Below are 113,002 nucleotides of genomic sequence, written 5' to 3'. Positions count from 1 at the left end.
GAAAGCTCCTTACCATGCATGGAGGGTTTCACCCCAAGTCCAGCACCCTGAGGCTGTACGCTAAGCGGAAGGAAGGGGGCCGGGGACTGGTGAGTGTCAGCACCACAGTCCAGGATGAGACAACGAACATCCAAGAATACATTGGGAAGATGGCCCCAACTGACCGAGTGCTCAGTGAATACCTCAGGCAGCAGAAACCCAAGAAAGAGGAGGGAGACGAGGAACCATCATGGAAGGACAGGCCCCTGCACGGTATGTACCACCGGCAGATAGAGGAGGTGGCTGATATCCAGAAATCCTACCAGTGGCTGGACAAAGCTGGACTGAAAGACAGCACAGAGGCACTAATCATGGCAGCACAAGAACAAGCTCTGAGCACAAGATCCATAGAGGCTGGGGTCTATCACACCAGGCAAGACCCCAGGTGTAGGCTGTGTAAAGATGCCCCAGAGACAATCCAGCACATAACAGCAGGGTGCAAGATGCTAGCAGGCAAGGCATACATGGAATGCCATAACCAAGTGGCCGGCATAGTGTACAGGAACATCTGTGCCGAGTATAACCTGGAAGTCCCGAGGTCAAAATGGGAGATGCCCCCAAGGGTGGTGGAGAATGACCGAGCTAAGATCCTGTGGGACTTCCAGATACAGACAGACAAAATGGTGGTGGCTAACCAACCGGACATAGTGGTGGTAGACAAACAGAAGAAGACGGCCGTAGTGATTGATGTAGCGGTTCCGAATGACAGCAATATCAGGAAGAAGGAACACGAGAAGCTGGAGAAATACCAAGGGCTCAGAGAAGAGCTCGAGAGGATGTGGAGGGTGAAGGTAACGGTGGTCCCCGTGGTAATCGGAGCACTAGGTGCGGTGACTCCCAAGCTAGGCGAGTGGCTCCAGCAGATCCCGGGAACAACATCGGAGATCTCTGCCCAGAAGAGCGCAGTCCTGGGAACAGCTAAGATACTGCGCAGGACCCTCAAGCTCCCAGGCCTCTGGTAGAGGACCCGAGCTTGAAGGATGAACCGCCCGCAGGGGCGTGCTGGGTGTTATATATATACATATATATATATATATATATATATATATAATTATCATCATGTAGCTCTGTAACTGTTAGCTAGGCAATTTCACATTTGTGTCTTTTTGTGGAATCAGTGTGTTTGAACAACACAAATTCTGCCTTTTCTAATTTTGAAAGACTGAACATGATATAAACAAAATAAATCTGATCTGTTCCTCTACAAATCTGGACAAATCTCAGATTCTGAAGTTCTCAGCGCTTACATTTTGTCCTCTCTACACTTCTGCTGACAACTGACATGTGATGTGTTTGTACAGCTTCCTCTGTCGGTTTTTAACAAACTAACAAATTATCCAACAGAAGAGTATACCTTTGAGACAATGGTGTAGGTCTTGTCATGGTCCTGGGCCATGTGGGCCCAGTATTCTTAGTTCCTTGTATTTTTGTATTTTGTTCCTTGCTTAGGCCATGTTTTCTGAGTTGCCCTGTTGTGTTGTTCCCTAAGTGTTTTCCCTTCATGGCTTTTACCCCCTGTGTGCCCCTCTGTGTATCTGTGAGCCCTCGTCTCTCCTTATGTTTTATTCCATGTTTCCCCTGCCCATTATGTCTAAGTTCTCCCCGTGCTCTCTCTTCCCCCTGTGTGCCCTCTATGTATTTATGAGCCCTCGTCTCCCTTTGTGGTTGTTTCATGTTTCCCCAGCCCGTTATGTCTGTGTTTTCCCCGTGCTCTCTCTCCTCCTGTCTGAACCTCTGTGCACTTCCTGTTTACTTTGTGACTCTCACGCCTGTACATGTCATGTTCAGTTCACCCCGCCCTGTCTCGTTATGATTATCAGTGTCACCTGTGTTCCCCGTGTGTTCCCACTTTCCTCGTTTACCCTCTGTGTATTTCTGTCTGAGTCTCCCTCTGTTCGGCGTCGCGTTCTCCCTCATGTTGTGTGTTATTCTCCCCGTGGTTCGGTTCCTTGTACATCTCATGCTTTAGTTTTCCCAGTTTTAGTTTATTTTGTATTGCTTCTCGTGGCCAGCAATAAAGCTGTGTTTTTTGAGTTTATCCCCGTGTCTGTGAATCTGCATCTTGGGTCCTTCTCCTGCCTGCCACACAACGAACCATGACAGGTCTACTTTGTAAACTGAGAGGATGGATGAGATGATGGTGCTGGTTTCCAGTCTTAATTCAGTCTTGTTGCCACATTGTGGTCACCTGTCACCTTACTTTTGCTGTGGGAATTATGAAATGATAGCTAGACTTTAGCTTGCCTGTAGTGGCATGAAATGATCCTTTAGAAAATAGTTATAAATGTATTAGTTCCCAACATTGTACATTGCTGAATCATTATTTTTACCGAAAGTCTGTTCAGTTTCCAAACTAAAAATAAAATTGAGTGTGACTCGCCGGCACATTACAGTGAGACTCTCCAGTTTGATCAGCAGAGAAAAAAGATATCTCAAACAAAATATGATGGAATTTCAAAAACCTTAGTGGATCCCAAAGAGCTTACTAAAATTTAATGTTTGCTTTGATTCCTGCTTTGCTCACTCTTGGCGTTCTCTCCATGAGCTTCATGAGGTCATCACCTGAAATGGTTTCCAACAGTCTTGAAGGAGTTCCCAGAGATGCTGAGCACTTGTTGGTCCTTTGCCTTCACTCTGAGCTCCATCTCATCCCAAACCATCTCCACTGGGTTTTGGTCAGGTGACTGTGGAGGCCAGACCATCTGGTCAGCACTTCATCACGCTCCTTCTTGATCAAACAGCCCTCACACAGCCTGGAGGTGTGTTTGGTGTCATTGTCCTGCAGCAGGAGGAGCAACCACTGCACCAGCGTAGAGTTTGGTAATCAGTCCAGAGGTCCAGAAACTTCATCCTGATGCCTAATTGCAGTCAGGGTGATGCTGCCAGCCCATAGATGTCTGTGCCTCCCTCCACTGATATGCCTCTTGGGTCATTACTGGCCCACTATCAAACTGGCCACGCAGAACGATGTTACAACTTCTCTGGACCCTTTCATATCTGTCATATGTGTTCAGGGTGAAAAACACAGTCTGCCAGTGGTGGCCTGATAATTCTGGTATTCTATGGCAAATGTCAATCATGCATGGTTCCAGTCAGTGAGTACAGGGCCTGCTAGAGGACATCAGGCCCTCAGGCCACCCTTATAAAATCTGTTTCTGATTGTTTTGTCAGATACAAGTACAGGTTACTGGTCTCTTCTCATACCAGTAGTGACACTGGTATGAGGAGGAAAAATATCAGTGTCCTCCACCTGTAAAACCATCCCATAATGACTGTAAAGAGTCTGTAGGATCTGATCATGAAACAATCACAAATTAATATTTTTTAGAATAATTTCCAGAGTCATAACACACAGCCAGCAAAACATGGGAAGTAAATTCCAGGAAAAAAATGAAACCTTGCATAAAATGCCAGATAAAGTCCAAAACTCTGTGACCTGACCCCAGCCACAGTGTGGGCTGTGGACTATGTGGAGGTTGAAGTGTGGACCCAGAAGCAGACGCGTGGAAACAAAAGTTTAACCAAAAGCAAACCGTTTATTCAAGGCTGGTGAGCAAAACAAAACAAAAGGCAGGAGCAAACTAAAGGAAAACTAACCAAGACTAAAGTGGGGAAACTAAACACTGGGAACATGGAAAACTTGGACATAACTGTCATGGTGGGGTACACCGGTGTTATGATGAAGTGGACCCAAGTGTAGACAGGGAAGGAGACAGAACTAAGTTTTGAAAAAAAAAGGCAAGCTGTTTATTTAGGCTATAAACGTGAATACAAAATGAAAGCATCATGAGCAGTGGCAAAAACTAAACTGAAACCAAACTAGGAAAACTAACTGACTGTGACAAAACTGTGATAACTTTGAATCAACTGTGATAAGACCTGAAGGGAGGCAACGCAGACGACCTGACACTGAATAAAGAAAGACAGAGGACTTAAATACAGACAGGAGGTGATCAGGGGAAGTGGAAACACACGGGGGAACAGCTGACTGAAATGAACATAATGATGCCATGGCTAAAGTGAAACTAAACAATGTAGGGACAATGAACAAAAGGAAAGTCACACAATATATACACAGAGGGATGATAAGGGAAGTGGAAACCATGAGGACACAGCAGGGACAAATTAGATGTGATGAGACAGGAGAAAGCAAAACTGAACACACTGAACACAGGACACGAGACTGTCCAAATAAAACAGGATACAAACTAAGAGACACGGCTCGACACACAGGGACCGGGGGCGAAACAGACATGGGAACACTGAATGAATCACAAGGAGGGGAAACATCAACAAAACACAATGATGTGACTATGGTGACTATGGAGGAAGACCAAATACAGACGGGAAATTATTTTTGATAAAAGTAATATTAATTTGACTAATGGACAGGCAGTGATAAACAGCAAACAAACTGCTTAGCTTTACAGTCTTTGTTTTATCATCTGCAACTCCTGCAGTGTGAAACAGTCTTGGTATGTCAAACATAAAAACATTTTAGATACCGCTTCATCAGGTTACATATATATACCGTATTTCTTCATCAGAGAATCTATAATGTATTAAACTAAAAGTGTACACCTGGTTTAAAGAGTATTAACTAAATAAGAACGTGACAACTTTCAGTCATTAATGTAGCAGAGACAGAGTCTGACTAAAGGGACATCACAGTGAGACCTGTTTGATCTGCAGACACAGTCTCTCTCTACTAAGAGTGTGTTTGACTTTAACTTTCACACAAAATGATTCAGCTCCTCTAAACCCTCCAACAAACATTTACAAATGCTTAGAAACATTTTGTGTTTCTAATTACTGATGTTCCCCAGCCCCAGCATTCCCCGAAATCTGTGTGTTTCCTTTTTTTAAGTTTCACTGTCTGTTCTCTAAACTTCGCTGATGCAGCTGGTCGTCTTTGTGTGAATCTGCGTGTGAAGGTAATCGAATCAGTATGTATTTTTTTCTGATAATATCAGCTGTGTGCAGCTTCGCTCCAGCACAAACCATAGCATTGTTCATGATGACAGATATCAACGAGGTTGACTTGTAACACCGCAGTTATGTGAGCCGTCATTTGTAAGCCTCTTAAACTTTCTTGCACTTTTACACAAAGTTTTATGGTAGTGCTTCTTCTTCTTTGGGGATTTTTGTTCAACAGACTGAAAAAAGCTGTAATATATTTTTGAAATATATTTAAATTGGTATTTAAAGGACTATAGCATATTCTAATTAGATTTATGATACTGTGTTAAAACAGTAAAATTGTGGATGTGTGTGTTTGTGTGTCTGTCTGAATTTTGCTGGTACTGCACTGATTGATGATCGTTGATGATCCACCTGACTAGTATAAATTACAGTTTTATATAACAGAACAAATTTGATATCTGTAAAAATATTTTTTAAATACTTGCTTACTAGCTGACACTAAATTTTTACCTGATTTCTCTTCTGGGACACCAACACTGTGTGCAGTTTCATCTCAGCCCACTGTGTGATTGCACATTAAAGGACATTTCTCCCCAAATTCAATAAGCTCAGTGGATTATTATAACAGCGTATCAACAATTCATTTAAGAAATCCTTCTTAGTTGTTGTCATGAAAATCTCAGTGGATTCTTGACTTTGCTCGTCTACTCTACAGCCTGGATAGTTTCATTTCAAACTGCTGCTGTGTTTCTGCCAAATTAAAAAACAGTTCTACTCAAATTCAACAAGGTTCAGTTAATAAACAATGATTAACAAAAGATTTTGTTCATATTTCATTATATAATTCTGATCCATCAAAAATATTCCTTCTTAGAATAATCCTTTCTCTTATTGAAGATCGATTTATTTTTCTCATTTTGGTCATTCCTATTAACTCAGCCATTTCCTTAATCAATCCCACACCACCGCCCCCAAAACCATGGGAACACAGAGCAAGGAAAGCACAAAGTACACAAGAAGACGGGGACAATAAATACACACTGGATAATGAGACGAGAGGCAACAGGTGGGAGACATGATGCAGGAGAAAACTACAATAGTCACAGGAAGCAACAGTTAAAACAATAAAACAGGAAAACATGGAGAACAAGTCTTAAATTACATAGAGGAGAACAGACTGAACAGGGGAACATGAGATAGATAAATGCAGACGAGACTGAGACACTGATGGGAACAAATCATTAACCAAATGGGGGAAGTAAAACTCAAAGCTAAGTTCACAAGACACGAGATGATAAAAAAAGAGGAAATGATACACAGAGACATACGCAGACATGTAGAAAACAGAAAGGGAAATATAAGTGAATGGGAAACATGACAGATGGGGAAATCAGACAATGACAGACAAACAGAGAGACAAGACAGACAAAGGGACATAACTGAAGTACAGAAAGGGATCACAAAAGCAGATATTTAGTGTTACAAAACCAAGAAGACAAACTACAATATGAAAACAGGGTACATGGGATATAGTAAATCCTAAAGCAAACTATTAACCATCCTTATATACAAAGAGCCAAACTAAAACACAAAAGACTCTCAAAAACAAAAAGGCATCACAAAACCCTGAGGAAAGAAACAGCGATCCTCCATCAGCTTCAGCTTATCCTTTTAAGGGTCGCGGGGGCGCTGGAGCCTATCCCAGCTGTCATAGGGCGAGAGGCGGGGTACACCCTGGACAGGTTGCCAGTCTGTCGCAGGGCTAACACACAGGGATAGACAATGATTCGCACTCACATTCACTCACACATTCACACCTAGTGGCAATTTGGATTATCCAACTAAATATCCCCACAAGCTGCATGTCTTTGGACGGTGGGAGGAAGCCGGAGTACCCGGAGAGAACAGCGATCCTAACAAATAATATTGCAGTGGTTGGAGATGAAACGTTGCGGACATGTAGTAAATGGACTGATTCTTATATAGTGCTTTTCTACTCTCCTGGAGTTTTCAAAGTGCTCTATACAACAGGCCTCATTCACACAAGCACTTCTAAACACAAGTGCAAACTAATCATCAGAGGGCAACTTGGGGTTAGTATCTTGCCCAAGGATATTTGGCATGCAGGCTGGGGAAGCCAAGGTTCGAGCCACCAACCTTCCAATCAGCAGCTGATCTGCTCTACCACCTGAGCCACAGCCACCCACCCATCACAAGTGGGTGAGGCTGGTTCTGATATGGTGCTTTTCTACTCTGAGCATTCAAAGTGCTTCATACAAATGACTCATTCAAGGACTTTTCCTGTGCTGAAGAGTTTTCTATCTTGGGGTTAGTATCTCGTATCAAACAACCAACCTTCCAGTTACTTCGTGACCTGCTCTAACTCCTGAGCTACAGACAGAAGAGGAGTTTGTTAAGAATTTTATGACAACTGTCAAAGATTTTTTTCTATTGTTTATTAAATTAATCTTATTAAATTTGAGTAGAACATTCCTTTTATTTCTCTGAAACCTTGCAGCTTTTGGTGGTTAAACTGCAAATATATAGAGAAGGTAACCCAGAGGAAGAATGCACAGAGACTTTAAGGTCAGCTATCAAGAATCATTTTTACGCATTTTGATGCAATGTTATGATATTTGATGTTGAAATTGATTAGAAATGACTAATTTCATTTCTACAGAATTATGCAGTGTGGGTGTCCAAGAAGATGAATTCAGAATTTCATGTCAACTATCATATATGATTGAATACAGAACCTTCATACACCTACCTGAAACCATTTAAATGACATTATTGAGTTCCTTCAAAGTTTCTCCGTTTGAACAGAGTTGTTCTTTAATTTCTCGTGTCTCAAGCAGCAGTTTGAGGTGAAACTATGGATGCATGAAAGAGCAGCTGAGCCAAATGAGAACTGAATTTCAACTATAAAAGATGATTTGCAGAAATATTTTACATTTGTTGAAGTTATTTTAGATTTGAATGAATCATGAATGAAGAAGCATTACCAGAAAAATTAAGAAGAAAAGACAACTTGAGTGAAAAACAAATGACACTGTGGCTTTATTTCTGTTAACTTCCTGAAAATCATGTGTGTTGTTATGTGTGTGATCAGCAAAAGGGGATAAGAAGCAGCACTACCGTAAAACTTAGCGTTGAAGCGCAAGCCTGGCAGATAACGGGTGGCAGGCGTGGCTCACACTTGACCACGGTGTTGGAGAAACTCTGAGCTCCGGGTCTTTATAATCACTCTGCGGAGCTCACAGAGACTGCAGGGAGGACAGGAGGGCAGAGAAGACTTTGTGAATTATTTTTTTATCTTAGATGTAATATAAATTCAACACAGGCCTCTGAGGAAAAGGATCGTGCTACAAACTTTCGTTTCTCTTCCAACAGAAAGCAGAGGAGTGGAGTTACTCAGAGACTGACTGGATTAAACACACCAAAGGTTTATATTCCAGTTGGAGCGTATCTCTTACCAAGGTCTGCACTACGTATCAGGATTTGATCTTATTCAGGTAATATCAGGGTTCTTATAGGGGTTTGTTCACAATAGTAACTCATGCAGCCATTTTTCAGTCTCACTGACCAAACTTTTTACAACATGCTGCATTTTTAATAGTAAACTTCTGTTCAGTGCTTTTCCTGTCACACACTCATACATGTGTTTTGTCTGCAGCAGCAGCTGTGTTGTTGTTGTTAGATTGTATTATCTGTTTAATCTCTTCAACGTGGTTTTAGTTTTCTTTGTAAAGTCAGCAGCTCTGTCACTTATCTCTGACTCCTCTTCTGCTCGACACTCAGCTGACACTCAGTTTCATTTCCACATTCATGAAGTTGTTGTCAAAGCGAATCATAGGCTCCATGATTGGTCAGCAAACTGTGTCCAGGCAGACAGGTTGGATAAGAATAACAGATTTATGTTTGATTACGCCCGTTTCCAATTCAGTTCCAGTCATTCCTGGCCCCAGGAGGTTGATGGGGGGCAGTGGGTTGTAAGCACAATGTAGATGAGTGGAGGCTTAATGTACTTAAACTTCCAGTCACAGTGAATCAGTGTGTGTCAGTGAATGCATCATGTGTGCTTCATGGCTCCATCTAGTGGACTGATAGTAGAAGTAGAGCAGCTGATGGCAGCTTCCTGTGCCTCACACTGCTGTCTGACTGCATTCAGCTGATATTTGGACAGCACACATGATGGAAAGGAGGATTTCAGTTGATGTGCACATGAATGATTTGTGTTTCCTCTGCAGGTGAAGGTAGAAAGTGTGTGTGAGCTGATGTGAATTGAGCAGCATGGATCAGTGTGAGGACAGAGAGGAGGGAGTCCCTCCCTCTAAAAGCACTCTGTGTGGGGAACATGAGAGCCAGACCAAAGCTCAGAGGTGAGATGACCATCTCTAACTGTCCATGACTCTTCTCCATGTCACAGCTCAGCACTCACATCACTGCTCCATCATTATTCACACTCATACCTCTGTGTGTGTTGTTTTAAAGCCCAGAGCTGTGGGGCGTACCAGGCTCAGCTGGACATAACCCTGAAACTAATCCAGAGCCTGGACCTGAACCCAGCTGTGTTTCCTTAAAGAGCAACAAGTCGAAGGATTTTGGTCTTCACTTTAAAGGATGTTCTTCTGCTGCTGAGAGGTAATGTGTGTCTAGATGTTGTTCCTGTATTTTTGAATAAATCCTCATGTTTAATATCAGCTCAGCTCTTTTTCACACACATTTCTATGTTGGTATGTGAAGCGGTGTGTGTTGGAGTGTTTCCACAAACACAGCAGTCAGAGTGGAAAGAGTGGATGTTGTAGGAGGTGTTTGTGTAGTGAAGAGGCTGAGTGTCTGTAGGACTCCAGCTGCTCCAGCAGGTGTCTCCTTTGTGCTTTGCTTCAAACACAGTGTAGGGAGGAGCTTCAACTCAGGTGTTTCAGGTGTTGCTGGATGGAGGAGGACAAATAGTTTTTCCCTTCAGTGACACTTCAGCAGCTCAATGTTCTGGGAGATGTTTGTCTTTATGAAGGTTTATGGATTATTGTTCTTACTTTGGTTAAACTGAGCAATACATTTTCCATCTAACATTTAAAGTAAATTTCCAGGTGAATAAAAGATCTGCAGCTGCAGCCTCTGTGATGTTTCACAGTCTGAAAGTAACAAATTCAACCAGAGTTCAAACAAAGGCTTAATATACGTGTGTGTTTGATATAATGCCAACAAGTACAAATAGGTGTTCTTACAGGTCTTAATCACAGAGGTCTGATAAGTCTGGTGACTTTCACACTCAGCAGTTTTGCTGCCTTTTATTTTATATTGGCCTTTTTAAAGCCCTTCAAAGTCTCCCACATTCATACAGAGCTTTTAACACCAAACTCCTCTACAGTCCTTCTCCTCTCACACACGATCACACGACTGATTTGTCTGCAGCAGCTGTGTTACTGCTAGTATTTTATTATGTGTGTAATCTCCTCATATTGTTCCTGTGGTTTAGTTTGACTTCCTTCTGCAAACTCAGCTGCTCTGTTGCTGATACACGTCTCCATGAATATGATTGATCAGATGCTGCCAACACCATGTGTTTCATGTGAGCGCTCAGCTGAAACCCTGGGTTGACTTATCGAGTTAATAACAAGCTTCACGTGACTGTGAATGCTAAAGTGAATCCAGATAAAGGAAAGAGACCCTGCTAATGTTGGACTCACTTCTTAGTGTAGATCCCAGGAGGAAGTTCAACATAGCCATTCTTTGTGCTAGCTGGACCAAACCTGAGACCACAGTGCAGGATAATGATTATCATCTGTCTCTGTCAAGGACATTTAAAATCCACAAATAACAAAAATAATTATATTTGATCATTAAAAATCTCTTTTCAATTAAAAAAGCATGAGCACACTGGTGGATTACAGAAACATGAAAACTCATTAACAATAAAGTTAATTTAGGGGTCAACAAAGTGTCAAACATACTGAAGTAGAAGGACTGATGTTTGTGTTAAAATACCCTCTTAATGCTGAAATACTGATTCAACTTTCTCCAAAAGTTGATTCTGTTCATCTGGACGTAGCGTTTAGTGGGAGAAACGTTTCGTCACTCATCCAAGTGACTCCTTCAGCCTCAGCTGACGGCAGGTTTCAATCTTATAAACAGGACATTTGCATAATGACTGAAACCAGCCCACTGAAGGAACAATGGGCTGAGAGGTCAGTTCCTTAATCTTAATTATGCAAATTCTCATGACCATTGATCAACAACCACTGATCAAAGATCAGTGTCCATGAGTCCCATTCACAGAGAGTTGGGGAATGGCTGCAATCACAGCATTGTAAGATGGTGACAGATGTACCCTTAGGCCCCCTCCTCGATTCAGAGATGGTCTTTCCCTTTTCACGTAAATGGCCTCCTTGACTCCGCCTTCAAACCAGCGTTCCTCCCTGTCCAGGATGTTACATCCTCATCCTTGAAAGAGTGTCCACTGGCCTGTAGGTGTGAATAGACTGCAGAGTCCTGGCCTGACGAGGTGGCTCTGCTGTGTTGTAGCCAGAGGTTGTTTGGTTTCCCCGATGTATAAATCCTGCCAATCCTCCTGCACTTAACAGCGTACACTATGTTACTCTGTTTGTGTCGGGGGACCCGATCCTTGGGGTGGACCAGTTTTTGGGGCAGCGTGTTTTGGGGTTTAAAAGCCACAGAGACCCGGTGTTTAGAAAAAATGCATCTCAACTGCTCTGATACTCCTGACACGTACGGGATAGCTACAGGTCGCTTAGTCAGCGGTTGTCCTTCTCACCTGGATCGGCTGGAGCTTTCTTTAGGTACCTTTCCAGCTTTGACAAAAGTCCAGCTGGGACACATTTACGCTACGTCCAGATGAACAGAATCAACTTTTGGAGATTTACTTTCCTGGATGATTGAGAATGCATCAAGACGTTCCTCCTAAAGTGTTATTCAGTGTTGTGACAGTCAGCTGCTTCAGCTGCTGCTGGGATGGGCTGTGGCAAAGAGAACAGAGAAAATCCAAATCAGAGTTTTTCTCTGAATTAAAAGCAAGGAAACAACAATATATTCTACATGGTGAAACTGATGGTTTATGGTGTTTGGCTCTGTTTTTCTGTATTCATGCAGATAAAGTGTAAACTCAGATGAATTATACCATCAAATGTTAAAGGAAAATATCAGGTTGAGTGTCTGTGAGCTGAGAAGGACGTGAAGCGAGCAGTTTATCCCAGAGCTGAAGCTGCTCTGTGTGCAGAGATGAGCTCAGATTCCTGCTGTGATTGATCAACAGTCACAGAAATGTAGACTTGTAGTTATTACTGCAGTATGGTCACAGCAGATACTGATAAACATGTATTATGAGGATGGATGATCAAGTTTCTCACTCTCTCCTTTAAATCTCAGTTTTTTCTTCTTCACAGTTTATCTGTTAATTTATTAATGAATAACACTGAAAGAGTTTCTGTTATATTTCCCCTTGAACATCAGCTTATTAGGGCGGCATTAGGAAATAGCCCCCCTCCAAAGAATGAATAAATGAATGATGATAATAATAAAATAATTAAAAAGCAGAGCTCAGAGTGGTAGAATGGTCAAACATGGATCCACGGGTGGTTCAACTGCATTTGGTGACGTGACTAAAGCAAATCTTTCAAATAATCCCACCATCAACGGGATGTTGTTTCCTTTACTACGGTTACTTTACTTGGTCACCGTGTGAGTTTCTTTGAAATGAACCAAATTCTTTTATTTGTTGGTTGTTGCATATTTAACCTCTACAGTCAGGAAAGGAGCAGATGAGGCCTCAACAATGTTGGGTTGTAGCTGTGGTTCAGGAGATTCAGTGATGAAGAGCTGTCCAGCAGAATCATCTCCCACATGAAGACATCCAGGAGCCTCCACATCATGTGTAGTATCCCAGTCTTCTGCTGGATCACTGCTACAGTTCTGGAGCACATGTTGACTACAGAGCAGAGAGGAGAGCTGCCCAAGACCCTGACTGACATGTACTCACACTTCCTGCTGGTTCAGACAAAGAGGAAGAAGAACAAGTACCATGAGGGACATGAGACGAGTCCACAGGAGCTGACGGAGGCTGACAGGGAAGTTCTTCTGAAGCTGGGGAGGCTGGCGTTTGAACATCTGGAGAAAGGAAACATCATGTTCTACCAAGAAGACCTGGAGCAGTGTGGTGTGGATGTGACAGAGGCCTCGGTGTACTCAGGAGTTTGTACAGAGATCTTCAAAAGAGAGTGTGTGATCTTCCAGAAACCAGTCTACTGCTTTGTTCATCTGAGCATTCAGGAGTTTCTGGCTGCAGTCTACATGTTCCACTGTCACACCAACAGGAAGACAGAGGTGCTGAAGATGTTTCTAAAATCAGAATCTTTAATCAGGAGGATTTTCAGTGTTTTTGATAACAAAGATCTCCAATCACTTGATGTATTTATGAGCAGAGCCATGGAGAATTCCCTCCAGAGTAAAAATGGCCACCTGGACCTGTTTGTTCGCTTCCTTCATGGCCTCTGTCTGGAGTCCAACCAGAGACTCTTAGTAGGTCTGCTGGGTCAGACAGCGATCAGTCCAGGAACCATCCAGAGAGTCATCAACAACCTGAAGAAGATGAACAGTGATGAAATCTCTCCTGACAGAAGCATCAACATCTTCCACTGTCTGATGGAGATGAACGACCTCTCATTATTTCAGGAGATCCAAGAGTTCCTGAAGTCAGAGAACAGATCAGAGAAGAAACTCTCTGAGATCCAGTGCTCAGCTCTGGCCTTCATGCTGCAGATGTCAGAGGAGGTTCTCGGTGAGTTGGACCTGCAGAAGTACAACACATCAGAGCGGGGACGACAGAGACTGATTCCAGCTGTGAGGAACTGCAGAAAGGCTGGGTGAGTCCAGATGTGATCACTAACATCATTGATCAGCGTAGGTTAGTAGTTTAATGTTGAAAATAAAATCAGATTGTAAGCACAAAGTGTTTGTGTTCGTACGCTGCAACCTTCCACACCATTCCTTTATTGTACAGACTCAGCAGCAGCTCCATGGATCCCAAATCCAAGAGTGGAGAACAGATTTGAAGTGTGTCACATCCATGCAGTCACAGCTGTTTCCACCATGTTTCCACTGAAATTGATCCTGTTCAATGACACGTTTCATATCAGTGAATATGTTCTTTAGGACGTCCACTGACATGTTTAAGTGTCCTGCTGGAAATCACTCAAATCATCCATGAAATCCATGAAAAATCATTTTAGTGTTTCTAACTTCACCCTCTGTCCTCTCTCTCTCTCCATCCTCCTCACTGCTTCTTTCACTGATAATCACACAAACATCGTATTCAGCTACAAAATAACACAATAATATCATCTGATGATCATTATTATAAGAGCAGGATCCATATTTGATATCAGAGTAACACACTGCTTGGTTATGTGCAGTCATCATCAGTGACTGTGGGTCAAACAGAAGCTCTCTGATTGGTTGCTGACCTTGGTCACCTGTCCACTCTCACCTGTTTGTGTTTGCTCTCTCTTTGCTGTCTCCATCCTCTCTCTCCTTTCTCTCCCTCTCTGTGTTTGTACGTCACTCAGGTCCAATGGAAACAGTGACATTTACAAACCAATCAAAGACAAACTGATCCATGTCAGGTTATAACAATATTCAAAGTGAATACAGGCTGCTGCTGGACACAGACAGGTAACATCATTTTGACTTGCTGTCACCTGGATCTGGACTCATAAACACTGAAGCCCTGAACAGGAATACAAATCATTTTCTGCCAACTAGCGACACACCAGCAGATAATGGCTCAGAAAGCTAAAATGAGCCAATCATTTCTGTGTTTAGTTCCCCTGAAATCAGATCTGATATCAGCAGCTCTGAGTTCATTCATCATTATTGTCCAGTGATGAGATTTCTGCTCCGTTTGGTAACAGTCAGCAGGTTTTTCCTGCGTGTGGACGTGAACAGTCGTACCTGACAGCAGGTAGCAAACAGAGATCATCTTTCCAGCTGGAACTCTTCACTGAGCTGAACTCATTCAAAATGTTCTGGAGTCAAAACAGGAAACAGTCCAAATGTGTGTCTTCACTCTGACTCTGGATCAGATCTCAGTGACAGACTGTGGACATTATGGAAGCCTAAATGTGACACCATCTTCCTCCTTCATCTGCAGATTAAAGCCAAACAAAGATTCTCATTAAAAGTCTGCAGGTCTGAGAGAGACTCAATCGTTGTGTCATGTCAAACACAGTAAGAGGAGCTGAAGCACAGATGTGAAGAGCAGATTCATCAGACTATGACCTCACTCTGTTTTGTCTTCATATACATTCAGTCTGTTGTTTACAATGCAGATTTTCTGCATTTCTTCTTGGCTCTCAGCAAAGGCGGTCGTACTTTTCTCCTCTCCTCCTTACCCTTATCTTCTCTGCTTACCCTCTATGTCCTTGTCTTGTCTCGTGTGCATTACTTTCCCTGGAACAGTCTCTCACTGTCGTTCTCTAAAACCTAAAAGAGAATTATGGATTTGATCAACTGGTCTCTGAATGCTATTGACACCCTTTTCTCAACGAGAAGTCTGGGCTCGGGAGAGCCTGAGTGCCCTGGAGGGACTTTCCCTGCCGGATACACGAAGGACGGGTGGAAGAACTGGAGGGTCATGTGCCTGGCGGGAATGTCGATCGAGGACGCTGAAGATATCTATCTATTCGGAACCATGATAACAGGGTTCTTGCTGATCGGAGTTGGCTTAGCCCTGGTTTATCGGAGAAATAAGAGAGCGGAACCGGCTGTTCAATCCCCCCCTAAGGCTGCCCGCTAGAATCGAAGCGATGGGACGAGGCGCGACCTCTCACAACGAACGTAATATGGTTAACACCTTGGAGACGCTTACAGCTGCTGTGAAGGCTCAAAATAACACCATTGAGCGTATGGGGGGATACATCAGAGAGAGGCCTGCTCAAAATGAAACCCTTGAGCGAAAGTTGGAACACATCGCGGAACGGATCACTGCAGTTGTGAGGTCTCAGAATCAAAAGAATGACAACACCACGGAACAGAAGTTTGATACCATCATGGGGAGGCTCGCGTCTCTCCAACGGGAGATTGAGAGGCCAGCGTCAGAGTGTTAAAGAGCAGCCTGAAAATTCTCCTGGGCTGCTCGCATGGAAATTTACAAAATCATCAAAATTGCGAACCCCCATCACGGCGCCAGCTGCAGGCCCAAGGCTGGAGCCAAACAATCACTCCCTGATAGCAACTGTGTTATGGCTGTTCTTCCCATTCCATGCAAGGCCACCTGGGTTGGCTGGTAGACTGTTTACTTAGCCTGGCAGGGCGAAGGACGCTGTCTCAGCTGAACTATGGACACGCATACACATACACTTACACTGATAAGCACTCACTCATCCCCCCTGCCTTTCCAATGCCTTCGATGCTTGTTTCCTGCGAGGGAACACGGCGGGTCTGTGTGCCGCGCTGGAATGGTAGCGCTGTGCAGGGCGGCTGCTGTGTTCGCTTCGGATTACTCCTCACCCCTCACCCAACCCTGTGGCTTGTCATGTCTTCACAATGTTGTGCTGTGGACATTTATGTGCTTTTTGTGCAGAGGAGTTTTTTTGTTTCCTGTTCTAATACTGTCCTACCATGGAAGCATAGCATGAGTAGGGGTCTCTTTTTTTCCTCTTGTACTTTCCCCATTGTAGTGAACATTTCAATGTTTTTTTCTCTAATGCTACCAATCTCCGACCTGTATCCCCATGTAATGTCTGTGCTATATGTGTAAGGTCGGGGGGGGGGGGGGGGGGGGGGGGGGGGGGGGTCCCATTTCACTGCAGGGCAACCTGCATGTGAAGAATAAAGCTTTGATTGATTGATTGATTGATTGATTGATTGATTGATTGATTGATTGATTGATTGATTGATAGATAATAACATTTTATATTTTCTATCATCACAGAGTCATCAGATTATGACCTCACTCTGTTTTGTCTTCATATACATTCAGTCTGTTTTTATAATGCAGATTTTCTGCTTTTATAATAACACATTTTATATTTTCTATCATCACAGACTGACTGAGTGTGGACTCTCAGAGTCTCACTGTGAAGTTGTGGCCTCAGCTCTGAAGTCCAACCCCTCCCATCTGACACAGCTGGACATGAGTAAAAACTACCAGCTGCAGGATTCAGGTGTGAAGCTTCTGTGTGCTGGACTGGAGAGTCCAAACTGTCGACTGGAGACTCTGAGGTGAGTTCACTGACTGCAGCTGTTGTAGTTTTTCTATATTTCAGGTCTTTGATTGATGTTTGAAACTTTCTTTAGTTCCTAAATGCTCAGGATGTGTCTGAAGACAAATGTGAAGAAGTTTGAGTGCTTTCAGAAATGTTGTCTTTCCAAACGACTGAACAACAGTTTTTCCTTTTGGCTCCAAACAGAAGTGACAGACTTGAGCAGGGTTCATTTAAAGGCTGACAGAAGTGGAGTGGTGACGGGGAGATGTTTGACAGGACAGTGTTTCAGCCTCCACAGGTTCATGTTGTGCTCCATCAGTCAGTGAAGATGAAGTCAGTGCTGATGAGGCTGTAGAGTGTGTGAGGGATGTGAATGAGGATGATGAAGATCTGATGATAGCAGATAAAAACAGGCTGCAGAGACTTTGAGCCATACAGGGCACACAGTGTGTGTACAGAACAGCTGAAATCATTATGGAGGCCTCACTGGGATATGGAAGCATCACAGTACAGCTTCAGTGAAGCTTTAAAGTCTCTGATATGAGATGAGAAATGAAGCAGCCAGAGCTTTTTCATTAGTGGAAATCCACTGTGACTGTGAGCTGCTGCTACAGCCTCCAGATTAGCCAGCAGCTCATCCTGCTCAACATTTTCTCACCAACTTTAATGGAAGTGTGTAAGAGGATTTTTATGAAATACAATATAATCAAGTATGCCTTACATTGATAATCAAGTGTGCCTTATATTCAAGTGTTCATATATTTTCACATAACCAAGCCTATTGTTGAAGAATCACCTAACCAAGTCTATTGTTAAAGGAAAACATGATGCATTCCTTACCTCAGTGTCTGAGATGTTTGACAAACATGATATAATGATGCATTCTTTACTTGGGTGTCTGTGATGTCAGATAAAGCATGATATACTTCTGTATTCTTATCCCAGTGTGTGAAAGATCAGATAAGCTGATCTAATACCTAACCCCTCTTCGACTTCTGTTAAAAAAGGAAGTACTATGTAACCTGCTTTGCCCTATAAATAAAGGAAGCAAGCCTGCATTCGGTGTGTGTGTTCCTCAGAGACACTCACCCGTGCGCACGCTCTTATACACTCTGAGTTTGGTCTGCAGTGTCTTATTTCTCTTGCTTGTGTTTGAACGAATGTCTACCCCTGACAAAGTGTGATGTTTTCAGCTGGAGTGATGGTCAGGGTGGCCTCCCTCTCCTCTTCTTCTCCTCTTCCTCTTTCATTTGTAAAGCCACTTCTGCTGCTTTCATTCATTTGGAAGTCCTGTAGCTGAGTTTGGGAGAGACTAACAGCCTCGGCAGCAGAGGGGAGAAAGGCTGTAACACCACCACTTTACTCTGTTCTACCTGTCACATCATTTTATCAGGAAACAAATATGCTCATGTTTTTACTATGTTTGTCTTGAAGATGTAAGAAGATCACATGGTGCTTTTTATTATTGTGTTGGTTTGTTTCCTGTCTCTTGGATGGAGCCCAGCTGTGCGTGGCCCCTGGGCCTGTGGTCAGAGTGTGTGCTGGATAATCCGGCCCAGGATGAGGCCAAACTGACATGGGATGAAATGTCTGTCACATAATTGAGCTTAGTGTAGTTTCATTTCTGCACAATTTAAAGCAACCAAAACTTTGTTCTGTCTTTTCTATGTTATACTGTAGACTTTCTTTGATACTGAGTCCAAAAGGAGCAGCTTTTACGTTGAAGGGGAGGCGTCTCTGTTTCCTCTTCAGGTTGGATGATGGAAGCAAATGAGTGTGTGATGTTCTTTCAGTGTTGCACTTTGTAGACGCTCCCTGAGCACTGGTCTCACAGCCAGCTGCACATAGAGACCAGTGTTGTTAGTCCAGGTCAGAAGATGACGTGTTGGAATGAAAATGAGCTTGTAGTTTGTCTGCTTTAATAATGTGACTGGAAAAAGGTGTTGGACTTCAAATATGTCCATTTCTTTCACACTTCACCTTTAAAAGTGAAGCCTTGTGGTTCCTGGAAGGAAAAACACGACTTTTTCAAGTCTTTGTCCTGTTTTTATGAGAAATGTACGACTTTAATGTGAAACATTCAGAGTTTTTTCTCTTGTTGTGTTTGTTTGAAGCTGCTTCCTGTTGGCTTCAGCTGTTTGGAGTTTCCATTTTCTAAACTTCTACATTCTGAACCTTCTTCAGCTCTGAACAGATGATCAAACACTGAATGATTTCAAGCTCACACTTTGTCTAATAAACTTACATCTTTCATTCTTTATACAGATTGATCGACTGTGGTTTGTCAAAGATCAGCTGTGATTATCTGGCAGCACTGAAGTCCAACCCCTCCCATCTGAAAGAGCTGGACCTGAACTGCAACAACAACCTGCAGGATTCAGGAGTGAAGCATCTGTGTGGTTTCCTGGAGAGTCCAGGATGTGGACTTGAAACTCTGAGGTCAGTCAGCATGTTTTAGTTGTGTTGAGATGAATATGATGTGAAAGTTGTGCTGACACTAAACTGCAGACATCAGGCTGATATTATACTGATCCACACTGAGGATCTTCATGGTAAAGTCTGTTTTCTTCTTCTCTGGTTTAGTCCATTGACTGCAGCAGAACAATGTTCACATTTCAAACCTTCAAAGAAGAAGAAAAATCCTCCACTGGATAATTCACTGTGAAACTCTCCAACTCTTCATTCCACCTTAAAGTCTGTCTGACACTGAAATCCAAAGCAAAATGTGCGTTTGCTTTACAGACAGCAGTCCAACACAAACATACACACATCATCCAAAACACAGTCCAACATCCAAATCTCCTCCACTGCCAGCATGAATGATGGGAAAGAGAAGGAGGAACACTCTGACATTCAGGGTTAGAATGAGTTTCATGAAGCAGACTGTGAAGATCAAAGCTGCATTAGAAAGCTTACATGAATGAATGAGTGGACAGAAGTGGACAGAGATCATCTGAAGCACTTCAAAGGCTTTAAATCAGCACATTTCTCTTTATTCTTTATCAACTCTGTTAGTTTCTCTCAGTTTTCTGTGGAATGAAGCTAACAGCAGGCTAATAAGATGCTGACCAATAGGTTTCTATTAAAGGTTGTAATTTGTATATGAAAAAGTGCTTTGGCTCAGCAGGGATCAGCTTACAGGTAGAATACAGCTGCTGGATGGGATTAGCATGTCATAGCTATCTACCAAACTGCTAACTGGGGGATTTCAGGCCATCTATGGATCATTTTTGCTAACTGTTTATTCAGCTTAGGCTCACAGGGCTGCAGCCTGTGCCCTAGCTGTCATAGGGCAAGAGGCGTGGTCCACCTGCACAGGTGAGCAGTCCATCACAGGGCCAACAGAGAGAGACAGAGAAGCACTCTCTCACATCCACACCTACAGCCAATTTAGAAGCACCATTGAACCTAAGCAGCATTTCATTGGACTGTGGGAGAACATCCAACCTCCACAGAAAGGCCAACAAGCTTCAACCTACAACCTTCTTGCTTTAAGGCACTAGTGCTAACCACTTTTCCCCATTTCAGCCCAAATCCTGCATCTTCCTGTTTCTGACTCCAGGCCAGCTCCACTAACACTTTCTCATCAGACACTGCCACCTAGTGGAGGAAGTCTTAGTTCCATTTGAAGCTTCAGATGACAGTTAGTTCCTTTACAAAGAGGTGGAGGTGGTGGGGCCGCAGCACCATCATCACTGAGTGCCATAGGACACTTAACCTTTGTTTCCATATGCTGAGAACTTCCTGTTGTTCCAAGGAGGACTGGAAAATGTGTGAAAATCTCCCAGTCAGTTCCTCACAGCACACTTCAATCATTTCCCTCCCACAGCATCAGGACCAGGGCTTTTTCTCTCTTTTGTCCCACTAAGAGATTTCCACACAAACACCTCATCAGTGGGACTCTCAGAGCTACCAGCCCTTTGCTACAATCACAAAGCTCTTCATTGAAATCAATGATATTAAAGCTGGAATCAAATGAGTCCAAGTCTTCTGCTGATTCAGCATCACATTCATCTTTGCTCCTTGTTCTGCATCCCCACCATGGACTTCATTCCTTTCCAAGCCAGCCTTGAGTGTCCTTTATTCAGCTCATCCTCTGCTTTACTTTTACACCTGATTTTAGCTGCTTTATCTCTCTTTCAACAAGTTTCTGTGCCTCAATCTTTTTCTTCTCTCCCTCATAACAAGACAGCTTCTTCTGCCTGAGAACATGTTGGAGTGATTTACTAATCCAGGGCTGCTTATTGGGGAAAATACTTCCTGTTTTCAAAGTAATCCCCATTTTTCCCAGAAAGAAATGTAAGTAAAAATTGATGATCTAAGTGAGAACATGAGCCTTTAAAAAGTCCCAGTGGGTGCAGTCAAAGCAGTCCCTCAGTCCCAGTATAGAGTCTTTGGTCCAGACTGGAACAACTGTGTGCCCAGTTTGAGCTCTCTTCAGTCCTGTGACCTGACAGACCCAGAGGGGCCATCACATCACATTTAGAAGCTCCCCTAATGGAGCCACAACACATGTCCAACACTTAGTCTGTCTTGTTGGACCAACTGGAAGAAATGATTCAAGGACTTAGTCACAGAACAGAGATTCAAATCTCCAAAATCCAACTGGCTGCATCAGGACATATAGTCTGAAACTCTGCACAGTTTCCTGTTTGAAGCTGCTTCCTGTTGGCTTCAGCTGTTTGGAGTTTCCATTTTCTAAACTTCTACATGCTGAACCTTCTTCAGCTCTGAACAGATGATGAAACACTGAATGATTTCAAGCTCACACTTTGTCTAATAAACTTACATCTTTCATTCTTTATGCAGATTGATCAACTGTGGTTTGTCAAAGATCAGCTGTGATTATCTGGCAGCAGCACTGAAGTCCAACCCCTCCCATCTTAGAGAGCTGGACCTGAGCTGGAACAACCTGAAGTATCCAGATGTGAAGCAGCTGTCTGATCTTCAGCAGAGTCCAGACTACAGACTGGAGTCTCTGAGGTCAGTAGAGTGATGGAGTGAGTGGGTGGTGCTGTCAGCAGTATTGTACTAAACACAGTCAGTATGAAACAAAGATCCAGTGTTTCCTGTGAAGCTGCAGCTTCTCAGTGAAGCTGTGAGAGGAGAATGGTGACAGGCTTCAGGATTGGACACAAACACTTCCTGTTTCTCACCTTTATGGTCACCATAGTAACAGCTGACACGCTCTGATCAAACGCTGTCAACAGCCAATCAGCTCTCTCAACAAAGCAGCACGCAGACCAATGACTGCATTCATTTCCAAGTTTAAAGCAGTGAAGAACACAGTCTGTAGGTGAGGAAGAATTTAGTGAGAGCAGATGTTTGGATGGAATTCCTCCAGTTAACAGCTGGAACCGTCCATCTGGATTGTTGGGCTTGTTGTTGGGGTTCCTACAGAGCTCAGAGTGGACACACCAAGGTTCTTCTAATGAATGAAAGTCCAAACTCAAACTAGGAGGGAAAAACATCTTCATCAACTTCAATAAAAATCCAAAGATTAGAAAAAGTGCAGCAACAATGAGTCCTAGTACAGTCCCAGCACTGAAGTCCCTGCTGCTCTTTATACTGGATGTGCTGCATCACTGACTGACAGCTGATGAAGAGTCTCTGGAAACACTCGTTTATCTCCTCTGCTCTTCCTTCTTCTCTCTGCAGGTGGAGCTGATGATGGTAAACAGGACGGTGTGTGTGCTGAGAGAGGAGGAGCTGTGTCCTGATGATCCAGAGAGGTTGAAGCAGCAGCAGCTTGTGTGTAGAGACGCTCTGACTGGGCCATGTTACTGGGAGGTGGAGAGGAGAGCTTCATCCAGCAGTGACTGACAGAGGAATGAGAAGAAGTGCAGATGACTGTCAGTGCTGCAGAGTGAACTGCTCTGAGAACAGCTCCACTGTCAGACACAATGTAGAGTCCAGCATCATCCCTGTGTGTCCCTCTGGATCTGACAGAGGATCATCAGTGTATCTGGACTGCTCTGCTGCTGCTCTGTCCTTCTACAGTCTCTGCACAGTCTCTGTCTGACTCTGGCTTTCAGACCCTCCTGGATCAAACTCACCTGGAAAGACTTTCAAACATCACTCAATAGATTTGAATACAGAATATATTTGATATATACTGTAGATGTACTGTAGAGTTGCAGTTTGTCACTTGTAAATACAGTCTGTGAGCAGCTATGAGCTGAAAGATCTTTCTAGAAACACGAAATGTTTTCACTCTTCTGTTGCTTTTTCATATATTTCCACAACATTAATATTGATCCCACCTGTCTCACCTGTTTCATGCTTTTATACATAATAACAGGACACGTGTGATCTGAGCGCTGCTGTGGTTGCTGTGCTGCACGTCTTCATTTAGATAACAGAGACATCTAGTGGTTCAGAGGGAGAACTGCAGGAGGTGGAGCTGTGTTATTAAGTTAGCCAAAGAGTTGGGATGCTGTGTAAGACATAAATAAAGCTAAAATACAAAGGTTTGGACACCGTTTTGGATGTTTCCCTACTGTAGGGGTCTCTGCAAGCATACAGAGGGGGTACTCTGAGAGGGTCCAAGATGACAACTTTGGAATTCTACTAGAAACAGTCGATCATATTTGTTTGTCAAAGCTGAATTCAGGGCAAACTACGCTAAATTTGCGTTTTTAGCTAACTGCTACAATAAGCATAACAGTTACTGTACGGCTATCTTTTGTTAACATGACGCTTGTTCTTATACATGTAATGCATTTATTACCAACCTGAGAGTTCATCCGCTGGTCATTCGACATGACGAATGACTTCTGAAGTCTTAATTCAGCTCAAGACGCTGTAGATTCCCGTCAGTAACACTTTCGGTCCGCTAGTAAAACGTAGTTCTATTAATCTGCGCTTGAACCGGAACCGGATGTAAGTTCCAAAAAACTGAATTTTGGAACTGAAATTGAATGGTGAGAAGTGAAACTGAAATTATTCGAGAGCTGAATTTTTAAAGGATAAAATGCAGTTTCAAAGCAAATCAATTCATTTTCAAAATATAAAATTCAATTTCAATTTAGTGATGATCATTTTCAAACCATAAATTCAATTTCAAATTAGACTAATTCAAATTCAGTTTTCAAAAGCATTTATTCAAGTTACAATTCAGATTCAATCTGAGCAATTCAAATTCAAATTGAACTTATTCAAATTCAGTTTCTGATGGCACAGATTTCTGCCCATACAAACACTTTAAAGGTGATAATTAGGTCTACAACAATAACACAGACTGCAATGTAGTTAAGCGTCTTACAGTTAGTTTTGAATGAATGAACTTAAAAAACAACACAAGCAAAGATCTGTCTCCTCCTGTTTTTTTGTGTCACATAAGAAAGAAGCATCAATATCTGATGAGAAGGGGTGGCTGTAGCTCAGGTGGCAGAGCAGGTCAGCCACTAATCAGAAGGTCGGTGGTTCGATCCCAGGCTGCCTCCTGGCTGCATGCCAAATATCCTTGGGCAAGATACTAACCCCGTGTTTGCCTACTGGTGGTGGTCAGAGGGCCCGGTGGTGCCAGTGTCTGGCAGCCTCGCCTCTGTCAGTGCGCCCCAGGGCGGCTGTGGCTACAACGTAGCTTGCCATTGCCAGTGTGTGAATGGGTGAATGACTGAATGTAGTGTGAAGCGCTTTGGGGTCCTTAGGGACTAGAAAAGCGCTATACAAATGCAGGCCATTTACCATTAATTTGGCCTTTCACGTGGTCTTACTCAGGTGATGTGAAGTGAAATATGCATCCTTTTTATGGTAATGTGCTGGAAAATGTTGAAAATGGACATTAAACGTGCTCACAAAGTGCTTGAATTTGACCCTGAAAGGTGTATGAAGCCAGAAAAAGTCACACTTGGAGTAAAAACCTCTCATAGCAAGTTAATCATATTCAATTGATTTGATGCTTTCAGCACAAAATTTAGCCACACAGTCAGGACAGCGTCTGATTTACCTTCATCGGTAAACGTGTTTATGCAGTACATAGTAACAGTGTGGCTGAGTCCTCTGGTTCAAATCAGTTCCAGTACATTTGGAGATGTAAGTCTTAACCTTTCACATGCATCGGGAAGGAAAAAACATTTAATCTGCACAGTACTGCCGAAGTGCAGCGATATATTGTGAAGTGCACATTTCCATTTCTCATACAGTACCGAGCAAAAGTCTTGAACCACCCCCTTATTTTTTCGTGTTTTGCCAGGTCAGTCTGTGTTAACGGTGTTATTAACTGCATTCTTCAACTAAAGAAGTGAGAACAAATGATGTGGGCTTTTGTTTTTTTGCAATAGGCTGCAAGTAAATGTGTACAGATACAATTTAAAATTGGTTCTTTGTTAAGTTTTCTGGTCCTTTCCGTGCCTTAGGTGTCTGTTTATGTTTGAATGTTTCAGAGATTAGTGTGAAGGGTCTTAACAGACAAAAAGTGGTCAAATACAAGCCCTGGATTAAAAATCAGAAACACTTTAAAAAGCCTGGAGAGCTATTCCTTAATACCACTTTAAAGATTACAGGGAAGTCCGGATCCCTGGAAGCAAATGAGGGATGGCTCAAGACTTTTGCACAGTGCTGTACATGTCATGTTCCCTGTTTTATAGCTCAGCTCAAACTGACACGTTCTCACTAACTGCTTCTCATTTTCTCCACAGTAAACTTTGACCACTTCCAGATACTGCGGGCCATCGGGAAAGGAAGCTTTGGAAAGGTAATGCAGCCTCCATTTTTCACGCCACTTGTATATTGTTTGCCCTTAATTACCCACCACGGTCGTCATCTCTAAAGAATCAGTGCAAGCGAAGCGAAATGTGCTGGGATTACACTTTAGTTCTCGTGTGCTGCTGTTATTTAATAACAGTTATAAATGCAGCTTATGTAATTATTTCTATAAAGTCAGTTAGAGGAGAGCCGATTTCTATTTCATCTCACTCAATCTAGGTGGGAATTTTGACCCCACGTCTCAATTTAATTACACAGCACATTGAATGTCTGGATGAGACTTCAGTAATGAATTCAGGACTGTGTGTGTGTGTGTGAGATACACAATTGGGGCTGCAGAGATTGGAATAGTTTACCTTCATTTTAAATATCACTGCCCTGTGCACATTGTCGGCTTTAACATTCAAACTTAAAGAGTTTGTAAGTAAACTGGCTGAGATGAGACAGACGATGCACCGGGTCCTCGTCTGAGTGCTGGCTTTCAGTTGTGCTGTCTCTCTTGCCCAGCCATGCACACACAGACACTGTGCTACACTTACACAGTGAGACAGATGCTCACAGAGACGTCCAGATACATTTTGTCCTTGCTGGAGGTCATCTTGTGTTTTTTGGCCCACTGTGGCCTCACACCGAGCTCCTGCTGTTTTTTGAACACTTTAACAGCACCAGTCTTTAGCTTCCTGTTGAACACACTTAAGTGGTCACTCACTTCCTGCGCCCTGGGCAATAAGAGACGTTTTGTGTTTTATGATTTATTGATATGTTTGATCCTTTCTGAGCTGCGTTAATGAAGCAGTCATTAGAGCACCATGTCCGCTAGAATAGTTCTGTAGTTTGATGCTTGAGTCGTTGCAGACTTGTTGAAACTCCCTCACCCGTCAAAGCAGCGTATTTGTTATTCGAGTCCAGCAGATGGCAGTGTTTCACTGTCTGACGGCTGTCTGAAGCTTCAGCTGGATTATCCGTTTGCTATGTTTGCCATGTTACAGTGGGGAGGAAAAACTCCTTTTTAACAGGAATATCTAGACATGAGTGATTACTGCAGTGGGGCACTATCTGTGCTATCTATAAGAAATGTTAGCAACAATAAAACTCTGAGGATCAGGGCTCCATTCATACCTATGAAGTTACAGTATATCTGAAGAGCCTTAAAATATTTTTTTTACCATAGTAAACTTCAAAACAGACTTTATTATATGATATAGTTTTAAAAAAGGATAACAATTGACTTCAGCATAATATAAAATAATGTGTTTTCCCGATACCTGATTTTTAGCACTATGTATGCATTGGTCAACTTTCAGATCTATGAAGTTCAGCTCAGTTATCTATGTTTTCATTTTTAGTTTCCATTTGCATTTAGATGCACGGCCGATTCTCTGATGTGTGATCTGTTTCTACCTGTGCTGATGCTAGCAGGACTAAAGCTGATCAAGCAGCAGTAAATATGTGAAGCAAGGCTGAAGGATACACTCATAAAATGAACAGAATCATAAGAATATAACAGCACGAGCACTGCAAATGCAACTAAAACATGTTGACATCAAATGGTATGTTATTTGAAATCTATATGAAATAATGACACATCTATGTTTTCCAATTTTTTTTATTTATTAATTTTATTTTTTCCACAGTTGTGTAAATCAGTCTGTCTGTGGACTGCCAGCCAACACATCCACAACACCAACAACTCAGACAGCACAAAGCCTTTTAAGTTGGCGAGGCGTGATAGCAAATGCAGCGCAGGTACATCCATCTCACCTGCAGCAGCATCGCAGACCACGCCCCCCCTCCACACCACTCTTTCCTCATAGTTGCTCGCCATCGTTGCGCTCAGAGGGCAGAAGGTCCCGATCGAAGTGCTCAGGTAACTTCCCTTCACATTTCACGACAATGATCCTGTTAGTGAGAAGCCTGCCTTCATACTGGCAGCTGGGTTTCCTGGCTCCCTGATGCTTTAGCTTACATTTAATTATGCGAAACGTTGCGTATACGTCATGCCGCTATTTTCATCGTACCTCCCATCACCTCTACAAATGGATTTGACCTTTGCTGGAATGCTGAGGATGAATGTGTTGGTTTCCTTACAACTGTTGTCAATTTTGTAGATATTCCTATTTGATATTTCTGTGTTACACAGCTTTTCAGTCATCTTAGCATCTACATGCTGTCTTCTAAACTTTTCATAAGGTGTTTCTTCAGGTCGGTGCTCGCTTGGTTGAAAATTGTTCACTTTGGAAAATCCGGAAGCAAAGAGCAGCACGAGCATCATGCAGACAAACAGTGTCTTCATCGTCTCCTGGAGACGAAAACACATGGACATTTTTCCACATGAAGAATTTGGCAGATACATCCTTTTGGATCCTGAAGCTCAGTAAGTCGTCTTTGTGAGCTGCAAACACACACGACAAGAGGACTGATAGACCTTTTTCTTTAAATGAAAGAAGTAGTTTTATTTATAGTTTTCTTTTTTATTTATTTATAATCATATATATTACTTTGTTCTCTGTTTATTTTTTTATTTTTCGACTGTTAGGACGATTTCTAAATATCCTGAACAAGCCTGATCTGGACGGCTCCTGGAAGCAGATTCAGGCGTGATGATGTCATTTTCAACTGGAAAAAGAAGCTTTGAAATGCTGAAGTAGTTGTCTTTAAATGTTTAGATATTTAACCTTGTTGTATTACTTTATATTTTATGTTCATCGTATTAAGACATCAAGATATTTGTTTTTGCCTTAAAATTTTGTGTTTTAATTTATACTTTTTGTTATTATTTTTTTTAATTTTGTCATTTTGCCTTTTTTACTTGATGTGATTTGGATAAATATATATTTATATCTACAGATATATTGAGAGAGTTTTTCTCTGGGTTTCACAAGCCCATTTTATAGATAAAAGTCCAGGTCATAATAGATCCGGTTCATTAAGAACAAAGTTTAAATCCGATTTAATATAAAAGCCTTTCTGCACTCAGTTATTCTTTCCTGTCACATGTTTCAGTGTGCTCTGTAGTAACAGTGACACACTGCAAAATAAAAATAATAAGACACTCACCTTTTTTTTCCTTTACTAATGATGATGATTAACCTGCAGTGGTTCAGGTATAAGTTGGTTGTCTGGAACAGCAGGTGATGAAGATGTGGTGAAGGGTCTGTGGTTAATGTATATAGTGGGTTCATTACATAACTGGATAGGCAACATCTGACAGTCAGTTTAAATAAGATCTTGTTGTATTTGAACACAAATCAGCAAAAACAGGTCTCTCACCGTGCAAATATACAGCTTACGTAAGTTTAGTGTGCTCACCGAATGCAGTGTTTAGTGTAGAAGCAGAATTATGACAGTTTATGGAGATGTTCAACGTGAGCCTGCTGCCCAGCTTTAAAAGGAAAATCATTTTAAATGATACATAATAAGTTCTTACCAAAAGAGGAATGCAGACGGAGATGAGCAGAGATCTCTTCTGCAGTTCAGATGCTGCTGTGAGTTCTAGTTCACTTCTGTCACAGAGGAACAAAGTGTGTTTGGATCTGGACACTTTGATTTTTATACTTCTGATCAGCACCACCTCAAGTAATCCTTTGCATCCACACCTACATCACTGGCCCACCACTTCTAGGAAACTTTAACACTTCCCTGCTTGTGACTCAGAAAGATAATGCAAATATGATGACCACTGACCACAAGAACCTGCATGTAGATGCAGCCTGTTTTTCCACATCTGGCTTTAGAAAAAAAATTAATGCACAAACAAATAGATTTAAAATAAAAAGATGTGTTGGTATATTTTGACCTTTCAAATAAACTATTAACACTTCTTTTTTCCCCTTTTTAAGTATAATTTTTGGCAAATAAAGTGAGTGTATTGGCCATTTGCAGTTAAAATGTTGAACAATCTTTTTATTTTTGTTTTACTACCAGTTGGTTGTAATAATTTCATATGAGGATTTAAATGGATGTATAACAAAACAAAGGATAAAAGTATATATAAAAGTATATTTAATGAAGCTGATCGAACAACAGTGCAATATGGCATGATGACAGTGTTTACAATTTTGGCAGGAGAACAAAAGATAAATATTATAAAATACAAGACATGAAAATCTCAGAGGTCAGGGGTCGGGGGCCCAGGAAGTCTGACCCGCAGATTCCAGGTCTGACTTCGAGTACATAAAATATCATCTTTCTTGTGGGGAAGGAGCCTGAGTTAGAGCAGGAAGTTACACCATATTGATATTGTTGGGGTAGCCTCAATGCCAGTGTTGGACTCTCCAGTTTCCTTGAAGGAGGTTTGACTTTGTGCCATCGTTGGCTGGACTCTGTGCTCATTGATATCCCCGTATCAGTGAGTTAAGACACCATGCATTTATTTTCTGTGTGGCACACAACAAGAAAACAAGCCAAGAGAGAACACATCAGCCTCCAATGACAGTTTATTAAAAGGTTTATTGGAGGTTATTTGTTGTGTTATTGAACCTGTGTGCTAATGAAAGAGTGTCCTTAATAAACGTACTCCATAAGGAAGTGTGTTCACAAGTGCACAGAACACATTAGGGCACAGGTCAATGATCGGTTTTACAATTGTATTGTCAGATCGATGGACACTTTCGGATACTTGGATATTCAGGTGATTAGAGGAGCAGAGATGATCAGCTGATCAGGATTTGGTGGTGTGTTGGATCAGGTGGTGGAGAGATACAGGACAGGCCTGACATACACAAACGTATAGTGAAGGTGCAGAGGCTCAGATCTGTGACATGGTTAAGTCCCAGCTCAGTGTCCATATTTAGATGTAACAGTGCTATAGACTTTACCTGACAACTTGTATGAGTAATGTTTTCATCTCAGGCATGTAAATTTCATTTGTGAATATATTTTTAATACTTGTACAACAGATTTTTTTGAGTGTTAAATAGAAATTATATGCTGAAACTGAAGTGATGGGTCGCACTCTTTAGTTCACCCCTGCTCTCGAAACAATGTAGGTGGTCCAATTAACATATTTAAATTTTTTCATTTGCTTTTGCTGTTTCACTTGCAAAATATTTCCAGTGTGACATTTGATCAGGTCTTGTAAACCTTGTCGTTAACCAAGCAGTCACTCCCAGGCTGCTGTGCTGATCACCGGATCTTAACTTAATTGTCACAGTGCACTCAGAACAAAACAGCCATGCAGAGATATGAGTCACAGTGACATTAAAACTGATGAAGACCGTCGTCGTTAGAACCAGCAAACTGAATGAACTAAAAAAGATCATCTAAATTCAACTGGTCTAAAATATCAGGATCTCAGTGTTAAGTCCATATTTTTGAAGTAGAAGCTTTTACTGGTTTTACTTAAGAAAAAGAAATAATAAGGAATTGTTTTGGAATTTGTCCAGGTTAACAGATGAAATCATGTTCAGTGCTTTGTCCTGTCAGTAAACACAGATTCTTTATTTGCACTGAATGGGACAGCATATAATTTCACTGCTTTTGGCGTAATGACAATAAAAGATAGTTTCAAAGTCTGACCTGCAAAGCCCGTCCACCCAGTGTCCTCCTCAGTCATGCTGGTTGCATGATTGCTGTAGGAGTGCTAAACTACTGTGACCTGATTAATTGAACTGAGCTCACACTGCAATAACTAATCAGTGAGGTGGTAGTTTAAGTACTTCATTACCAAAATGTATAAATGAAGTACATCAGAAGATGTTGGGGAAGAAGCACTTCACCGGGTGGGCCTGGACCCCCGAGGCCTGTCCCTGTGCCGACCTCGTCTGAGTCTAATAGTTTAATAGATTCAGTTTAATTTAATGTTAAGTTGAACTGGAGTTAACCAGAATCCTTTACTCTTCCAACTCCTCTACTTTGTCTAACAGTTAGCTTAGCTTAGCCTAGCCAAGTTTTCTTTGCAAAATTGCTAATTGCATGGTTTCAAATTGCAGTTTTGATTTTAAGTCGACTAATTGTTCAGACCTGCTCTGGGGCCTGTCTGAAGTATTAAATTGACATATATTTGTCTCAACACCTACGCAGGAGAACTTTTTTGTAAGTGTGAAATGGAAAATAGAAGAAGAAGTAGAGATGTGGGTGTTCCTATTTACATGTTTTTATTTTCTGTTTCTTTAGCCAAACATGTTATTTGATCAGAGCACCTGCCTGTACACCTGCTGTTAACCAAGCAGTTATTTTCAAGCTGCTACACTGATCACAAAGTCAGGACATATGAATGACAGGAAGTGTCCAGTGTCACGTACCGATATTAATGACAACAATGATGGGTCAAAGCAACATATGATGAACATTTATTACGATATCCTGATAAATGTAATGCAGCGGGATAACTTCTACAGTTATTATGTTAGTGATGATGCCTCTTTGCTTTTCATTTATTCACAGCTTTGTGGCGTACGATGGAGTGTCAGGGCCACATTAAGATGATAACCTGCCACGGCTGCAGTAGCCTCTACAACACGGCTTGTGTCGATGATTTAGTGAAGCAAACTGATCAGCTGTCTCATTGTGTCTTTTGTGTGTTTGGTTTTGTGTTTTCAATGAACTGAAAGCCCTCTTTAATGCACGAGGGTGTGACCATCCACATTCTCTCATCTGTCCAGTGTCAGCCATTCATTTTGTGCAAATGGTCAAGTCTTCCAAGTGTGCGTGCTTTTCCTTCTGACCAGATGCAGCTTTTTGCACCACAACTTGTCCTGATACTGATCCCCACACTGTGTATGTGCACTAAAACAGCAATCATTTCACTGCTCAGGTTACAAAATGTCATAAGATGCTGCATGGCCGTACAAGATAGACTTTGGTTAGCAACAACTCTCTGAGGCCTCAACTGTGAAGCAGAACGCTGTCTTATCCGGCTAACTTCAAGAGCCAAGTTATCCTTTGAACCTAATCTGCTCCAAAGCAATTTATGTTCCAAATGTGAGATCACCAGGTACAAAATCACCACCTACTAACCAGTAAGACCAAAAAAGAACAAAATAAATAAAATCCCAGATCCTGGAAGGTCCCTCAGACCGCTGTGTGCAGAGAGTAGGAGGGTGTAATATTTTTCAGCAGAGTCTGACGTCTTTGTCTTCCCATGATTAGCAACGATAATGAACATAGATTCTCTACAACTTTACTGTTTTGGAAGTATTAATTTATGATCCTAAAGCAGGACACCTGCACTGTAATTAATGACCTCACATCACATGTTTAAATTATGCTTTTACATTTAACCTTTTAATCAGACCAACAAAAAGCTCATACTCAATTTTAGCAGCAGTCATTGTGACACTGATGATAAAACTTGTGTAAAATTGCAAAACTGTAAAAAGAAATTTAAAAAAAAATTTATTTAAAAAAAAAAAAAGCATTTTTGTAGCTCAATGTTGAAATTACAGGTAACTTCACTGGTTGGCTGTTTCACCTGTAACACTTCAAAATAACATGCTAAGGTTTAATAGGTTATAAGGAATATACTCTGAGCCCTGAGCAGTGTTGTGCTAATAAGAGACGTTTTGTGTGTGCAGTGAACCAGTAAGTTTTGTATTTCATAATTTATTGAGGTTCTATTATCCTTTCTGACCTGCGTTAATGAAGCAGTCATTAAAGCACCATGTCCGCTATAATAGTTCTGTAGTTTGATGCTTGAGTCGTTGCAGACTTGTTGAAACTCCCTCACCCGTCAAAGCAGCGTCTTTGTTATTCGAGTCCAGCAGATGGCAGTGTTTCACTGTCTGACGGCTGTCTGAAGCTTCAGCTGGATTATCCGTTTGCTATGTTTGCCATGTTACAGTGGGGAGGGAAAACTCCCTTTTAACAGGAATATCTAGACATGAGTGATTACTGCAGTGGGGCACTATCTGTGCTATCTATAAGAAATGTTAGCAACAATAAAACTCTGAGGATCAGGGCTCCATTTCACTCCAGTGTTCAGTGGCATTTTAAAAGAGTGAATACCGACGCTGAATGTCTTTGTAAAGCAAAAGCACTTTGTTAGCCTTTACAGAGCAAAGCTATGGATCAATGTGCAGTGAAGAAAAATCGAGGTGGCCAGTCTGTCCTTTCCTAACCAATCACAGAGCTCCTTACATTGCACCATGTGGCTAATTTGCGTTTTACTGATATTGCTGGGCTGCTGTCAATCATTTTGTCTTTATATTACAACAGAGCATTGAACTTTAACCTGTTTAATTCATACTGAGTATTTAAAAAAATGTATTGTCATAATAAATTCTGCCTCACTGAAACACCATTTTGCATTAGCCTCGATCACCTGACTTGTCACTGATGATATCACTGCATGAGCAGGCGAGCGGTAGCGGCGGGGGGGTGTAGGTGAAGCTCGTGAAGAACAAAATTCTGTACAAACAGACGCAGTGAGTCCAATAACCAGGGGCAACTGGAAATAAGGTGTTGTAGGTTGGCTTCCACAGTGTAAAGAGACACTTCTCCCTCATGCTCTAACAGCTGGTAAATCAATTTAGAAGCAGAGTCGATAACGGCCTCCTGAAGCTCCCTAGGTGGGGTGACTGCCGCTGGATCCATATCTGGCTGGTCCGTACTGTCACGGCGGGTGAGGAGAGCCGTGTGAAAATAATAAATGAGGATCCAATCGCAGGCAGTAGTGGAGAAGTGAAGGTGGTTTATTGAACACAAAAATAAATATGGACAAACAGCAAATGGAGCACGAACTAAACTAGACTGGAAACAACTAAACTACAGAGCACAAACCTGGACAAGAACGAGCAGAGGAGATGGACAGCAGGGAGAACACACGGGTGAGACATGGTGGATACACAGACGCACCAGCAACTACAATGACAGAGGACACGACTTAAATACACAGAGAAACACAGGGGAATTACACACAGGTGGTGGACACAGCTGGGAATAATCAACAAGACGAGACAGAGGTAAAACTGAACACACTCACATGAGACGCAGACCTTCACAATAAAACAGGAACAAGAAACCATCACACTAAGACGCAGACTCGACATAGAGAGAGAGACAGAAAATGACACATGGAACTAAACTAAAGCTGCAAAAACATGACAACTCAAAATACTGGGTCAAACTGACCCAGAACCGTGACAGATTTTCTATAATGTTTTGCTTGAGCATGTCCTGCTTTTCTGTAATGTTATTTCTACAGTTTTAGCAGTTCTTCTCGAGGGAAAGAGAAAGATGTAAAAATCGTATACGTTATACACTGTAAAAACTGTGACTAGAGGTTACTTAAAAAACCTATGGCAACAAAGTGACACTTAATTTACTTAAGTAGAATTTAATTTCAAGTGATTTATGTAAAATTTAGATAAAATGTTAATTAAATTTCAACAAAAAACAATAATAGATATTATTGACATTGTCTTTTAAATATGTGTTGAATTTAGGGACAAAATCTCAAATTGAAGGTTAAAATTGCCTAATTATAACAAAAAATTAGTTCATTTGAAATGAATCTCTGAGAAAAATTACTTTGAATTTACTAACGATCTGGCAAAGGTTTAGTAAAAATGACTAAAATATCCATTACAAAAAAATTAACAACTTTTTGTTTTTAATTAAAACTCTAATTGGATTCACTAATTTTCCAATTAAACTTTATAATTAATGACTGAATAGTAAGAGAAAATCAAATTAATTTAACTTCTTTTCTGAGTAAAATGAATCAATTTCGCAAAGACAACATTCAAACAGTAATTGTTTTTATTGTGGAATTTAAAACATATACAAAATTTATAATATAATATTTTTCTGATTAATTTAGATTGTATGCACTGAAATTCTTCACTAGTGCTTGCCCCAAAATAATAGGAAGAATAGGCCATAATTGAAAATACAGTTTCAGCCAACTTCTCGAGAATGTCAGTCTTTACTTTGGAGGTGGGCAGAAGATTTCCATTCTTTTTATACTCCTCGGTGGCTCTTTCCAGTTACATTTCAGTTTCATGTGCAGACTGTGGAATGGGGAACAGCTTTGGCCAGGGCTCACAACGTTCTGTGAACTTCTGCCTTTTGAGAATAATGGTGTCCTGAGAAGATGTGGTTGCAGCAGAGTCTGCATTGGATACAACTGGATTGGATGATGAGTCATAGTCAGTTGATCAGAGGGGCTGCCGAAAACTGGCAGGATGACCAGGGTGATGCCAACAACCTTCACAGTGTCTTTGTCTTTTATCTGGTCACTTCTGCGAATAGTGAAGTAGTCCTGAAATTTTGGTTTAAAATACTGAAGACTTAAGTTGTTTGAAATCCCAAAGGTATCCTTCACAACACCTTGCAGCTCCTCCTACTGTTGGTGGGATCCCTGATGAAAGAACCAACTTCTCCGTTTGGTCATCAGTGATTACATGGAGCTCTATCTCGTTCAACCTAGAATAAAATGTAAATGGGCAGAGTTAAGTTAGATTAAGTAGGGTCAACTTTGTCATTTTCTGCTGCTTCAATTTCAAAACTAGTAGTTTAATTCAATACAATCATCCATCAAAACCTATTCAAAATGCATAGTCTACATACTGATCAGCTGAATTTAAGTTGAGGGATCTTCCAACAACTGAAAAGAACACAACATTAATAGCAATCGCACTCTCCAAAGTAAAAATTTTACACACACAAATTGTTAAAGACAAATTTGAATTAATACTAAAATTTTTAAAGGTGAGATTCACATATAAAACAATGAAACTCTTTATTAGATTAAAAAGGGAATAGACTCTATTTTCTGTACCGATTTGGTGACAGATCATGACATGAAATAACACTATTTGTGTATTTATATACTGTATATATCTTCCCATATTTGAAAAGATGTCCTTTTAATCTACACAAGGTCATCTCTGTATCCAAACACCATTGGGTGTTAAACATAGAAATTATGAAAGACTTATGTCAGATTAAACACGTATTACTATATTATTTCCTGAATGTAGCTTTGTCTTGAAGATCGTTACATCGTGACTGAGCATGGGTCTCACTGATACACCGACCAAGTTTAACTGGAAACTTGCATTATCCCTCTATGTGAACTGTGCCTGCACTAAATTCACAGGGCTCCGACAGCATGAAAATGAAAACCAGTTATTTTGCTGGACTGAGCCACTTTAGCTTAATTACCACAACTGAAAAACACTGCGTGGAGACAAAAGCTTTGAAAAACCGTGACTGACAAAATCCCGCACAAATGATTTTAACTACATCACTCACTGCTGAGTGCAAAACTTTTTCATAAAATTTTAAAAGTAAATGAGGGAGGTTACAGCCCATCGAAATACATAATTGATATATTTTTTTAATATGGTAAAACGTGGTTAGTCAAAGCTCTTAAGTAACACAGCTGCGAAGGCTTGGAAAGTGACCTTATGCTAGCAGTCCACTTCGTGCCATTTTGTGTAAAAATACAATACTGTCATTACAGTGGTCATTATTAGTCTAATTTTGACGTATCATACTGTTTAGAACTTTTACTCAAAACTGCTATACGTTATTGTTTAAAACGTGTCGTATATTCGTACAAATTCAGATAATCTTACCTCGGACAAAATGGAGATCATCCACTGCTGAAGCGTGTGTGTCCTGCACGTGGCACAACAGACTACAGGTGGAAGTGTAGAATGATTGAAATGAAAATGCTTTCATTAGTTAAATCTATTAGATTTCTTCATTTTTCACGCTACTCATACATTTTTGTTAAATCTGCTCAAAAAACGATTGCTTAATTTACCCCAAACAAAATTGTGTAAATTTAAATAACTGAACATCTCAAAAATGTTTAATTTTGCTTAGATTTAATTAAAACAACACATACATGTTTTTACTGATTAATAGTTACTATTACTTTCCTATTAGATACTAATTAACCCAAATCACAGCTTTTACAGTGTATATGTTAAATAACATGTGTAGTGCTCACATGTAATGCAGATGTTAGCTTTGATCTAACCAATAAATCCTGATTGGATGTTGTTAGCGTTAGCACTTGTGTTTACTTCCCTGCTGTACAACAGCATTACCAAAATACAACTGAAGAAACAAACTCAGTTATGAAAAGTTTGTGTTCAGTTTGCAGTCGCTGAAAATAATTACACCTTTGGGAATGACATGGAAATGCTCCCACACTAAAGATTGGGTTTTGTTTTGGGGATTTTCCATCTTAATTTATCTGTCTTATTTGGCTACATCTACGACACTGCTATGCTCTCTTTTGCCTATGTTTTCGTGGCTGCTGCTATCTGTATTTTAATATATATATTTATATGCAGTCTGTATACTTTAAGCTCGGGTAGTTTTTACACAGGATACGGGAGGATTATTGAGAAGAACCTAAGCAAACACGTGACAAGTTTTCAACAGGAATGAATGACAGCAAAAATGTTACCTCACAGACCGTTTTCATGCCATCAGTAATGAGCTGGTTTCAGCTGGACTGGACACACTCAAATGGCAAAGAAGGTTGTGTAGCCTTTGCAGAGAAGATGAAATGCATTCATGTAAATCAAAATGCATCTTTTAATTGAGGGAGAGGTTTGTCAGAGATATTATTCTCATAATGTACCTTTGTCCCAGCTGATTACCTTCATTAAACAGCAGGTTGCAAAAACCTCTTGTGTACCTCTTTTCAACCACTGGGAGGCGCTACAGCTTCATTCCTTTCACACTAAGGCAGCGGTAGGGAACTCCAGGCCTCGAGGGCCGGTGTCCCTGCAGGTTTTAGACGTTCCCTACCCCTGCACTAAGGCCTTTGAAATCTTCATTAACACTGAGCTTGAAATTTCTATCAGTCGAATGCAAAGGAGTCCTGTGGTTGTAGGACAGAGGTAGGGAACGTTAATCTGCCATCATTTAGATTATATGACAACAACCTTCAAATCTGAAGTCTCAGAAATCTGCTTCATGTACAAGTTCCTCCAATAATCAGGGCTAATATCACCAAATTGTACATAAACAGACTTTTACATGTTAAATATTTCTCAAATATGGGGAAAAAAACAATATAAAATACTATATTATTAACAAAATATCTTAAGATACAGCTACAAATTGCTTGAAACATTTGCAATGAAATATATAAAACAGCTTTATTGTCAGTGAGGACAAAGTTATAGTGATGCTGTGCTGGAGTGTTCAAAAGAAGACAGAGACATGAAGTATAAATATTGTATAATATTAAATATAAGAAAGAACAAAGTTATAAAAACATTAATAATTGAAATCTGCAACAATATTCACATAAAGTGTAAAATACAGAGTTAACTGTTTAATAGGTAAAGTTTAGGTCTTGCAGTCGAACAATGATCCCAAACACAGCAGCAAATCTACAGCAGAATAGCTGAAAAGCAAAGTCCAGACCTCAACCTGGGACATTCAGAGAGCTGTGCTTAAATAAATGCCCACAAAGCTCAAAGAACTGAAGCAACGTTGTAATGAAGAGTGGGCCAACATTCCTCCACAACAATATGAGAGACTGATAAAGTCAAGCAGAAAACAATTAGCTCACATTTGTGCTGCTAAAAGTGTTTCTAGTTATTCACAGGACTGTAGTTTGAATTTAAAGAAATGTGAAAGTGCACTGAAATTAACATAAAGTTATTGCAATTTTTAAAAAAAATCAAGAAATCTAAGAGGAAGAAACAATGTAAACCACACAATTTCTTTCCTTATATTCTCCACACGGCAATGCACATAACAGACATAAAATATTTGCATTTATCAATAGAAAATATACAATTTTTCCATAGTCATAGCCAGGCCCGATTACTGCCAAACCTGTGCTGAATCAATCACTTAAACAGGACCTGTCTGACAAAGTAGAGTAGACCAAAAGATCCTCAAAAACTACACATCATGGCGCAATCCAAGGAAATTCAGAAGCAAATAAGAAACAAAGTAATTGAGATCTCTCAGTCTGGAGATGCAACGTCAAGATGAACAGAATCCAGTTTCTGGGATCCTGAAGGAGAATGTCTGGCCATCTGTTCACGACCACAAGCTGAAGTGCACTTGATCCAAAGCACACCAACAAGTCCACCTCTAAGCAGCTTAAGTAAAACAAAATAAAGACTTTGGAATGGCTTAGCCAAAGTTCATATGTGAATCTGATTGAGGTGCTGTGACCTTGGAAAGGTGGTTCATACTCAAAACCCCTCCAGTGTGGCTGAATTACAACAATTTTGCAAAGATGAGTGGGCAGAAATTCTTCCACCACCTCGTAAAGGACTCATTGCCAGTTATCCCAAATGCTCTATTGCAGATGTTTCTACTCAGGGTGGCCCAACCAGTTATTAGGTTTAGGGGGCAATCACTTTTTCCACACAGGGCCATAATAATGGCCGCCTTAATAATAAATGCCTTGGTTTAGGAACTACTTTTAATGTTTACTTGTGCTATTTTGCAAAAAATAAAATCTCTGCAAAAACATCAAAACTGCTGACCATCTGACCTCAATATGAAATTATTAATCTTTTGACAAAAAACATTTAGATTTGTAAAAATAAAGAAACCATAGAGGAACAAACAATGTTGTTTGCTACGTTCTAACATGGCAATCTAAATAACAGTAATGCAAACATATATATTTATCAATAAAAACAGATCGCCTTTTCACTGTTACAAAAGTCAAGTATATCAATGTTTGTTCAGCTTTCATAAATGTAAGTTTATAAGTACATAGTACATTTTTTGGTAAAGTCCAACTTCTTTTAATACATGCAACACATTTCAGAACATTTGGGACAGAGACAACAAAAGACTGGAAATACTTCGTAAAAATCTGGTGAAACACTTTAAAGCCAGTGGGATTAAATGGGAGACATAACATTTAATACTAGACAAAGACCGATTGAATCATGAAGCAAAGAATTAATAACTAAATCACAAGTAGAAAATGTTATGCAGATATTATTGGATAGATTTTGGTGTAGAAAAAAATGACAAGAAATGAAAAATGAAAGTTATCTGGTCTTTTTCTTTAAAGAGTAGCCTACTGCAGAGCAGCAACACTGACAAACACCATCATCACCAATACTGCAGCTAATACAATGATCCAGGAGGAAACTTGAAAAAGCAGGAAAAATGTGACACTGATCAAAATGAATACATCAATTATTGATCAAAGAGAAAATGCATACTACCACAATGCATTGTTATTGCATCTCAGTTTCTCACCATCACTGATAATCTGACGTCTGCTGGACCTCAGGAATCGTCTCCATCACCTCTCTGTGAGGAGCAGAGAGCACTCGTGCTGCACATCCCACCTGTGTGCTGTGTTTACGTGAACCTGAGAGCACAGCTGTAGTGGTGACAGTGAATGTAGCGTTGGTGTTGGACACACTGACAGTGTTGTACTGTGAGAAGCTGAGGTGTTGTTGTGAGAGTGTTACAGTGGGAGCAGGTCGACCAGTGGCTGAACAGGAAACAACCCACTCTTCAGCAGAGTTTGACTCTCTGACATCAACAACAGGTTCATGCAGCTCTGTGAAGGATCAGGAGATATTGCAAGGAATATGTTGTTGAAAGGAAATCAGTTTCTAGCACATTTAAACACATTAATGCAAAAGTTCTTACCATAGACTTGGAAGCAGGTTCTACCAGTGAAGGAGCCTTCAGGATAAGTGTTAAACAGACAGTGATAGCATCCTTCATCCTGCTCCGTCACATTCCTGATGACTATGGAGCAGTTCTGTAGTCCAGTGTATTTAAACTTGACTTTATCGTTAAAGCCATCATTCACTCTCTGACCATAGTACTTGCTGTAGGTGGCAACATTTGTCTCCACATCACGTGAGATTTTCTGCCATGTGACCTGAAGGACGTCTTTAGTGTCCAAGAGCTGACAGCTGAATTCAGCATCTTCTCCCACTGCTGCCAGCACAGTCTGTTGTGTTTGGACCACTGCTGTTAGAGCTGCATGGAGAATAACATGAGTTAGAGATGTGGAACTGAGAGGTATTGATGGGAAGGATTAAACAATAATTCGGGTCATGGAGAATCCTGTGTTTTAGGCTCAAACAAATTGACATATGGGTACCACTTAAATGTGATGTAGACTATAAATATAAACCTGACACTCATTGTTTCATACTGTATGTTTCAGGTACATTTTCTTTCATCTATAAAAAAAAAGTAAGACAATTCAGTTAGCTACCAACTAAACAAAGAAAGTCAGATAGATGTACAGATCGTGTCTATATTGGTTCTGTTGGTCCATGACCAATTCTGGAGGTCTGTACTGCATTTGAACTTTTCCAACAATTTGGAGGTCCAACCATGATTTAAGCTGGACATCAATATGGCGTTCAACATTAGAACCTTGGACTTGATGTATATTTTTTGGACATCATGTAGATATCTATGACAAGTGCAGGGAATTTAAAGGTTTAATTGAGGTCATATTTTTTATTTACAAAATATCAATATTGGGGTTACAAAACAATCCCTTCAGTGGACCAAAAATGAATTATAAAACCCATCACTTCAACATAACCAATACCAGGACTGGTATTGACTGGTAACTCGTGCTACTGTAGAAATTCCCATTGATTTTCTACATTTTCCCAGAGGCCTCCCCTTCTGTGGATTACTAGTATGTTATTTATTAATTTGTGCCTCAATTATTTCAGATCAGTTATTTCACTGGGGAAGCCCTATATTGCCCACTTCCTAATTTCAGCACTGTTTGATCTTTCTCTTTAGCATGTATGTAACTTTGGTTTGTTGAGATTTTGGCATTACTTCTGTCATAAACATTCTCTCTCAGACATAACTGACTAAGATTTCTGTGGTTACCCAGAACATTTTAATAGACTTTTTGTAATCAATCAGGTCTTCAACCCCTTCTTTTTAAAATAGTGTATAAACCGTATGTATGTGTGAAAGACTGTTAATGTTTTGATAAATTGTTTATTTTAGAACAATTGGTGAGTGTGTTTAGCCACTTCACACTACTACACTTTGCTCTAAACTACATTCCTTCTCTGAACAGTATATATGTGAATGGACTGACGGATCTTTTAATTTCAAATGTTAAATAATTGTCAGTAAACTACTTATGACCTGAACTCCGTCTCTGTCTAATGGAAACAAGTGCCTTCTTGTTTTTAACTACATTGGGGTTGTGAAACGTCTTTTACATTGTAGGCCACATACAACCCAATTTTTGTTAATTTACCAACCATACATACATAACACACAAACATGTGGTTTATCTATTGCTTTCATCGTAATATGAATAGGCATGGGGCAACCTTTAACAAAACAGTCTAAAGCTGTTTTCACACAGCTCTCAAAACAGTCTCATTAATCTGAATGATGAACAACTCATGACACAGAAAGTTGATTTTGTTCTTTTTTATTAGGCTGATTGTTCAGTGGGAGAAACGTTTTGTCACTCATTCAAACAAAATCTAAACTCTTCAGTAATTGTATCTCTCCCTCTAATTCTGTCTAAAGACAATCTCTTTGTCACTTCAGAGAAAAGTTCTCACATTTTAGGATCAATTTTTAATTATTACGAGTGAAGGTTCTTGTTTTCTTTTTTTTTCTCTTGTCACAATAAATAACTTTAAAAAACAAAAACAACAATACGGAATAAAACTTACCTTTTTAAAAGGCCATAAAAAGAAAAAACAAACACAGAATCCCACAGTCTGACATGGTGCATGTCTCTGTGTCCCCACTGGCTATTGTACCACGTATTGAAACAACGTCGTACAATAGCCAAATTATTGAAAACTCAAATGTCCCCGAAGGAAGGAAGAATCTCCCTTCCTTGTGGGACATTCCAAGGCATGTTAGAATGATCAACTGTACCAAGTAAAGTACAAAAACTTCCCAGTGCAGAGTTTCATCAGTGTTTTAATCAGCAAACTCAATCATTTTTTTCTGCATTTTGAAAATTCAGTAAAGCTGTAGGTGTCAACATTTGTCTCCACATCTTGTAAGATTTTCTGTCATGTGACCTGAAGGATGTATTTAGTAGAGATGGCACGATACCACTTTTTTATGTCCGATACCGATACCGATATCATAAATTTGGATATCTGCCGATACCGATATGAATCCGATATAGTGTTTTTTAATCAACAAAACTGTTTTTTTAAATATCTTGCTGAATTTTGTATAAGTTCATACTCAAGCTTAAAACAACAACTACACTAAAGCTATTCTGTTATACCTGTATGCAAAAAAAAATATTTCATAGTTCAGCAATACTGATCAATCTAATAAACTTAAACCTACACCATCCTCCCTATTCTAGTATTTTAAAGAGTACTTAGTGTAAATATTAAGCAACCTAACTAATAGGGTTCCAATTCCCAGCAACAACAAAAATAAATAAATAAAAAATAGGGAACCACCCCTCACCCTCCACCTCATGATTCTTAATCGACGTATTCAACCTTAATTTGATGCAGTGTGAAAAAAAATGCACAGAAATCAATTATTTTTCAAGAAATATTAAATAGATTCAACATCTTTCTTCAACAAAATTGCAGACTGCACAGATGGTACCTTCCCAAAGGAAAAAGTACTATAGCTTACTAGGGTATATATATTAGACTTAATAGTCACTATATACAGTAATTGACTTCTATTCCTTTTACATCAAATTAAAACTTTGGGTGTCAGATAATTATTTATTAAAAGCTCGACATTTTAAATGAGAATAAGAAAGAAAAGTCTGTCTTTGTGCCCCCTTTTCCCTGTTCATGCCCTATCGGCCCCCCTGGCTAAACTTTGCTAGATCCGCCCCTGCACAGTTACCAGCGTCAGCTACGTAGAAAAAGATCCTGGTGTAGAAAGTAATATTAAATAAATTCTAACAACAGCTTATCAAGCTTAAACGTGCTGCTGTTGTTCAGCCGCTGGTTTCCTCTTTCTGGTGCAAAGTGGGCCAAAAACAAACAAGAGAGACGGACTCGCGACAGAAAAGCAGATCAGCTGATCATTAAGCAGTTTCATGATTGAAGTAGCAGCAAGAAGAGGCAGTCGCTTGTTAAGCTTAACGCAGGAATGCTTTACAAACATTCAGAGATGGACTTACACACTTGCTTTACTTCTCTCGGGATAACTTTGTCGGAAATGAAATGCCGGGTTGGTAGCGAAGCTCCAAATGCTATCCAGACCACCGACAGGTCCCGCATGCCACAGCCGCTCTATCACGTGATGCATACTGCTCCAACGTGCTAACGTTCTGAGGTGAGTTACGGCGTGTTGCAAGTTTTGCGAGGTGCTTTCGTGATATTTAATGGATCGGATTACATTTTTGATTTTTCTCCGATATCCGATCCAGTAATTTAGGTCAGTATCGGACCGATACCGATACGTAATATCGGATCAGTCCATCTCTAGTATTTAGTCTCCGAGAGCTGACAGCTGAATTCAGCATCTTCTCCCACTGCAGCCAGCACAGTCTGCTGTGCTTGTATCACTGTTGTTAGAGCTGCACAAACAAAATAAGAGGCTTTCATAGTCCGTGTTTTATGTTTCATTTAAAAAAAAACAACAACTACATAACAGAATTCACTGAGGTACATACTGAACTTACAGGACAGAAACAAAGTACCAATCCTATTGCAGTAGTATATCTCCAGTAACAATACCAGCATTGGTATCAATACTATTGATAACTGCATCAATCTGCCCACATCTAACTCGTGCTATTGTAGAAATTCCCTGTGAACTTATACATTTTCTCAGAAGCCTTCCCTCCGCGCATTACTGGTATGTTATTTATTATTTTGTGCTCCAAGTTCAGTTATTTCACTGGGGAAGCCCCGTAATGCCCACTTCTTCATTTCAGTACTGTTTGATCTTTCCCTTTAACATGTCTGTAACTTTGGCTTGTTGAGATTTTAGCATTACTTCTGTCACCAACATTTTAATGCTATCTTTACTCTGTTATAATCATCTCTCTATCTCAGGCATAACTGACTGAGATTTCTTTGGAAAAGTTCTCACATTTATGACCTTTTTAGGAGCTTCTTGTTTTGTTTTGTTTTCCTGTCACAATAAATAACTTAAAAAACCAAAAATGACAATATGGAATAAAACTTACCTTTTGAAGAGGCCATTAGAAAAACTAACAAATGTATAATCCCACAGTCTGACATGTTGCACCATTTGCCATGTCTGTCCCCTCACTGGCTATTATACAATGCATAGTGTTAGATTATAATATTATTTTATGCCATGTTAGACCCCTAATTAAAGATTGTGAATTATTAGGTAGTTTTAGTTGGCATTATTCTCCTGAATTAGAAGAAGCTGATAACTATTGCATTAGTTAAACTGATTTGCATTACATTAGACTGCTGATTTATTGTGGATGAATGATATTGTTTTATGATGTTATAAGAAATACTGTTTGCAGAAAGTCATCGCCTTATTTGTCTGATTAGAAGAGAACGGAACATGCTGGAGTTTTCTGCCCCATCACAGCAGGAGCAGATAAACAGGGAGCCAAGGTCGTAGCTTAGGCGCCGTGTGAGAGAAAGCAAGTGAATGTTTAGGCTTTTATGATTAGGTGGGGGCACCAGAGGCTATAAGAGTTTGATCAATGCTCCACCATTTTGAGATCTGAGGCTGTCTGCATACAGTGTCCATCTCCCACGTGTGTGATCATTAAAATCATCGTTTGACTCAACCCGGCCGGACCAGTGTTGTTATTGTGGTTTTTCTCTTGTCTCCATCCCCAATTTTGAACTCGTAACACTCTGTAACTGTTAGCTAGGCAATTTCACATTTGTGTCTTTTTGTGGAATCAGTGTGTTTGAACAACACAAATTCTGCCTTTTCTAATTTTGAAAGACTGAACATGATATAAACAAAATAAATCTGATCTGTTCCTCTATAAATCTGGACAAATCTCAGATTCTGAACTTCTCAGCGCTTACATTTTGTCCTCTCTACACTTCTGCTGACAACTGACATGTGATGTGTTTGTACAGCTTCCTCTGTCAGTTTTTAACAAACTAACAAATTATCCAACAGAAGAGTATACCTTTGAGACAATGGTGTAGGTCTACTTTGCAAACTGAGAGGATGGATGAGATGATGGTGCAGGTTTCCAGTCTTAATTCAGTCTTGTTGCCACATTGTGGTCACCTGTCACCTTACTTTTGCTGTGGGAATTATGAAATGATAGCTAGACTTTAGCTTGCCTGTAGTGGCATTAAATGATCCTTTAGAAAATAGTTATAAATGTATTAGTTCCCAACATTGTACATTGCTGAATCATTATTTTTACTGAAAGTCTGTTCAGTTTCCAAACTAAAAATAAAATTGAGTGTGACTCGCCGGCACATTACAGTGAGACTCTCCAGTTTGATCAGCAGAGAAAAAAGATATCTCAAACAAAATATGACGGAATTTCAAAAACCTTAGTGGATCCCAAAGAGCTTACTAAAATTTAATGTTTGCTTTGATTCCTGCTTTGCTCACTCTTGGCGTTCTCTCCATGAGCTTCATGAGGTCATCTCCTGAAATGGTTTCCAACAGTCTTGAAGGAGTTCCCAGAGATGCTGAGCACTTGTTGGTCCTTTGCCTTCACTCTGAGCTCCATCTCATCCCAAACCATCTCCACTGGGTTTTGGTCAGGTGACTGTGGAGGCCAGACCATCTGGTCAGCACTTCATCACGCTCCTTCTTGGTCAAACAGCCCTCACACAGCCTGGAGGTGTGTTTGGTGTCATTGTCCTGCAGCAGGAGGAGCAACCACTGCACCAGCGTAGAGTTTGGTAATCAGTCCAGAGGTCCAGAAACTTCATCCTGATGCCTAATTGCAGTCAGGGTGATGCTGCCAGCCCATAGATGTCTGTGCCTCCCTCCACTGATATGCCTCTTGGGTCATTACTGGCCCACTATCAAACTGGCCACGCAGAACGATGTTACAACTTCTCTGGACCCTTTCATATCTGTCATATGTGTTCAGGGTGAAAAACACAGTCTGCCAGTGGTGGCCTGATAATTCTGGTATTCTATGGCAAATGTCAATCATGCATGGTTCCAGTCAGTGAGTACAGGGCCTGCTAGAGGACATCAGGCCCTCAGGCCACCCTTATAAAATCTGTTTCTGATTGTTTTGTCAGATACAAGTACAGGTTACTGGTCTCTTCTCATACCAGTAGTGACACTGGTATGAGGAGGAAAAATATCAGTGTCCTCCACCTGTAAAACCATCCCATAATGACTGTAAAGAGTCTGTAGGATCTGGTCATGAAACAATCACAAATTAATATTTTTTAGAATAATTTCCAGAGTCATAACACACAGCCAGCAAAACATGGGAAGTAAATTCCAGGAAAAAAATGAAACCTTGCATAAAATGCCAGTTAAAGTCCAAAACTCTGTGACTTGACCCCAGCCACAGTGTGGGCTGTGGACTATGTGGAGGTTGAAGTGTGGACCCAGAAGCAGACGCGTGCTGCAAACTAAAGGAAAACTAACCAAGACTAAAGTGGGGAAACTAAACACTGGGAACATGGAAACCTTGGACATAACTGTCATGGTGGGGTACACCAGTGTTATGATGAAGTGGACCCAAGTGCAGACAGGGAAGGAGGCAGAACTAAGTTTTGAAAAAAAAGGCAAGCTGTTTATTTAGGCTATAAACGTGAATACAAAATGAAAGCATCATGAGCAGTGGCAAAAACCAAACTGAAACCAAACTAGGAAAACTAACTGACTGTGACAAAACTGTGATAACTTTGAATCAACTGTGATAAGACCTGACGGGAGGCAACGCAGACGACCTGACACTGAATAAAGAAAGACAGAGGACTTAAATACAGACAGGAGGTGATCAGGGGAAGTGGAAACACACAGGGGAACAGCTGACTGAAATGAACATAATGGTGCCATGGCTAAAGTGAAACTAAACAATGTAGGGACAATGAACAAAAGGAAAGTCACACAATATATACACAGAGGGATGATAAGGGAAGTGGAAACACATGAGGACACAGCAGGGACAAATTAGATGTGATGAGACAGGAGAAAGCAAAACTGAACACACTGAACACAGGACACGAGACTTTCCAAAGAAAACAGGATACAAACTAAGAGACACGGCTCGACACACAGGGACCGGGGGCGAAACAGACATGGGAACACTGAATGAATCACAAGGAGGGGAAACATCAACAAAACACAATGATGTGACTATGGCGACTATGGAGGAAGACCAAATACAGACGGGAAATTATTTTTGATAAAAGTAATATTAATTTGACTAATGGACAGGCAGTGATAAACAGCAAACAAACTGCTTAGCTTTACAGTCTTTGTTTTATCATCTGCAACTCCTGCAGTGTGAAACAGTCTTGGTATGTCAAACATAAAAACATTTTAGATACCGCTTCATCAGGTTACATATATATACCGTATTTCTTCATCAGAGAATCTATAATGTATTAAACTAAAAGTGTACACCTGGTTTAAAGAGTATTAACTAAATAAGAACGTGACAACTTTCAGTCATTAATGTAGCAGAGACAGAGTCTGACTAAAGGGACATCACAGTGAGACCTGTTTGATCTGCAGACACAGTCTCTCTCTACTAAGAGTGTGTTTGACTTTAACTTTCACACAAAATGATTCAGCTCCTCTAAACCCTCCAACAAACATTTACAAATGCTTAGAAACATTTTGTGTTTCTAATTAATAATGTTCCCCAGCCCCAGCATTCCCACAAATCTGTCTGTTTCCTTTTTTAAGTTTCACTGTCTGTTCTCTAAACTTCGCTGATGCAGCTGGTCGTCTTTGTGTGAATCTGCGTGTGAAGGTAATCAAATCAGTATGTATTTTTTTCTGATAATATCAGGTGTGTGCAGCTTCGCTCCAGCACAAACCATAGCATTGTTCATGATGACAGATATGAACGAGGTTGATTTGTAACACCGCAGTTATGTGAGCCGTCATTTGTAAGCCTCTTAAACTTTCTTGCACTTTTACACAAAGTTTTATGGTAGTGCTTCTTCTTCTTTGGGGATTTTTGTTCAACAGACTGAAAAAAGCTGTAATATATTTTGGAAATATATTTAAATTGGTATTTAAAGGACTATAGCATATTCTAATTAGATTTATGATACTGTGTTAAGACAGTAAAATTGTGCATGTGTGTGTTTGTGTGTCTGTCTGAATTTTGCTGGTACTGCACTGATTGATGATCGTTGATGATCCACCTGACTAGTATAAATTACAGTTTTATATAAAAGAACAAATTTGATATCTGTAAAAATATTTTTTAAATTCTTGCTTACTAGCTGACACTAAATTTCTAACTGATTCCTCTTCTGGGACACCCACACTGTGTGCAGTTTCATCTCAGCCCACTGTGTGATTGCACATTAAAGGACATTTCTCCCCAAATTCAATAAGCTCAGTGGATTATTATAACAGCGTATCAACAGTTCATTTAAGAAATCCTTCTTAGTTATTGTCATGAAAATCTCAGTGGATTCTTGATTTTGCTCATCTACTCTACAGCCTGGATAGTTTCATTTCAAACTGCTGCCGTGTTTCTGCCAAATTAAAAAACAGTTCTACTCAAATTCAACAAGGTTCAGTTAATAAACAATGATTAACAAAAGATTTTGTTCATATTTCATTGTATAATTCTGATCCATCAAAAATATTCCTTCTTAGAATAATCCTTTCTCTTATTGAAGATCGATTTATTTTTCTCATTTTGGTCATTCCTATTAACTCAGCCATTTCCTTAATCAATCCCACACCACCGCCCCCAAAACCATGGGAACACAGAGCAAGGAAAGCACAAAGTACACAAGAAGACGGGGACAATAAATACACACTGGATAATGAGACGAGAGGCAACGGGTGAGAGACATGATGCAGGAGAAAACTACAATAGTCACAGGAAGCAACAGTTAAAACAATTATAACAGGAAAACATAGAGAACAAGGCTTAAATTACATAGAGGAGAACAGACTGGACAGGGGAACATGAGATAGATAAATGCAGACGAGACTGAGACACTGATGGGAACAAATCATTAACCAAATGGGGGAAGTAAAACTCAAAGCTAAGTTCACAAGACACGAGACGATAAAAAAGAGGAAATGATACACAGAGAAATACGCAGACATGTAGAAAACAGAAACAAACTTCCAGTCACAGTGAATCAGTGTGTGTCAGTGAATGCATCATGTGTGCTTCATGGCTCCATCTAGTGGACTGATAGTAGAAGTAGAGCACCTGATGGCAGCTTCCTGTGCCTCACACTGCTGTCTGACTGCATTCAGCTGATATTTGGACAGCACACATGATGGAAAGGAGGATTTTGGTTTATGTGCACATGAATGGTTTGTGTTTCCTCTGCAGGTGAAGGTAGAAAGTGTGTGTGAGCTGATGTGAACTGAGCAGCATGGATCAGTGTGAGGACAGAGAGGAGGGAGTCCCTCCCTCTAAAAGCACTCTGTGTGGGGAACATGAGAGCCAGACCAAAGCTCAGAGGTGAGATGACCATCTCTAACTGTCCATGACTCTTCTCCATGTCACAGCTCAGCACTCACATCACTGCTCCATCATTATTCACACTCATACCTCTGTGTGTGTTGTTTTAAAGCCCAGAGCTGTGGGGCGTACCAGGCTCAGCTGGACATAACCCTGAAACTAATCCAGAGCCTGGACCTGAACCCACCTGTGTTTCCTTGAAGAGCAACGACTCGAAGGATATTATTGAAAACTTTAACAAAAGACTGTTATGTGACAAAGAGTAAGTACATTATTTTTATGAGTTTCAGATTGTTCATCATTTCTTTAATTTAATATTTCCAGTTTTTCCTTCCTGTCTCATGAAGCTGTTACATTTATTGTTTTTCTTTTAGGATCAATAAGAGGCCAGAATCTCCTGGACCTGAACCCAGCTGTGTTTCCTTAAAGAGCAACATGTCGAAGGGTGCTGTTATAAACTTTAAAGGCTGTTCTTCTGCTGCTGAGAGGTAATGTGTGTCTAGATGTTGTTCCTGACTCTGTATTTTTGAATAAATCCTCTTGTTTAATATCAGCTCAGCTCTTTTTCACACATTTCTATGTTGGTATGTGAAGCGGTGTGTGTTGGAGTGTTTCCACAAACACAGCAGTCAGAGTGGAAAGAGTGGATGTTGTAGGAGGTGTTTGTGTAGTGAAGAGGCTGAGTGTCTGTAGGACTCCAGCTGCTCCAGCAGGTGTCTCCTTTGTGCTTTGCTTCAAACACAGTGTAGGGAGGAGCTTCCACTCAGGTGTTGCTGGATGGAGGAGGACAAATAGTTTTTCCCTTCAGTGACACTTCAGCAGCTCAATGTTCTGGGAGATGTTTGTCTTTATGAAGGTTTATGGATTCTTGTTCTTACTGTGGTTAAACTGAGCAATACATTTTCCATCTAACATTTAAAGTAAATTTCCAGGTGAATAAAAGATCTGCAGCTGCAGCCTCTGTGATGTTTCACAGTCTGAAAGTAACAAATTCAACCAGAGTTCAAACAAAGGCTTAATATACGTGTGTGTTTGATATAATGCCAACAAGTACAAATAGGTGTTCTTACAGGTCTTAATCACAGAGGTCTGATAAGTCTGGTGACTTTCACACTCAGCAATTTTGCTGCCTTTTATTTTATATTGGCCTTTTTAAAGCCCTTCAAAGTCTCCCACATTCATACAGAGCTTTTAACACCAAACTCCTTTACAGTCCTTCTCCTCTCACACACGATCACATGACTGATTTGTCTGCAGCAGCTGTGTTACTGCTAGTATTTTATTATGTGTGTAATCTCCTCATATTGTTCCTGTGGTTTAGTTTGACTTCCTTCTGCAAACTCAGCTGCTCTGTTGCTGATACACGTCTCCATGAATATGATTGATCAGATGCTGCCAACACCATGTGTTTCATGTGAGCGCTCAGCTGAAACCCTGGGTTGACTTATCGAGTTAATAACAAGCTTCACGTGACTGTGAATGCTAAAGTGAATCCAGATAAAGGAAAGAGACCCTGCTAATGTTGGACTCACTTCTTAGTGTAGATCCCAGGAGGAAGTTCAACATAGCCATTCTTTGTGCTAGCTCGACCAAACCTGAGACCACAGTGCAGGATAATGATTATCATCTGTCTCTGTCAAGGACATTTAAAATCCACAAATAACAAACATAATTATATTTGATCATTAAAAATATGTTTTCACTTAAAAAAAGCATGAGCACACTGGTGGATTACAGAAACATGAAAACTCGTTAACAGTAAAGTTAATTTAGACGTAAACAAAGTGTCAAACATACTTAAGTAGAAGGACTGATGTTTGTGTTAACCCTCACATGGGCTGTACAACATTATATAGGGAGACAAAAACAGAGATTATCGTAGCCATCGCTCTCTCGCATGGACGTGGCAGTCTTGCTGTCTGCTGCGAATCCTCCCCGTACCTCCGTGACCTCGTCTGGTATCTGCTCCCTCCTCTGTAAGAGACAGTAAAGGAAAACACGTCTCTGCCTAGTCTTGAAAATCTAATCTTATCATCCATTGTTCTTCTAGGGCCTCTTCTTCTTGTGGCCTCAGCTAACTGCTAATATTTAAATGGCTAAAATTAACATGTGTGCCAGCCAGGTTCACATTTATGATGAACTATGATTAATTAACTGATGTTGAAACTGGAGCTTTACTGACCTCTGAAATTCCTCCTAAAGTGTTATTCAGTGTTGTGACAGTCAGCTGCTTCAGCTGCTGCTGGGATGGGCTGTGGCAAAGAGAACAGAGAAAATCCAAATCAGAGTTTTTCTCTGAATTAAAAGGAAACAACAATATATTCTACATGGTGAAACTGATGGTTTATGGTGTTTGGGTCTGTTTTTCTGTATTTATGCAGATAAAGTGTAAACTCAGATGAATTATACCATCAAATGTTAAAGGAAAATATCAGGATGAGTGTCTGTGAGCTGAGAAGGACGTGAAGCGAGCAGTTTATCCCAGAGCTGAAGCTGCTCTGTGTGCAGAGATGAGCTCAGATTCCTGCTGTGATTGATCAACAGTCACAGAAATGTAGACTTGTAGTTATTACTGCAGTATGGTCACAGCAGATACTGATAAACATGTATTATGAGGATGGATGATCAAGTTTCTCACTCTCTGCTTTAAATCTCAGTTTTTTTTCTTCTTCACAGTTTATCTGTTAATTTATTAATGAATAACACTGAAAGAGTTTCTGTTATATTTCCCCTTGAACATCAGCTTATTAGGGCGGCATTAGGAAATAGCCCCCCTCCAAAGAATGAATAAATGAATGATGATAATAATAAAATGATTAAAAAGCAGAGCTCAGAGTGGTAGAATGGTCAAACATGGATCCACGGGTGGTTCAACTGCATTTGGTGACGTGACTAAAGCAAATCTTTCAAATAATCCCACCATCAACGGGATGTTGTCTCCTTTACTACGGTTACTTTACTTGGTCACCGTGTGAATTTCTTGGAAATGAACCAAATTCTTTTATTTGTTGGTTGTTGCATATTTAACCTCTACAGTCAGGAAAGGAGGAGATGAGGCCTCAACAATGTTGGGTTGTAGCTGTGGTTCAGGTTAGAGTGAGTGTCCATGGAATAAATGTAAGTCAGTGAACTGGAAACATGACTGTGTTCAAACTTTGTTTTCCTTTTTATAATGAGTCTAATCAAAGGTGGACAGAAGTATCTCCACTTTGACTTTTCTGTGTCACCATCAGAGCTTCTGCACAGTGTGGAGAAAGATCCAGAAGCAGAGCTGGACTGCAGACAGCCAGTCAGAGCAGCTGTGTACAAAGTAAGACTGAACATCTGTCTGCTGATGGACTCATTTCTGAAAACTGGACTTCTTGTGTTGTTCAGACATTGAAGAGTTTTCTTTCTCTTTAGTCTCATTGTTTTTCTTTCTTTCAGCAGATGTTGGTCTGCAGGAGGTTTTAGATGAACATAAGATCAGTCTGAGGAGGAGATGTGAACGTGTGACTGAAGGAAGTGATGAAACAGGAAGTAGAACCCTCCTCAACAGGATCTACACTGAGCTCTACATCACAGAGGGACAGAGTGAAGAGGTTCATACCCAACATGAGGTGAGGCAGCTGGAGACAGCTTCCAAGATGGACGCCCTCCATGACGCTCCAATCAGGTGCCAGGACATCTTTAAAGCCTTACCTGACCAACAGAGACCCGTCAGAGTGGTTCTGACCAACGGCGTGGCTGGTGTTGGAAAAACCTTCTCAGTGCAGAAGTTCACTCTGGACTGGGCAGAGGGCTTGGAGAACCAACATGTCAGTGTGGTGGTTCTGCTTTCATTCAGGGAGCTGAACCTGATCAGAGATGAGCAGTACAGTCTTCTGGAGCTGCTCCATGTTTTCCATCCAACATTACAGAAGGTCACAGCAGAGAAGCTGGCTGTCTCTCAGCTTTTGTTCATCTTTGACGGCCTGGATGAAAGCAGACTTTCATTGGATTTCACCAACAGGAAGCTGCTGTCTGATGTCACACAGAAGTCATCAGTCAGCCAGCTGCTGACAAACCTCATCCAGGGGAATCTGCTTCCCTCGGCTCTCGTCTGGATAACTTCCCGACCCGCAGCAGCCAATCAGATCCCTCCTACATGTGTTGACAGGCTAACAGAAGTACGAGGCTTCACTGACGCCCAGAAGGAGGAGTACTTCAGGAGGAGATTCAGTGATGAAGAGCTGTCCAGCAGAATCATCTCCCACATGAAGACATCCAGGAGCCTCCACATCATGTGTAGTATCCCAGTCTTCTGCTGGATCACTGCTACAGTTCTGGAGCACATGTTGACTACAGAGCAGAGAGGAGAGCTGCCCAAGACCCTGACTGACATGTACTCACACTTCCTGCTGGTTCAGACAAAGAGGAAGAAGAACAAGTACCATGAGGGACGTGAGACGAGTCCACAGGAGCTGACGGAGGCTGACAGGGAAGTTCTTCTGAAGCTGGGGAGGCTGGCGTTTGAACATCTGGAGAAAGGAAACATCATGTTCTACCAAGAAGACCTGGAGCAGTGTGGTCTGGATGTGACAGAGGCCTCGGTGTACTCAGGAGTTTGTACAGAGATCTTCAAAAGAGAGTGTGTGATCTTCCAGAAACCAGTCTACTGCTTTGTTCATCTGAGCATTCAGGAGTTTCTGGCTGCTGTCTACATGTTCCACTGTGTCACCAACAGGAAGACAAAGGTGCTGAAGATGTTTCTAAAATCAGAATCTTTCACCAAGATGATTTTAAGTCTTTTTGATAACAAAGATCTCCAATCACTTGATGTATTTTTGAGGAGAGTCATGGAGAAATCCCTCCAGAGTAAAAATGGCCACCTAGACCTGTTTGTTCGCTTCCTTCATGGCCTCTGTCTGGAGTCCAACCAGAGACTCTTAGTAGGTCTGCTGGGTCAGACAGAGATCAGTCCAGAAACCATCCAGAGAGTCATCAACAACCTGAAGAAGATGAACAGATATAAAATCTCTCCTGACAGAAGCATCAACATCTTCCACTGTCTGATGGAGATGAACCACCTCTCATTATTTCAGGAGATCCAAGAGTTCCTGAAGTCAGAGAACAGATCAAAGAAGAAACTCTCTGAGATCCAGTGCTCAGCTCTGGCCTTCATGCTGCAGATGTCAGAGGAGGTTCTGGATGAGTTGGACCTGCAGAAGTACAACACATCAGAGCCGGGACGACAGAGACTGATTCCAGCTGTGAGGAACTGCAGAAAGGCTGGGTGAGTCCAGATGTGATCATTAACATCATTGATCAGTGTAGGTTAGTAGTTTAATGTTGAAAATAAAATCAGATTGTCACCACAAAGTGTTTGTGTCCGTACGCTGCAACCTTCCACACCATTCCTTTATTGTACAGACTCAGCAGCAGCTCCATGGATCCCAAATCCAAGAGTGGAGAACAGATTTGAAGTGTGTCACATCCATGCAGTCACAGCTGTTTCCACCATGTTTCCACTGATATTAATCCTGTTCAATGACACGTTTCATATCAGTGAATATGTTCTTTAGGACGTCCATTGACATGTTTAAGTGTCCTGCTGGAAATCACTCAAATCATCCATGAAATCCATGAAAAATCCTTTTAGTGTTTCTAACTTCACCCTCTGTCCTCTCTCTCTCTCCATCCTCCTCACTGCTTCTTTCACTGATAATCACACAAACATCGTATTCAGCTACAAAATAACACAATAATATCATCTGATGATCATTATTATAAGAGCAGGATCCATATTTGATATCAGAGTAACACACTGCTTGGTTATGTGCAGTCATCATCAGTGACTGTGGGTCAAACAGAAGCTCTCTGATTGGTTGCTGACCTTGGTCACCTGTCCACTCTCACCTGTTTGTGTTTGCTCTCTCTTTGCTGTCTCCATCCTCTCTCTCCTTTCTCTCCCTCTCTGTCTTTGTACGTCACTCAGGTCCAATGGAAACAGTGACATTTACAAACCAATCAAAGACAAACTGATCCATGTCAGGTTATAACAATATTCAAAGTGAATACAGGCTGCTGCTGGACACAGACAGGTAACATCATTTTGACTTGCTGTCACCTGGATCTGGACTCATAAACACTGAAGCCCTGAACAGGAATACAAATCATTTTCTGCCAACTAGCGACACAGCAGCAGATAATGGCTCAGAAAGCTAAAATGAGCCAATCATTTCTGTGTTTAGTTCCCCTGAAATCAGATCTGATATCAGCAGCTCTGAGTTCATTCATCATTATTGTCCAGTGATGAGATTTCTGCTCCGTTTGGTAACAGTCAGCAGGTTTTTCCTGCGTGTGGACGTGAACAGTCGTACCTGACAGCAGGTAGCAAACAGAGATCATCTTTCCAGCTGGAACTCTTCACTGAGCTGAACTCATTCAAAATGTTCTGGAGTCAAAACAGGAAACAGTCCAAATGTGTGTCTTCACTCTGACTCTGGATCAGATCTCAGTGACAGACTGTGGACATTATGGAAGCCTAAATGTGACACCATCTTCCTCCTTCATCTGCAGATTAAAGCCAAACAAAGATTCTCATTAAAAGTCTGCAGGTCTGAGAGAGACTCAATCGTTGTGTCATGTCAAACACAGTAAGAGGAGCTGAAGCACAGATGTGAACAGCAGATTCATCAGATTATGACCTCACTCTGTTTTGTCTTCATATACATTCAGTCTGTGTTTATAATGCAGATTTTCTGCTTTTATAATAACACATTTTATATTTTCTATCATCACAGACTGACTCAGTGTCGACTCTCAGAGTCTCACTGTGAAGTTGTGGCCTCAGCTCTGAAGTCCAACCCCTCCCATCTGACAGAGCTGGACATGAGTGGAAACTACAAGCTTCAGGATTCAGGTGTGAAGCTTCTGTGTGCTGGACTGGAGAGTCCAAACTGTCGACTGGAGACTCTGAGGTGAGTTCACTGACTGCGACTGTTGTTGTTTTTCTATATTTCAGGTCTTTGATTGATGTTTGAAACTTTCTTTAGTTCCTACATGTTCAGGATGTGTCTGAAGACAAATGTGAAGAAGTTTGAGTGCTTTCAGAAATGCTGTCTTTCCAAATGACTGAACAACAGTTTTTCCTTTTGGCTCCAAACAGAAGTGACAGACTTGAGCAGGGTTCATTTAAAGGCTGACAGAAGTGGAGTGGTGATGGGGAGATGTTTGACAGGACAGTGTTTCAGCCTCCACAGGTTCATGTTGTGCTCCATCAGTCAGTGAAGATGAAGTCAGTGCTGATGAGGCTGTAGAGTGTGTGAGGGATGTGAATGAGGATGATGAAGATCTGATGATAGCAGATAAAAACAGGCTGCAGAGACTTTGAGCCATACAGGGCACACAGTGTGTGTACAGAACAGCTGAAATCATTATGGAGGCCTCACTGGGATATGGAAGCATCACAGTACAGCTTCAGTGAAGCTTTAAAGTCTCTGATATGAGATGAGAAATGAAGCAGCCAGAGCTTTTTCATGAGTGGAAATCCACTGTGACTGTGAGCTGCTGCTACAGCCCCCAGATTAGCCAGCAGCTCATCCTGCTCAACATTTTCTCACCAACTTTAATGGAAGTGTGATGTTTTCAGCTGGAGTGATGGTCAGGGTGGCCTCCCTCTCCTCTTCTTCTCCTCTTCCTCTTTCATTTGTAAAGCCACTTCTGCTGCTTTCATTCATTTGGAAGTCCTGTAGCTGAGTTTGGGAGAGACTAACAGCCTCGGCAGCAGAGGGGAGAAAGGCTGTAACACCACCACTTTACTCTGATCTACCTGTCACATCATTTTATCAGGAAACAAATATGCTCATGTTTTTACTATGTTTGTCTTGAAGATGTAAGAAGATCACATGGTGCTTTTTATTATTGTGTTGGTTTGTTTCCTGTCTCTTGGATGGAGCCCAGCTGTGCGTGGCCCCTGGGCCTGTGGTCAGAGTGTGTGCTGGATAATCCGGCCCAGGATGAGGCCAAACTGACATGGGATGAAATGTCTGTCACATAATTGAGCTTAGTGTAGTTTCATTTCTGCACAATTTAAAAACAACCAAAACTTTGTTCTGTCTTTTCTATGTTATACTGTAGACTTTCTTTGATACTGTGTCCAAAAGGAGCAGCTTTTACTTTGAAGGGGAGGCGTCTCTGTTTCCTCTTCAGGTTGGATGATGGAAGCAAATGAGTGTGTGATGTTCTTTCAGTGTTGCACTTTGTAGACGCTCCCTGAGCACTGGTCTCACAGCCAGCTGCACATAGAGACCAGTGTTGTTAGTCCAGGTCAGAAGATGACTTGTTGGAATGAAAATGAGCTTGTAGATTGTCTGCTTTAATAATTTGACTGGAAAAAGGTGTTGGACTTCAAATATGTCCATTTCTTTCACACTTCACCTTTAAAAGTGAAGCCTTGTGGTTCCTGGAAGGAAAAACACGACTTTTTCAAGTCTTTGTCCTGTTTTTATGATAAATGTACGACTTTAATGTGAAACATTCAGAGTTCTTTCTCTTGTTGTGTTTGTTTGAAGCTGCTTCCTGTTGGCTTCAGCTGTTTGGAGTTTCCATTTTCTAAACTTCTACATTCTGAACCTTCTTCAGCTCTGAACAGATGATGAAACACTGAATGATTTCAAGCTCACACTTTGTCTAATAAACTTACATCTTTCATTCTTTATACAGATTGGAGAGCTGTTGTTTATCAAAGATCAGCTGTGATTATCTGGCAGCAGCGCTGAAGTCCAACCCCTCCCATCTGAGACAGCTGGACCTGAGTGACAACTACAAGCTGCAGGATTCAGGAGTGAAGCATCTGTGTGGTTTCCTAGAGAGTCCAGGATGTGGACTTGAAACTCTGAGGTCAGTCAGCATGTTTTAGTTGTGCTGAGATGAATATGATGTGAAAGTTGTGCTGACACTAAACTGCAGACATCAGGCTGATATTATACTGATCCATTAAGAAAGCCCAGCAGAGGATGTACTTCCTGAGGCAGCTGAAGAAATTCAACCTGCCAACACGGACGATGATGCAATTCTACACTGCAATCATCGAGTCCATCCTCTCCTCCTCCATCACCGTGTGGTACGCTGGAGCCACTATCAGGGACAAACAGAGACTGCAACGTGTTGTGCGCTCTGCTGAGAAGGTGACTGGCTGCAGTCTCCCATCTCTGCAGGACCTGTACACCTCCAGGACACTGGGGCGTGCAGCTCGGATCTCAGCTGACCCTTCTCACCCTGGACACGGTCTGTTTGACCTGCTCCCCTCAGGCAGGAGGCTCCGGTCCATTCGCACCAGAACCTCTCGCCATAAGAACAGTTTCTTCCCCTCTGCTGTTGGACACATGAACAATAACCGTATGACTGTTCCCACCACTAACACATTGCATCATTCCATGTTTGGCACTGATCACCACCTGCACTCATGTATATATCTACTTAGCACTTTTAATTCTTATTTTTATTCTTATTTTTATATTTTTATGACAGTATGTTTGCACTGAAGCACCGCAGCAATTTCCTAATGTTGTAAACCTGCTCAACATTTGGCAATAAACCCTTTCTGATTCTGATTCTGATTCTGATCCACACTGAGGATCTTCATGGTAAAGTCTGTTTTCTTCTTCTCTGGTTTAGTCCATTGACTGCAGCAGAACAATGTTCACATTTCAAACCTTCAAAGAAGAAGAAAAATCCTCCACTGGATAATTCACTGTGAAACTCTCCAACTCTTCATTCCACCTTAAAGTCTGTCTGACACTGAAATCCAAAGCAAAATGTGCGTTTGCTTTACAGACAGCAGTCCAACACAAACATACACACATCATCCAAAACACAGTCCAACATCCAAATCTCCTCCACTGCCAGCATGAATGATGGGAAAGAGAAGGAGGAACACTCTGACATTCAGGGTTAGAATGAGTTTCATGAAGCAGACTGTGAAGATCAAAGCTGCACTAGAAAGCTTACATGAATGAATGAGTGGACAGAAGTGGACAGAGATCATCTGAAGCACTTCAAAGGCTTTAAATCAGCACATTTCTCTTTATTCTTTATTGGTCTTGTTGGACCAACTGGAAGAAATTATTCAAGGACTTAGTCACAGAACAGAGATTCAAATCTCCAAAATCCAACTGGCTGCATCAGGACATATAGTCTGAAACTCTGCACAGTTTCCTGTTTGAAGCTGCTTCCTGTTGGCTTCAGCTGTTTGGAGTTTCCATTTTCTAAACTTCTACATTCTGAACCTTCTTCAGCTCTGAACAGATGATGAAACACTGAATGATTTCAAGCTCACACTTTGTCTAATAAACTTACATCTTTCATTCTTTATACAGATTGAGGGACTGTGGTTTGTCAGAGATCAGCTGTGATTATCTGGCAGCAGCACTGAAGTCCAGCCCCTCCCATCTGAGAGAGCTGGACCTGAGAGGAAACAACCTGAAGGATCCAGATGTGAAGCAGCTGTCTGATCTTCAGCAGAGTCCAGACTACAGACTGGAGACTCTGAGGTCAGTAGAGTGATGGAGTGAGTGGGTGGTGCTGTCAGCAGTATTGTACTAAACACAGTCAGTATGAAACAAAGATCCAGTGTTTCCTGTAAAGCTGCAGCTTCTCAGTGAAGCTGTGAGAGGAGAATGGTGACAGGCTTCAGGATTGGACACAAACACTTCCTGTTTCTGACCTTTATGGTAACCATAGTAACAGCTGACACGCTCTGATCAAACACTGTCAACAGCCAATCAGCTCTCTGAACAAAGCAGCACGCAGACCAATGACTGCATTCATTTCCAAGTTTAAAGCAGTGAAGAACACAGTCTGTAGGTGAGGAAGAATTTAGTGAGAGCAGATGTTTGGATGGGATTCCTCCAGTTAACAGCTGGAACCGTCCATCTGGATTGTTGGGCTTGTTGTTGGGGTTCCTACAGAGCTCAGAGTGGACACACCAAGGTTCTTTTAATGAATGAAAGTCCAAACTCAAACTAGGAGGGAAAAACATTTTCAGCAACTTCAATAAAAATCCAAAGATTAGAAAAAGTGAAGCAACAATGAGTCCTAGTACAGTCCCAGCACTGAAGTCCCTGCTGCTCTTTATACTGGATGTGCTGCATCACTGACTGACAGCTGATGAAGAGTCTCTGGAAACACTCGTTTATCTCCTCTGCTCTTCCTTCTTCTCTCTGCAGGCGGAGGTGGTGATGGTAAACAGGACGGTGTGTGTGCTGAGAGAGGAGGAGCTGTGTCCTGATGATCCAGAGAGGTTGAAGCAGCAGCAGCTTGTGTGTAGAGACGCTCTGACTGGGCCATGTTACTGGGAGGTGGAGAGGAGAGCTTCATCCAGCAGTGACTGACAGAGGAATGAGAAGAAGTGCAGATGACTGTCAGTGCTGCAGAGTGAACTGCTCTGAGAACAGCTCCACTGTCAGACACAATGTAGAGTCCAGCATCATCCCTGTGTGTCCCTCTGGATCTGACAGAGGATCATCAGTGTATCTGGACTGCTCTGCTGCTGCTCTGTCCTTCTACAGTCTCTGCACAGTCTCTGTCTGACTCTGGCTTCAGACCCTCCTGGATCAAACTCACCTGGAAAGACTTTCAAACATCACTCAATAGATTTGAATACAGAATATATTTGATATATACTGTAGATGTACTGTAGAGTTGCAGTTTGTCACTTGTAAATACAGTCTGTGAGCAGCTGTGAGCTGAAAGATCTTTCTAGAAACAGGAAATGTTTTCACTCTTCTGTTGCTTTTTCATATATTTCCACAACATTAATATTGATCCCACCTGTCTCACCTGTTTCATGCTTTTATACATAATAACAGGACACGTGTGATCTGAGCACTGCTGTGGTTGCTGTGCTGCACGTCTTCATTTAGATAACAGAGACATCTAGTGGTTCAGAGGGAGAACTGCAGGAGGTGGAGCTGTGTTTTAGCATGGAAAACTTTTTATATTTAGGCACAGATACAAATATGACAAGTATCAGTGTAAGATACAAAAGGTCACATCAGTCAGCAGAGGGAACAGTGATCACACAGCAATGTAAGAATAGAAACATAACAGTGAATCTGGACATGTATACAGATGGAAGCAAACAAACAGGATGTAACACTACATTAAAGCCACAAATGGGAAGAAAACAAAGCCAAAGGAAAATATATTTGATCTCAGGAATCCAAATCAGATGCTTTAGAGCAGGGGTCGGCAACCCTGGAGGAGCAGAGACCCGAGGCGGCCGCCGGTCCGAGTGTCAGGTGAACTGAACTTCAGGTAAGAAGTTATGACCTGCAGTCTATCTGGGTCAGATATGAACCAAGTTTAGGTGGAGTTTATTTTCCTTGTGCTGACTTTTTACAGTCAGTTACAATAACTCGTACTGCTACTAGCTAGCATTACGGAGTTTCTATACAGCTGGGTGGTGCTATGATGTTACTGATAGTGAACTTTATTTTAGTAGAGTTTCCAACCGTCCTGTAAAAAACAGAATCGTCTCGTATTCAGAGAAAATATTACGCGTTTCGTGTTCAGCTGAGAAGGAACACAGTTTGTCCCTGACTTCAGCTAGAATGGAAAAGACACAAAGCTGGAGTTATTCTGTGTCTTTACACTGTCATTCTCTCCCCTCCCTCTCCTGTTGCTACTTCAATCATGAAACTGATCAATGATCAGCTGATTGGCTTTTCTCTCTTGTTTTTTTATCATCCACTTTGCGCCAGAAAGAGGAAACCAGCGGATGTCGCGCTAAACAACAGCAGCACGTTTAAGCTTGATCAGCTGTTGTTAGAATTTATTTAACATTAATTTCTAGTATCAGCTGATGTTTGCTGGAGCCACAGCTGTAAAGCTGCTGGTCATGATGTCGGTTTGGATATGTGGTGAGAGGGAAACATGAAGATGAAACCAGGAGATGTCCTTACTGAATCATCAGAGCTGAGCAGGTGATGGAGAAACAGGTTTACCTTTTAGGTGACATGAATGAGTTGAAGGGAAGTTATGAGCTGTTTCTGAGAGACAAATAACACCAGGATGCTTTTCTAAGTAGCTGACAGCTGGTAACTGTGCAGGGGCGGATCTAGGAAAGTTTTGCCGACCTAAACCAGGGGGTTTAGAGCATCATAGAGTTTTTGTGGTTTGTTTTCTTTAAGTCATTTCACAGATTTTCTCTATAATTTCAATTCCAAACTTAGGGGATGATTTTGTAATCCGACTTCATGTATGAAAGATTTGACTAAATATAAAACAATCTTCCAACTCAGTCGTCATTCTTATCTTGTGAAATCAAACCAAATGTTCTGTTGTCTCTAAATCAGGGATTGATGAAATCTTTGGTTGCATCCATTTATGAACATGTTCTCATTCATATTAAATCGTAGTCTAAGTCCTTCTTTAGAGGGATAAATGTCATTCATTATCTTCAAATGTGTTTCTGTTGTTTTGGGGGGAAGTTTGAAGTCCATTGTTCAAAGTCTGTTAATGAAACTTTATGAAGTTTATGTAGGATGTTTTTCCTATTTTGTATTTGTTTGAATTATGATGTATTTCTGACTCTTGCTGCCATGATGCCAGGTCTCTCTTGAAAACAACATTTTTAATCTCAATTAAATTTTCACCTGGAGAAATAAAGATGATAATAATAATTTTGTCTTCAGGGAATCATTTCTCTGTAAAACAGCTTCTTCTGAAACTCTTGTTACATTTCTTGTTTATTGTTTGCTGGTTTGAGAAAAATGTCATCGTCTCTGTGTGAACTTAAACTCTACATGTGGTGTCAGCTATAAACGAGCTCTAGAGTCTAATAACGATGCTTTTATTATTGTCTGGTATCCAACCTAACCCTGGGCCTCTGGCTGAATGTGAAACACCAGCAGATGTTAAAAACTGTCTGGGTTACACGTGCATCACGTCGTGTGCTTCCTAACATGGATATGATTGGAATCTGGGCCTGTTCAAGCGGTGCTGGTATCATTGTTGTTTCTGAGACTTTCCAAATCTTTACTGGATAAAAACGTAGCAACTGATGGATTTAACATTTAGCACTCAGACTGTCCCAGAAAAGGCGGAGGTCTGGAAGTTTATGTGAAGGTCTGTCTTGCTGCTCAAGTCTTGTTCTCTCCATCTGCACCTCAGCCATTTGAAATCTTGGCCTTAACTATTGATCTGTTTGGAAATCAGACTGTTGTTGGCTGCTATCAGCCTCCACCTGCTTCCCCCAGCACATCACCGTCTCTGGTTCAACTTTTATCTGAGCTGCATTTTAATGACGTCTTTCAGATGGATGATTTTCATTGGGACTGGCTTTCTTCTGTGTCTGATGAGTTTAAGGCACGCTGCTTGTTTTTAAAACTGACTCAAATTATTTAAAGCCTCACACGCCTTGATCCTAAACACCCAGATAAATCTGCTCTTATTGACCTTTTTTAACTAATATGCTGCGTAAGTTTTCCACGTCTGCAGTTTTTGCCAACGACCTGAGTGATCACTGCATAGTTGGTGCTGTGAGAAACACTAAAATCTCACGCTCCGAGCCCGCATCAGTTTGAACTGGGGTCGTATTAAACAGGCTGACAATGTCAGTTTGGGAACATTTACAGGAGAGTTGTGTCTACTTTGTGGACAGACACGCCTCTTTTTGCCAGGTCAGGGTGAAAGGTCGGGACAGGCCTGGTTTGGTTCAGTACCGGCCGATCTCCTACATGAGAGAAACCAGGCCTGGGCAGGAAGTCTGGCTCTGATGCTGATTGGCTAAGTTTTCATTAGCTGTGTAATCGGATTACTGCCTCCATCATCAAGATCCAATGTAACTATGTTTTACTTTAACGACTGACAGTCCAAACGACCGTAGGAGGTTTTGGCAAACTATAAAGTGTCTCTGCCAGCTGTGACTCCTCAGAGCTTCCTCCTCACTTAAATATCGACTCCACTCCTGTGTCAGACAAAACTGAAATGTTGCTTTAACAAACACTTTGTTGCTTCTTGTTCTTTGTTCAGCACAGTATCTGATGGTAAACCTCTTGCACACAACTCTGCTCGTAGTTCCTGGTTACTGATACCTTTTCCTTCACACCTGTCACAGTAGAAGAGGTTTGTAAGGCTTTTAATAGCCCCAACACCAGAAACTCGTCCTCACAATCGTTCTCCTTCCTTCTTGCACTTGGCTGCAAATATCATAGCTGAGCCAGTGTCTTATATTTTTAATCTTTCTCTACAACAGAAGGCTTTACCACAGATGTGGAAGTGTGCCTCTGTACTCCCCCACTGAAAGCTGGTGATTCTTCAACAGTTAGTAATTACAGGCCAATTTCCAAACTCTGTGTCTTATCTAAGGTTCTTCAAAGGCTGGTAAATAATCAACTTCAAAGTTATCTGGATGAAAATATGATTTTTATCTCCCTTCCAGTCTGGTTTTAGGAAACTGCACAGTACTGGAACTGCTTCGATAAAAGTTCTCAAAGACGTCTATGAAGCGCTGGATGCAAAGAACTACTGTGCAGCTCTTTTTATTGATCTATCAAAACCTTTGACACTGTTGACCACAACAAAAAAATCTTCTGGCACAACTTCACCTACTTCCAAGCTGCGTGGAGAGGATGAGGATCTAACACCACAGGAACTCCAGCAACACTCAGCAGCAGCTGCTCCCAGTCCCTTGGTTTATGAGCTGAGCTGCTGACCACAGCATTTTATGTCATAGATTACTGGAAATAGGCCTTTCAGAGCGAGCAGCTGGCTGCTTCTCTAATGTTCTTTTGGACATCAGCAGTGCGTTCAGCTCAATGGTCTCTCTTCCAGCTTTTTAAATGTCACTAAACGAGTGCACAGGGTTCTGTCCTGGGCTACTTATGTCAACGGTGTGGCACAAAATCTAGATGCATCTGTTCATTTTATACCATCAACATAGTTTTCAAACCATTACAGCAGCTGTTGATAGTATTCAGTCTCAGCTGGCTCAGACTGGCTTTAAATGTAGAAAAAACCCAAAGTCATGTTGTTCACAAACAGAAAGAGGGTCCGGCTTTATGTCCTTCTCCTGTATCTGCTCAAAGTATTTCTATTGAAACTGTGGCCTCGTACACAGACCTCGGTATTGTGGTTGATGACAGTCGTTCCTATAAGCCACACATTGAACATCTAATAAAGACACTGAGGCTGAAGTTGGGCTTCTCTTCCAGGAACAGATCATGTTTCACAGGAAAAAGCTTGTTGCTGCCACCTTTTTTTTACCTGCCCTGGATTACAGTGACTTGATTTATATGAATGACTCTGCTCGCTCTCTTCATCTGTTGGATTTTGTCCATCATGGGGCATTAAGATTTATAACTGTCTGTAAACCTTTAACACACCACTGTACTCTGTGTTCTCTGGTTAACTGGTCCTCATTGGTCTTACACAGGATGGTCCATTAGTATCATTTTATCTATCAATCTGTTTCTGGGTTACTGCCTCCTATTTATCAGAGTACATGTTAGGCAAACAGTTTAGTCACAGCCTGCAGTCTCAGGACATCATTACATCCACTGTTCCATCAGTTCATGCAGAGCTTGGGAAGAAGGCGTTCTCCTTTTCTGCTCCGTCTTCATGGAAAACATAACCGAAGGATTTAAGGCTCTCCGTTGATTTCACTTGCAGACTTCAAAAGACGTACACATGTTTTTGTGAAACCATCTCTGGGAACTTGTTCTCGTTTTTAATGTGACTGAGTACATTACACAAAAGAGAGTTAATACCATACAGCTTATGACAAAATTTGATCCGAAGTGATTGATGGCCCTAATCACGACCTTTTGACCTCCCGCCCCTCCCCCCCGGAAGCGTGTAATGAGCGTGACGAATCGCATCCGGAGAAGGGGGGTGGGAAACCCCCCGCGTGTCGAATTGCATCCTGATAAGGGGGGGTGAACCCCGGAAGCGCGCCATCTGTTGCTAACCGTGTCGAATTGCATCCTGAGAAGGGAGGGGGGAAACCTCCGGAAGCGCGTCATCTGTTGTTGGGAAAAAAAAGTTTTTAGAGGGAGGGGGAAACCTCCGGAAGCGCGCCATCTGTTGGAGGGGAATAAAAAAGCAGAGAGGTGGAGTCCGTCACAATTTCTAAGGCACAGACACAAGATGGATTTCCTTCTGCAGCCCAGCAGCGTTCCTGTGTCCGATGAGATCTGCTCTCCCAAAGAAGAAGGCTTTGAATATGACATATTCAAATACAGCATATTTACTATGGAAGGCCTCGATCCGGACCTTATGACCCTACCGGAAATACTCCGGAAGTGTCTAGTCATTTTCAGACCTGATGCGTCATGTTCCCTAAGCACAGCGGTGATGCAGCAGATGATTCTGTGATGTATAGAGAGACAGAGCGGATGTAATTTTACTTTCTTAAGCTGCACCGGCGTTTGTAATGGAAATAAAGAGTGACTTCCTGTAGAGATTTCAATAGTATTTTATTTTCCTATAATACAGACGCTGTAAAAAAACCTTTAAGATACACCATAGCTTGTGATGAAAAGAAGAACTTTCTATCCGCTTGTAACCTACAGGCTGCCTATGTGTAAAAAACGAATAACTATCCCTTAGTGAATACTACTTTTCCTTTTGAGAGACTGAAAAACAAACCATAATTGCAGCGACAGGCGATCTTGTTTCACTCACTCACACACACACACACACACACACACACACACACACACACACACACACACACACACACACCCCGCGGGCCAAGGAGGAGTTTTTTTCTTCAATACTTTAACAATAAGTTTTCTCAATAGATAGAAAATGATGACGCTGAGGAGTCAACATCCGATATTATCATTGCTTGTAACCCGGTAAATAATTTCGTACATCTCCCCATAAAACAAGTCTTAGTGGAAAAAAGCTCATATTCGAATAAGTTTATTAAAGCACCCCCCTCTGTGGGAAAGAGTCAACCATGAGGCGAGTTTTGTCAACAGCAAGAACAAGGTCAGACAGCAATTGTCCATTTGGTAAAACAAACACCCGTCTCAAAGTCATATTTTACCGTTGCAGAATGTGGAAAACAGACGGCGTTCGCAAGAAGGCAATCAAAAAAAAAAAACAACCCTCTCTAACTATCGGTATTGTCAAGAGAAAGATGCGAAAAACAGATGCTTCGCTAGACTAGGATAAAATGAGAGAAGAAACGGGAGGGGAGTCGATATCTGCTCAGCCCCTACTGTGACAGTTCTACCAATCGCGAGGAAGAATCCGTGAATATTATGTCAACATTCCGTTCAAACAACGCCGCCGATCAGAGCGCCAGGGCCATCTCGCCAGAACTGTTCGTACCTCACCCCGGTAAGTTTTTTTTTTCTTTACGACTTTAAATTATATATCAACAGAGATGTCAATAATCTGATTACTTTCTTTTAGATTTCTACATCAATGATTTCACGCAAGTGGACTACGGTACGAATAAATAAGTATATGCCATTTTTTAAATAAGTTTAGATAGACTTGATTTAACCAAGCTCTGATACTTACAGAAGCAATCGATAGTGCAGAGAGTAACAGCAAAAATCCGGCCGTTTTCCGCGGCGAATTAGACGCCATATCCCCCGCAGAACCTCCGCTGCCGCCGCGTCGAAGAGAAGACGGCGCTATTTTCGTCTCCGCATACCGGGAGAACCGCGGAGAAAAAAGTTTTAAAACCAAAGGTAAACAATATGATGCATTATCCGCCATTTTTTTGAATAACAGGATGTGACGGAGTAATCCGAGTGTGCTATACCGCCCCTCCCGACCCGGAGCAGATTTTTAAAAAGTTTTGCTTTATTTCTCGACAGAGGTAATCGAGAATATACAGACCCCGCCGCAGCGAAAAGAAGAAGAAGAAGAAGACGACGACGTTATTTTCGTCAACGCATACCCGGAGAACTGCAGGAAAATACCTTTTAAACCAAAAGGTAAACAATATGATGCAATATCCGTCATTTCGATAAATATCAGGATGTGACGGAGTAATCCGAGTGTGCTATACCGCCCCTCCCGACTTGGAGTGGTATAAAGCGTGCTAGAAAGTTTTTATTTATTAAATCTTTCTCTTTTTGTTTTATTTCTCGGCAGCCGAGATTGCGGATATACCTATACAAACCCCCGCTACAGACAATCGCGCGGAGGAGCGAGGTAAATAAAAAGTTTTTTCATTCTCGAAAAATAGGAAGGAGGAGATTGTTTTCTTAAATCTCTTCTGTTTTATTTCTCGGCAGCCGAGATTGCGGATATACCTAACCAATCCCCCGCTACAGACAATCGGGCGGAAGACAATCAGGAGGAGGAGCGAGGTAAATAAAAAGTTTTTTCATTCTCAAAAAATAGGAAGGAGGAGATTGTTTTCTTAAATCTCTTCTGTTTTATTTCCCCGACAGAGACCGATACAGAAAATCAGGCGGAAGAAAATCAGGCGGAGGAGGAGGAACCGTCCAGAGCTCCTCCTCTCAGGAGACTGAGAGCTCCTCTCAGGAGACTGAGAGGTAATTGACGGGGGGATGAATCGATCCTATTAAACTTCTCTGCTCTATAAAAATAAAAATAAAAAATGTAAGGTTTAAAAATACATTCTGTCCGTCTTTTCTTACAGCTTGACGGCTGCTTCATAAGAAGAGAATCCTTGAAAACCTCGCTTTCATGTACGCCATAACAGTTCGCACATATGCATCGATATACAGACACAAGGACCTGTAAAGTAAAAGCATGTAAAAGTCTGTGAATTAAGAAATAAAGAAAATCATGTCGGAAGAACACAGCATTCCTGAGGCTTTGTTGGAAGCCGTGGCAGAATTAAACAGAAACGATGAACATTTAGCCCCACCGATAGAAAACAATATAGCCCCACCACCAAACGACCCACTACAACCTTTAGAAAACGCATTGCAGGTCCTCCTTCAAAACATTGAAAACGAACGGCTTGCCGGTCTACTGAACTTTGACCCTCTGCAGCCGATAGAAAATGCTCTTCAGCTCTACGACCAGCAGCAGGGGGAGGAGCAGGTGCAGCAGGTGCAGGTGGAGCAGCATCATCATCAGCAGCCCAGGGAGGAGGAGGACCGGCCTGCGGAGCATCAACAAGGAGGAGGATCTCGGGTACAGAACGATGCGGTGACTCGCCGCGAACATTTTAATAATTTCGAAATAAGGCGAGTATTTAACATTCCCTCTCCGGATGAAGCGAGCGACCTCGCTCAATTTTACCTCGACGTCAGGGATAATTTTGTAGATCTAGCGGATAGGGTCAGACCGGAAGTTAGTCGTAACGACCGGGTTCAACTGGAGATCATCAGCGACCACGCGCGAAATCACTCTGTTTTTAACGTCGACGACGAAAGCGTTGAAAACATTGTACCGGTTTTTGAGGACCTGCTAGCCAGGCTGATACAATCAAACGGAGCGATCGTCGCAGGCTCTCCCCTAGAAATTGTCGTGCAAGTAATTAGAAATCCTAGAGGCGGTGGCAGTAATGACCCGCGTAAAAAGATTCACAAAATGTTAGATGATGAAATTCTAGTCAAAAAGCGTCACTGTCTGTACGTGGTAAAAAACAAAAACGATAATCTGTGTTTTGCCATCAACCTGATTCACCTCACTCAACCTCATTTCACAGATAAACAGGCCCTGGAACGCGGCAGAGAGCTGCAGCGTTTAGCGGGGTTGAGCGATCGCACTCAGGTAACTCTCACCGACATAGGTAAATTCGAACAAATACTAAAACGTAAAATCGTCGTGTTTTACCGCCCGCCCGAGGACAGAACTCTTTCATTAATCGAAACAGACTACCCAAACACGCGCTCCTTACGGGGACCTGCACGCCTCTGCCGAGGCGAGGCTCCGGGAGCTGAGAAACGTTTACAGAGTCCGCACGGTCACTCTGTGGGAGCACGAATGGAACAAGATGAAAAAATCGAACGAGGAGGTTATAAATTTTATGCGGAGCTACGAAGTCCCGGAACCTCTGTCTCCTCGCTCGGGACTTTACGGAGGCCGCACTTCGGCCTTGAGGCTGCGTTACAGCACCTCGCCAGGAGAAAATGTGTATTACGTAGACGTCACATCCCTGTACCCTTACGTCAACGCCAAGCGCGCTTACCCTCTGCATCACCCCCAAATCATCAGAGAGAATTTTGCAGACCCTCGCAGTTATTTCGGGCTGATCAGAGCCACCGTTTACCCGCCGCGCGGGCTCTATTTCCCCGTTCTACCGTACAAAACCCCCGGAGGTAAATTAATATTCTCCCTCTGTCGCACCTGCGCCGAGACTAATCAACAAAGCGGTCCGTGCCTTCACGACGACGAGGGCAGAGCTCTCACCGGGGTCTGGGTCACCGTCGAGTTTAACAAAGCCTTAGAATTAGGTTACAGAGTGGCTAAAATCACAGAGGTCTGGCACTTTGATAGCCGCGGTAGCGATATTTTCGCCGGTTATATTAACACTTTTCTCAAAGGCAAACAGGAAGCCTCCGGTTATCCTCCGGAAGCTCGCGACGAGGATGAGAGGAACAAATACGTGGAAGAGTACCACAGGCATCAGGGCATACGTTTAGACCCGTCAAAAATAGAGGTGAATCCGGCCAAAAGACAAGTTTCGAAATTGTGTCTCAACAGTTTCTGGGGAAAGTTTGCTCAGAGAACCAACATGACTCAGACCACTCTGGTCAGAAAGCCGAGTCAGTTTTTTAACTACGTCTTTTCAGGACAGTACGTCTTTAAACACGTCTCTTTTTTAAAGACCAAAAAACAGGAAGTGGCTTTAATTCAGTGGAGCTATAACGAGCGGTGCGTGATACCTCCCGGCGCGACCAATAACGTTTTCATCGCCGCTTTCACCACAGCCTACGCCCGTCTAAAACTCTACGAGTATTTAGAAAAATTGCAGCGCAGCGTTCTGTACACCGACACCGACTCTCTGATCTACGTAGTGAAAGAGGGGGAGGAACCTTTAGAGCTGGGCAACTAACTAGGGGATCTCACGGACGAATTAGACGGGGACACCATCCAGGAATTTGTCTCCGCGGGTCCAAAGAGTTACGCCTACCGGACCAGAAACAAAAAGAAACTGGTGGTAAAAATGAAAGGAATAACGCAGACTAGAGAATGTTGCGAACGTGTCAATTTCGACAGTATGAGCGGGTTGGTGGAAAGTTACCTTTCTGGTATGAAAGAGGCGGAGCTCGGGACCCCTCAGAACGGGATTCAGAGGGATAAGAGAGGCTTTGTGCTCAAAAACAGAACATTTCAGAAAAAGTTTCGCGTGGTTTACGACAAGAGACGTCTCTTTCCAGACGGCACGACTCTGCCTTTCGGGTACTAGTGTTTTTTTGTTTTAGTTTTCTTCTAAAAAAAAAAAAAAAAAAAAAAAAATGGAGGAAACTGATTTTGATCACAGACTGAAAGTGCCTTTTTCCTGTCTAGTTGTGGGTCCTAGCGGGTGTGGGAAAACTCATTTTGTAAAGTGTGTTTTGGAAAACTGTGAACGCGTCATGGATACTGTGCCCGCGAATATTGTGTGGATTTATACTTCTTTTCAACCCATGTACGAGGAGCTTTCAAAGACCAATAAAAACATTAAATTTGTCGAGGGGCTGCCTGATTCTTTTGAAGATTTCCGAGACGTTCTGGTGGTGCTGGATGACGTCATCTTTCAGGCCTCGGATCACCAGGAAGTGGTTAAAATTTTCACTCAATACCGCCACCATAAAAACGTCTCGGTCATGATGCTGACCCAGAATGTTTTCCATCAGGGTAAATACAGCCGCACCATCAGCTTAAACTCCAATTATATGGTGTTGTTTAAAAACCCCAGAGACAAGCTGCAGATTGAGATTTTGGCCCGTCAGATTTTCCCTTCGCAAAAAACATTTTTCTCCGACAGTTTCAAAGACGCCACCGAGGAGCCCCACGGGTATTTAATCCTCGATCTCACTCCCTCGTGCCCAGAACGCTACAGAGTGCGCGCCGGTCTGCTTCCGGGGCAGTACCCCGTCATTTACCTGCCTAAACCCAAGTAGCCATGTCTCAGCGTATAAAAAGAAACGCAGTCTTACTGCAAGCTCTGTACCACGCGTCGCCGCAGAAACGCAAAGACATTCTCGCTCACAGCTCCCCGGATTTCCTCCAGGCGCTGTGCGAGATAGCTTTAAATCTTTTAAAGGGAAACATACCTCTTTCCGCTCCTCAATACCAAAAACTGAAACGCCAGAAAAAGATCATCAGGCTGCTGGCCGACAAGAAAACGAGTTTAAACCGTAAACGTCAAGTTTTAAAGAAACAAACGGGCGGGTTTCTTTTCCCTCTGTTATCCGCAGCCGTACCCATTCTGGGGAACCTGCTGGGAGGAATATTTCAAAAACGCTGAGATGTTTAAAAAAATGATTCTCGTTCCCTCTCACGAGTTGAAAAAACTGACCCGACCCACCGAGCCTACCGTCAGAGAAACTGCCAAAGACGATTTGGACGAAAAGATAAAAGCCATACTGGAGGATCCGCGGCTAAATTCGTATGAAAAAATCAAAAGATACGAGTCTCTGCTGCGGAGATATCTCACACTCTCTAAACAGGGCCGGGACGAGGAGAGTAGGGTGACTTTCCACCTCCCGCCCGAGGAGGCGCAGCAGCAGCAGGTGCAGCAACAAGTGCAGCAGCAGGTGCAGCAACAAGTGCAGCAGCAGCAACAAGTGCAGCGGCCCAGAGAGGAGGATGATGAAATGATGGAAGAAGTATTAAAATCCTTACCCCCTCGAGATCGCAAAAACGCCCGCTACATTATGCAGAAATTAGCTGAGGGTGGAGGAGGATGGACAAAGAGGGGTGAATTTGTTTACAAGGGGGATGCGGTGCGGGGTTCGCACATGATCGATCTATTTAAAAACCTCTCCCTCTCGTTTAAAAGTAAAAACCAAACGCGACCGAAAGGATGGAACGCGTTTTTAACTACTTTGGTCGAAACAAACATTCCCTCATCCTCAATACATAACCGTAGAGCTCGCGACCAGTATGCGCGTCTTAAATCTGTGGAGGAGGAGGAGGAGGGAGGACAGACACCTGCGCGAAGGGGGAGAAAACCTTCTCGGGTCAAAATAACGCTTTCCCCGACCTGGACCTCTATGTAAAATCAAATGTTTTTTTGTTTTGTTTACAAATGAAATAAAAAACGCTGCAACAAACTTTTTTTTTGTTTACGTTTCTTTATTTGATACACACATCTTTAAACTTTTGTAAGGAGCACGCCCCGTGATGACCTCTGCGAGAGCGAGCGGGGCAGCGTCCTTTCAGAAAGTCAGACACCATGTCATCATTTTTAAACACATCGTTATAGTACAGAGAAAGTATTTTACCGACGGATAACCCCTGAGCCTTGTGACATAGATAAAAAATGCAATGTTGCCCGCAAACGACAGACATAGGGTGCTGAAGTTGACGATCGTGATAGAGTATTTTGTCAGAGCGGCCTTCCAGAAACTCTGAGATGACCGAGGGATAGTGAGCAAAGTCGGGAGGGAATCCGTAAGAGTCAAAAAAAGTGGAGGAACCGTCCCTTTCCAGAGTCAGAGCCAGCCAGTGTTCTCCCCTCAAGTGCGAGGGGTGAGTGTTTACTATAAAGTAGGCGGGGGGTTTAAAGTCGCGCCTCAAAAAGGCCAGCTGGTCCGAGGCCCAAACCCCGCAGAAAACGTCTCCCAAGGCGCGATGTAGAATGTGCTCCAGCTGAAGGTTATCCATGTATATTTTTTTTTTTTAGTAATAATCCACCAGCACCTGTCTTTTAGAGTCAATCTCCAAAATGGAGTCGTAGCAGGCGTACACTATGAGAGTGGTGGTCTGAGGCAGAGGAACTCTGAATCTCATCTCCAGCCTCAAATTCCCGTTGGAGACGGGAGACAGGGCGTCAGCATCCTCGCTGGGTTCCAGATTAAAGGCAAACAGGGCGTAACCCTCATTAAATTCCCGGCGGTCGATGCTCAGAGGTAAATCTTTGAGGTGTCTCCCCGTGGCGGAAAACATGTGATAAAACTCCCTGACCGAATTTCCGCGGTCAAACTGTGGCTGGAAAGCTTTGGCGGGCACCTGCCTGCCGTCCTGACACAACGCCAGATACTCCACATCGTTGTGTCTAAAGTTGAAAGGCGACAGATCCCTCCTCCCGGTGAAGGCGTCGTGATGAACCATGCCCAGGACCACGTATTTGGGCATGGCTCCCAGAAAGAGATTCTCTTGGTTGCAGATCCTGGAATTTTCAGGGATGGAGTAGGTTTTCACAGAAACGCGCGAAAGAGGATAGAGGGCGTTTCCTTTCATCAGGGCCGCGGCGTGCCCCAGCCTGACGGCCGGCGAGACCGTGACCTTTTTAACAAACAGAGAGGCCGAAGTTATTTTCAGGGCAAACTGCGAATCCTGAGTTCCCATCAGACTGAAGGCATCGCTGTTGCGTATCAATTTAATTCTCAAATCCACAGAGTTCAGCAGGAGCCTCTCGCAGAAGAAAATATCAGCGTGGAGGGGACCCAGCAGGTCCACTTCTCGCGACTCGGCCGTGAAAACGGCTCTCTGTTTTATCCCTTTGTTCGGCCCGTTGCTTATAACTATAGAATCCATGTCTCCGGCCGTGTCTTTGTAAAACAGACCGGCGCTGAATTGACTCTTTAGAGTGTCTTCTGAAAAGTTGAGCAGCGTCTCGATCATGGCCCTGTAAGGATGGGTGGCGCTGGACTGCGAAATCAATCGATCCCCCAGAATAACGTCGCACTGACTGAAAATTGTGTTGAGAGGATAATTGATGAGGGCTACCCCTGCATCGGGTGGGATGTTGCTCCCGTCCTTTTCTGTAATTTTCACTCTCAGATGGAGCATGGTGTCGTTCAGATCGAGATACTTTTCCCCGTCTCCGGGGATGAAAAATTCAATGGGTGAGTTGTCGTTCAAAGCAGAGAGGGGCTGACATTCTTGATATTTTTTATCCTCTATGGATAGCTGGGTCATGGGAGCCGAAAATAGATCCAGTTCGGCAAGGGTGCATTCGGCAGATTTCTTGTGTAAGAGAGACATTTTTTATTTATTTATTTTCTTCTAAAATATGTCCGAGCTCCTCTGGGGCTTCCTTCTCTTCCCACTGCCGGCCTTGACTGATTTACTTTTTACTCCGACGCTTTTATTTTTAATCCGCTCGCCCGGAGGGCGTTTCCTCTTCCTGCGGGAGAGGACCATCATACCCCCCGCCCCCTCCTGGCGAGGCTCTGTCAGCTTACCCATCACTCTTTTCACAGCGTCTGTAGCGATATTGGTTGCGGCCGTTTTCAGGTGAGGTTTAGCTACGGCGAACCCGGATTTGAAGAGAGGAGACACGAAACGAAACAGTCTGGAGAAGATGGATCCTATCCCTCTGCCGTACATCACGGGCGCTCCGTAAAAACCCGGAAGGGAACCTCCCACCTGCCCCTCATAATACCTCACAAAACGGTGGGGGTCCTGTGGGAGACGCGCCGCCATTCTCAAGCCGGTTTAAAGTGCAGCTTGACTATCGTTTTCCCGTAAACAAAATCCACGAATCTGTCGCGGTCCGTTTTAATTTCTACGCGTATGGTTTTAATGTATTTTTTAGATACGCGCAAGTAATGGACCGTATTATGTCTGATGCTGATCACGTCTCCGTAATCGCCTTTCACGTTAAGGACGCTGAGCAACGGTGAGTAACTGTCACCGACCGGCTGGTACTGAACGATGTCGGTGTAGAGAAACAGGTTATATACGCCCGCGTTCATATCGCACGGATACGGAGTAGAGCGCTTCGACAGAGTCCACCACTCGTTCGTTTTCAATCCCAGCATGTAAGCCAGAGGAGGGAAGACCTTTATTTTATGGCTCCCGACTCCTTTGACATCCAGACGTTTGGTGATGTTGTTGAAAGAAGCCTCGAAGGAGGGGTCGTACTTTTGGATCGCCGGCACCAGGTGATCCAATAGATCTTTAACGCGTCCGTAATGACCTCCCCTGCTGAATTTTAAAATCACCAGGGGCTGATCTTCCTCCGTCGTCCGCATCAGCTCCAAGTAGGAGGCGTCCGGCGGTAGATTGTACCATGTGCGCGGATAAATGAATTCGCATAAGCCCACGCTCCATTCTCCGGTCAGCTCGAGGGGTTTGGCCAGATCCACCGTGTAGCAGCCGCTGGTGTTATCTTTAAATAAGCCCTTGCTGGCGTTGGAAGGCAGGGTCACGTAAAACCCTTCGGACTCCATGATGAATTTAAAAAAATGAGCCGAATGATGCGAGGGGTCTCTTTTTTTATACGCCTACCACTTCCGAGGCTTTCACCCAGCTGTTGAATTTATCCGGCCAGTTTTTCCACTTGACAAAAACCTGTTTTTCCCCTCTGACTGTGCGCCGCTTTAAAATCTTCTCCACATGAAACGCTTTGTCCTCGGTCAGTTTCACTTTCTGCAGCTCGGGCTCATAAAACGACCCTTCGATAGGCTCGCCGTCATAATCTTCTAGCTTATACACGGGTGGCGATCGGTGAAGGACCCGGATCACAGTAAAGATTTCGTCCGTGAAACTCTGTTCGTATTTTTTATCAAATACTCCTCTCAATTTGGATATTCTCACCAGATCCGCCCTCTTAAATTTCAACTTTATTTTAGGACGGGCGGGTGTCTTTCCATACAAGTTGCGAAACACCTGATCCGCGTTCTCGGGGCGCACCTCGGCAGGTGCCATTTTAATGCTGCTGTGATAACTGCGGTTATATCCTTCTAACAGGTCGGGCAACACCTCCAGATAGCGTCTGGTATTGTGCGCGGTGAAATATCTCCACATCCTCGTTTTCAGGGTGCGGTTAAATCTCTCCACCACCGAGGCCTTTAGGTCGCTGGCGGTAGCAAAATGGGAGATGCTGTGATTTTTCATCAGAGCTTGAAAACTCTTGTTGAAAAACTCTTTTCCCGCATCGGTCTGTAAATTTTCCGGTATTTCACTCTCTCTCAACACAGATTCGAAAGCTTCAGTCACTTCCGAACCCGTCTTCTTTTTCAGGGGGCGGGGGTAAGCCTTTTTTGAAAATACGTCTATGACGGTTAATAAATAATTGAATCCGTCGTTGTATTCAGACAGGTGTCTCATGTCGCACAGGTCGGCCTGAAGCTGCTTCAGGGGTTTGGTCACAAACACTCTATTTCTCTTAAATCTTACTCGCGCCGGCTTGTGTAGAGTATAGGCGTCCTGCTCGGATAAAAAATTCTGCACCTTGCGGATATCAACTTTTTTACCAGTTTCATCTTCTAAAGCACGTCGGAGTCTATTTACTCCTCCGAAACTACCTGGGTGATGCGGGTCGTAATACACTTTTTTCATCTCACTTTTCTCGGTCATCTCGTCTTCTGATAAAAAGCCCGTCTGCGTTATAGCGTCGCAGGAGTCGGTTTTTATTATTTTATTCAAAAACCAGAGATGAATGTTTTTTTATTTCGAAACCAGAGGGCTTAATGTGCAGAAAACAGGAATACATTATTCAAAAACCAGAGATGAATGCTTTTTAAATATTTTTTATTCAAAATCAGAGGGTTTAACATGCAAAAAACAGGAATACATTATTCAAAAACCAGAGATGAATGCTTTTTAAATATTTTTTATTCAAAACCAGAGGGTTTAACATGGAAAAAAACAGGAATATATTTTTATTCAAAAACCCTGAGATAAAACACACTTATAGAATCAAACAGGAATACAAGTAAGTTACAAAAAAAACCAAAAAAAACAGGAATACATTTTTATTCAAAACCCTGAGATAAAACACACTTATAGAATACAAAAACTCTTTTTTTTTATTCAAAACCAGAAGGTTTAACATGCAAAAAAACAGGAATACACTTTTATTCAAAACCCTGAGATAAAACACACTTATAGAATACAAAAACTCTTTTTTTATTCAAAACCAGAAGGTTTAACATGCGAAAAAAACAGGAATACACTTTTATTCAAAACCCTGAGATAAAACACACTTATAGAGTCAAACGGTTACAAAAAAACTCTTTCTTTTTTTTTTTTCTTTTTTTAAAAACATGAGGTAAACATGTTAAAAGGTTACAAACAAACAGGATACTTTTTTTTAAAGCATACACGATTAAAAAATGAGGTAGGATTTTAAAAAACAGAATACATGATTAAAAAATGAGGTAGGATTTTAAAAAACAGAATACATGATTAAAATAAAGCAGGATTAAAAAACGAGGTAGTTTTTTTTTTTTAAAAAAAAAAGAAACAGAATACATGATTAAAATAAAGCAGGATTAAAAAACGAGGTAGTTTTTTGTTTTTTTTGTTTTTTTAAAAAGAAACAGAATACATGATTTAAAAAACAAGGTTAAATATAGGAAGCATGCAGGATAAGAATCAGCAACCTTTGTAAAACTCCGTAACCAAACGGAGTTCCCCGATTTTGACCACGTCTTGCCCCACCAAATTGACATAAGCGTCTGTGATGGCGTCAAAGACTTTCCTCACCGATTTCAGCTCATGAAGCAGAGTCTCCGCAACCATCCCAACTTTAACGTCCTCAGTCTTGATGTTGTGGGCAATCAGCAGACGTTGAATGGAAGGGACAAAGCGAGGAGTGAGCAGTTTCTTTCTGATGTTATAATAGTTGTCGGAATAAAAATCATCCTCCAGAATTTGCAGGCACTCGTGTTGTCTCTGGCTGGGATGATCTATCTTACAGCCATTACATTCGTCGGTGCGGTGCTTGTTTATCACCAAGTTGACCAGATGATACACAGCCGTTTTCACAGTGTCGATGAATAAAGAAGACGCCCAGCCGTCCATCTCGTCGGTATGCTGCTGCTGCCGCTGCCGCCTCTGTCGCTTCAGAGGCCTGTAGTAGCCGGGAGTGTCGGGTACCAGTTCGCCCTCGTCAGAAAAACAATCAGTGGAGCTGGTCTCCTCATCGCGAAGCAGGGGTGCAGAGTCCATCTCTCTCTGAGCTAAAAAAAGGCTTTTTGATCGGACTTTTAAAACAGAAGGAAGGGGGGCGTGGTCCGGGAGGGGCGGGGATTTTCAGAAGCTGAGACATTTCCTTACTCCTACAGCATCCCTCCAGCAGCGGCAAGTTTGAAAAAGAATTGTAATATCCTTCCTCACTTGCAGCATTCTTACGACCCACTCTTTGGCTGGTATAACCATCATGCTGCGAAATAATCCGCAGTCGGGGTTGAATTTCTCCATGACAAAAATGTCAGGCGCATCAGACTCATCAGTCGACCGCAGGCTGGCTCTCATTCTCCATCTCCCCGTGGCTGTGGTTCCTGAAGACCAGACGGTTGACAAGATTGTTTTAGTCTTGATCAGTTGCTCATCATTGAAGCGTATGCCTCCGTTCCGTGGCGGAGGAGGGGGAATAGCTTCTATTTCTTCTTCCGTAGCTTTTTCTGGAGCCGGGGGAATGTTTTCTTTATTCTCAGCAGCTGCTTTCTCCTCTTTTATTTCTGGAGCTGGGGGAATGTTTTCTTTATTCTCAGGGGCTGCTTTCTCCTCTTTTATTTCTGGAGCTGGGGGAACATCGGCGTCTTCTGGAAGTTTTTCAGCCAGGGGCTCATCATCTTCTTCTTCTTCTTCTGTAACTGTGTAGAGAGGATGATCATCATCATCATCAGCTGATTCAACAGCTGATTCATCAGGGGAGGAAACATCCTCTACAGAGGGGGTCTTTTCTTTATCCTCATCATTCTCAACAGCAGGGTCAGTATCCTCTTTTTCATCAGAGGAGACAGAAGGAGGGGAAGGAGGATCTTTTTCATCATTCTCATCATCAGCAGCATCATGCTCTTCTTCATCATCGAAGCCGAAAGGAGAAGGAGGAGGAGGGGGAGGAGAATCTACCTCTCTCCGGGGTCTTTTAGCGGCAACATCTTCCTCTTCAGGAATGGGAAAATCCTCGTTTGCCTCTCCGATAGCCATCGCAACCAGCAGCTTCAGCACGGCCCAGTCACTGGGAGTCAGCTTCACAATGCTGCTCGATTCCGTCAAGCTTTCTCCTTCGTTCAACTGATAAAGCCATAGCTCCCCTGACTCATATTTGAATATGTAGCCCCACTTTCCACAACCCTCAGCAGGCAGAGGCCATTCTCCCCGCAAGTTTCTCGGTGCTGGAATTTGGCTGCGGAACATGAAGACGCTCTTACTTCTTCCTTCTTTCCGCGGAGTGGCGGTTGCTTCGGATCTGGTACTGTAGACAGAGACGGGCGTATCGCTGATAATCGACGAGGCCCACTCGCTGCTGCTGCCACCCATGCTCGAGGGTTCTGCGGGAGAGCAGATTTCTTCGCCGTCCAAGTAAACAGGACCGCTGCTGGGCTGCAGAAGGAAATCCATCTTGTGTGTGTGACTTAGAAATTGTGACGGACTCCTCCTCTCTGCTTTTTATTCTCCTCCCTCGCTGCAGTCCCTCCCACTAAAAACTTTTTTTCCCAACAACAGATGGCGCTCTTCCGGAGGTTTCCCCCTCCCTTCTCAGGATGCAATTCGACACGCTTAGCAACAGATGGCGCGCTTCCGGAGGTTTCCCCCTCCCTTCTCAGGATGCAATTCGACACGCTTAGCAACAGATGGCGCGCTTCCGGGGTTCACCCCCCCTTCTCAGGATGCAATTCGACACGCGGGGGGTTTCCCACCCCCCTTCTCCGGATGCGATTCGTCACGCTCATTACACGCTTCCGGGGGGGAGGGGCGGGAGGTCAAAAGGTCGTGATTAGGGCCATCAATCACTTCGGATCAAATTTTGTCATAAGCTGTATGGTATTAACTCTCTCACAAACTTTTCTTTTATTGTTGTAATTTTAATATGTTTGTCTGGAACAGGTCTCTCTTGTAAATGAGACATTGAGTCTCAATGAGCCGACCTGTATAAATAAAGCTTCAATTACAAAGTCCTTTGTTTAAAAGTTCATTCAGCTGCCAGTGGGACGTGCTGTGGCTCTATCGGTTGCTGAGCCTTTATATTGTTTGTTAGAAACTACAAATATAATGGCTCACTGTATTTCAGAATCAGAGAAACTTTATTAATCCAGGAGGGAAACTGAGTTGTCATAGCAGCAAATATACAGGAAACAACAAGCACTCATATAAAGTGAGTGTAGAAACAGAGTTATGATAGATAAATATTCAGATAAATAGAGAAATACAGAAATATAGGTATAAATTGTTACGAAATCAGTTTTACCCCGGTTCTTTTATTCGTCGAGGCATCCAGAGACGGCACCAGAACTCAGTAGTTATTTCACAAAACCTTTATTCATCTTCATTTAAGAATAAGAATCTTTACTCTTTAATGTCACAAATTCCTCTTTGTATGTAACATAACAACATACATGATACAGCTACAGCAACTGAGGCGAGGAGAGAGGCAGCAACAAGAAAACTGGAAGAAGGAGACCAACAACACCACCTGTGGAAATCTTTCCCCAATCAATCATCATATCAGCATTTCATCAAAAGCACACATGCTCCGACCTGACAATGCAGAGGTGTGGCAAAATCATTGAAATCATTTAATAAACAAACGAGTGCATCAAAAATAAGAGTGGAGCTGCAATGAAAGAGAAGTGAACTTTCTTCAGTCAACACAAAGTTTTCCCTCACAGGTGACATTTAATTAAAGTGACTTTATTACCACACACACATTCAGAGGCAGTCTACAGGAGCAGAGCTGCAGCTATTCAGCAAATGTCTCCCTGCAATCCTCACTGCAACACCTACATGTGAAAATGAAACCACCTCTACTGTTCACACATGAAAAGTCGTGTGAAGAACCAGTTTTCCTCAGATCTCTGTTTTAGTAACTCTGAAGTCTTGTCAGAAGAAACTTTTATGCTTTAACTGCAGATGTCTATTATTAAAAGATACCTCCATTATAAAGTTTGCAAATGCATTAAAATGTTCATATATTTTTGTATCACATGCCATTATATCCTGTCATGTACACATGCACAGGAGCCTTACAATAACCTCTCTGCTGAGAAGGCACATAACTTCGAAACGCATATCAAAAGAGGAACAAACATGCAGCTGTTTGTTCCAAGATATAGGCCCCACACCCACACACACACACACACACACATACATATATACTCATGCTGATAACCAAGCTTGATAAACAGGAAATGCTATGCAACTGCCTCTTGGTATGTTATAAATAAAGCTGACTACAGTGCCTCGGTGTGAGTATCACTCGATCACTCACCCGTGCACGTAGCTCTGTGAAATTCCTTTTGACTGTCTTGTATTCCTTCATCGTATTTTAAAATGTCACACACCATTGACAAGTCTGAACTTTTGATTTTTGCATCCTGTTTGTACTGATAACTGTCAGTGGATTATTTTGATCCCAAAGAAATCTTTAACACACATGTAGTGATGGGACGTGTGCACTGAAACAATGGTTAGGAAACAGAAATCGCCTGAGAATCTGCTCATGTTTAAGATTTCTTCTTTACAAACATTTTCTATGGCTGCTCCCAGTATGACCAGTGATACAAAGCATGGGAAATGGGGATTAGTTCATTCAGACAAATACACTTTTTAAAATGTAAAAATAAAGAAATGAATCAATAAAATAAAAAGTCAAAGAAATAAAAATAAGGGTCTGAGGCGTCTGTCTCACTGTATCCATGGCAACAATTGACTTTCTGTTCCTTCATATCAGAACCACATCTTTGAAATCCAAACATTTAAGATTCAAATTCAACCACAGATGTGTTCAATTAAATATTAAATGAAGCAGTGCAATGTTTTTATCACTATCCAAGTTTGAACTCTAAGTAGAAGATTTAAAAAAGCAACACACACACACACACATACACACACACACACACACACACACACACACACACACACACACACAGTATGCAGACATGATTTAGGTGATGATAATATAACGACTGCACATACCCGTGGGATGGTTCATGTCCTTTTTCTTTCTCTATGCAATGATGAACTTCTTGCTTCAGGACCTTCTTGATGAATTTGTTTTCTAATCCACAGTTTTCTACCTGATCTGTGTGTTTGAAGTAAAATGTGTTGCTTCAAATGTAAAAGTTAAACAGACAGAAAGCATCAACGTGGACTTCAATCAGTGTTTTGTGTTCATACAGGTCAGCTGTTGCACACAGAGGTCCTGGATTTACACTGTGCCCTGGTTCCTGTGTTTCTGTATGTAGTTTAGTCTAAAGTGGATCCTCCTCATGCACAGACTGAATTATCTGTTCAACAATCAGCATTTCTGATTCATGGATTTCATTTGTTTTTGCTAGTTTTGACTGAGATTTCAACATATCTGTGGTGGCATCTGTTCAGTGTTATGGAAGTTTTACAGCACTAATCTCACTTCACTCTGTAACATGACAGTGAACAATATTACTATTAGAAAGATTATTAGAGAAGCCACAATCAGATGATCCCCTATGAGGTGTCCTTGGTTATAGTGTGAAGTCATCTGAGGGGAGAGAAGAAAGAAACATTTCAGTGTTAATGAAAAAGTCATCAGTCTTCTTATGGGAAGAGACCTCCACCAGACCAAGACAGGTAACCATCCAACACGTTCTCATCCCAAAACCTAACAGACCGATGCCATGTGACAAATCGATGCTATGTGACTATTAAATTCCCTTCTTTTGAATTCTTTTGGCGACAGAGAAAGACTTCCGACTCAGAGTGGTCAAGTTCAAAAAATGATCTTTATTGTACATTTCCGGAAACAGAGACCTGTAGCCACTAACACACGCTCAGGTCTGAAAGCATTAGAAGCCAGAGTGGGTATACATAGTTCTGCTATAGGTCGCACACAGACACACACAGTTTCCATCAAAACAACTCCTTCTGCTCTGACTAATGTGTGTGTGTGTGTTACTTCTGCTTTTTCTGTCTGGTTTCCTGTATTTTATTAATATGCCTCTGCAGCTCTGCACTAAACTTCCTGTTTCTTAACCTCCCCTTACTAAAGCCTCTGTTGCTAGGCGACCTGTCACAGACTTTATTACAAAGTACAAAAAACAATCCAATCAGAAAATAAGCACTAAGAATATATATTTATTTCGTAACAGTCTCCCCCTTTTGAACTCATTTCATGAGTTAACCTAATGAACTGACTCCCTCAATAACTACTGTGAACTAAAAACAGATATAATTAACTTTGTCCTGGTAAAAAGGTCCAACATTACTTTTGTCAGTCTATGGAAACGATCTCTACTCAGTGAAACGTTTCCTCTTTTAAACATTTCCTCCTGGTTTCTAAGCACACACTTACAGTTCACTTCATTTGTCCCTTCGCCCCCTTTAACGGGTGGAGCATATCCAGTCTGAACACTGTGTTTGGGCGATTGACATAAAAATCATACAAACTATTACTAAAGCTAATCCTCCCATTACCCTTCATTACTTTGTGCTCACATTATAGCCTCTGTCTAACAAGCTTTTAATGTTCTTTCCAATCTGAACAACACATTTTCTGAGAGGTTTCTCTGCTCTGTGCTTCTTTTGGGTGCCCCTCCTCTTGGGTCCTGGATTCTCACCAACCCCTTCGTGGTTTTGCTGTGGTTCTGGAATCTTCTCCTGTAAAGGACAGAAAAGGAAAACACCTCTCTCTGCTACGCCTCAATAATCTAATATGTTCATCAATTCTTCTCTTGATTATTCAAAGTTGGTTCAAAACATCACATTCGGGACTCTCTAATCAAAAGGATTAGCCTAATTATTATTTCTGTGTGTAAGCGTGTTTGCATTCACCCCTAAGCACTCTGAGTCCTTTTCCTACCATATTTCAATCCAGACAGTCATGCTGAACGAAGCTTATGACCTTCACAAGACTGAGTGGCAACTCCTATCAGTGCAATTGCAATGTGTGTATGAAAAATGATTATAAGCGCTTATTCTAGTAAAAGAAATCATAAAGAAAACAAACATTTTCAATCAGTTAAGCTTAAGCATAAAAGCAATTACTTATGCCTAAATTTTACCGTAGCTAAATGATCAAACACACAAAAAGTCACACACTGATCATATAATCCATTGTTTCAAATTAGACCTAAAACTCCCCCTTTTGACACATCTTCATGTGTCAAACAAAAGCACAACTAGAAAATGAAAAGAAAAAGGTTCATCAGATCATTTCTCAGGAAACCTCAGCGATTCTCCTCTCGAGTATATTTGCTCCGGGCCTGCAAACCTGTGTTTAAATAATAAAATCAGTTTAATTATCATGTTCGATCTTTTCAGCTCCTGGCTCCATCCAGAGCCTGCATCCCCAGAACGACCTAGAAACAAAACCTGTATATTAGCATCAACTTCACATTTAAAACTCAGTCCCCCCCTGTCCTTCCCTCACTGTGATCCACTCTGTGCTATAAGAAGCTAAACTTAAAACACAACAGTTATCAGTCATGTGCTTCATATAAAATTTGCGTATGTTTTAGTTTCACGTTGATCCTCTGAGTGTCATGGTACTTCTTTTAATTTGACTTTATCAAATCGAACCAAAATAGGCTTGCTGTCTTTACTTTGCTCGTTTTCCTCCAGCACCACCTCGTATCACATGCCCTTTCCCTTGGACCAGTGTTTGTTATTCCATAACTGGATTTGGAATGTGACAAGTCCACCAATCCCCTATATAACTCCTACATTTGGCTTTGGTTCTATTTTCCTTCTATAAAATGTCATTGACTTCTACAGTGGCCTGCTTTGGTTAATGGTAACATCAGTAACATCAAACATTTTCTCCCCTTTAGCATTTGGCATTTTCCCAACAATATAATGTGACACCATCATCTAAACCCAGTCAATAAAACAACATTTTCTTAAAGCAAACATCAGCAACCCAAAATTAGCCGCCCAAGGGTGGAGTCTGCAGCTCCACACCCTCATGTGAACCTTTCGGTCTCCCTCTCTCTCTTGTGCTCCTGCTCCTGCCAAAAGCAAAGCAAAGCATCCACCCTTTTCTTACCGGCGTCGTGAATTGTTTGTCAGCATCTACTCATCCTAACGTTGGTCCAGTCTTTGTCTCAGTGTCAAGTCAGTCAACACTTTAGTCCACATGGTCAGTCCAGTCACAGTCCAGTCACACACATCATGCACACGCATTCACACTAGATCTTGCTGATAGTGGAGCCTCACGCGCAAAGCATCAGATTCTCCACCCTCATCAATATGAGCTCATTTATTTGTTGTTTCTTTTGTTTTTAGAAAAAGAGTTCTTTATGATCTTGGACTGGATTGACTCGCTGCAATCCTTTTAGACAGGAACTCGCAGGTTCCCACAGGTGACCTTTTCCTCAGCCCATTGTAATCTGGAAAAGCTCACCTTATATTTGCTCTCACAAATTGTTTAACAGCGCTGTTAATTCAACCTTGCAGGCCTGCTTAGAACAAAAAAGGAGAAAAAGAGAGCTGATTATTAGCTCATCAGAGCACAAAACATCATCACCAAAGGGGGCGACACCTGACAGTTTTCTCTAAGTGCACTGTTACAGAAATAATGAGCCGCTCCTCGACATGTCCATGTTTAGTAAAACTCCCTCTATTGAAATAAGAAAACAAGCCAAACCTAACTGACAGAATTAACCCATCACTAAAACAACAACCCCAAAAATCTTCATCACAGAAAAGTTTTGCTTACTAATCCAACAATATGTTGTGGGAATTAGAACTTTCCGGGCCATAAAGCTTTTGCCGACTCTTGGCTTAACTAATACTTACATAGTCTGAAATCAGACTTAAAATCACTCCCTCTGTTCATTTTGCCCACATCATATTTCAGTGGTTGGCCTCAGGTTCTTCAGCTTCCTGACAGTCTGAAGTCAGCTGACAGAGTTTCACCTGCTAAATACACAGAAAATCTTGTTAAAGCCGCACAGTTTGCCCAGCAGTAATATTCCCATTAAGCCCTTTCTAAACACTTTATAACAATGTGTCATCACTAAATTATAAACTTCTTCTCCAAATCTGCACGACAGACTTTATTTAATTGTCCTGCGGCTGCTATCATATATTTTACCAAACAATTCTTCTCACACAGTCACAGATATATTTCTCTCAATGCAAACTTCACTCATGTCTCAGACAGGAAACTTGAGTTTTTCTTTTTTCTTTTTTTTCTGTCCCCACTCATTCAACTGATTTGCATATTGAGTCACATCTCGAGAAGTTGCCCTGACAACAGAAATGCATATTCAAACATTGCTGCATAATTCAATTATTATTATTTTATTTTTATTTCTACAGTCGTCACTTCTTTTGCTCAATCAGCTGGAAACCACTTCTAACTCACTATTTTAAACCTGCTCTAAGCTTCTAATCCCTGGTTGGTCCTCCCAGTCTCTTTTTCCTCTTCACAACAGTCACTCTATTGTCCTGCAGCTTCCTGAGTTATTCCTCAGCTTCAGCCTTTAAGTGTGTTAAATCTACACCATTTAGCATTTATGTCATGTATTCACATTCATGAGTGTAAGCATGTCTTCATTGCGTGTATGTTGTGTGTTCATATTAATATTGAGTGTAAGCTGGTCTTCGTTGCCTCGATGTGTTTTTATAATCAGATTTAATTCCTGCATCTTTGCGCTGAACTGTGGATTCAAACTGTCTCACTTCTGATTCTCTCCAAAAATAATTTCACATGTGACAATTTCTACATGTGTGTTTTCTATTTTTCTATTCATTTATGTATTATTAGTTTATTTATTTCTTTATCTCTCTCTTTTTTTTTTTCTTTACCTTTCTGTTGTGATGCTCTGGATGTTTCTAAACCCACAAATTCAGCCTCAGTGTTCAACCCAATTTTCCTGTGCTGTCACTTTAACACGTCCAGCCTTCACCTCTCACCGGTCCTCGTCCCCTCTTCTCTCAACTTCCTGTGTGGCCTCCCAAATCAAACACAGGCCCAAATCAGCTGTTTCTTCTTCTCTGTTCCTCTTTTCAGTCTTTTCTTGGCGCTTAACTCCCAGCATGGCAAATATGAACTCAGACAGTCCCATCCAGTGGTTTCACACAGTCATGTCACTGGTACACTTTCCAGCTTGTAATTCAGAGCGCATGTTTCCATCAACATGCTGCTGGACCCTTCAGTGTCTTTTTGCCTGCTGTTAATTCTTCAAGTCCACGGTGTTGTTCTCCCTGTCTTCTCTCTTCATCAGGAGATTAACTGCCCTTTAAGCTTCTTCTGAGGATAAGAACAGGATGAGAGGTGAAGCTGTGAAATTTTAAACCAAAGCCTGTTTTCGTCCCAATTCTGTTAATCTATCATTTTTCTGCTGTATTCTTCCAGGAGGTTGAGCAAGTCCGTGGGCACCTGTATTAACACACTAAGACATTTATTTAATATCATTTTCATTACTATTACTTAGCACTTTCATTGTCTAATTCCTCTGTTTTCAATTTGAAACGTCTCTCACAAGCTCACAAGCTATATTCAGACTTCCTGCTTCACTTCCTGCCAGACACACACACACACACACACACACACACACACACACACACACACACACACACACACACACTCTTCACTTTACTGGATTTTCATCCGTTTCTACAGCCTAATCGAGCTCTTATTTTATGTTCACACTCTATATACCCTCTGTAACTCTACTAATTTTAATATAAAAGAATGCACCCTCAGCACACACACACACACACACACACACACACACACACACACACACACACACACACACACACACACACACACGTACTAAGCTCTTTCCATTTGCAAACATTAACCAAACGACATCCATCAAAATCCTCAGCGTGGTTAGCAGAATTCTTGCACACTTGTACAATACACAATAATCAGACAACCCAAGTACACACAGACACAAACACCATGATCCCTACGGGGGTTTTCTGGCGCCCAACGCCCGGGTCCAACCCTTATGCCCCTTCTACTGATACCAGACCTTTCTTACATAATTTCGACAAATTTAAAAGCCTCTAAGCCCAGGTCCAACCTTGCTGGTCAATCAACCCGCTTCGGGAACGCCGTCACCGATAATGGTCAAATTTCTAGGCCCTATATTAATTTAAAAGTGCTCCCCGCAGCTTGACCGGAAACTCCACTTAACCAGCGTCTCAGTATTTAACTGGTGCCTGAAGCTTTACTTAAAGCTTTACCTGTCACCCGCATTGAAATGCTCACGCCTGAGCCAAGCTCTTCACTCAAACAGCGCAGGAAAGAAGTGATCCTCGACCACTTGGTTATTAACGGGAGTTCGAATCCCCGTGGGAACCACCCGGGCTAACTGGACATCGCCAGGCCTGACTGCACGTCCACGATCAGGAGTCGTTGTCACACGCTGAACACTGCGCTCCTAGGAGTCCAACCCCAGTCCTAGATCAATTTAAATACATTTAGAAGCACCACTGTGGACTGTCACCGCCAGTTTATTTATCTGATGCTCGGGTCCAACCCTATAATCAATTTGGGAATTAAATCCCTTAACCGAATGTCCTAATCTAATCTCTTTTCTTGGCTGATGTAACACAATTGACACACATAACACATCAACTTTAAGCACACGTCACATCAACTTTAAAATTCACCCCAGCATTAACAACAATAAGCTTTCATCAAATATTCCCCAGACTTTACTTTTTATTTATCACAAATTACCCAAAATCACCATGGACATGTCACCCGAAATCTACTTAACAGATTTTATAATTTCACCACTACTGAGCCAATTTAATGGTGAACATCATCAGCTCGGCGAACAGATAATTTAGAATTCATCCAATGTGCACAATTGGCTTTTTTCTTTGAACAGGCTGTGCCTACCTTTAAATCTTTTTAGACCAGTCTCCTGTTCACCTCATATCAGATCGCACCATAAGACGAATTTGTCCTCTCAGCCACAAAAGAATCCAGGTCATGGCACCAATTATTAAATTCTGTTCTTTTGAATTCTTTTGGCGACAGAGAAAGACTTCTGACTCAGAGTGGTCAAAGCTCAAAAAATGATTTTATTTTTACATTTCCGGAAACGGAGAACTGCAGCCACGAGCACGTACCCCAGTACTAAAAGCATTGCCAGGCAAAATACGCATACATAGTTCTGCTATAGGTCACACACAGACACACACAGTTTCCATCAAAACAACTCCTGATCATATTTTTTTATGTACTTTAATAATGAAGGTTTGTAAAGCAAGGCCACTTTTGACTCACAAACTAAGTGCTCACCCAGACTGAAAAACAGGAAGTTAGTGTAGAGCTATACAAGCATATTAATAAATACAGGAAGCCAGACAGAAAAGAGGAACTTGTACCGTATAAGGAGTTGTTGAAACTGTGTGATGTGCAAAGTACCAAAATAACACCTATATGAGACACATTTTTAGATTCTAATGTTAGAGATCCTGCAACTGCTGTTGGGCTGTGCAGGGCTCTCTCTTCCAGAGGATGATTGAATAAAAAGAATTATAAATGTTTTGACCACTATGAGTCAGGTTTTCTCTGTTCTATCATGGGGATCAAAGAATCTGGTTTTAATATTTGGTGTTTCCCGCCCGGTTCCCTTTGCAACAGAGAGAACAAATGTGGCCGAAGGTTGGATCTGATATGAGGCGAACAGGAGACCGGTCTAAAAAGATTTAAAAGTAGGCACAAACCTGTTCAAAGAAAAAGCAAATTTGTGCATATTGGATGAATTCTAAATTATCTGTTCGCTGAGTTGACGATCTTAACTATTAAATTGGCTCAGTAGTGGTAGAACTAAATTCTTTAGAATAAAGTAAAGCTTTGAGGTAATGATAATGAAACTTTGAGAATGACAGTACTGAGTTAAAGGTAATATGGTATTTCATGGTAAAAGAGAAAAAGAAACAATGTGTGTTTAAGAGAATATAGGACAATAGGGAATTGGTCATTGGTTTGTCCCTATTGAGTATAAAGCCGGGCTTGGACATCAATAAAATTGCTTGTGTGGTTTTGTGTGGTGTTTTCAAAGAGATTAAATTGTTTAGAACGGGGCGGGGATCCCTAAGAAGTGCATTTGCTCAGAAGGTTACGCTTCAACTCTGTGCCTGGACGCGGGTCAGAGTCCTCCGGGGGAGGGTTAGTTCGGTTAGCCACCGCGAAAACTGGGGGCATTCGTTAATAGCTAGTGGTCACAGGACCATTTCTTGTCATCCGGGATGATTTAATGCACTTGTTTGACTGAGAGAAACCGGGTTTCGGGCGTGGAACCTTGACTTATACCTATGGGTAAAGTTTGGGTTGGTTGACGCTTTTAAATTGACTTAGAGTTTTAGAAATCGGGCCACAGTCCGGGACTGATACTGGCAAATTGGTCATAAAGAAGGTCAGACCCTAGTGGTGGACGCTTCATAAAGTAGGTCAGACTCTGGTGAAAGACGCTGCCGTAGAGCGGGTCAGATTCCAAGTGGACGCTGCTAAAATTTGTCAAAATTGAGTAGGATTTTGTGTTGAGTATGTCAGGGATCCCTGTGTTTGTTGTTATGATTATAAGACGTCTTTGTAATATAAAATAAACATTTTTACATTTAAAGGCTTTGCAATTTAACAGTGATTTAAGGCTGGAAGGATGCTGAGAGTGTGTGTTGAAATGAAAGTGTGCATGTTGTGAAATCCTTTTAATCATTGGTGATTCTATAAATATATTGCTGTGAACATCGCTGAATTTGTGGGTTTTTAGACGCTGGCTTATTTATATTAGAACATAATAAATAAAGTTTGGGTTTCTTTTAGTGAATTTTGATGAATTGATTTATTTTTTGGTCTATAGTGGATGAATAGTGCATACTGCATATATTGTGTCGGGCCTAAACCCTGAGGCATTAAAGACAAATATCTCTATTTAAATAGCAAGTATAGGCAAGAATTTCAGTAATAAATGTTGGTGTGACTTATTTTTTGATTTTGGTGTGTAATGTGAGAATTGATTAGAGGTTTTAATTGTTTTTCTTTCAGTTTGAGGTCGTATACGCACTTAACAGGGTGCGGTCTACTTCTTCTTTCTGATTCTAAACAGCATGTTTGATGAAAATAGTTTATCACAAGTGTGTGATTCTAAGTGTGTGAACGTTGTGGGTACTGCATCTGAGTGATTCTGTGTGATTTCTACAAAATAACAAATAAGTAATAATAACACTACTGGGGTGAAGATCGTGGGTTCATAGCAGAGTGCGTGAAAAAAGGAAGTCTGAGAGAAGAGAGTGTGTCTGTGTCTGGCAGGAAGTGAACAAAGTTCACTGAAGTTCTAATCCCCATAACATATTGATAGATTAATAAACAAAACGTGTCTGGTATTAAGATTTTTGTGGTTGTTGTTTTAGTGATGGGTTGATTCTGTCGGTTAGGTTTGGGTTGTTTTCTTATTTTAATAGAGGGAGTTTTATTAAACATGGACATGGTTAGAACTGGGCCCTTTAACATGGTAACAGTGCACTTAGAGAAACCCTGTCAGGTGATGATGTTGTGTGCTCTGATGAGCTAATAATCAGCTCTCTTTTTCTCGGTTTTGTTCTAAGCAGGCCTGAAAGATTGAATTAACAGCGCTGTAAAAATTTTCGGGAGAACAAATATAAGGTGAGCTTTTCCAGATTACAACTGGCTGAGGAAAAGCCGACCTGTGGGGACCTGATCAGGTTGTAAGTCCCTGTCTAAAATGATTGCAGCGAGTCAATCCAGTCCAAGAGCATAAAGAACTCTTTTCCTAAAAAACAAAACAAAATAAAACAAATGAATGAGCTCACGTTGCTGAGGGTGGAGAATCTGATTATTTGCGCAGGAGTCTCCATTATGTGTGACTGGACTGACGATGTGGACTAAAGGTTGGACTGACTGGGCACTGAGATAAAGACTGGACCAAGGGTAGGATGAATAAATGCTGACAAACAATTCACCACGCTGGCAAGAGAAAGGGGATGCTTTGCTTTGCTTTGCTTTGCTTTTGCCATGAGCAGGAGGAGCGCAAGTCTTAATTCTGGGGCTGCTGATTTTGGGTTGCTGATGTTTGCTTTGAGAAAATTCTGTTTTATTGACTGGGTGTAGATTATGGTAGTACATTATATAGTGGGGAAATACCAAATGCTAAAGGGGAGAAAATGTTGGATGTTACTCATGTTACTATTAACAAAAGCAGGCCACTGTAGAAGTCAATTAAATTTGATAGAGGAAAATAATTACAACCAAAGTAATATTTATGAGTCAAATAGGGGATCGCTAGACTTTTCATATAAAAATGCAGTTATAGAATAACAAAGACTTGTCCAAGTGACCAAGGTTTTTTCCCTTTAAAACAGTAAATTATTAAAATAGCTGGTACTGGAGGGAGACAGGAGCAAAGTAACGACAGCATATATATTTTGGGTAAGTCTGATAAAGTAAAATAAAATGTACCATTACATTAAGAGGAGCAGGAAACAAATGGGAGACCAGTCCTGACGGTGGATTACACTAGGACTGAGGTCCTGATTGAGCGTGTCACCGGCTTCAGTGACAGTAACCTCTGGCTGGACTGGGTGGCTCAAAATGCTAAAGAACAACATGTATCTGATTGTGTTGCCTGTGCTTCAGCTAGACCACATTTGTTCACGGAGCCCACACCACTGTATCCAGAGGACAAGTGGGGCTATGACTGCATGTTGCAGATGACTAGAGAAGCGGTGAGCACTGGCAACTGCACTATCTTGTCCAGCTTATTTCCCCTAATTCACAAGCAAACACAAGTAGGACCATTCATGCCCAAACGAAACAACTACACATGCTTTAAATTCTCAACGGATACGGTAAAGTACAAGTTGGGAGAGATTGACCCAAGTTGGTGCTCTGTCACACTCACAGGGAGAACCACAAACAAAGTAAGCCAAACGAACACTTTAATTGGAACATGGGCAAGAAGTGGGCTCTATTATTATTGTGGACGTAACACCCTTTTGGTTCGTGCACATATGGGAAGTGAAGGGACGTGCGCAATGGTGCAACTCGGAGCTCCACTCATGCTAATTGGGAACAAAGTAAAAGCCATACCACAACGCGACACACGCACATTGGTGGCCAGATGTAAGAGACACATTTTGGCAAAGAGAGGGACACAGGGGATACATGCTTATGACCCTAGAATGAACTCGCCTACCTGGATTGACTCAATAGGAGTGCCCAGGGGAGTTCCAGATGAGTATAAACTAGTGGACCAACTAGCTTCAGGATTTGAACATATGTTCATATGGATAACTCCAAATAAGAATGTTGATCGCATAAACTATGTTCATTATAATGTGCTGAGCCTCTCTAACCTGACCAGAGATGCCATGGAGGGGTTCACAGAACAGTTGGGTTCGACCTCACTGATGGGAGTGCAAAATCGAATGGCCCTAGACATGTTGTTGGCGTGAAAGAAAGGGGGCGTGTGGTGCCATGTTTGGAGCAGTGTGTTGTACCTTTATCCCCAACAACACTGCTCCAGATGGCTCAGTAACCCGAGCTCTGGAGGGGCTGAAAACTCTGTCTAAAACCATGCATGAGCACTCGGGAATTGACAATCCGCTGGACAGCTGGATGACCTCAGTGTTTGGGAAATGGAGGGGTTTTTCATGTCTGCAATGTTTTCTACTGCCACTTTTTAGCGATACTGGTCACCTGCGGTTGTTGTCTCATTCCTTGTGCCACAGGACTGCTGGAAAATGTAATAACGAGGGCAGTGGACCCTGGAACGGTGGTTCTGGTGGCCATGATGCCATTGATGGACTTAGAAGCGGCCGAATGGGCCGAGGAGTGACACAACACGAAGTGTGGTGACCTTTCTTTTTGAAAGGTCAAGAGAGGGAATGTGGGAATAAAGAAAATACTTTACTGCTACAATATAGCCTTCATCATTAACACTGCATTAAAATGTTTATTAAAGCTACTGGCATTAGACTAAAACTTTTATTAAAGGTGCAGCTATAATCATTGCATACACACATTGCATATTGTGCTCATGAAAGAGTTGATGCTCAGTCTATTCAAGGTCTTAAGCTTCGTTGGGCGCAATGTCCCGATGATCTACTGTGTAAGTGACTTGGAGCAGCAGAAGGTTAAACCGCATACATGCTTACAAACACAAAAGATTTAAACATAGGCCAGGCCGAGGGCCTGGAATTCATTTTGCTTCTAACTGCATTTGAGCTGCCTAGTAACAAGTGACAGAAGAAGAGTCAAGAAATTGTAAGTCCCCAGGAATCATCTGGAAGGTGAAACAAATTGCCATGTATGGAAGAATGTGACAGAAAGAGGAACGTCTCTGTCTGTTTTTATGCTGATAGGGTGATGGTGTATATCTGACCCTGGGTGTGTTTAATAAAATTAAAAGTGTTGCTCACACACATAAAGAACATTGAGATCAAGTAAATTAAGATTAATTAAAGATTAAGTAAAGTTAATATAAAGGATAGAAGGATTTTTAGAATAGGATCCTTTACAGGAGAAGATTTCAGGACCACAGCAACTACAGGGGTGGCAAGAATCCTGGAAGCCCCAGACCGAACAGAACCAACCAGAGAAAGGGGAACCAAAAGAAGCACAGAGCACAGAGAACCATAGTTCCAGAAAATGTGTTGTTTAGGAAATTTAAAGCTTGTTAGACACAGGTTAAATGTGAGCATAAAAGTAATGAAGAGTAATGAGAGGGACTTTAGGAATAGTTGTAGGATTTCTATGTTATGTAAATTGCCCAAACACAGTGTTCAGGACGGATATGCTCTACCTGTTAAAGCGGGTGAAGAAACCAGGACTAAGTTTTAAAGATGAAACTCTATAGAGGATGTTTTCCAAAGATTGACAAAATAATCTACGACCTTTTACCAGAAAAGCTAATTGTATCTGTTTGGAGTTTACAGTGAGCACTGAGGGAAGTCAGAAGTGGGTTTAAATTGGGATTCTGGGTAAAAAAGGGGATACAACAACATACAACCCGTTGAGGGGACAGATAGAGTTGGGCAATTGAAAGGTTTCATTTTGTTTAGCATAATCTCTTTTGTTATATTTTAGCCTTTTAACATGCAGGTAAACTTAATGGGATGAATCAGGAATTATGTCGTGTTTCTTAGGAAACACGAAAAGGGGGAGAACTGCCATGTTATTAATATATTCTTAGTGCTTATTTTCTGATTATATTGTTTTATGTACTTTAATAATGAAGGTTTGTAAAGCAAGGCCACTTTTGACTCACAAACTAAGTGCTCAGCCAGACTGAAAAACAGGAAGTTAGTGTAGAAATATACAAGCATATTAATAAATACTGGAAGCCAGACAGAAAAGAGGAACTTGTACCATATAAGGAGTTGTTGAAACTGTACCAAAATAACACCTATATGAGACACATTTTTAGATTCTAATGTTAGAGATCCTGCAACTGCAGAGACCTCTTCCCTCTGACCCCTCCCCAAACCCTCAAACCCTCCTACCCACCTCGACATACAAACTCTGTGTGGCTTCACGTGTTCTGTTGATGTTTACATGATCAAAATAACTTGAACACAAACACAAACAGACAAAGAGGAAGACCGTACCGGAAGGAAAAACACTACAAGTCCCAGCATCCTCTGTGTTTAGGGAGCAGCAGTGAAAGTGAAAGTATTGAGCCTCCGTTGAGAGGAGGAGGAAGGTGGAGCTGAGGCAGGTGAGTGTTAACATGAATATGTTTCTTCTTATGACATAAAATAATTCCACGCTGTTCGTGTCTGTGGGTGAAATGTGAGGCCGGTCGGCTCCTCTGAGCGCTGGTTTCCTGTAAGTAGAGAGGAAGTGAGTTTAGCTGAGCCTCCGTTTAGTGTGAGAGAGCAGGAGGAGAGTGAGAGCTGTGCTGAGGCAGGGTGAGTGTTAACACCGCTCTGACATTACTGTGTCTCTGTGGCGGGAACAACAGGCTCCGTCAGTGGAGGCAAAAATAATCAGACTTTGGTTTTTCAAAGGAAACAACTTTATGTCGGAAGTTCCCGCACGCTCATTGGATAACGATGTGTCAATCCCGAGTTATTAGCCAATGAGCGTGCAGATTCACAGAAAGACCCGCCTTTATCACGGGAAAACTACAATGGCGACAGAAACTCCGTGGGTGGAGTTCAGGGTGACGTAATGAAACTGTGACGTTTGAGCCACTTCCTGTTCTCAGTCCCAGCGTCCTGATCACCGAGGTTTCTGTTGCTCTGATATCTGATATTGATTATATTGGTAAACAGGCTGTAGCATAAACATCAGGTCTGTTCTGAAAACTGGCTTTATTTTTTCAAAGTAAGGGAATATCTGTGGTGTGATACCGCGGGCTCATGGGCTAAGGACTTGGATTGACAAGTCAAGCGCAGATGATTGTGTTGTTTCTTATAAAGGCTTGTGTGTGTGTGCCTTCACAGTGGACATAGATGGCTTCTTTCATTCCTCTTTCAAACCATCTGTCCTCTCTGCTTCTCGGATGAGAGTTGAAACGTCTTCAAGTAACTTAAAGAAGTCCAGACGCTTTTCTTTGCAAGCTCCTTTGACTACGATGACCTGGATGACTGAGAACCTTCACAGACATATTGCCGTACATTTTGGGAGGAACACCCTTCAACTGGTGCGGGAGTATGAAAGGGAATCAAGGAAACTAGCGGATTATAGGAACCATCTCCGTTTCAACCTAAGATGTAGACAAAGCAGAGTTGTTCCTAAGAGCCTGCGCCTTGGATCCACTGTCAGGGGATACAGAGCAGACTTGATTCTACAGAGAGCACAAAATCACCTTTTAAGTGAAAGGATAAGACAGGTCCATTTCACCATAGATGCCCTCCAGATCAAGATCAGCCAGACCCTGCAGGAACTGGAAATCCTTCTACCCTCTCCAATCTTAGAAGAGGTTTACAAGTTTGTGGACAAGGCTCAGCGGGCCCAACACTCTAAAGGAAAAGAAAGACAACGCAGGAAATTTCACACCTTGCTTTCAAAAACACACACTCCTCATCCTGAACCTACACAACCCAGAGAAGAAAATACACCTGAAGTCAGTCAGGAGAAATGGGTTAAGAACTTTTCAGACAGAATTCTCACTGAACCTGAAAAGAGAGTATTAGCCAAAGGACTCAATTTTGCCATTTCTCCACAACAGTTGCCCATAGTGGACCTCATCACAGCCACAGAATCTGCCATACGGATTAATAAATTATCACAGACAGAAGCAGAGCAAATCAGGATGAAAGTCTCAGCCACACTCTCCAGTGCCAAAGTCCCTCCATCCAACCTCACAATACAGGAAAAGAAGGCCGTCGCTTCCCTGAGCAAAGACCACAACATCACTGTTTTACCAGCTGATAAGGGAAGATGCACCGTGGTCCTAAACACTACAGATTACCATACAAAGATCAGTACTCTCCTCAGTGACAACAATACCTACGAAACCTTAAAGCAAGACCCCACAAGCAGCTACAAAAAGAAAGTTATAGCTTGCCTTCAAGACTTTGAAAAGGACAAAATTATTGACCGCCTTACATATCACCGCCTTTACCCAGGGGGTGCCATACCCTGCATCTACGGACTTCCTAAAATCCCCAAGGAAGCTGTCCCACTCAGACCCATAGTCAGTAGCATAAACTCAGCCACTTATAACATTGCTAAACACCTTGCTACCATCCTTGCTCCTCTCGTGGGGAACACCCCACACCACATCAAGAACTCCACCGACTTCACCGACAAGGTCCAGAAACTTACCCTGGATCCAGATGAAACCATGGTGTCCTTTGATGTAGTCTCTCTCTTCACTTGCATACCCACCACGGAGGCCGTGGAGACTGTCAGAAAACGACTACGAGAAGACAGCTCCTTGGAGGACAGGACCAACTTCACACCCGATCAGATTTGCACCCTGTTAGACCTCTGCCTCACCACTACATATTTCAAATACAACGAAGGCTTTTACAGACAAAAACATGGCTGTGCCATGGACTCCCCCGTGTCACCTATTGTAGCCAACCTTTACATGGAGGAAGTGGAAAGAAAGGCTCTTGGGTCTTTCAAAGGAAGAGTACCCAGCCACTGGTACAGATATGTGGACGACACCTGGGTCAAAATCAAGACACAAGAAGTGGAATCCTTCACTGCGCACATTAACGCTGTGGATAAAAACATCAAGTTCACCAGGGAAGACACAAAGGACAACTGTTTGCCTTTCCTGGACTGCGCTGTGCACATTGAAGAGAACGGCAACCTCAACATCGAAGTTTACCGGAAGCCCACACATACGGACCAGTACCTCCTCTTTGACTCCCATCACCCTCTGGAACACAAACTTGGAGTAATTAGGACCCTACACCACCGGGCAGAACATGTTCCCTCTAAGCCTGAAGGAAAAAAGAAGGAACACACACATGTAAAGGAAGCACTCAAAACGTGCGGCTATCCTACATGGGCGTTCTTAAAGTCAGCAAAGAGGCACAGAAAAGAAGACCAGACACCAGCGAGGGAGGATAAGAAGGACAGACGCAACAACATTGTCATCCCCTATGTAGCCGGTGTATCAGAGAAACTCAGGAGAGTTTTCTCCAAGCACGACATCCCGGTGTACTTCAGACCAAGCAACACACTCAGACAGAAACTGGTTAACCCGAAAGACAAAACTCCTAAACACAAGCTTAACAATGTGGTGTATGCTGTACAGTGCATTGGAGAGACCAAACAGCCACTTCACAAGCGCATGGCACAACACAGAAGAGCCACCTCCACAGGACAAGACTCAGCAGTCCATCTGCATCTTAAGGATAAAGGACACTCTTTCGAGGAGGCCAATATTCACATTTTGGACAGAGAGGACAGATGGTTTGAAAGAGGAGTGAAAGAAGCCATCTATGTCCACTGTGAGCGACCATCTTTGAACAGAGGCGGGGTTTACGACACCAACTCTCTGCCATCTACAATCCAGTTTTGAGATCCCTTCCCAGACGCCTTGGCTCAGGCGATTAGAGGATCATCAGGGGGTCCTTTTGTCCCTCTGTGGGGGATCACTCCCACTAGGTTTATATCTGGGACTCTCCACCATTTGACCTTAGAACTGAAGAAGCTTCTCGGATGAGAGGTGAAACGTCTTCAAGTAACTTAAAGAAGTCCAGACGCTTTTCTTTGCAAGCTCCTTTGACTACGATGACCTGGATGACTGAGAACCTTCACAGACAACTTGCTGCTAATACACAACATTTCATCATATTTCCTCATAACCCTGTTTTGTCTGACCATTTGATCCCATTTGAATTTGCAATAAAGGATCCACAGAGTTTGGTGACAATAATGACAGTAGATGTTTGTGTGAAAGTGCTGGAAGCAAATGAGTGTGTGATGTTCTTTCAGTGTTGCACTTTGTAGACGCTCCCTGAGCACTGGTCTCACAGCCAGCTGCACATAGAGACCAGTGTTGTTAGTCCAGGTCAGAAGATGACTTGTTGGAATGAAAATGAGCTTGTAGTTTGTCTGCTTTAATAATGTGACTGGAAAAAGGTGTTGGATTTCAAATATGTCCATTTCTTTCACACTTCACCTTTAAAAGTGAAGCCTTGTGGTTCCTGGAAGGAAAAATACGACTTTTTCAAGTCTTTGTCCTGTTTTTATGAGAAATGTACGACTTTAATGTGAAACATTCAGAGTTTTTTCTCTTGTTGTGTTTGTTTGAAGCTGCTTCCTGTTGGCTTCAGCTGTTTGGAGTTTCCATTTTCTAAACTTCTACATTCTGAACCTTCTTCAGCTCTGAACAGATGATGAAACACTGAATGATTTCAAGCTCACACTTTGTCTAATAAACTTACATCTTTCATTCTTTACACAGATTGGAGAACTGTGGTCTGTCAGAGATCAGCTGTGATTATCTGGTAGCAGCACTGAAGTCCAACCCCTCCCATCTGAGAGAGCTAGAGCTGAGCTGCAACAACAACCTGCAGGATTCAGGAGTGAAGCATCTGTGTGGTTTCCTGGAGAGTCCAGGATGTGGACTTGAAACTCTGAGGTCAGTCAGCATGTTTTAGTTGTGCTGACACTAAACTGCAGACATCAGGCTGATATTATACTGATCCACACTGAGGATCTTCATGGTAAAGTCTGTTTTCTTCTTCTCTGGTTTAGTCCATTGACTGCAGCAGAACAATGTTCACATTTCAAACCTTCAAAGAAGAAGAAAAATCCTCCACTGGATAATTCACTGTGAAACTCTCCAACTCTTCATTCCACCTTAAAGTCTGTCTGACACTGAAATCCAAAGCAAAATGTGCGTTTGCTTTACAGACAGCAGTCCAACACAAACATACACACATCATCCAAAACACAGTCCAACATCCAAATCTCCTCCACTGCCAGCATGAATGATGGGAAAGAGAAGGAGGAACACTCTGACATTCAGGGTTAGAATGAGTTTCATGAAGCAGACTGTGAAGATCAAAGCTGCATTAGAAAGCTTACATGAATGAATGAGTGGACAGAAGTGGACAGAGATCATCTGAAGCACTTCAAAGGCTTTAAATCAGCACATTTCTCTTTATTCTTTATCAACTCTGTTAGTTTCTCTCAGTTTTCTGTGGAATGAAGCTAACAGCAGGCTAATAAGACGCTGACCAATAGGTTTCTATTAAAGGTTGTAATTTGTATATGAAAAAGTGCTTTGGCTCAGCAGGGATCAGCTTACAGGTAGAATACAGCTGCTGGATGGGATTAGCATGTCATAGCTATCTACCAAACTGCTAACTGGGGGATTTCAGGCCATCTATGGATCATTTTTACTAACTGTTTATTCAGCTTAGGCTCACAGGGCTGCAGCCTGTGCCCTAGCTGTCATAGGGCAAGAGGCGTGGTCCACCTGCACAGGTGAGCAGTCCATCACAGGGCCAGCAGAGAGAGACAGAGAAGCACTCTCTCACATCCACACCTACAGCCAATTTAGAAGCACCAGTGAACCTAAGCAGCATTTCATTGGACTGTGGGAGAACATCCAACCTCCACAGAAAGGCCAACAAGCTTCAACCTACAACCTTCTTGCTTTAAGGCACTAGTGCGAACCACTTTCCCCATTTCAGCCCAAATCCTGCATCTTCCTGTTTCTGACTCCAGGCCAGCTCCACTAACACTTTCTCATCAGACACTGCCACCTAGTGGAGGAAGTCTTAGTTCCATTTGAAGCTTCAGATTACAGTTAGTTCCTTTACAAAGAGGTGGAGGTGGTGGGGCCACAGCACCATCATCACTGAGTGCCATAGGACACTTAACCCTTGTTTCCATATGCTGGGAACTTCCTGTTGTTCCAAGGAGGACTGGAAAATGTGTGAAAACCTCCCAGTCACTTCCTCACAGCACACTTCAATCATTTCCCTCCCACAGCATCAGGACCAGGGCTTTTTCTCTCTTTGGTCCCACTAAGAGATTTCCACACAAACACCTCATCAGTGGGACTCTCAGAGCTACCAGCCCTTTGCTACAATCAAAAAGCTCTTCATTGAAATCAATGATATCAAAGCTGGAATCAAATGAGTCCAAGTCTTCTGCTGATTCAGCATCACATTCATCTTTGCTCCTTGTCCTGCATCCCCACCATGGACTTCATTCTTTTCCAAGCCAGCCTTGAGTGTCCTTTATTCAGCTCATCCTCTGCTTTACTTTTACACCTGATTTTAGCTGCTTTATCTCTCTTTCAACAAGTTTCTGTGCCTCAATCTTTTTCTTCTCTCCCTCATAACAAGACAGCTTCTTCTGCCTGAGAACATGTTGGAGTGATTTACTAATCCAGGGCTGCTTATTGGGGAAAATACTTCCTGTTTTCAAAGTAATCCCCATTTTTCCCAGAAAGAAATGTAAGTAGAAATCGATGATCTAAGTGAGAACATGAGCCTTTAAAACGTCACCGTGGGTGCAGTCAAAGCAGTCCCTCAGTCCCAGTATAGAGTCTTTGGTCCAGACTGGAACAACTGTGTGCCCAGTTTGAGCTCTCTTCAGTCCTGTGACCTGACAGACCCAGAGGGGCCATCACATCACATTTAGAAGCTCCCCTGATGGAGCCACAACACATGTCCAACACTTAGTCTGTCTTGTTGGACCAACTGGAAGAAATGATTCAAGGACTTAGTCACAGAACAGAGATTCAAATCTCCAAAATCCAACTGGCTGCATCAGGACATATAGTCTGAAACTCTGCACAGTTTCCTGTTTGAAGCTGCTTCCTGTTGGCTTCAGCTGTTTGGAGTTTCCATTTTCTAAACTTCTACATTCTGAACCTTCTTCAGCTCTGAACAGATGATGAAACACTGAATGATTTCAAGCTCACACTTTGTCTAATAAACTTACATCTTTCATTCTTTATACAGATTGAGGCTCTGTGGTTTGTCAGAGATCAGCTGTGATTATCTGGTAGCAGCACTGAAGTCCAACCCCTCCCATCTGAGAGAGCTGGACCTGAGAGGAAACAACCTGAAGGATCCAGATGTGAAGCAGCTGTCTGATCTTCAGCAGAGTCCAGACTACAGACTGGAGACTCTGGTGTAAGTAGAGTGATGGAGTGAGTGGGTGGGTGGTGTCAGCAGTATTGTACTAAACACAGTCAGTATGAAACAAAGATCCAGTGTTTCCTGTAAAGCTGCAGCTTCTCAGTGAAGCTGTGAGAGGAGAATGGTGACAGGCTTCAGGATTGGACACAAACACTTCCTGTTTCTGACCTTTATGGTCACCATAGTAATGGCTGACACGCTCTGATCAAACACTGTCAACAGCCAATCAGCTCTCTGAACAAAGCAGCACGCAGACCAATGAATGCATTCATTTCCAAGTTTAAAGCAGTGAAGAACACAGTCTGTAGGTGAGGAAGAATTTAGTGAGAGCAGATGTTTGGATGGAATTCCTCCAGTTAACAGCTGGAACCGTCCATCTGGATTGTTGGGCTTGTTGTTGGGGTTCCTACAGAGCTCAGAGTGGACACACCAAGGTTCTTCTAATGAATGAAAGTCCAAACTCAAACTAGGAGGGAAAAACATTTTCATCAACTTCAATAAAAATCCAAAGATTAGAAAAAGTGAAGCAACAATGAGTCCTAGTACAGTCCCAGCACTGAAGTCCCTGCTGCTCTTTATACTGGATGTGCTGCATCACTGACTGACAGCTGATGAAGAGTCTCTGGAAACACTCGTTTATCTCATCTGCTCTTCCTTCTTCTCTCTGCAGGTGGAGGATATGATGGTAAACAGGACGGTGTGTGTGCTGAGAGAGGAGGAGCTGTGTCCTGATGATCCAGAGAGGTTGAAGCAGCAGCAGCTTGTGTGTAGAGACGCTCTGACTGGGCCATGTTACTGGGAGGTGGAGAGTCAGCAGTGACTGACAGAGGAATGAGAAGAAGTGCAGATGACTGTCAGTGCTGCAGAGTGAACTGCTCTGAGAACAGCTCCACTGTCAGACACAATGTAGAGTCCAGCATCATCCCTGTGTGTGTCCCTCTGGATCTGACAGAGGATCATCAGTGTATCTGGACTGCTCTGCTGCTGCTCTGTCCTTCTACAGTCTCTGCACAGTCTCTGTCTGACTCTGGCTTCAGACCCTCCTGGATCAAACTCACCTGGAAAGACTTTCAAACATCACTCAATAGATTTGAATACAGAATATATTTGATATATACTGTAGATGTACTGTAGAGTTGCAGTTTGTCACTTGTAAATACAGTCTGTGAGCAGCTGTGAGCTGAAAGATCTTTCTAGAAACAGGAAATGTTTTCACTCTTCTGTTGCTTTTTCATATATTTCCACAACATTAATATTGATCCCACCTGTCTCACCTGTTTCATGCTTTTATACATAATAACAGGACACGTGTGATCTGAGCGCTGCTGTGGTTGCTGTGCTGCACGTCTTCATTTAGATAACAGAGACATCTAGTGGTTCAGAGGGAGAACTGCAGGAGGTGGAGCTGTGCTTTAGCATGGAAAACTTTTTATCTTTTAGACGCAGATACAAATATGACAAGTATCAGTGTAAGATACAAAAGGTCACATCAGTCAGCAGAGGGAACAGTGATCACACAGCAATGTAAGAATAGAAACATAACAGTGAATCTGGACATGTATACAGATGGAAGCAAACAAACAGGATGTAACACTACATTAAAGCCACAAATGGGAAGAAAACAAAGCCAAAGGAAAATATATTTGATCTCAGGAATCCAAATCAGATGCTTTAGAGCAGGGGTCGGTTACCCAGGAGGAGGAGAGACCCGAAGCGTCAGGTGTTTGGACCAATGTTTTCTTTTCTGATCAAACCAGAAAGCTTTAATGAGCAGCTGGATTTGTGTCGCATTAACTGGCTGGACACAGAGGACATCGAAATGCAGCTGATTGAACTGAAAAGCTCGACTCTGTGGGGTCAAAGTTTGCAGAACTACGAACGCAGTTGGAATCCACAGCTGTGCGTGTTCATGGAGCTGCATTTCCACCTGCTGGACATCACTACCTGACAGGTTTAACTGTCTTCAGAACATTGCAGAGGCCTTATTGACAGTATTCTGCTCTACATATCTGTGTGAGCAGATTTTCTCTCACATGAAGAGAGTCCTCAGGTCTGAATGCTGGACACTTGGAGACCTGTGTCTCTGAGTGGGAGACCAGAGATCACATTAACATGTGTGTCCCTGTATTAACAAACATGACATATTGGCCCAGTTTACTTTTCTTATCATTGTTGTGAGGAGACCATAAATAGCATTTGTATTTTCTGTTGTACAGTTCATTTGCTGTTATGGATAAAAAGTCTTTTTTTGTTTCAAAATAGCTGATAACTATTCGCTGATAGCTGCAAACATCTGCGCACAAATATAATCCTACGAAGTGGTTCTATAAAGTGTGTAATTTATTGCTAATGCAATCATATGGCACATTGACTTCTGAGGAAATGTTAGATGCACTCATCATCAGAAAGGTTGCCGACCTAAACCAGGGGGTTTAGAGTTTTAAGGGTTCAAATATTCAGGTGGGGAGTAAAAACAATCATGGTCCAGAAGAGCTTTGTCAAACAATTGATTTTAATGAACACACTCAGCGTGGGGAGATGTACAATCTGAAACACCAGCTGTAGATCTCCACCCAAAAAGACACTTCAGATTGCTTTTGATTCATCAGGGTTAACGCCCCCTCATGCGTCATCAGATACAATATACGCATGTGTCAAATCAAAAACACTATGACTTTTAACACAGTTTGAAAAGAACATTGTCTCTGTCTCCACACCAGGTGCTTCCTGTCACTGTCCTGCCCACGCTTATCTTCTGGAACATCAGCAGCACGTCTTATGACAACTGTCAATTTTGCAGACACAATTTTGCAGTTGCAAGAAAAACATGATTAACCTCTCACCTATAAATGAGTCTATCTACTGTGTATGTGTGGGTGTGTACGTGTGTGTGTGTGTGTGTGGTATTGAGAGTGTGGAGATATTTTGCTGCTATTGTTAATAATCATCATCATTATCTACAGCATTGTGTGGAGATTATTTTGTTATCATATGTTCCCTTATATATGAGATCAAAGTAGTTGCATTATGATATTGTTGCAGATCAGGTTATACCCTTAAAAATCATTAGATCTGTTGGATTGACCTGTATTATGTTGAATGTCTTACATTGTTTCAAAGGAGTTGTTAGGATAATGTATGTTATTTTAATCTCACTGATATCATTTACATGCACTGTTATTAGTTCATTATTACTTCATTAGTCTGCATCAGTTTATCAGCAATATATCATTGTCGTATCTGTTGACAGAATAACCTTTTATTTAGATCTATGTTAATCTGAGTAAAATATTAATGTACACATATTTCCATCACTTTAAGTAGTATATGGTTGTTCTGGATTATTCTTTCTGTCTGCTTAAGCTGTTGCAACATCACCATCACCACTCGAGCTGGACTGTTACATTCAGTTTTGCACGTAGTCAGGCCTCACTAACGTGCACATATATACAGACTTATGTAACACACGCACGTTCCCTCACATACACACTTATTAACAAAGGGGAGGTCGTCTCATGACATCTTCTCTAGTGGACTCACAGTTTCACAAAATGCACAACAGATCACACACTTGTTTTTCTCTTAAAGTTATCATCTGATGTCTATATAAGGGAAACTTTTGGGATTGTGGGGACTTGATATCATTTCCAGTAAGGTCTGTGTGACGTCATCATGAATAGTATAAAAAGATATGGAGAGCCTCCGCTCGCCGAAGATCTGTTACTGTGCGCTTGTCTTCCCATGCCTCTGTTTTAGAGGTATGTAATAAAGATCACTATTTTTGACACCTATACCTGGATTCAGCCTGCTTTCTTCTCTGATCCATAACGAACGAATCACAACAATTTCTGGTGCCGAAATCCCGGTGGGGAGGAGAAGAGTTTGCGGCTGCTTCTTGGAGGCGGCAAAGGGGCGGACGCCGGCAGCTTATCTGAGTGACGCCAGGCGAAATAAGAAAGGTGAGTAGTGCCACCTGTTGATGTTTATCCAAAGGCGCTATATTGGAAGTTAAAACTAAATTTAATTAAATAATTTTCACTCAGTATAGGCTTCTGGTGTCAGTCCATAGTGATTTAATTTAGTAATAAACTGATTGAGTGTCTTGCTGTTTATTTGGTTTATGTTACATAGTGTTGAGTTAAGAGGTTGTGTTTAAGTCTATACGGTTTAAAAGGTTTAAATGTGGGTTGACTGGGAATGCCAGCCAGTCAATCGGTAGTGTAGGGGATTTGATCCAATCGATTAGCAGAGACGCGGTCTTGGGCCTCAGGTAATGAAACTGGATGGCAAGGGTCCAACAGTGAGGCTTTTAAAACAAGTAAATTCATTTAGGACTGAGAGCGCGGCTCTCTAAGAATGCAGTTAGTCCAGCAGGTGGCGCTGACCCCTAATCGCGGACGCGTGGTTAGGTTCTAAGCCTGGAGTGACCTTCCACTGAGATTCGGACGCCCGTTAAACAGGTCAGGTAATCTACGAGTGATTACCTTTATACTGCATTGATTGATTGACAGGGTCGCGGACCCGGCCGGGACCAGGTAACGTCGTTGGCCTGTGAGCTTTAGGTAAAGCTGAAGGTGTGGGTTTGATACTAGCACCAGAGGTGGAGCTCCTCTCCAGCTGCGGGAAACGGTTATAAATTAATTAGAATTTAGGAATCTGACCGTTTTCAAGGCGGCGTACTTGAAACGTGTAATTGATCAGCAAGGGCGCGGCCCTGGGCTTAGAGGCTTTTTAATTACTTAAAAGTTTAGGAAACACCAGCAGAGAAATAGAGAAGTGAGATAAAGTTGTTCTGGCATATGGTGTTTTTCTTACGGGCCCGTATGTAAATAGAATGGAAAGTACTTGTGTGCGTGTGTGTAAATAAAGTGTAAATTAGTGTATAAACTGTCATCTTGTGAAATCTAAAACTGCTTGTTGGAAAAAAGGAAAACTCTTTTTGCTCTCCCTCTGAGAAGGGATTTTGTGTGTGCGTGTGCTGGAGAAAGGAGACGTGTGTGTGTGACAGGAAGTTTGCATGCCCATATAAGACTTAAAGCTCTAGGCAGATAGAAAAAAAAGGAAAAGTGTGTCTCTCTCTCTCTGTCTCAAGCAGCTGCAAGAAGGGGGGCTTGTAACCCCGCATTGAGTGTGTGTATGAGCACAGAGAGAGAAAGAGAGAAAGAGAGAAAGGGGGGCCAGCGTGCGTCCATTTAATATTAAAGGAAAAAGTGCAAAACTGTTTTTTCTCTGTTTCTTTGGGGGTTGGATGGGCACGAGGCCATGGAGACTTTAAGGAGAGAAATGAAATGATATTAATCGTATGTTTTAGTGTGTTAGTACAGGTTACAGATGAATAAAGGTGGACTTCTCTCAACCTGGAATTTTGAGTACGGCGCCAAAACCAGTAGAGTAGTATAATTGGGAGAACACAGGCCAGATTTTGGCTTAAAATTTTACAGCTTGACCTGGCACTTGTCCCTATCCTGAGAAGAAGCCCAAAGGACAATTACTCTCCTGATGAAGACCAATAGAACATCGTGAACTTGAGAAGAATTTACAAGCAGCCAAAAATAGGGCAACTGAACTGTTAACCAAACTGACATGCACTCTGAGTTACAGGCTGGACAGTTGAATGGTGGGAAAGCACTGGACACTGATTGTCAGATTTGCCATGCTTGGAGTAATCGTGAAAGAGATGATTGAAAGCATCAACAGAGAAGAGGAAACCACGTGATGGGAAATGCACGGTGGACTGCAGGCTGGTAAGAACACAGTGACATGACACTGAAGGTGATATTTTGCCAGGCTGGGACTTCATCCAGAAGGCAATACTGAAGAGACACGGAGAGGACACGGACTGTGCTGGAGAATTCAGGACCACAAAAGGACACTGAGAGAAGAGGACGGGAACCAGTGGAGAGGTGAAGCTTGACTGCAAGAATACAGGGTATAATTAGATTGAAATGAAAGCCTGAACTCATGATGGTGTTTAGAGATGTCCACCAGAAAACTAAAAGAGGTAAACTGAAGAAGATAAAATGAAGAAAGAAAATAACTGACAATTAAATGAGTGAATGGAAAACACACATACACAAAGTGTTACATGTGAAATTATACTCTTATACAGAATCGGAAGTGAGATAGTTTTGAATGAAGAAATCAGGGACACGATGCATGAATTCACTCTGGCCATAACATATAGAGGCAATGAAGAAAGCAGCTTACACTCACTGAACATTAACAAAAACATATAGGAGAAGCAATGAAGACCTGCTTACACTTATAAACTTGACATAAGCTGGTATTTCTGGCCAGAGGGGGAGACGGGTAGCTTAAGTATTCATGATGATAATAAAATGTCTCAGTTGTGTTTCTTCAGGTGGACAATAAACAGACCTGGATCAATTCTCCACGTGCAGCGGTCGGACGGGAAAAACCTATAGGTTAACTTGGCTGGATATGTTAAGGCAAGTTTCTGGTTGAATTGTTCACAGCGCCATGTCTCGATAAACCTGACAAGTGGGCCGTAACTTCTGGCTGAGGACCAGGAATGCTGTTAATAAGGTGGGAACTTAAAATTTGGGTTAGCAAATTTGGGGGAAGAAAACTGACGGCTCAAGTGGAGAAATGTGTAGGAGTCTGACAGACTGCAGGAGCAACACATGCAAATTCACATATATAAGCAGAAAATGCATTAACCTCATGAGGACAAGCATAACGATTAATGCATAAACATTAATTAAACCTGGCTAAGAACACAAACATACGCAATGAAGAAACAGCTTACATACGTGTGCACGCACAAGCAGGGTTAAAGCAGCGACACTTAACATACGTTTTAAAGGATATAGTTTATCCACTACTGACAAATAAAACTCTCTGGGTTGCAGAACAACAACTTAACTTGGAAAGAAAAGACATTGGTCTGATGATTAAGTGAGGACACGACAAATTTAGTGGTTAAAAGGGTCGAATTGGGACATGTTTTTGTTGATTGTTTCAGACGAATGACTACTGAATGACAGAAAATTCCTTTTTAGGTTTCTAAACAGGATCTTAGGACTTTTAACACGTACCTGTGTTGTCCTGTCAACTTGGGGGGTTATGAGTTGATTAGAGGGTGAGAAAAAACAAAAAGGGGGGAGAGGAGGCTCCG

The 113,002-nt window shown here is 41.9% G+C and overlaps 3 protein-coding genes across 10 annotated transcripts; 2 read left to right on the top strand and 1 right to left on the bottom strand.

The window, feature by feature from the left end:
* Window positions 1-4,950: 4,950 nt before the first annotated feature.
* LOC112431168 (protein NLRC3-like) lies at window positions 4,951-106,668 on the top strand. Of its 6 annotated transcripts, XM_076882549.1 has the most exons (10): window positions 4,951-4,973; window positions 8,356-8,477; window positions 9,213-9,344; window positions 9,457-9,606; window positions 54,594-54,670; window positions 54,787-56,614; window positions 58,125-58,301; window positions 60,046-60,222; window positions 61,701-61,874; window positions 62,550-63,202. In XM_076882549.1, the coding sequence occupies exons 3-10, from the start codon at window positions 9,256-9,258 to the stop codon at window positions 62,560-62,562; spliced, it is 2,685 nt and encodes an 894-aa protein (XP_076738664.1). In that variant the 5' UTR covers window positions 4,951-4,973; window positions 8,356-8,477; window positions 9,213-9,255; the 3' UTR covers window positions 62,563-63,202. The 6 variants fall into 6 exon arrangements, with proteins under 6 accessions (XP_076738664.1, XP_076738663.1, XP_076738662.1 ...); XM_076882548.1 differs by lacking the exons at window positions 4,951-4,973; window positions 8,356-8,477; window positions 9,213-9,344; window positions 9,457-9,606 and adding exons at window positions 51,231-51,360; window positions 51,473-51,622; window positions 51,735-51,848 and having other exon boundaries at window positions 54,790-56,614; XM_076882547.1 differs by lacking the exons at window positions 4,951-4,973; window positions 8,356-8,477; window positions 9,213-9,344; window positions 9,457-9,606 and adding exons at window positions 51,231-51,360; window positions 51,473-51,622; window positions 51,735-51,848.
* On the top strand, window positions 12,764-23,453 carry LOC143416891 (NLR family CARD domain-containing protein 3-like). Of its 3 annotated transcripts, XM_076882564.1 has the most exons (4): window positions 12,764-13,844; window positions 17,026-17,202; window positions 21,996-22,169; window positions 22,845-23,453. In XM_076882564.1, the coding sequence occupies exons 1-4, from the start codon at window positions 12,826-12,828 to the stop codon at window positions 22,852-22,854; spliced, it is 1,380 nt and encodes a 459-aa protein (XP_076738679.1). In that variant the 5' UTR covers window positions 12,764-12,825; the 3' UTR covers window positions 22,855-23,453. The 3 variants fall into 3 exon arrangements, with proteins under 3 accessions (XP_076738679.1, XP_076738682.1, XP_076738681.1); XM_076882567.1 differs by lacking the exon at window positions 17,026-17,202; XM_076882566.1 differs by lacking the exon at window positions 21,996-22,169.
* LOC112431133 (OX-2 membrane glycoprotein-like) lies at window positions 40,579-45,958 on the bottom strand. The gene is made up of 3 exons (XM_076877954.1): window positions 45,943-45,958; window positions 41,451-41,789; window positions 40,579-41,358 (listed from the first exon to the last, which is right to left on the bottom strand). Exons 1-3 carry the CDS (start codon window positions 45,956-45,958, stop codon window positions 41,051-41,053), a joined length of 663 nt encoding a protein of 220 aa, XP_076734069.1. The 3' UTR covers window positions 40,579-41,050.
* Window positions 106,669-113,002: the final 6,334 nt, after the last annotated feature.

This window comes from Maylandia zebra, linkage group LG3 (genome assembly GCF_041146795.1).
Source record: "Maylandia zebra isolate NMK-2024a linkage group LG3, Mzebra_GT3a, whole genome shotgun sequence".
In the NCBI taxonomy this organism is placed as follows: domain Eukaryota; kingdom Metazoa; phylum Chordata; class Actinopteri; order Cichliformes; family Cichlidae; genus Maylandia; species Maylandia zebra.
Note: the sequence above shows the minus strand (reverse complement) of the source record. Positions and strands in the feature narration are given on the sequence as shown.

Excerpts from the sequence above, each read along its gene's own strand:
- LOC143416891 (XM_076882564.1), top strand. The coding sequence starts at position 12,826 with ATGAAGACATCCAGGAGCCTCCACATCATGTGTAGTATCCCAGTCTTC. Across the intron at positions 13,845-17,025 it reads AGGAACTGCAGAAAGGCTGG|ACTGACTGAGTGTGGACTCT; the intron begins GTGAGTCCAGAT and ends CTATCATCACAG. Across the intron at positions 17,203-21,995 it reads TGTCGACTGGAGACTCTGAG|ATTGATCAACTGTGGTTTGT; the intron begins GTGAGTTCACTG and ends TTCTTTATGCAG.
- LOC112431133 (XM_076877954.1), bottom strand. Across the intron at positions 41,359-41,450 it reads AACCTGCTTCCAAGTCTATG|AGCTGCATGAACCTGTTGTT; the intron begins GTAAGAACTTTT and ends GATCCTTCACAG.
- LOC112431168 (XM_076882547.1), top strand. The coding sequence starts at position 51,272 with ATGGATCAGTGTGAGGACAGAGAGGAGGGAGTCCCTCCCTCTAAAAGC. Across the intron at positions 51,361-51,472 it reads AGCCAGACCAAAGCTCAGAG|CCCAGAGCTGTGGGGCGTAC; the intron begins GTGAGATGACCA and ends GTTGTTTTAAAG. Across the intron at positions 51,623-51,734 it reads AGACTGTTATGTGACAAAGA|GATCAATAAGAGGCCAGAAT; the intron begins GTAAGTACATTA and ends TTTTTCTTTTAG.